This window comes from Acinonyx jubatus, chromosome E2 (assembly GCF_027475565.1).
Source record: "Acinonyx jubatus isolate Ajub_Pintada_27869175 chromosome E2, VMU_Ajub_asm_v1.0, whole genome shotgun sequence".
Lineage (NCBI taxonomy): Eukaryota > Metazoa > Chordata > Mammalia > Carnivora > Felidae > Acinonyx > Acinonyx jubatus.
The window spans coordinates 42,057,481-42,201,659 of NC_069396.1; the positions used below are offsets into that span (position 1 = coordinate 42,057,481).

At 40.2% G+C, this 144,179-nt stretch overlaps 1 long non-coding RNA gene and 1 pseudogene across 1 annotated transcript; one reads left to right on the forward strand and one right to left on the reverse strand.

The window, feature by feature from the left end:
* Positions 1-39,811: 39,811 nt before the first annotated feature.
* On the reverse strand, positions 39,812-110,307 carry LOC128313150 (uncharacterized). The gene is made up of 3 exons (XR_008293408.1): positions 110,198-110,307; positions 62,733-62,789; positions 39,812-39,841 (listed from the first exon to the last, which is right to left on the reverse strand). It is a non-coding gene; the product is annotated as an uncharacterized LOC128313150 (long non-coding RNA).
* On the forward strand, positions 99,180-99,523 carry LOC106975749 (60S ribosomal protein L37a-like; annotated as a pseudogene).
* Positions 110,308-144,179: the final 33,872 nt, after the last annotated feature.

Consider the following 144,179-nt stretch of genomic DNA (forward strand, 5'->3'; position numbering starts at 1 on the left):
AAAAAAAAAAAAAAAAAAAGGAAGGAAGGAAGGAAAGGAAAGGAAAGGAAAGGAAAGGAAAGGAAAGGAAAGGAAAGGAGGAAAAAAGAAACTTCTTTCCGACAAATAACAATTTTTATCTACAGGTCTAAAACTTCCGGGGATATGCTGAATTCAGCCCAGGAGGATGTGCTGGGGGAAGCTGTGTCAACAGGCTCTGAAGCAAACAGACATCCGCAGAAGCCAGGACTTAGACAAAGGAGAGCGGGTGTGAGGGGACACACAGGAAGTGTCCCCAGGGCAGAAAGTCTACACGACCTTTCTCTACAGGCAGCTCCTGGCCAGTTTTCACCTGGAATATCTTTGGCCCACGTCCAGGTTAAGTGCCAGTTAGAAAGCTCTGCCCACTCGCTCTTTCTGGGCAGACAGCAACAGTGGTGAGCTCTAATCATTTACAAAGGTCACGATCGGGAGCGAGCCCCGGAGCAGTCATTTAAAATTCGATTGATCCCTATTTGTAGTCAAGGAAAGAAAATGGGCACTTGGACTGTATTGTAATTATGGGGCTTCCAGGCAACCGTAAATAGATGTGCAATCTCGATACTGGCAAATACCTGGGAGAAGAAATTATTACTCTGGTATCGCACGTTGCTAGGAAAGGTCGAAGATAAAATTGCGCATAAAAAAAATCAATCATCTTTTAGCTAATTTGCCCTGCTCACCACCCGTCAGGGTTATCACAATTATCAGATGTCTGCCGAATATATTAAGGATGAGGGTCTACTTGCGAAAAACGATTGCCAGGCAAGTGAAGGCCTCAAACGCAGTGGCGACTCTGCAGAGCTGACAGCTGGGTGGGCTGCAGGGGCCGCAGCTCAGGGACAGGGTAGCAGAGCTCTCCAGACCATCTCGGAAATGAGCTTCAGTGCCCTCCCCGAGTGGGCACTGGAGACACCATCCCTATGCCCACTCTGCTGATGACAGGGGACAAAGGGCCTCCCCAGCCCTACTGGAGAAGGAAGGTCTGCTTGTCCTGGGAGTGACGGAGAGAGGACCAGTGGCCAGCACCTTCTGTGCAGCTTAGTCCCAACAGTCTAGGCCTGGAGCTTCGACATCCATAAGCTTAACCCTTGCCGCAACCCCCGGAAATAAGCATTAGCCCCATATCACTGATGGGGAAACAGGCACACTGAGGTTCAGACATGTGGCTGAGGCCACATGGAGGGAAGTGGCAGAGGGGGGCCCAGAGCCAGCTGGAGTAGTGACCAGGTGGCACCTCATCCCATCTCAGGCGGGGTCGCACCAGCACCTCCAAAAGAGCTGAGGGAAGGGGTGGTCATGCCCACTCTCCAAATCTGCATCTGCCCCTCTTCCACACCCCTGAAGAATCTGTCCCCCTTTGCATCCTTAGGAACCACAAGGCACTAGGCAGAGATGACACTTGCTGGGGCAGCTGGGTGGCTCAGGTGGTTGAGCGTCCCACTTTGGCTCAGGTCATGATCTCGCAGTTCATGAGTTCGAACCCCATGTCGGGCTCGCTGCTGTCAGCCTGTCAGCGCAGAGCCTGCTTGGGATCCTCTGTTCCCCTCTCTCTACCCCGCCCCCAACTGGTGCTCTCCCAAACATAAATAAAATATGTTTTAAAAAAATGACACTTGCTGGACAGCAGACATTCCCTCTATCAACCTCATGGGAAGCAGGGCTGGAGGGCTGGCTGTGGTTCTGCTTGGGGATGGTCTCTCACATCTGCCCCCTCTCCTCAATCCCACCTTCACGGTCATTACTTACTGAGCTTGGTGTCCCCGGAGCTTAGTGACGGCCACTATAGGGACTGGCAGCACCTCTCTCAGGAGTGATGCATATAAAGTCAAGATAACCCATTTCCCATTTCCCCACGTGGAAATAGCAGTGCTGGGACACCAGAAGTGGGCTGGGCACGGACGGAGGTGACAAAGGTACAGCCTTTTCTGGGAATCCACCTGCTGCCATGGGGCAACCTCTAACAGTATACTTACTTCTACAAATCTACACCAGGGAAATGATCAGGGTGTAGACAGATTGATGCACAAAGGTGTCGACCACAGTGTTGTTTATAATGTGAAAAACTGTGAAGAACTTAAATATCTAGCGTTTGGGATGGGTCAAGTGCATTATAGCACTGGATAGAATAGTAAGGGCAATTGCAATGCTTTGTATGAAGAGTTTCTGGAGATAGGAGAAAACGTTCATGAAATGACACTAAGCAACAGCTATCACAAAACCCACGTATAAAATGATATAAAACCTTATGAAGAAAACATTCACAGATAATTTAGGCCTATGGGGGGTGTGGTTCTGCTTCCATTGACATCTGTTCTCAAAATTATCCACGCGGAGTCTTCCTCTTCCCCAAGCCCACAGCAGCCCCAGGAGCCCCATTCAGTTTCATCAGCAGGTGCTATTCTGTTTAATTGTTGCAGTAAAATACACATAATATAAAATGTATCATTTTAGCCATTTCTAAGTGTAGGGTGCAGTGGCATGAAGTAAGGACATTCACATTGTTGTGCAAACACTACCACTACCCATCTCGGGACACTTTCTATCATCCCAACAGAAACTCTTGTGCTCTAGTCTACTCTCTGTGGATTTGCCTGTTCTAGGGACCTCATATAAGTAGAATCATACATTTGTCCTTCTACGCCTGGCTGCCTTCATTTAGTCCAGCACATCTTCAAGCTTCATCCAAAATGGTGCACCCTACCCACCCTTACCTCCACGCGGTCAGCGGTCACTCCCATTTGGCAGCTGAAGAAACTGAGGCTCACGAAGGTAGAGCGGAGACTTCTCTTCAGTTTGACTGACTCCATCGCTCGCGGCGGGCGGCAGGAAACCTGCCGTAAGAGGTCCAGAGTCAGGCAAGGGGCTGTGGTCTGGCCTCCTCACACTGAGTTATCTCATGCTGAACTTGCATGAATGCACAAACCCCCAAATCCAGAGAATAAATGGCACACTCCAGAAGCTTGCCTCGGGCCGCCAGTGTATTGCACAATATTCCCATCCTTCTGGGGAGCTGGTCTCTGGCACCCTGGCCTTGCCACCTTCCTCCCCCCCACCCCCCCGGCCCTGCGCATGGGCACAAGGTGAGGGGACAGCCTTGTTCTCCAGGCCAGCTGCAGACCAGCTTATACTCTCCTTTCAAATCAGTCCTCTGGGGCCACTTGGTGAGGGTCAGGACAGTCAGGACTAGTGGCCCCAGGAACTGGTCTTTCCCCACCAACCCCGGCTTTTTACTTCTGCCCGGGAAAGCGCCCCCACTCTGAAAACTCCACTATAGTCACCAGCGAATCCTTGAAAAGTTGACCTCTGTTAAAGGTATGTTTTCCATGACCCGATCGCAACAGCTAATTAATTGATACAGTCCTCTTAAACAGGCATAACACCTGCTAACAACACACATCTGATAGAATACAATACCTGTGAACTGCTGCTAGGCAATTATCAAGTTCCTGCTCTGTTTAATACAACATATTACATCATACTGTGGTACAATAATCTGACAAATGGCAATCTCGTCCTGCTGTGTATCATTTTAATCCTAAAGTGATTATAACCAAAGATCCGGACAGGCCTGTCCCTGCAAACCTGGTTTTGCTCAACTCTCTCCCACTATCCCCAGCTTGAACAACCACAGGGCCTCCTCACTGGCCTCCTTGCCTTCCTCTTGCCTTCCTTGGGTCTATTCTTTCCACGAGAAACAGAGTGACCTTTAAAAAATGTAAATCAGATCATGTCATTCCTGGCTTCAAAAGCTCCAAGAGATTCCCATGGCCTGCAGGCTGTGCCCCAGCGGTGTCCCAGTCTCATTCTCCCCACTGGCTCTACAGGATATGGCGTCTTCCCTCTCCCTTGAACACCTGCCCCACGGCCTTTGCACTGGCACACCCTTCTCCAGTTCTCTGCCCAACTGGGTCTTTCTCATCACTCACAGTCAGTGCTGCTGTCACCTCCTTAGAGAGACTTTCCCTGACCAGTCCAGCTAAAGTAGCCCTGTCACTCTCTGTCACATTGTCCTGGTGTATTTTTTCATGCATCTTATCCGTATCTAAAATTATTTTTCTTTTTTTAAATATTTTCTAATGTTTATTTTTGAGAGAGAGAGACTAAGTGTGAGCAGGAGAGGGGCAGAGAGAGAGGGAGACACAGAATCCGAAGCAGGCTCCAGGCTCCGAGCTGTCTGCACAGAGCCCGACGCGGGGCTCCAACTCACAAACTGTGAGATCATGACCTGAGCCCAAGTTGGACGCTCAACCAGCTGAGCCACCCAGGCACCCCAAAATTTATTTATTTTTAATTACATGTTTACTCTCCAAGGTCAAACTCTCCGAGTCTGTGTTGGTAACTGCTATGCCCTCAGGGACTATCACACATGAGGCACTCGGTAATGTTTGTTGACTGACTGATGGAATAATCTTGTTTTTAAGAAGTCCCTTTTGAAAATATTTTTTTATTGAGTATAGTTGATACACATTACATTAGTTTCAGGTGTACAACATAGTGATTCCACATCTCTATTCATTATGCTGTGCTCACCACAAGTATGGCTACCTTCTGTCACCATACATCCCCATCACAATGTCATTGACTGTATTTCCTATGCTGTGACTTTTATCCCTGTGACTTATTCATTCCACAACTGGAAGCCTATGTCTCCCACCCCACTTTGACCCTTTTTACCCCTCCCTACTCCCCTTCCCTCCCGTAGCCACCAGTTTGTTCTCCATATTTATAGCTCTGATTCTGCTTTTTGTTTCTTTATTAATTTGTTTCATTTTTTTACCTTCCACATGTGAGGAAAATCATATGGTACTTGTCTTTCTCTGTCTGACTCATTTCACTCAGCACAATACCCTCCAGGTATCCAACCGTGTTGTCACAAATGGCACATGCTCCTCCTCCTCCTTTTTCATGGCTGTGTAATATTCCAGCCACATCTTCCTTGTCCATTTATCTAACTTCCTTTTACTCTAAGGCTCCCTCAGCCTCCGTCTTATGATTCTCCTCCTCGAAGGAGTTGCCTCCACTTTGCCACATCTGCCCCCTCCCCCAGTTAGACGCTGCCCTCTCCCCTCCACCCCACTGCAGCTGCCTCTACCGAGGCCACAAGGGTCACCCGCTCTGGTGGCTTCCGGAGCCTCAGCCATGCCTCCAGGTCAACCTGCCTGGATATGCAAACCCCACCCAGTGCTGACTGGACTGAGCACCGTCCCCTGCCCCTGCTCCTCTTCCTAGGCTCCCCATCCCAGCAGGTGCCCAAGCCAGAAACTCAGGAGCCTGGGGCATGTGCTTTCCGTGTCTTGGCTGCCTCCCCTGGGCACATGTGATTCAGCACAGCAACCACAAACAGTCTCATGCACACAGCCTGGGTCCCATCTCAAATGCCTCAGCACCCACCAGACTTTTCAGCGCCCACGGGTGGCCATTAGCAGGACGTGGAGAGATAATGCCCCTGGGTCACTGTGATGGTTAGGTCTATGTGTCAACCTGACTGGGCCACAGAGTGCCCAGATGTTTGGTCATACTACTTCCGAAGGTATCTGTGAGTGTGCTTTCAGATGAGATTAACATGTGCGGTTGGTAGACGGGACAAAGAAAACTGCCCTCCCTCATTCAGGTGGGCCTCATCCAACCCGTTGAAGGTCTGAATAGAACAAAAAGACTGATCCTCTCATGAGTAAGAAGGAATTCTCCCTGCCTGACTATTTGACCTGGGACATCAGTTTTTTCCTGCCTTCAGAATTGAGCTGAAACATTTGTTTTTTTCTGGGTCTCTAGCTTTCTGGTCACAGATTTTGGAATGTCACAGAGCCAATCTCCATATTCATGTGAGCCAATTCATTATAATAAATCTCTTTATATATATCTCTCTCTTTATAATAAATATTTTTATAATAAAAATTATATTATATCTCATATAATAAACCTCAATAAATCTCTTTATATATATCTCTCTTTATAATAAATATTTTTATAATAAAATTATTTATATTATATCTCATATAATAAACCTCAATAAATCTCTTTATATATCTCTTTATAATAAATATTTTTATAATAAAAATTATTTACATTATATCTCATATAAATACCTCAATAAATCTCTTTATATATATCTCTCTTTATAATAAATATTTTTATAATAAAAATTATTTATAATATATCTCATATAATATACCTCAATAAATCTCTTTATAATAAATATTTTTATAATAAAAATTATTTATATTATATCTCATATAATAAACATATATATATATATATATATATAGCCATCATATTTGTTCTGTTTCTCTGGAGAATCTGACTGATACAGGCAACCACCAACCAGTGGGAAAAGGGAGCCAGTGGATTAACGCCTCAGCTTCCTGTCCTTCTGAGGGACAATTCTGGGGAGTACCCCATGTGGTTTCTCTGGCCACCGCAGTCTCCAGCCCAGTCATGCACCTGCACGGGAGTCCCTCCCTTCCCTGCTCTGCTTCCTCTGTGCTCACCCTCTGCTTCCTGGACTCACTCCTACACCCACAGCTGAGTCTCAGGCTGGCTCGCAGCAAGACCCAACCCGGACACGTCCTAGGTGCTGCCAATTCCGCCAAAAGACACATCCGCTCAGCCCCTGGTCTGGTGGATTCCACCCACAGGTCTGTCTGACGGTGTCCATATGGCTTCCTGTGGCTGCTCTAACAAATTACCATGAGCTCGACGGATTGAAGCAACAGAAAGGTATTCATTCTCCCATGGTCCTGGAGGTCAGAAGTCACAAAGCTGTGTCCCTGGGCTGAAATCAAGGTGTCAGCGGGCCTACACTCCTTCCAGAGGCTCTAGGGAACAATCTGGCCCATGCCTCTTTCAGTGTCTGTGGTCATTGGCATTCCTTGGCTTGTGGCCACATCGCTCCTGTCTTTGCTTCCATGGTCACATTGCCTCCTCCTCTTCTGTGTGTGTCAAATCTCCCCCTGCCTTCCTTTCATAAGGATACATGTGATGGCATTTGGGGCCCACCTGGATAATCCTGGATAATCTCCCCATCTCAAAATCCTTAACTTAAGCATGGCCATAAAGCCCTTTTTTGCCATTATAAGGTCACATCTGATATCTTCTTTTAAGTTTATTCATTTATTTTGAGACAGAGCATGCAAGCAGGGGAGGGGCAGAGAAAGAGGGGGACAGAGGATCCGAAGCAAGCTCTGTGCTGACAGCAGAACCCAACGAGGGGCTTGAACTCACAAACCGTGAGGTCACGATCTGAGCCAAAGCCGGACGCTTAACCGACTGAGTCACCCAGGTGTCCCTAGAATCTGTTATTGCTGAAGGGCCATTATTCAGCTATCACAATCTTACCATGACCCCTCCTGTGACTATTGCAGAAGGCCTCCTTTATGACCCCATCAAATCCATTCTCCAGGCTGTCACCAGAGATGCCCTTCTGGAAGGCAAACCTGGTAGCCCCATGCTCACAGACACTGGATGGTCTTCTGCTGCCTGCAGACCGGTGCTGATGGCCTAGGCAAGGCCGCAGCCCCCTGCTCTCCAGCAGCCTCTCACTCTCCAGCTCTAGCCCCAGATGCACTGGGGGCCGGGAAGGCTCTGGAGCCCTGTGCATACACAGAAGGGCCTGGCTCCAGGGTACTGCAGTCAGGCAGGAATGCAGATGCCAAATATTTAGGAGAGCCCAAAATTTCAGGTTTGTCGGTTTGGTTTTGAATGTAAAACCTCTCAGTGTTTAAATGCTGGCAGCTTATTTAAAAAGAAAATGTAACATAGTATAGGCCACACAAAGTGGTCTGCAGGCTGCCCTTCGGCAAACTCTCTGCCCAGCAGCTGGACCATGTTGCTCCTTTATGGCCCCAGGCCTTTGCCTGCTCTCACCCCTTTGCTGGAAACACTCCCCTGACCATCCCGCCCCAGCCTCAGTATGCTCCTTGTCTGACAAATCCCCGTTCTCCTTTGCTCTTAGCTGGCACCTCTGGTGGCCTGAGTCCTGCCCCAGCTTACATCTGCAGGGATGGTGCCTGCCCACGGTCTCCGTCTCCCTCCAGACCCTGATCACCTCACAGATGAAGACGCATCCCCTCGTAGCAGAGAATCTGGCCCCTAGGGAGCACTCAACAGCTATCTGCAGTATTATGACCATGTCTTCACCCTTAAGAAAACATCCAACGTTTTATTTTCAGAACATAGCCACAGAATCACCAAATTTGGAAGTATAAATATGGGTTAAAGTTGTTCCAAAATGAGCTCTTAAATTTAGACTTCAGGATTGTTTGGTCTACTCCGGCAAAGGACAGACGGGAGCAAAATAGCTGTGGCCTGCATTTTCTGGGCAGATTCACCACTCACCGATTTGTACGTGGTTGGCTGAGAGCACTCGGCAGGTTGTCCCGCTGTTCAGGAAGTGGGACCCCTGCTCCCACCCGCACGCCCCTTTATCCAATACACCAACACTACTGTGAGCACCACCAGTCATTCTTATGAGCGTGAATGGCGATCACTTCACTGTCTTGTGTAGACCAGCTTGACCTCACTTGGGCTTGTAGCATCCCACACCCCCCACTAGGAAGGAGATCAGGTGTCACCGCAATAGGAAAGTCGAGCTGCTGGGAGTTTACACTCTTGTATTAACTATTACTGTAAAGGAACACACCATAAAGCATAGAATGCTTCCCTCATAATAACCAATACAAAGTAATGAAGCCAAAGGTCAGACATTAGATCGCAAAATCAATCGGAGCATTGTCTAGGTGGGATTCAGGGAGGGGCGGGCAGCATATATTTGGCCCAAATGAGCTGGGAACAGCCATTCCTGAAACAGAATCGAGTGGCTTTGCGCTTTCCAAGCTGTCTGCCATCGGCACACATTACCCTTAGAATCCAGTAAAAAGATGAACATTTTACATGTGTGGAGAAACTGTTAACTCTAATTAGCAGAGGCTTTCTAAGAGCCCACAATGCCACTGAACTTGGGAGTGGGGGTGGGGGACAATGGGAGGTGGGCAAGACTTTGCCCTCCAGGAATTTGTCACACACTTGGCAAACATGAGCATCACGTGTGGCACTCAGCCCACAGTGGGGGCCACGGTTGGTGGGCACCCAATGGGGGTGGCACGGGCTGAGAGGGCCTCATGTCCCGGGAGAAAACTTGACGAGGCTTTCAGTTGCTATTTTAATACTGCTTTCATTTCACTCTGTGTGTGTGCGTGTTCCACATCTTCATTTTCTTGTCACTCATGTTACTGAAGCAAATGACTTGCTAAAGGAACAAAGTCTGGCACCAAAAGTGTTCTTTACGTTCACAGAGACCCGGGTGTCTGTCGGAGCACCGATGTGTTTGCGAGAGGCCCCAAGCGCGTGGCCCCTCCTGAGAAGCATCTCCCAGGCACACTGGCTCTCTGAGGGACCATTTCAGTGCCCGGCATACATAAATGATGCTGATTAAATCTTGCTGGATTACAGATCAATCCACACCACTTCTCTAACCCTGGACAGCGAAGCCTGATGGCAGTGGGAGCATCCTGGAGACAGTGGAGTCATGCCTCCTGACTTTCCCCAGGTAGAACGCACTAAGCAGATTTGGGGGCTGCCGAACTCCTCTAAGTCAATATTGCGACATCACTGTGAACTTGAGCCTCATGCGGTGACCTGAAATGCTTGCTCCATAGACAGGACTTATCTGAGAAGAAGGTGCTCTCACCCACGGAGGTGAGCTGGGGCCCAGGGATTCCTAAGTTAGACAGGGGGCCAGATCTGGGTCCCCTGGCTCCGCCTCCTGCCTGGCGCAAGCCTGACCACCCACCATAGGGAAGAGGGACTTTGTTTAAAAAAAGGGGGGGGGCATACCATATTAGGGTTGCTACAGCTTGCAATTGTCATTTTACAGCCAATTGAGAAGCAGCAGTGTATTCTGGTGGTGACGAATTCATCGTCATGTCCAACACCACCTGGACGGCGGGTGTGAACGTGTCTGGATTTTCCATTCTGTAGCTAGAACCCCGTAAACTGTGAAGGAGGAAGTCTCACATAGCTACAAGCCACAACTGCTGGGTCTACAAATAGGAGGCATTAATTCACTCCGATGCTTAGTCCCTAGGCTGGCAGCCTCCTCCTCCTAGGCAGCCCTCACCCTCCCATCCCCCAAGACTTGATCGTTGAACCTCAGAATCTCCTCCCAGTCTGTACTGGTTCAGACCTGGCTGGCTCTTGCCATGATGGTAAAAAAGCCGCTGCCATCGGATGGCAGGATGCCTTGGAAAGCGTTGTGACAGGTGCCCCTGTTGGACACCTGGGTGGCAAAAGCCTCCTCTATATATTCAAACCTGCCCTAAATCCTTCCATCCTCTTCACCCGGGGCCCTCCTGCAAACCCTCCAGAATCATTCCGAGTGGGAGCCTGGATGAGTCCTTGCAGCCCCTGAACACACCGTGCACATTCGCATCTCCTTGCTGTGCTCCTTGTCTATCTTCAGCCCCATTCATCCTGTAAGACTCCGTGTCACCTCCCCTGTGATGCCACCCTCTCCCGGCTGCTGCTTTGATACTTAGCAGTGTGTTCCCTATATCTCTGCAAACATGCGTCACTCTGCCTGTCTCTTGCAAGCTTCGTAAAGCCAGGAGATGGTGTCTTTTTCATCTTTGCATCCCCGGTTACTTGCACTGACCCTAGCAAAAGGCAGGTGCTCAAATCCCGTTTGAGGAACCGAACCGAGTGTTTGGGAAGTACTGCATGCCACGCTGCCGCCCGAATCTTCGGTACAATTCTCAAGGTCAAACAGGCAGAGGCTCTCACAGAGGCGGCTGGTTTTGCCTGGGAAGTTCCTGGCCGACTAGTATCCACTGCCAGCTACGTCCCTGCTCCCTACATCGGACGGTTCCTGCACCCAGGGCTGGAGCTGTGCGGAGGGCCAGTGTGCCACAGAAGCCAAGCACACTTCTGCATCCTCCCCTAGAGTCCTACAGACCTGCTCCTGCAGAGCCAGGGGGCCCGCCTGGGGCTGACACACATTGGTATGAACGGTGTGCACAGTAATAGTGCAGTGAGAAACACCCCGGTGACGTCCAGGTTAAAAGGCTGGCCTTCGGGACCCGACTGCTGTTCCCTGCCCCTGCAGCTGTCTCTCCTTTCACTCACTCACTCTCTAGCCCTGCAGTGGGCTGGGCTGTGCGTCCCACACATTTGTGTGCACGGTGTTCCCTGCCTTCAAGGCCATCTCCACGTGGCAAGTTCTCTTGCTCCCCAGCAGCCCTTGCAGACATCCCTCCCTCTGGGACCTCAGTCCCAACTCCCTTCCTCTGTGCGGGCTCCAGATCGCCCGCCACTCTGTGTGGTACAATTTGCTGCTTCTCTGGCTCTTTCCTCCATCTGCACATGGTGTCCTGAGGACGGAGATGGTCTCTGCATGCTGGGCTTCCCTCAGGGCTGGGGCAGTGTTTTGCATTCAGCAAGTGCTCAATGTGTGCTTGTGGGCACAAAAATGGATATTCGGGACGGTGGAAAAAGCACTCTAGAAAACAGCTACCATGGTGTGTGCCCTTCCCAGGAGGAGCAGGTATAAAATTCTTCCTGAGAAATATTTGAAAATCTTTCGCCTGAATCTCTGCAAGTGAGCATGTACGATTACTGCAAATGCCATGGATGAGCGGAAAGGTTAACCGTGTTTAAGATATTAATTAACCACAAAGACTGATAATGGGGTTCTTGAATCAGGCTCCGCAGCAGAGACACCTAGATTTGGTGGGGTTGAGCCCCTTCCTTTCTTTACTTTCTCTACCCACCTGCCTTTCAACCAATGAGAGTTCACTGCCTCTTCCTATTCTCCTTTAACTGGAATACTTAATTTTCACCAAGTAGTTGGAGAGGAAGCTGCTGAAACTGCTTTCTAAAGGGCCGTATGCAGGCAGGAAAAGGAGGCAACATGTTGTTTAAAGATACTACTGTTTCTGGGGTTCGGTCCATGGTCTGATCAAGCCAAAATATCATTTAAATTTTTTAAATCTTCTTTTAAAGGCACACGAAAGCATCTAAACCCCCAATTCCGCTAAGTGGGATCTCTACTACAAAAGAATTACCTGCTGTGCCCTGTTTCTTCCCCAGCAGGCAGGGCCCAGGGGAGGCTGGGGAGAAGTTTCTGGTCAAACACCCTCCTTGGAGGCCGGGATTTCAGAGGCTTCCCTCCCTCTGCGAGCGAACAACAAGCCGCCAGACCAGGCTCCGAGAGCTCACACAGAGCAGCTGTGTTTCTCACTCAACACCCTCTTTCGCCAGACGAAGGACACTGATTCACAGAGAGGAGACACACATGCCAGGCCATTTTTCCTACACTGACAAGAAGTAAATTAGGAAATCATGTACGTACAATACAGGAGTCGTGCCTTCCTATTGATCACATGTGATTTACATCTTACAGAGATGTGAGTTCTCGTATTCTCACTCCACAAGGAAAATCTCAATGATTTATTCATTTCAAATAAAAAATAGAAGGTAGATGAGAAGAATGACTTCACAGACGCCTCATTCTCGGGGCACTGGTGCGAGGCTCTCGCGCGCACTGCCCGAAGGGCTCCGTGTGCAAGTCCCTCTAATTAACAAGGTGAATCAGGCGGCAGCTCTCTAATTAGTGAGCATGACAAGCCGGCGGAAACAGGCAGACAGACTGGTACACAGAGCTGGCCAACAAAGGCACAGCACATTCCGAATTAAAAAAAAAAAAAAAATGCAGATTTCTGCCAAATAACTATTAAAAGTAAGATGTTTGGCGGGGGGAGGACACCTCATTCTGATGCTCGCGTCTCATGTGCACCCCTCACCCATTCTCAGGGATTACCAGCTCTTTGGCAAGACAGGGTTTCCCTCAGCTCTTTGTGCAACATTTCCAGGCAAGGCGGGCATTTTTACTTGAAATAAGAATCAACATCTTCATTTGGGAGTTCTGATCGATTTGTGTGTGTTTTAGCCCAGGAAGTAGTACCTGCCACTTCTCATTCCTAATTCTTCCAAAAACTGGAGATGGCTGATGTGAAACCCTCTCCGGAGACATACTCAGAGCTGCTCAGTCCCACGGGACCTGCGGCAAGGAGGCCCCAAAGGGCAGAAACAAAGGAAGATTCCCAACTCTCCAAAGAGGGGCAGAGCCCACGCAGGGCCACACCTGGTCACCGGCTTAGCCGCAAGGGGAGCCTCGGCTACAGAGGGCATACCAGCCGCTTGCCCTGGTTTTACCCGGTTAACGGCCGACGATGGTTAGCTAGTCCTCTGAGCGTGCCCAGCAGCTGGGGAGGGGTCTTGAGGGCAGCCGCTAGATGAGCTCCTCTCCGCGTCAGCTCAGCTTCGTGGGTGCAGCCTGCGGTCACCCACCGCATGACTGTGTGTCGGTGGGGACACCACCATTCACGTCCACCTCCTCGTCGATGGCACCCTGCAGCCTGGTGGGTTTGACCTCACTGACGACTGTGAATGACCTTGCACTCTTTCTGTTCCGGCAGCATCCAGTGTAGCTCGAAAAGTAATTTCTTTCTCTCTCTTTTTAATGTTTATTTTATTTTTGAGAGAGAGCCAGCAGGGGAAGAGCGGTGAGAGACGGGGACAGAGGATCTGAAGCAGGCTCTGCACTGATAGCAGAGAGCCCGATGCAGGGCTCGAACTCAGGAGCCATGAGATCATGACCTGAGCCGCAGTCAGATACTTAACCGACTAAGCCAGCCACCCAGGTGCCCCTCGGGAGGTACTTTCTTTAGCAGCAGGAATCAGTTGTTAGCTAACTGCTAAAAACAGTCTTCTGGAGGGAGAACACACTGACTCTGATTTGGATACCACACCTATTGGACATGAGCTCTGTGCCAAACACAGTGCGGGGTATTTCTGCTGAAGTGGGCACTGATGTTACTATTGTGGTCAAGTCATAGAAACAGGGCATCCGGAGGGTGAAAAAGTGTGCCATGAGTCCTTCAGAAAATGCTTCTGCAGGGGCGCCTGGGTGGCTCAGTCAGGTGTCTGACTCTTGATCTCAGCTCAGATCTTGACCTTATGGTCATGAGTTCAAGCCCCACATTGGGCTCTATGCTGGGTGTGAAGCCTACTTAAAAAATGTCTCTGGGGCGCCTGGGTGGCTCAGTCGGTTAAACACCCGACTCTTGGTTTCTGCTCAGGTCATGATCTTGCAGCTTCGTGGCTTTGAGCCCATCAGGCTGTGCTGGGAGCACCAGAGTCTGTCTGCTTGGGATTCTCTCTCTCTGTCCCTCCCCAACTCATGCTGTCTCCGTCTCCCTCAAAATAAATAAATAAACTTAAAAAAAAAGCCTCTGAAAGCAATGAGTTCTGGGTTTATACCCCAATCTGCACCTCTTCTCCCTCTCCTTCCTCAGACTCATGTTCCCGGCACTCGACTGGCAGGCCAAAGATGTCACTTCACGAGACTCCCTGCACTTCTCAAGCAAAGGCCAGCCACAACAGTAAACTGTAAGAGCGGTAAGCAACCCAATGGTTCTTTGCATTGGAGAGTCGTTCTGCCTCTCTCCAAAGAGAAATAAGAATGACAGGTTTAGAAATGTGGGGACCTGCGTAAGGGCAGCCCTCCCTCGGCACCATCGCTCGCCCGAAACACTGAACCTCGTGAAAGATTATTTCAGGGTGGGTATCTGTGAAAAGGATCTGTGTGGCAGTCGGGAGAAAGGGGCCAGGCAAAATAAGAAGGTGAAGGGACGCTGTGGCCCACCGGAGGACACATCTGCTCCACTCCACTGTGGTGGGGGGTCCCTTCCTGCTGTGGGCCTCAGGGGCTCCCAACTTAACTTTTCTTCTGGCTTCTCTCTGCATGCACGCAAACACCCCTCCACACGCCCTCTCTGCCTGCTTCAACTCTTGATTCACAATTGCATAGTATCTCGTCCTACGCACGAAGTCGGCACTGAAGAGTCTCCAGCACACGCTGGCCACAAGGGCAGCAGTGGCCGAGGGGACAATAAGGACAAGACTTTCTCCCCTGCCTCCATACTTTCCCCACCGTGGAGGGGGCTTCATAGCCCCCCGTCCTGGAAAGCTTCCACGAAGCTTTCCTGGTCACCCTCATCACCAACTCTGAATCCCGTGGGGACCTCATGGCACTTTCTTTTTTTTTTTTTTTTAATTTTTTTTTTAATGCTTATTTATTTTTGAGACAGAGAGAGACAGAGCATGAACAGGGGAGGGTCAGAGAGAGAGGGAGACACAGAATCCAAAGCAGGCTCCAGGCTCCGAGCTGTCAGCACAGAGCCCGACATGGGGCTTGAACTCACGGACCGTGAGATCATGACCTGAGCTAAACTCGGACGCTTAACCGACTGAGCCACCCAGGCGCCCCATCATGGCACTTCCTTGATGCTTGTCATATTCGGCTTCGTACCGTATTGCCTTCCGTGCAGCAGAACAAAATTATCCATCCTTTCAACCAAGTCAGACCTGGGCTCAAATTCTGCCCCTGCCAATTTTCGGCCACGCCACTGTACTTATATGTGACATCCTTAAGTTTCTGTTTCCTCAGCTGGAAAAAGCAGAAATAACCCTCCTACCTTGCAGAGGACAAAATGAGATAAAGCTATGAAGTGGCTTCATGTGGAATCTGGCATAGAGTGGGTGCTAGGGAGTGATTTAGCAAGGATTCTTTTCGTTGCGGGGACTGCCTGGTATAATTTCTTTATAATGATGGATTTGAGCTTCACTTAGGTCTGGTACCAACCCTAAGTAGTCACAAACTAGCTCTGTGACCTTGTGCAATGCAAGAAACCCCTCAGAGCCTCAGTTGCCTCCATAATATGGGGTGAGCCAGACCTCACTCACAGGTGTGGTTTAGTGAAGTAGTGGGTGCTGGGGTACTCGGCCCAGGGATCATCTGATAAACGTGAGTCAGAAGCGAGAACTGTGTCTCCTTCATCTGCATGAGCCCAAACCTGACGAAGAATTCGAGCACGGATGCCGCTCTCAATCAAAGAACACTCGTGGAAGGAATGAGAAGGCAAAAAGTGTGATAGATATCTGTTCCTCTTGCAATTTTTATTCTTTCTGGCTTTGGACAAGAGGCCTTTCCCGGGCCTTGGCATTTTCAATCCTTAAAATGGGAGACAACCTGTCAACCTCACGGGATTGCTTCCAGAATTAATCCTTTAAAAAATGGAAGTCTAGAAAAAAAGGAGGTCAGACTACGAAACAAGGACTATTTCAGAAATTCAGGTAATTATTTCACGTGGAGTGACTATGATAGACAATATATATGACATTGATTATAATTCCATGTTTTTACTTGGCCAAAATTGGTGGTCACTTTTTTTGCTTGATACTAAACAAAAGGTATCTGCCTTTTTAACCTGTGGAGGCAAGCCATGTGAGGTAATCCATGACAGCTGTTTTTACATTCCACAAGGGAATTGTAACATTTCATTTAAAAAACTGCCATTTTGTGCAAATAGCTTTAAGTGTCTGAACTTTCTTACTGGAAAGTTAGTACACAGTTAAAAAATAAAATTCCAAAGTAAATTTGTAGGGATCGCAAACCATTGAAATAAACAGCCTAAGTTTACTTAAGTTGGGGGCAGAATGATGAGAGATGCAGTAGTAAATTATAATTTGTCTTTAGGAATATCTTTTGGTGCTAACGTCTTCTACCTGCATCGCTGAAATGCTTATTTTATCTGAAAACCACCTAGAAATAAAAAAGCACTAGATGATACTTGTTCAGCCCTGTGGAACACCTGTCCCCGCTCGTAGAAATCCCCCACGGCCAGAGACTCTGTGAGGGTCACACCAACCATACCCATGCGGAGTTCATATTCTTAGGGCATTGCTTTTCCAGCAACAGGTAATGTCAGGGACCAGGGCTAAATGGGGGACTCTTCATGAGCAGCCTTACTTCTGAGTCCCCTGGTGAAAAGTCCAGGACCAGGTATATTCGCTTCCTAGCATTGCTGTAAAAAAGTTCCACCAACTGGGTGGCTCAAACAACAGAAATGTATGGTCTCCCACTTCTGAGGCTAGAAGTTCTAAATCGAGGGGTCAGCAGGATGGGTTCCTTGAGAGGGCTGTGAGTCTGTTCCTCACCTCTCTCCTAGACCTGGTGGTCTCAGTCGTTCCTTGGTGTGTAGATGATGTTCTCTCTGTATCTTCACATCTGTGAAGTCCAAATTCCCCCTGTTTATAAAGACAGCAGATTGGATTAGGGTCCACCCTAATGACTTCATCTTAACTTGATCATCTGCAAAGACCCTATTTCCAAATAGGATCAACATTCACAGGTACTGGGGCTAGGACTTCAACGTCTTTTAGGGACACAGGGAAAACTGTCAAGAGTCACTGGTTTTAAGTGAGTCACTGGTTTTAAGCCTCCAAGGCTGAGGCTGAGCAGGGAGCTGAAGTGTGTAACTGAACCGCTATGGCCAGACCTCCTGGGAGGCCGCTGACAGAACTGCCTCGGGGTGGGGTCTGCCTGTTGGCCCTGCAGGCTTGGGAATGGTGTATGGCTGGCCTGTGGAGAGCCCCTTCTTTCAGGGGCTGGGTGCAATGAGGCAAGTTCTCAGGACTGCCGTAAAAAATCAGCAGGCCCATTTATTGATAGAGACCACTCATAGGGAGAATGATGTTTGGGTCCACATGACCTGCATATCTCCACCTCCCCGCCCCCCCCCCCCCCCCCCGCCAGCTGTGGGAAGAATGTGGATTCACGTGTTGAAGGACAACCAGCCTTGGCCCCATCTCCACAGCAGGGTCAGCCCTGCTCAGAGGATGAGGTGCCTATAGGGGCCTCTCATAGTCAATCCCTGCCAACTGTGAGTGGACCAGACACACCTTTTTTGACATATTTCCAGGAAAGCTCCCTATTGACAAGCTGACTCTGAAGAACTCAGCTTTAATACAATTCTTATAGATTTCATCACTTAGCTCTGAGGTCATTTTCTCCATCATTTCCAGGTTCTTGGGGAACCTCACTATGGTCCCCAACTACACACCCACAGCCTTTCTAAAATATGTTTGCCTGGGTGCCTGGCTGGCTCAGTCGGTTAACCGTCTGCCTCTTGACTTTGGCTCAGGTCATGACCTCACGGTTCATGAGATCAAGCCCTGTGTGGGGCTCTGTGCTGACAGCGCTGAGCCTGCTTGGGATTCTTTCTTTCCCTCTCCCTCTGTCCCTCCTCTGTTTGCTTAATTGTGTGCTCTCTAAATAAATAAATAAATAAATAAATAAATAAATAAATAAATAAATAATTTTTTTTTAAAGTTTAAGAAAAAATTAAAAATAAATACAATACAGGCATCTGGTTGGTGACTCTTGATCTCGGGGTTGTGAGTTTGAGCCCCATGTTGAATGTAGAGATTACTTTTTTAAAAAATTAAAATTAAGGGGCACCTGAGTGACTCAGTCAGTTAAGAATCCAACTTTGGCTCAGGTCATGATCTCACGGTTCGTGAGTTCGAGCCCCATGTCAGGCTCTGTGCTGACAGCTCAGAGCTAGAGCCTGCTTCAGATGCTGTGTCTCCCTCTCTCTTCCCCCTCCCTGCTCACACTTCATCTCTCTCTCTCTCAAAAATAAATAACATTAAAAAAATAAAATAAAAAGGGGCACCTGGGTGGCTCAGTCGGTTAAGCGTCCGACTTTGGCTCAGGTCATGATCTCACAGTTTGTAGGTTCGAGCCTCTCATTGGGCTCTGTGCTGACAGCTCAGAGCCTGGAGCGCACTTCAGATTCTGTGCCTCCCTCTCGCCCTCTGCCCCTCCCCTGTTTGAGCTCTGTCTCTCTGTCTGTCAAATATATAAATATTTAATTTTTTTTTTAATTTTTAAAACAATTTTAAAAATCAACATTCATGGGCACCTGGGTGGGTCAGTCGGTTAAGTGTCCCAACTCTTTAATTTTTTTAATGTTTATTTATTTTTGACAGAGAGAGAGAGAGAGAGAGAGAGAGAGAGAGAGAGAGACGACAGAGCATGAGCAGGGGAGGGGCAGAGAGAGAGGGAGACACAGAATCCAAAGCAGGCTCCAGGCTCTGAGCTGTCAGCACAGAGCCCAACACGGGGCTCAAACTCACAGATGATGAGATCATGACCTGAGCCGAAGTTGGAGACTCAACCGACTGAGCCACCCAGGTGCCCCTAAGTGTCCCAACTCTTGATTTCAGCTCAGGTCATGATCTCATGGTTAAGTTTGTGAAATCAAGCCCAGTGTAGGGCTCCCACTAACAGCATGGAAGCTTCTTTGGATTCTCTTTAAAAAATTTCTCTGCCCCCCTTCCCTGCTCATGCTCTTCCTTTCTCTCAAAATAAATAAACTTTAAAATCATCATTCTAAATAAGAAGCTGAGATCATGGACATAAATAACTAGTTTTTTTTACTAAATATGAGGTGATTCCTTTCATCTAGGCTTCATTTCATCTACATCTTCCTAAGAGTGAACATCTCGATCTTTACTGTCTTGTTGAATACAATTAGCACCTGATTCCTGCTTTTTAAGTTCAGACTCACTTCCCATTTATATCTCTGACACCTCCCTACAGCCTACTTGACTTGTCCAACACATTTGTCAGATATTCGGGTTTTGCAGAAGACAGATTTCTTACCCTTTGGGGTAATTTGGGGACATTAATAGAAAAAAAAGGAGTGGAAAAGTTATTAAAATAGAATTATCACTAGTTTTAAAAATAGGAATACCTCAAAGAAGATTTCCCCAGATATTGATATATTTAAAGATTTTTTTAAGTGTGTCTGTGATTCTGTGATATTTGTACATAAGAGCAGAAACTGCACACCTGATACATCCTCTTTATCCTGCCCCATAGAAATAGTAAAGTCTATAACCAAGAGCTAAAGAGAAGCCATTAGAACTAAGAATCTGTATGATCTCACCTTTGAAGAGACCAACAAAGGACTCTACAATAACAAACAGAAAGGCATAGAGGTTAAGAACATGGGGCTTTTGAGTCATGTAGCCCTGGGTCTGACTCCCAGTTTCCCTCCTTCCCCTCATTACTGCTCCCTAATTACTGTCCACTTCAATTTTCTCATCTGCAAAATGGGATTAAGTACAGTGTTGTTGAAACAATTCAATAAGGTCAGGTCTCCAGAATGCTTAGTACGGTGCCTGGCACACAGTAAAAATGCTCCAAATTCTTAGCCCAGCCAATAGCTCTACCCATCGGCAGAGCCAAGCTGGTGACCCTGTCTTCCCAGGGAGCTTGGTAGGCAGTTCTGCCTGATTTGGGATCCCAGACAAGTTTGACCAGATGTAGAGCCTGTTCTAAAGCCCTGTTCAGGCAGGGAAGCAGATTTGAAGCCTGCCTACTACTGAACATAGCTCCTGTGCTAGCCCAGCCAGTGGTCTGTTGGAGTACAGGGCGACTGTATGGCCCATCTTACAGTCCACTTCTCTGCACCTGAGCAGAGAAACCAGCAAACAGCTCTGTCCACATGCAGATTCAAGCCACTGGGTAGTTCTGCTTGATTCGGGTCCCCAGCCAATGAACCATGCCAGCCTTTGAGCCTGTTCTGCTGGTTCTCCCCAGGCAGGGAAGCAGGTTCATGGCTCCACCTACTCCTGAGTGTAGCATTCAATCCCGCCTGACCAGGAAGCTTGTCCAGATCCTCTGGTCCTATAGCTATACTTGGACAAGGAACCCAGTCAGCAGTCCTATCTGATTAATCCTAACCAGCAGCATCTCCATGACCTCAGAGCTTGGGCAGTGGCCTTGCCCAAATAGAGACCCTTATGGCAAGCCCCACCACTTGACCCAGCCAGAACCCAAAACTGAGCTGACCGGGGAAGAACTATCTCTGCCAAAGAAAACCTATAAAGTCTGGAAGAGGAGGCAGCTTACTCAAATGTGCAGATACCAACTAAGGAACCAAGAATCGTGAAGAATTAGGAAGGTATGCTATGACCAAAGGAAACCAGTAATGCTTTAGTAACTGACTGCAAAGAAATGGATATCTATAAACTGTCTGACAAAGAATCCAGAATGGTCCTCTTAAAGAAGTTTAGTGAGCTACAGGAACATACAAGCAACTAAAGCTTAAGAAAACAATGAACAAATGAGAAGGCATGAACAACATGAGAAGTTCAACAAAGAAATAGTAATCCCCCCAAATACCAAACAAAAATCCTAGAGCTGAAGAATACAATGTCTGGGGGTGCCTGGGCGGCTCAGTTGGTTAAGCATCCATCTTTGGCTCAGGTCATGATCTCACAGTCTGGGAGTTCGAGCCCCACGTTAGGCTCTGTGCTGACAGCTCAGAGCTGGAGCCTGCTTCAGATTCTGTGTCTCCCTCTCTCTCTGCCCCTCCCCTCCTCACACTGTCTCTCTCTCAAAAATAAATAAACATTAAAAATTAAAAAAAAAAAAGAATACAATGTCTGAATTAAAGAATTCAATAGAAGGTTCACTATCCGACTTGACCAAGCAGAAGAAAGAAGCAGTAACTAGAAGATAGATTCATTTGAAAGTATCCAGTCAGAGAAGCAAAAAGAAAAAGAATGAAAAAAGCAACGAAAGTCCACATCCCAAGCGACTAATGGAACACCATTGAAAGGTATAATATACATGTTTTGGGAATCACAGAAGGAGAGGAGAAAGAGAAAGGGACAGAAAGTATATTTAAAGCAATAAAAACTGAAGAACTCTCAAACTTGGAGAAATAAATAGACATCTAGATTCATGAGGCCCAAAAGACCCCAATAGGTTGAACTTGAAAAGAACTACACCAAAATACCTTACAATTAAATTGTCAATGAAGACAAAGAGAGAATCTTAAAAGCAGCAAGAGAAAAGCAGCTCATCACATATAAGGGAACCCCCATCACATGATGGGCAGATTTATCAAGAGACACTTTGCAGACCGAGAAAGAGTGGGATGATATATTCAAAATATTGAAAGAAGAAAAAAAAAACCTGTCAACTAAGAATACTACTGGAGCAAGACTGTCCTTCAGAAATGAGGGACAGAGGCACCTGGGTGGCTCAGTCAGCTAAGTGTCCGACTTCAGCTCAAGTCACGATTTCCCAGCTTGTGGGTTCGAGCCCCACGTCGGACTCTGTGCTCACAGCCCAGAGCTCTCCCTCTGCCCCTCTCCCCCACTCATGTTCTTTCTCTCTAAACTAAAATTTAAAAAAAAAAATTTAATGCCACTTCAGATTGTCTCTTTCTCTCTCTCTTTCTCTGCCCCTCCCCTGCTCACACTCTGTCTGTCCGTCTCTCTCTCTCTCTCAAAAATAAAAATAAACATTAAAAAAATTTTTTAAAAAGAAATGAAGGACAAGAAAAGACTTTAAGTTTTTTTTTAAAGTTTATTTATTTTGAAGGAGAAAGAGAACCCGAGCATGGAGGGAAAGAGAGAGAGAATCCCAAGCAGGCTCCACACTGTCAGTGTGGAGTGCAATGTGGGGCTTGAACTGACAAACCATGAGATCATGACCTGAGCCAAAATCAAGAGTCAGATGCTTAACCAACTGAGCCACCCAGGTGCCCCAAAAAGACCTACTTGAATAAATAAAGGCTGAAGGATTTCATCACCACTACCCCTGCCTTACAAGCAATGCTAAATGATGTTCTTCAAGTGGTAATAAAAGGATGCTGATTGGGGCACCTGGGTGGCGCAGTCGGTTAAGCGTCTGACTTCAGCCAGGTCACGATCTCGTGGTCCGTGAGTTCGAGCCCCGCGTCAGGCTCTGGGCTGATGGCTCAGAGCCTGGAGCCTGTTTCCGATTCTGTGTCTCCCTCTCTCTCTGCCCCTCCCCCGTTCATGCTCTGTCTCTCTCTGTCCCAAAAATAAATAAACGTTGAAAAAAAAATTAAAAAAAAAAAAAAAGGATGCTGATTAACATTGTAAACATATGAATGTATGTATAAAACTCACTGGCAATAGTAAATATGCAACCAAAGGCAGATTCTCTAATATTGTAATGGTGGTGTATAATTTACTTACAACTCCAGTTTAAAAGTTAAAAAACAGGGGTGCTTGGATGGTTCAGTTGGTTAAGCATCCTACTCTTGATCTTGGCTCAGGTCTTGACCTCAGGGTCGTGAGTTCAAGCCCCATGCTGGGCTCCATGCTGGGCATGAAGCCTACTTTTAAAAAATTAAAATTAAAAAGTAAAGTTAAAACACAGACTATTAAATATAGAGAACAAACCAGTGGTTGCTAGAGAGGAGGTGGGTAGGTGGATGGGTGAAATATGTGTAAGAGATTAAAAGTACACTTATTGTGATGAGTACTGAGTAATATATAGAATTATTGAAGTGTTATATTTTACATCTGAAACTAATATAACACCATATGTTAATTACACTTCAATTTTTTTAAGCTAAAAAACAAATGTATTAAAAGTAACCATAACTGCCATAATTTGTTATAGGACACATAATAAATGTAAATTGTAACATCAATAACCTAAAATGCGAGAGGGGGAAGTAAATGTATGAAGTTTATGTATGTTATTGAAGTTAAGTTGTTATCAGTTAAAATAGGACATTATTGGATATTTTATGTAAGTCTCATGGTAAAAAGTCTCAAAAGAAAAACCTACAGTAGATACACAAAAGATTGTGATAAAGAAGCCAAAGCATACAGCTACAGGAAGCCACCAAATCACAAAACAAGACAGCAACATAAGCAAGAAACAATAAATCTACAAAACAGAAAAAAATTTAACAAAATGGCAAGAGTAAGGCCTTACTTATCAATAATGACTATGAATGTAAATGGATCAAATTCTCCAATCACAAGACATAGAAAGGCTGAATGTATATAAACACAAGATCTAACTATATGCTGCCTATAAGGGACTCTAGCTTTAACGGCACACAAAGATGGAAGCGTCTGGGTGGCTCAGTCAGTTGAGCGTCTGACTCTTAATTTCAGCTCAGGTAATGATCCCAAGGTTGTGGGATTGAGCCCTGTGTTGGGCTTCATGGTGAGCATGGAGCCTACTTGAGATTCTCTCTCTCTCTCTCTCTCTCTCTCTCTCTCTCCCTCTCCCTCTCCCTCACCCTCTCCCTCTCCCTCTCCCTCTGCCCCTCTCCCCCACTCATGTTCTTTCTCTCTAAAATAAAATTTAAAAAAAATTTTAATGCCACACAAAGACAGAGTGAAGAGACAGAAAAAGATATTTCATGCAAACAGTAACCAAAAGACAGCATACCAGACAAAATAAATTTTAAGCTACAAATGGTCAAGAGAGACAAAGAAAATTATTATATAATGATAGGTCAATCCATCAAGACAATATAACAGTTGTAAATATTTATGTACCCAACATCAGAGCACCTAAATATATTAAAGCAAATATTAACAGAACTAAAAAGAGAAAGAAACAGCAATATAATTATAGTTGGAGTCTTTAATAACCCACTCTCAAAATGAATAGGTCATCCATACAAATAATCAATAAGGAAACAGCAGATTTCAACAACACTATTGACCAAACAGACATACACAAAACATACCATCTGGCAACAACAGAATACATATGATTCTCAAGCACACAAAGAACATTTTCTCGGCCAGGTCATATGTTAGGTCACAAAATAAGTCTTAGCAAATTTAAGAAGGCTGAAATCCTTCCAACTATCTTTTCCAACCACAACGTATGAAACTAGAAATCAATAACTGGAGGGAAGTTAGAAAATTCACATACACATGGCAGTTAAACAACAGACTCCTGAACAACTAATGGATCAAACAAGAAATCAAAATGGAAATTTAAAAAATACCTTGAGATGACTGAAAATGGAAACACAACAAATCAAACTATGAGATTACAGCAGAAGCAGTTCTAACAGGGAAGTTTATAGTGATAAGTGCATACACCAAGAAAAAAAATCTCAACCTGACTTTACACTTCAAGGAACTAGAAAAAGAACAAACTAAGCTCAAAATTAGCAGAAATAAAGAATAATAAAAATTTGAACAGAAATAAATGAAATAAAGAATAGGAAAACACTAGAAAAGATTGACAAAACCAAGATTTGTTTCTTGAAAAAATAAATAAAATTGACAAAACTTTAGCTAGACTAACCAAGGAAAAAAGAGAGAGCATTCAAATAAATAAAATTATAAATGAAAGAGGAGACATTGCAACTGATACCACAGAAATTAAAAGGGTCATAAGAGACTACTGTGAGTGATTATATGCCAACAAACTGGACAACCCAGGAGGGATGGATAAGTTTCTAGAAACATATAACCTACCAAGACTGAATCATGAAGAAATAGAAAATCTGAACAAACCAATAATGACAAAGGATTAAATTAGTAGTCCAAAACCTCCCAACAGAGAACAGCCCAGAACCAAATGGTTTCACTGGTGAATTTTACCAAACACTTAGAAATTAACACCAATCCTTCTCAAACTCTTCCAAAAAACCCAAAGAGGAGAGAACACTCCAAAACTTACTTTAAGAGGCCAGCATTACCCTGATACCAAAGCCAGATAAGGACACTACAGGAAGAGAAAACTATAGGCCAATATCCCTGACAAATATAGATGCAAAAATTCTCAAAAAAATCCTAGCAAGCTAGAATTCAATACCACATTGAATTCAACATCACATTCATACCCTGTGATTAAGTGAGATTTATCCCTGCTCTGCAATAATGGCTTGTTCAACATATGCAAATCAACAATGTGATATATGACATTAATAGAGTGAGAGCCAAAAATCACATGATCCTCTCAGTAGAGATGCAGAAAAGGTATCTGACAAAATACAACATCCTTTTATAATAAGAACTCTCAACAAATTGAGTATAGAAGGAATGTATCTCAATATAAAAAAGGCCATGTATGACAAGTCCATGGCCAACATCATACTCAATGGTGAAAGACTGAAAACTTTTGCTCTAAAAATCAGGAACAAGACAAGGGTGCTCACCCTCACCACTCTTTTTTTTTTTTTTAATGTTTGTTTATTTTTTAGAGAGAGAGAGAGACAGAGTATGAGCAGGGGAAGGGGTAGAAAGAGGAAGACACAGAATCGGAAGCAGGCTCCAAGCGCTGAGCTGTCAGCACAGAGCTCAACATGGGGCTCGAACTCACAGACCATGAGATCATGACCTGATCCGAAGTCAGACACTTAACTGACTGAGCCACCCAGGAGCCCCTCACTCTCACCACTCTTATTCAGCATAATACTGGAATTCCTAGCTATAGCAATCTGGCAAGGAAAAGAAATAAAGGCATCCAAATGAGAAAGAAAGAAAGAAAGAAAATTGTCTGTTTGCAGATGACATGATTTTACATGCAGAAAACCCTAACCACTCCACACACAAAAAAAACCTGTTAGAACTAATCAATAAATTTAGTAAAGTTGCAGAATACAAAATCAACATACAAAAATCAGTAGCATTTCTATATACTAATAAATTATCTGAAAAATAAATAAAGAAAACTATCCCATTTATGATAACATCAAAAACAACAACACCAAAAATACTTAGGAATAAATTTAAGGAAGTGAAAGATATCTACACTGAAAACCATAACACATTGATAAAAGAAACTGAAGGAGATGTAAATGAATGGAAATATATTCTGTGTTTATGGACTGAAAGAATAAATATTGCTAACATGTCCATACTACCCATCTATAGATTCAGTGCAATTTCTATTAAGATTCCAACAGCATTTAAAAAAATTTTTTAATGTTTATTTATTTTTGAGAGAGAGAGAGAGAGAGAGAGAGAGAGAGAGAGAGAGAGAGAGCAGGGGAGGGGCAGAGAGAGAGACACAGAATCCAAAGCAGGTTCCAGGCTCTAAGCTGTAAGCACAGAACCCAATGTGGGGCTTGAACCCGCAAACCGTGAGATCATGACCTAAGCTGAAGCCGGATGCTTAATGGACTGAACCACCCAGGTGCCCCTCCAACAGCATTGTTTACAGAAATTAAAAAAAAAATCCCAAAACTTATTTGGAACTACAAAAGATCCCAAAGAGTCAAACCAATCCTGAGAAAGCAGAACAACTCTGGAGGTACCACAAGTCATGATTTGAAACTACATTACACAGCTATAGTCATCAAAAGTGTATGGTGCTGGCATAAACACAGACCCATAGACCAATGGAGCAGAATTGAGAGCCCATAAATAAACCCATGAATGTGTAGTCAGCTAATGTCAGACAAGGGAGCCAAGAATACTCAACGGGGAAAAGACAATCTATTCAATAAGTGGCACTGGAAAAACTAGACATTCACAGGCAAAAGGGGGAAAGTGGACCCTCACCTTGCACCATTCATAAAAATTAACCCAAAAGAGGGGCGCCTGGGTGGCTCAGTCGGTTGAGCGTCCGACTTCGGCTCAGGTCATGATCTCGCAGTCCGTGGGTTCGAGCCCCGCGTCAGGCTCTGTGCTGACAGCTCAGAGCCTGGAGCCTGTTTCGGATTCTGTGTCTCTCTCTTTCTCTGACCCTCCCCTGTTCATGCTCTCTCTCTCTGTCTCAAAAATAAATAAAATGTTAAAAAAAATTAAAAAAAAAATAACCCAAAATGGATGAAATACTTACACATAAGACCTGAAACCATAACATTCCTAGAAGAAAGCATAGGGGAAAACTCCTTGACATTGGTCTTGGCAATGATTTTTTGGATATGACACCAAAAGCACAAGTAACAAAAACAAAAATAAACAAGTGGGGCTACGCCGAACCGAAAAGCTCCTGCACAGCAAAATAAATGATCAACAAAATGAGAAAGCAACCTACCAAACGAAAGAAAATATTTGCAAACCATATATCTGATAACAGGTTGATATACAAATATATAAGGAACTCATTCAACTCAATAGCAAAAAAAAAAACCAAAAAAAAAAAAACCCAAAACCAAAACCAAACCAAACAAAACAATCCAAGTTTTAAATGCAAAGAGGATCTAAATAAACATTTTCCCAAAGAAGACATATAGATGACCAACAGGTACCTTAGAAGATACTCAACATCACAAATCACCAGGGGCGTACAAGTCAAAAGCACAGTGAAGTATTGCCCTACACCTTACTAGCTGTTAAAAAAAAAAAAAAAGAAAGAAAGAAAACGAAAAAAAGAAGGTAACAAGTGTTGGCAAGGATGTGGGAAAATGGCAACATTTGTGTACTGTTGGTGGAAATGTAAATTGGTGCAGTCTGTATGGAAAACAATATGGAGGTTCCTCAAAAAATTAAAGATTAAACTACTGTATGATCCAGCAATTCCACCTCTGGGTATATATCCAAAGGAAATGAAACACTGTCTCAAAAGCTACACCCCCACCTACATAGCAGCATTATTTACAATAGCCAAGATTTGGAAACAACCTAAGTGTCCGTCAATGGATGAATGGATAAAGAAAATATGGTATATATAATAAATTATTATTCAACCATAAAAAGGAAGGAAATCCTGCCATTTGCAACAACATAAATAGCCTTGAGGGCATTCTGCTAGGTGAAATAAATCAGACCGAGAAAGGTGAATACTGTATGATCTCACTTATATGTGTAATCTTAAATAAAACCAAACCCATCAAAAGAGAGAATAGATTGGTGGTTGCCAGAGGCAGGGGGTGGAGAGTGGGGAAAATGAGTGAAGGTCGTCAAAGGGTATAGACTTCCAATTATAAGATAAATAAATTCCTGGGGATGTAATACACAGCACAGCTACTACAATTAACAATACTGCATTGTATATTTGAAAGTTGCTAAGTTCTTAAAAGTTCTCGTCACAAGAAAAGCAAAAAGTTGTAGGGGCTCCTGGTTGGCTCAGTCAGATCAGACTCTTGATCTCAGCTCAGGTCTTGATCTTAGGGTCCTGAGTTCAAGCCCTATGGTGGGCTCCATGCTCCTGGGCGTGAAAAAATTGTAACCATATGAGGTAATAGATGTTAACTAAATTTAGTGTGAGAAGCCTTTTCCAATATATACAAATATGCAACCATTGCAATTTTATATGTCAATTATATCTAAAAAAAAAAAAAACTGGAAAAAATGTTCAAAATTCTTTAGCCATCGTCAACTGCATCATGAAAGGTATGTTCCACTGATCTGTAACAGTCAAAGCCAACTACAGTGGCTGAAATCCAGGGGCACTGGATCTGCTCTATGCTATGGCTATCCGACCCAAGACTCAGGTCAGCAGGGCCTCATCTCCGTGCGAACATTTTAAACCTTTACTGTCTTTACTGCTTCTCTGACTTTCCACATATTGCTTCCTCCCGTTATATAAACACTATATGCCTATTCCACATCTCCACTTGCATGTCTAAAATCAAGTCAAAATTAACACATCCAAAGCTAACTCCTGAAATTCTTTCCCTAACCTGTCCTGCCCACGATATTCCCCATCTCAGTTCAACACAGCTCTATTAGTTCTGGCGCTCAGGTGAGAAAGCTTGGAATCACTCTTCATTCTTTTATCTCAAACTCCACAACCAGTTCATCAACACATTGTCAGCTCAGTCTTCAAAATACATTCAGAGTCCAACCACCTCTCTCTCTCCCTCTACCGCTGCCTCCTGGTGCAGGCAGTCATCTACTCTCCCAGGATTATTGCAATGGCCCTAATCAGACTTCCGCCCGGGACTCGATGGTTATTGTCAATGCAGCTTGACCGGATTTGTGATCAATTAAGTCAGATCGTAATCCTTCCACTGGTCAAACTGTAGTGGTTCCCCATCTCAACCAGAGTAAAATCTGTTTATATTGAAGTCTCAGATTTATACATTTGTTATACTGTTGTTGCGTTTAGTTCCCTGCTGTGGTTTTTGGGGAGACGACAGTGGCCTGTTAGCGGTAGAAATGGAGGGGACTTGGTAGATAAGAACTTGGTGGATAAAACAGGGAAAGGGGAAAAACATATGCAGTCAAATCCAAGAAAAATGTTTCAGTGTAATAATTCTACCACTCTTTGCTTAGAAAGGCCTCCCTTCTCCAGAGATTTGATGAATATTCAGTTGAGATTTTCATTTGCTTCTGTCTTATAGGGTGAACATTTTTTGTCTGCTGCTACTATCTCTGATATGCAAAGATCTTATCAACTCTTTGCTTCCACTGAGCCAAAAAATCTTTAGAGAAAAGAGGTAGAGCAGGAATGGGGGATGTCATTTCCCTCAGCTGGTTAAGCATCCAGCTCCTGGTTTTGGCTCAGGCCATTATCTCACGATACGTCATGATCTCCGCACTGTCAGCGACAAGCCTGCTTAGGATTCTCTCTTTCTCTCCCTCTCTCTCTGCCCCTCCCCTGCTAGTGCGTGCGCTCTCCCTCTCTCACTCAAAAATAAATAAACTTAAAAAGAAAGAAAATCTTAACATTATGCCATATTTGTTTCAAGTTCTTTGTCTTTTGTTTTTGTTGTGTAGGAAATAAAACATTGCCACCAGAGGTGAAGTCTCCATTTTCTTTCTCCATCCCCAACCTCCGCTTTTTCCCTTAGAGATAACTGCAAGTTGGTGTGAATCCTTTCTGCTCTTTCTGTTGTTACATCTTTACAACTTCTGTATATATCTTTAAGGAATTTAGAGTGCTATTTTCCTTACTTTTTTTTTTAAGTTTATTTATTATTTTGATGGGGGGGCGGGGGGGGGGGTTTGTGTGTGCAGGTGAGGGGCAGAGAGAAAGGGAGAAAGAATCCCAAGCAGGTTTTGAGCTGTCAGAATGGGGCCTGATGCGGGGCTTGATCCCACCAACTGCAAGATCATGACCTGAGTCGAAATAAAGAGCCGGATGCTTAACTGGATGCCCCTATTTTCCTTGCTTTTAAACTTTGCATTTTGTCATATTGTACACATTGCCATTCAACATGTTCCTCTCCTCATTAATACAGTCTCAAAATGTATCCATGTTGATGTACACAGACACAGTTCAATCAATAATTTTAACTGCTTTGTACTAATCTAGTATATAAAATATCTGTTTTTTTAAAAATTTTTATTAGTTTATGTTTAAAGAAAAAAATTTTTAACGTTTATTTTTAAGAGAGAGAGAGACAGAGGGCGAGCAGGGAAGGGGCAGAGAGAGAGAGGGAGACACAGGATCTGAAGCAGGCTCCAGGCTCTGAGCTGTCAGCACAGAACCTGATGCAGGGCTCGAACCCACTGGCCGTGAGATCATGACCTGAGCCAAAGTTGGATGCTTAACCAACTGAGCCACCCAGGCACCCTAGTTTGTTTATGTTTTGAGAGAGAGAGAGAGAGAAAGAGAGCAGAGGAGGAGCAGAGAGAGAGGGAGAGAGAGAGAATCCCAAGCAGGCTCCACACTGTTAGCACAGAGCCTGATGTGGAGCTCAAACTCATGAACCGTGAGATCATGACCTAAGCTGAAATCAAGAGTCGGACACTTAACTGACTGAGCCACCCAGGCACCCCTAAAATATATGTTTTAAACCCATTTTCCTATTGATGGGCACATATGTTATTTCCCATTTTTTTATCACCACTAATGGTACACAACAAAGCCCCTGATATAAGTCTCCTTATGCACTGTTTAATACCTCAAGGGTTTATAACTAGGTTTGGGATGGTTGAATCAAAAGGAGTATTATTCAATTTTCAATAGATATTGACATCTAAAGTACAGAGGCTTTAGATGGTTTAAAGAACAATGGGCCATTCTCATTTGTAGTCTGGTTTTTGGGGTGACTTCCTGTCTCTCCAATATGTTTCAAACACTTGACAGATTTTTTTTTTTATACTATGATGGACATGAAACATTTCACTGCTTTAGTTTTGAATTCCCTGATTATTGGTGAGGTAAGCATCTTTTCAATGCTTATCAGTCACGAAAGCATCCTCTTCGGGATCATTGTATCTTTGCTGTTTTTTTCTTGTTGGGTTTATTTTTTAAAAAATTTATTCTGGATACAAATCTTTGGCCAGTTATGAAGGTTTAAAAATAATTTTTGAAATGGGCTTGAATTTTAACCTTAGTTTTGTCAACTTTTGTTCTTATAAACTTTGTATTTTCTTTTTATCTAATTCAGCAATTATTTCCCTTAGGTAGGCTTTCTGGGTACTTCTGTCTTAAGCATATCAGGATAAAGTCCTTGATTTTCTACTAAAAGTCATAAAGCTTTACTTTTCTTATTTTGGCCTTTAATTCATGTTGAATATACTATTGTGTATGAAGTAGAGATTTACTTTTCTTTTTTTCAAGAAAAGTCCATTTTGAAGGAAAAGAATAAAGCAAAACACTTCCGTTTCAAGTCATGGTAGACTAGTTCCCACTAACCCTACCGCAAAAGAAATGGGAGAATCTAGAAAAGTAAAATAAGATCTGCTAGCAAGCACCAAAGAGCTTCACCATGATAATAATGAATTGCCAGGCCAGGATCTAGGAAAGGATGAAGACCCTGGGAGTAAAGCATGGCATTTTGGGCCACTTTCCTCCGGGAGACATTTGCCAGTTCTGAGGTGGGAAAACAGAAGCCGAGAGATTAGGCTATCATTTTGACAGATTTGAGGGTGAGAGGGATTGATGTCCAGGCCTGGCAAGCACATAGAAGACTAGTGAGCCTCCAACAATTTGGTTTTACACCACCACAAAAGTCTCTGTTCCGGGTGTAAGTACGAGCCGTAGGTAGAGTCCAGCAAGGACTTCTATTCAGCTATACATCCTCTCAATCCCTGAAATTTTACTAAAGTGGTCCTGAATGGCTAGTATCCCCAGCTATCTGGCAGAAGTAAAAAACTAATCTACTCTGGAGTAAACTAACATGATCCTAGTCCTCAAAACTTTCTACAAACAATATTGCACATACAATGTCCAAAACACAATAAAAATAACCAGACCATAAAAAAACTAAGACAATGAAAATTAATAGAAATAATAATAGAAACAGACACAGAAGCTCCAGACACCGAAGCTCCAAAATAACTATACTTACTATGTTCAAGCAGGTGAAGATAAGATTTGAGAATGTCAGCAGTGACCTAGAAACAAAATAAAAAGGAAATTTAAGGGTTGCCTGGGTGACTCAGTCAGTTAAGTGTCTGACTTCCGCTCAGGTTATGATCTTGAGGTTCATGAGTTCGAGCCACGCGTCAGGCTCTGTACTGATAGGTCAGAGCCTGGAGCCTGCTTCAGATTCTGTGTCTCCCTCTCTCTCTGCCCCTCCCCTGCTCGCTCTCTCTCTCTCTCTCTCTCTCTCTCAAAACTAAATAAACATTAAAAAAACTTTAAGGAAATACATGAGTTGAAAAATAAAATAATCTGAATTAAGAACTCAGTAGATGGATTATTCAGCAGTCTATGCACAGATAAAGAAAGAATTAATGAACTGGCAGATAAAGCAGAAGAAAATATTCATACTTAAGCAGGAAAGATAGCAGTTTGGAAAAATTTGAAGAGAAGGTAAAAAACATAGAAGACACAGAAAGGAGATCTAACATACCAGTAATTGAAATCCAAGAATAAGAGAGAATGGTAACAGTGACTAAGAATTTATCAAAAAAATTTAAAAACATCAATCCATCAACTCAAGAAGGCATAAGAATACCAAAAAAGATAAATACAAAGAAATCAATACCAGGGGCACCTGGGTAGCTCAGTTGGTTGGACATCTTGATTTTGGCTCAGGTCATGACCCCAGGGTTATGGGATCAAGCCCCACATCAGGCTCTGTGCTGAGTGTGGAGCCTGCTTAAGATTCTCTCTCTCTCTCTCTCTCTCTCTCTCTCTCTCTCTCTCTCTCTCTCTCTCCCCCCCCCTCCCTCCCTCCCTCTACCCCTCTCCCCCACTCATGGTCTCTCTCCTTCTAGAAACAATTAATTAATTAATTAATTAATTTAAAAAAGAAGTCCAAACCTAAACCCATCATAATAAAACTACTAAACCAAAGACAAAGAAAAAATTTTTAAACTAGGCAAAGAAAAGACAGATTGCTTTAAAGAAGCAATGGTTAGACTGATAGATGACTTCTCAACAAAAACAATGAAGCCAAAAGACAGTGAAATAATATCTTTAAAATTCTAGAAGAAAATGACTATCAGGCTAGAAGCCTATATTCAGCAAACTGATCTTCAAAAATAAAGGTGAAATGGAACAGTCTCATACAAACAAAAAGGACTGAATATCAGTAGAGTTACACTAAAGGATATATTAAAGAATATTTTTCAGACAAAAGGAAAATAGTCCCAAATGGAGGTCTGAAGGTACAGAAAGGAAGAAAAAGCAATATACATGTGGTTAAATAAAAATGAATATTGGCTGTATTAAACATAATAATAATAATAATAATAATAATGTATTATGGGAATTGTATTTTATAGAGAGAGAATTAAAATGTTAGGCAACAGTGGCCTTTAAGCCAGTAAAAAGAGTTAAAGAGTTCTATGATTTTTGTATTTTTCTGGGAGGAGATAAAGGTACTAATTAAATGATTACCTATATATATTATAGAATTATATAAATTATATAAAATATATATATACCTATATATATTATAGAATTATATAAATCAAGCATACATATTATAAGTAAACATGTATATATTTGCTGTAAATAGCAAAAGATAAAGCACTTTAAAATTGTTTAAAAGAGTGTATAACATTTAGGCTAATTGAGGAAGAAATGGAATCATAGAAAACACTTGATTAATCCGCAACAAAGCCCGAAATGAGAGAAGTGAAATACAGACCATGCAGGAGACATACAAAGTATTGAGTAAGGTGGTAGACTTAAGCCCTGATGCATCAGTAATGGAAATAATATAAATAGATTAAGTTCTCCAACATTTAAAAGACAGAAGGCACCTGGGTGGCTCAGTCAGTTAAGCGTCCCAACTTCTGTTCAGGTCATGATCTCATGGTTCGTGAGTTCGAGCCCCACATCAGGCTCTCTGCTGTCAGCCCAGAGCCCACTTTGGATCCTCTGTCTCCTTCTCTCTCTGCCCCTCCTCCTTGTTTGCTTTCTCTCTCTCTCTCAAAAATAAATAAACATTTTTTAAAAAGACAATTGAAAGACAAAGAATTAAAAGACAAAGCAGTTGGGGCACCTGAGTGGCTCAGTTGGTTAAGTATCCAACTCTTAATTTCAGCTCAGGTCATGGTCTTGCCATTGTGAGGTCAAGCCCCACGTCAAGCTCCATGCTGAGCATGGAGCCTGCTTGGTATTCTCTCTCTCTCCCTCTCTCTCTCTGCCCCTCCTGGGTTCATGTGTGCGTGCTCTCTCACTCTCTCTTTCTCAAACAAACATTTTTTAGAAAAAGACAAAGAAGCGCTGAATTTTTTTAAACCAACTGTATGTTATTTACAAGAGTTACGTCTAAAATGTAAGGAGACAAGAAAGTTGAAAATAAAAGGATGGAAAAAGATATACCCTACAAATATTAACCAAAAGAAAGATGTATGGCTATGTTAATATTAGTAGATCAACAAAGGATACATTAAGGCAAAAAGCATTACCATAGATAAATATGAAAAATTCATGATGATACAGAGTTCAATTAATGGGGCAGAGGAAATAATTCTAAATTTGCATGAAACTAATAATAGACTCAGAATATATAACGCAGACTTTGAAGGGACTCTAAGGGGAAATAGACAAATTGACAATCATGATAGATTTTAACACACTTATAAGTGTCAGAAAAGGCAGACAAAAAATAATCAGTGAATGTACAGATTTGAACCACACAATAACAACGCTTTCTTAAGGAAAGGGTATAGAACACTGCATTCAACTAAAGAATACATTTAAAGCAAGTGTCAACTGATATCATTTGATGTCTGAAATCATAGAAGATGTTTTCTAATCATAATGTAATCAGGCTAAAAAGCAGTAAGAATAAAACTAGAAAATTCCTATATGTTTGAAAATTAATAACCTAGGAGTCATAGAATGAACTACAATGCAAATTACAGAATAATTTGATTAATGAATGAAAACACTACACACCAATGTAATTAGGTATACCTCAAACTATATTTAAAGGAAATTTTTGCTTTAAATGCATATTTTAAAGAAAAAGAAAGCCGAAAAAAATCAATGAACCAAGCATCCACCTCAGGAAGTTAGAAAAAATTAAATCAAAGGAAAGTAGAAAGAAAGAAACAATTTAAGAGTAGAAATTAATGAAATACAGAATCAGAATACAGTAAAGAAAATCAACAAAGGCAAAAGTTATTCTTTGAAAAGGCTAATAAAATAAACTCCTAACAAGATAAAAAGGAAGAAAGTTACAAATAAGTGCTTTCAAGAATGAACAAGGGGATGTTACCATAGATCTTAGAGATATGTATAGAGAGAATATTAGCATGACATGAATAATTAAATTTCTAAAAATGTAGGGATTTTTCCTGTTATCTTTTCAAAAACTCATGTCTAGCTTAATTGTAATGTTGAAAGAAAACAGATGCTATATGAAATCAATCCTTTGAGGGGCGCCTGGGTGGCTTAGTTAGTTAAGTATCCGACATCAGCTCAGGGCATGATCTTGCAGGTTCGAGCCCTACATGGGGCTCTGTGCTAACAGCTCGGAGACTGGAGCCTGCTTCAGGTTCTGCCTCCCTCTCTCTCACACCCCATCCCCCCGCCCCAGCTCACACTCTCTCTCTCTCTCTCAAAAATAAATAAACATTTTAAAAAATTTTTAAAAATCAATTCTTTGAAATTTATGGCTCAGTATATGGTTAATTTTTAAAAATAATCTAAGTATGCTTGAAAAGAATGTTTATTCTGCAGCTGTTGAGTATAGGGTTTTTATAAGACAAATTAAATCAAGTGTATCAACAGTCCTATTGTTATATCTTTCTTGGTTTTTTATGCTTGTTCTGTTACATAGATACTAAGAGATATCCTAATATCTCCCACTATGGATGAGGATTTATGCATTTCTATTTTTGTCTATTGACAAGTCAACCTTCAGTCCAACTGTCACCCCTTTGAAAGTAATCTTTATTGTCTTCTACAGCTGCTTTTAAGATCTCTTTGCCTTTAGTTTTCAACAGTTTTTTAACATATATATTAACAGAATATATAATATATATTAACTTATTATCCATTTGAGGGTGTATATATTAACATATCATATGCATATATATTTGAGGGTGTGATTTTCTTTGTATTTACCCTACTTGAAGGTTTTAGTCTTCATGAATCTACAGCTTGATGTCTTTTAACAAATTCTTAGCTATTATTATATCTTCAAGTAATTACATATATGTTGAACTTTGTCACTATATCTTACCCTTTCTACTGCATTTCTTCTTTTTTCTGCAGTTCACTGTAGACATTTTCTTCCAACTTATCTTCTAGCATCTTACTAATGTTGCTAGATGCAACACTGGCATCATCTGGGGGCTTGTTTGAAATGCAGAATCTCAGCCCCAACAAAGCCTACTGAACCATCGATAAAGGAGCATTGAAATCTCCACCCATTATTGTAGATTTGTCTATTTATTCTTGGCAGTTCTATAAGCTTTTGCTTCATATATTTTGAATCTTTGTTATTGGGTGAATAAACGTTTAGAATACTTATTTCATAATGATAATCCCTGTTATTATATTTTACTGTGAAATCTATTTTGTCTGGTATTAATATAGCCACCCCAAATTTCTTTCAGTTAGTGTTAGCATGGCATATGTTTTTTCATTCTTTTACTTTTAACCCATTTATGTCTTTACATTTGAAGTGTGCTTCCAATAAACAACATATAGTCGAGTCTTGCTTTCTTATCCATTCTGAGACTATCTTCTCATTGAGGTGTTTAGACCATTTACATTTAATGTGATTATTGATATGGTTGCATTTAAGTCTATTTATTATCTTGCTACTTGTTTTCTATTTTTTCCTTCTGTCCTTTCTTCCCCTTTCCTCTTTTTCTGTCTTCCTTTGAATTGAAGGCTTTTTATGATTCCATTTTATCTCCTTTGTGAGCTTATTAGACGTAATTCTTCATATTGTTAGTGTTTGCTCTAGAGTTTATAATACGTATTTAATTTATCACAATCTGCCTTATAATGCTATTGTACCACTTCATATATAGTATAAGAATCTTACAATACTATACTCCCATTTCTCCTTTCAAGATCTTTATGATGTTGTCATACATTTAATATAAATGTACATTACTCTATAATCTTTGCTTGTCTGATTCTGCTTGTATTGTTTCTGCTGGGTTTTTTTTATGATGGCTTCTCTCTCTCTCTCCCCCCCTCTTTCTCTCTCTCTCTCAATATACTTTGTGTATGTTTTTGTTTATTTAATTATACTGTGTGCTCATATTTTTTTTTAGTACTTCACCTAGGTAAATTCTTTGAGCTCATAAGGAAGGTAGGTTCCTCCAGAGAGGATTTTCAATTGTTTCTGAGGCAGAATGGAAACATTTTATACTAAAACTTCAGATTGAGATTTTTTTTTCAGACTGTATAAATAGTATGAATTTTGGTAACAAACTTGTATGAAGACTTGATTGTGATTACATTCAGGAGAGACTGCTTCTCATCCTATCTTAGCACTATATTTCCAGATTGGTAATTTTCTGTGAAATTCCCTGAGGGTAGTAGACCACCCTGCTTTCTTTCTGGTTTGTCCTTACTTTAAGGGTGTAATTTCTGGCATCTCAGTTATATGATGTAGGTCTCCTATTAGACTCCATATTTTAGATAGGCCCCAAGCTGTGTCCTGAACTCCATAGCCAAAAAGGAAATAAAAATCAAACTTTAAGTTCATCTTCTTTAGCAAATGCCCCGAAGATAAAGAGGAAACATCTATGCTTCTCTTTCTGAGCTCCTTTATTTACCTGGTTTTTGGTTTCTTACTTTCTTGCCAGCTCATTGATTCATTTAATAATTTATTTAAAAGCTGCTTTCATCTGGCATTTTTAGTTGCTTTCAATGGGAAGGTTGGCCAGAGTATCTCATCCATTGCACTGTCTATAACGGACATGCTCTAGAGTGATGTTTCTGAAACACCAACTAGATCATTTTACTTTACTGTTTAAACATCTTCAGTGGTTTCAATGTTTTCACAATAACATGGAAACTCCTTAGCTTGCTACCCAAAGATTTTCTGATCTGGCCTCTGATCACCTCTCTAACCTTACCACCTGCACAGCATTCTCACATCTCTCTGTCTTTTGTGTGTAATCTCTTCTCCCAGCTTAGCTACTGCAGAAAACCACCAAAAAGTCAGTCCGGGTACACGCTCTCTTGATCTGTTCACAAACACTACACTGCTTACCCTCATTGCAGTGTAAATCATCTGTTGCTAGATTAATCCCTACAGAAACCACAGGATATAATTTTCCAGCACAGGCAATGGCCCATAACAGGTATTCAACAAGTATTTCTTAAGTGATTAAGTGAACAAACCATTATTGCTATGGTCCTGAGGTTACTGAGTATTAGAATGGACTAAGATTTCATAAAAGATAGGGGATATGAGTCAGAATACTTCATAAAATTTAAACTTAGAAAAGATCTAGATAACCTTAATCTGATACTAATTTTCCAAAAAGTTCAAAGTCTTAAAATTTCTCACAAGTCATATGTTCTGAACCTTTTCTTCAGAAAAACCCCAGGCAGTTAAATTAGAGCATTGTCTTCACAGGTTTGCATCTTCCTAACAAAATTCTGAGCAGCACTGGATGTTCATTTCTTGCTTGGAAAAACAACACAAGCCAGATCAGGTCTCAAAGAACAGAGCAAAATGAAGAAGTGATGTTGGGGGATGGGGTGGAATTGGGGAAGTAGGAGGAGATTTGGCCTTTTTTTATAAACATGATGATTGATTTGTACTAGAGTTGACCTGAATATAATCTAGTCAGTAGCATTAATCTTTACTAATATTGGCTATAGAGAACTGTCCTTACATTTCCTCTTCCCTTCCAGAACTGTCTCCAACTGCATTTTCATCCTCTGGGATAACCCAAAAAAACCAAAAAGTGCCATTTGAAATATAAAACCAAGAAACACAAAAATTCCAACTGGAATAAGAAATCAGATGCAAAGACATTAATTTTCACTGTTATTGTTCCAGCTGTTATACTGTTAATTGATACAACCTATTTATTCATAAATAAATGTATTCATAGCAAAAATATGGATAATCAAACCTGATGTAACCGTCTGTCTAAAGATTCAAATTTCTTCAAACTTAGAAAATTCTTAACTGCAATTATTAGTCAGTGCTGGAAAAGAATCTTCCCTAACTTACAGTACTTTCTGCAGTTTGGTGAAGGTAAAATTTCTTAATTTGGCAATTTGGGTGGATTAGCATCTTTTCATGCTCTACAGTTAAAGGGTTAACATTAATTAAGGATGCATGATTTCAATTATTATGCCAATATATTTATTAGGTAGCTACAAAAATGCCCCAAAAGAGCTCCATACATTTGATGTAATTAAAATTTTGTATATTTAAATTTAGGGTTTCTATATTGCTACTCACTAAAAACCAAGAGCAAAGAAAACAACCTCAATACCCAAGAGGTGAACATGATAAAATGGTGTGTTCAAAGCTAAATGATGCTCAATCACAGCTATGCACTCTGTAGGCCAAACTCCTTGAGACATCTGGCAGTTCAATTTTGGCCACTTGCCAAGGCTATCTTTAAATAGGGGGTGCTTTAAAATGGAATTCTGGGGGCGCCTGAGTGGCTCAGTGGGTTAAGTGTCCGACTTCAGCTCAGGTCATGATCTCACGGTTCGTGAGTTAGAGTCCCAGGTCAGGCTCTGTGCTGACAGCTCAGAGCCTGGAGCCTGCTTTGGATTCTGTGTCTCCCTCTCTCTCTTTGTTCATCCCCAGCTCATGCACTGTCTCTCTCTCTAAAAATAAACATTTGTATGAAAAAAAAAAATGGAATTCTGCATCAAAAGTGGCTGCCCACATCCCAGCCAATACCTCATGCTTTTCAGGGGACATGTGATCCATGAAAACAAGGATATGATAATTGTTCCCCAGGGGGGCATCCTAAGATACTCAGAGAGGCTGGGCTCCCTGCTCCTGGCAAGGCTCACACTCCAGGTTGTCCCTCTGCAGCCTGAGCAATAAAACTTTACTACACCTATGTTCCCAGTGAAATATCAGCATAAGTCTTGTTTTCTCTCTTGCATATCTAGAAACTAAGGAGACCCACCACACAATACAGGCAACCAAACTTAACTTCTATTAAGTTATTTTAGTATAACTGATCCATTGACACTTTGAGCATGATGTTAATCTTTCTGCGTCATAGTTTCCTCATCTGTAAAATTGAAAGCAGCCCACTGGCCTCACAGAGTTGTTGTAAGGAACATTCATGAAAAAGCTATGCAGCTCACAGTTCCCCTCTCGATATGGCAGATCTTGGGGACAGGGACTCCCATTGTGCCTGACACTTGTGAAAGCTGATAGATATATAAAATAAATGTTAGGTAAATGCTCTAGTTATCTTTTTCTGCCTAACAAATTACCAAAAGCTTAGGAACTTAAAAACAACAAAAATGGGGGCACCTGGGTGGCTCAGTAGGTTAAGTGTCCAACTCCAGCTCAGGTCATGATCTCATGGTTTGTGGGTTCAAGCTCTGTGTCGTGCTCTGTGCTGACAGCTCAGAGCTTGGAGCCTGCCTCAGATTCTCTGTCTCTGTCTCTGTCTCTGTCTCTGTCTCTTCCTCTCCCCCGTTTGTACTCTCTCTCTCTCTCAAAAATAAATAAACATTAAAAAAATTAACAACAACAAAAAATGTATTACATCATACAGGTTCTGAGAATTGGGAATCTGAAAGATTAGCTGGGTGGTTTTAGTTCAGAGTCTTTTATGAGGTTGTAGTCAACCTGTTACCTAGGGTTTCCATCATCACAAGGCTCAACTGGCACCGAAGAATCCACGTTCAAGTTCATTCACACACTGTTGTTGGGCCTCAGTTTCTCACAGGCTTTTGGCAGGGGGCTTCAGTTTGTCTCTACATAATGCTACCTTCAGACTGCTCACAACATGGTAACTGGCTTTCCTCACAGCAAACAAGGAAGAAAGCAAGAGAGAGCCCCCAAGATGGAACTCACAGTGTCTTTATGACCTATCTTAGAAGTCACACACCTCCACTTCTGCCATAAGTTTTTGGTCCCACAGACCAATCCTGGTATAATATGGGAGGAGACCATACCAGGTAATGAATACTGGGAGGTGGGGCCCATTGGAGACCATCTTGGAGCTGGCCACCACATTAAATTAATGAATAAAAATGCCCCTTAGGAAATTCCCATGCTCTGTTTATCCAATTTCTATGAGAAGGTTCCCCATAAACTTCTTATCCCACACTTTACTACTTGCCTCATCTAGGAATGGGATACAATGGTGGGTGCTAGCCACTGGTCTACATTTCTTCACTGGGTGGAATTAATCTATTTGAACTCAGAGTAAAAATGCCCTCTTCCTTCTGAGCTCGTTCATGGCAGAAATCCTGGTTAAGTGAGTCTACTCTGTGGACCTGAACATTCCTTTGGATGGACAGTTCCAAGGTTTAAATTGGCTACAGAGAGTCAGAGGAGCCACCCAGCCAGGATGTCTGGCCACTCTCTTCAATGTATCATCACTGTAACAAAGTGATATTCAATCTCCATCCATGTGATTCTCACTTCTCTCCTTGGTTGCTTTTGAACTCAGGCAGGGAACAAGAATATCCTTTATCAGCAAGCAGTCAGATCCCAGTAAGAAGGAACACCATACCACAATGAGGCAATTTCATGTAATGGTACTAGGATATTTTATATAATTACAATTGAATAGGATCAATCATCATTTTAGGAACTTTATTCATTGATTCCCCTCAGTGAGATGAAGAAAAATTTTAATAGAGTAATTAGGTTACTTTTTTTCCTGGAAATTTAAATCCTTAATGTTCTTTACCTTTGTAGGGGTATTTATTCCCTACAGAATGCTAAATCAGAAATTTAGCCATGGCATTGTAATGCATTCAGGGTTTTAGTAACTTACACTCAAACTGAAATGGAATAACCATGAGATGCTAAAGGATTGCAATTTTATAAGGTTCAGTCACTTCTGTTTTTACACACCACTGGACTCCAGCTCAGCCTACTTTGTGATGTGATTCTTGAGTTCCTGTGAGATACAAATGTACTTCTTCAATTTTAAGATACATTTCCCCCACATTTTAATGTTTCTGTGATCAAGATGTCGAAAGAAACTTGACAGTGCTGTCTTTTGTTATTATACGTATGATGCATTCTAAAATTGGTGGTGTTTTAGAATTAAAAAAATGTAAATTTATGGCACCTGGGCTTATGGAAATTTTCCAGCTTGAACTGTCCAGGTGAAAGTTGTTCAACACTAACATTTGGTATGCTTTACCTGATGGTTTTTGATATGTGATTGGCCTGTGTCTCCCGGAACCCTGATTGGCTTTGATTTTTTGGGAGATTTGGGGAATACTAAACCAATGACATGTCTAGCTAAATAGGCCATTAGCACCAACATGAGCAGAGACTTCACCAGAGGGCACACGATATCCTTTATTCCTAGGTTGTCCTGGATGCCTATTGGGGCTACCTTAAGGAGTGAGCTCTTCTACTTGTGTCTCTGAGCCCTGGAAATTGAACTTAATTGTAATTCTTCCAGGGTGAGGTAGGGCCGGGACATCCAGATAGGTCGCAGAGGAAAGAGGTTGCTTATAACATCTAAATGATAGAAGCACAGGCTAGAGAAAGGGTCCTTGACTAAAGTGGTAAAATATGCTAGAATACTGGTCTAAGAGAAAGGGAAAGCAGCAGTGAGTGATTTTGTGAGGGAAAAAAAAAAAAAAGGATGGAAAACAACAAACTTCAGCCCTTGGGAGTTTAGTGTATGTTTTATATGAGAATTAGCAATGATGTGGAAGTGAGCTGCTAACATCCTCAACCACACCAAATGTTTCTTTAGGTCACCAATACAAGAAAAAGAGTCAGTCAAGAAAAAAGATTTGGGGGGAAGATTAGATTCAACCCGTGAGAATAGAATCCTTGGCTTCATGTTGCTGGCTAGGAAATATGCTACCCTTGTTTGAAAGTATTTATATTCAAAAGAATTTCTGTATTGGCTTTATCTATAAGCCCAGGCAGAGGTGAAGGTGAATATAAATTAGAGACAAATAGTCTGCTATAAGCCATAATATGACCCATGGCAAGGCAAAGGATCCACTGGTGATAAAAATGCACTACACTGTCCAGGGAAGGGCACAACCTCAGGCCAAATGTTCTCACAGCAATTTACAGAAGCCCTAATTTGGAGGCCCGATGTGAGGGCAGTTAGTCTGTGCAGTTATGTTGTTGCATGTACAAAATGATTCCTTATCTAGTCCCTGTAGCTTCATGTTATTACTGCACAGTCATGAAATGTAAGGAGAATGCCCACTCCATCTTTCAGGGTGGCACCTACCTCTAGCAAAAGGTGAACTCCTAGCAGCCACGTTTGTACCACCTGACCAGGATCTCTGGCCACAGCTGGCTGGATCAGAGGGTGGACAAGTGTCTAGCTGAGCCAATCTGATGCTGAGAATGATGAGTTTGATTTGGACTATTTCCTTGTATGATGGGACATGAACCTGGAAAATAGAGTGTGTCTATCACCGCCTTTGAGGCAGGAAGAGAGGAATGAAACTGATTCTGCAGGAAAAGGGGAGGCAAAGGGACCCAGAAAGAGGGACACAATAGGTACAAAGAGTCCTCGTGGGTCCTGGTTCTAGTCCTTTCTCAGGCCTTAGCCTCAGCTCCATTGAACGGCCTTCTGTGTTACAATGGATGTACCAGTTCCTTTTGTTTGCTTATGAGTCGTTAAGATAGGACCATAGATTTAATATAACTTAATATACCTCGTATTTCTCTGGTCTAAGTGTGAACCACATTGTTCCCTGCCACCCACCCCCTGTCCAGAGCAGGCCAGAGGGATGAAGGAGTGGGAGGCATAGTGTTAATCTAAAGCTGGCTCTTGTGGCAGAGAAAAAGATAACTTCTAATATAGAAGAAAAGAATTATGACCTCCTTATTCCCTGCTAGCTATATTCCCAGCTTTGGAGCAGTGACTTACACATGGCAAGTACTACTAAATATTTGTTCAACTGAATTTAAGTAGACTGACTGATTTTAATGTCTCAGACTAATGTCCAACACTAAGCATCATACTTTATGTGGTAACATTAGAGGCATCCTCAGTGAATGAAGAATGAGGAACGGATAGATGCTATTTCTGTTATTATTTAATGCTATCCCAGAAACACTAGCCAGTATGCTAAACAGGAAAAAGACAGGACATAAAATGCTGTATAAACTTCTGGGCAGATGGAATAGATGTACTCTTCCCTAGTCCTCCAGCGAAGTACAACTAAAAACCCTTGACATTATATACAAAATGAACATAACACTCAAGGTGGAGAGAAATAAGCAGACTGGCTAGGGACTTTTGGCATGACCACCATATTGTCCTCAAGGAACCACATGGTAGTTAGTTATCTGGATTTTCTTCTGCCTTAAGTATCTCAGGCTTGCATCTCAAGAAGCTGCATCCTCGCACACCGAGATACACAAAGAAACAAACAAAACAAACAACAATCCCCTTCAACGCTCTGCTCTTTCTAACCAAAAGACCAGGAAAGAGACTAGAAAGACAGAACAGGTTTAGAAAACAACTGTTCTACACCAGCTAAATGCCCTAGGAAAAAAACATGGCCCCACCTGCCAGCAAAGGGTGAGTATAGAGCCTAGACTTCCAACCTCACTAGGCTGTAATGAGGTGCCTCAAACCCCCTGTCTGGGTGGTTCCAGAAAAAGACTGAGTGGGGAGCTGGGATTTCCACCCCCATCCTCTCCCCATAGAGGCAGCATTAGAAAGATCCAGGACTTCCAACACTGTCCAGTGCTAATGAGTCTAGTGCACCCCTCCCACTGTGGTATCAGTGGAGGCCATGTGGACAGTAATAATATGCCACTCTGGTGGTGTCAGTGAAGCCCTACTGGGGAGCCAGAACCCCCACCCCCGGCCAGCAGTAACAAGGAGCTTCTTCCCTTTACAGATACCAATAGAGGCCAATTCTACCACTGCCTGGCAGGAACAAAGCAGCACCACCTTTTTCCTGGTGTCAAAAGAAACCAGCTAAAACAGAGGTTTAAATGAGATACAGATTCTCATACTACCCAAAATGTCCAAGTTTCAATCAAAAACCACTCATCATACCAAGAACCAGGAAAATCTCAACTTGAACGAAAAAAAGACAACCAATAGATGCCAATACCAAGATAATAAAGATGTTGTAATTATCTAAGGAATATTTCCAAGTAGCCATCATCATATGTTTCAATAAGTAATTATGAACAAGCTTGAAACAAATGAAAAAACAGTAAATCTCAGCAAATGGTAGAAGATAAAAGAAGAAGTAAATGGAAATTCCAGAACCCCAAAATACAATAACTAGAGATTTGTTTAAAAACTCAATTTGTCAGGGCACCTGAGTGGCTCAGTCAGTTAAGCATCCACCTTCAGCTCAGATCATGATCTCATGGTTCGTGGGCTCAAGCCCACATCAGGCTCTGTGCTGACAGCTCAAAGCCCAGAGCCTACTTCAGATTCTGTGTCTCCCTCTCTCTCTGCCCCTCCCCTGCTCATGCCCTGTCTCTGTCTCTCTCTGTCTCTCTCTCTCAAAATAAAATAAAACATAAAAAAAATTAATAAAAAAAATAAATAAAAACTCAATTTGTTTAAAAGCTCAACATGGAGGGGTCAGAGAAAGAAGGTAGGAACAAAGGAAAGAATTGATAAACTTGAAATTAGAAAAATAGAAATTACCCAATCTTAACAACAGAAAGAAAGCAGACTAAAAATAAATAAATAAATAAATAAACAAACAAACAAACAAACAAACAGAACCTCAGGAGCCTGTGGGACTATAACAAAAGATTTAATATTTATGCCATCAGAGTTCCAGAAGGAGAGGAGAAAGAGGGTGTGCCCAAAAACTATTAAAAGATATAATGGTTAAAAGTTCCTCCAACTTGGCAAAGACAGAAACCTATAGATCGAAGAGGCTTTTCTGACCCCATATTCTAAATAGGATAAATCCAAATAAATCCATGCCAAAACACATAGCTGTCAAACTTCTTAAAGTTAAGGGCAAAGAATATATCTTCAAAGCAGTGAGAGATCAACAGTGCTTTAATTACAGGGAAGAGAAATTTGGATGACTGCAGACTTCTCATCAGAAACCATGGAGACCAGAAGGAAGTGGAACAACAATTTTCAAGTGCTGAAAGAAAAGGACTGTTGACCCAGAATTCTATACCCAGCAAAAATATCCTTTAGGAATAAAGTAGAACTCAGGACATTTTCAGATGAAGGAAAACTAAGACAATTGATTGTCAGCAGACTTAACAAAGAATGGCTAAGGAAGTTCTCTCAACAGAAATGAAACTATTAATGAAGGAAATTTGGAACATTAGGAAAGAAGAAAGAACAATAGAAAGAATAAAATATGGTTAAATATATTTCCCTTCATCTCTTAAATTTTCCAAATTCTTTTAAAGAAATTGTAATACTGTCTAATGTGGTTCTAAATGTACACACAAGAGGGGCAACTGGGCGGCTCAGTCGGTTAAGTGTCAGACTCTTAATGCAGCTCAGGTCATGATCTTACGATCTATGAGATGGAGCCCCACGTCAGGTTCTGTGCTGACAAGCACAGAGTCTGCTCGGGATTTTCTCTCTCCCTCTCTCTCTCTGTCCCCACCCCCCACTTACATACACTCTTTCTCAAAATAAATAAATAAACATAAAAAAAATAAATGTATACACAATAAATACTTAAAGTAGAGGAGGGGAAAGGGACATAAAGGGAGATAAGGTTTCTATGCTTCATTCAAAATGGTAAAATGTTGGGATGCTTGCGTGGCTCAGTTGGTTAAATGTCTAACTCTTTTTTTTTTTAAGTTTATTTATTTATTTTGAGAGAGAGACAGAGAGAGAGAATACCAAGCAGGCTCTGAACTGTCAGCACAGAGCCTGACGTGGGGCTCAAACCGTGAGATCATGACCTAAGCCAAAATCAAGAGTCAGATGTTTAACTGACTGAGCCACCCAGGTGCCCCAAATGTCTCACTCTTGATATCAGCTCAGGTCTTGATCTCAAGGTTATGAGTTCAAGCCCTGCATTGGGGCTTAAAAATAAATTAATTAATCAAATTAACTTTATTTATTTATTTATTTTAAAAATTGTTTTATGTTTTTATTTTATGTTTTGAGAGAGAGAGAGAGTGCGAGTGGGGGAGGGGCTGAGAGAGAGGGAGACACAGAATCTGAAGCAGGCTCCAGGCTGAACTGTCAAGACAGATCCTGACATGGGGCTCAAACTCACAGACTGTGAGATCATGATCTGACCTGAAGGTGGACGCTTAACTGACTGAGCCACCCAAGTACCCCAAATTAATTAATTTTTTCAAAACTGTGTTGGGCTCTGCAACTGAGCATGGAGCCTGCTTAACATTTTCTCTCTCTTCTACCCCTCTACCCACTCTCACTCTCTCTAAAATTAATTAATTTTTAAAAATACAATTATACTCTGAGACCTCAACACCTCTCTCTCAAACATTAATAGAAAAACTAAACAGAGGAGCACCTGGGTGGCTCAGTCAGTTGAGCATCCAACTCTTGGTTTAGCTCAGGTCATGATCTCACGGTTTCATGAGTTCAAGCCCCGCATCTGGCTCTGAGCTGGCAGCATGGAGCCTGCTTGGGATTCTCTGTCTCTCTCTGCCCCTCCCCTACTTGCACTGTCTCTATCTCTCTCAAAATGAATAAAATTTTTAAAAAAGAAAAACTGAACCGAAAATCAAGGATACAGGCAACAATACCATCAACGAACAGAATTGAAACATTTATAGAATATTCCATCCAACAATAGCAGAATACATATTCTTTTCAAGTGTCCATGGAATATATACCAAGTAGACCATATCCTGGGTCATGAGACAAACTTTAACAAATTTAAAAGAATTTAAATCATACAGGGTGAGTTCCTTGATGACTGTGGGATCAAATTGGAAATCAGTAACAGAAGGATGAGGAAAACTAAACAACCAATTTCTAAATATTCCATGGGTCAAAGGAGAAGTCTCAAGAGAAATCAGAATTAATAAGAGAACTTTTAATTTTGCAAAGTGGCCAGTTATAAAATAAATACATAAAAAGCAGTAACAATATTCAATTAAAATATGACAAAATAATCCTATTCACAGTAACAATAAACAAAATTAAAATCTAGGAATATACTCAATAGCAAGTGTGCTGGAGTTATATGGCAAAAAAAAAAAAAAAAAGAACATTAAACTTGACTAAGGTCTGAAACTTGGAGATACAGACAAGCATACTCTAAAATTTATATGGAAAGGTAAAGGAACTAGAATAGCTAAAACAATTCAAAAAAAGAAGAAAAGCATGGGAAGAATCTGTCTACCCAAGTTCAAGACCTATTATATAGCTACAGCAATCAAGGCTGTATGTGATTTTCTATATTCTTGGATGAGTAGTTTTAATATTGAAAGAAACCCCTTAATTGTCAGATAAATCTACAAATATAAAAGAATTCCACTAAAATCCTTATGAAATTCACCAGGGAAAAGAAACACCTGATTCAGCCAAGAATAGTTTGCAGAAGAAGGGTAATGGGGTGAGACTTACCATACCAGATACTGACATGTATCGTATAGTTTCAATAATTGAACTATTTTACTGGTGGAGGATTAGACAGGCAGGCCAGTGGAGGAGAACAGAAAGTTCGTAGTCAGAGCTATGCATATGCACAAATTTAGTGTGAGTTTTTGTATGTAGATGTATGTTTCATATGTCCATAAATGTATGTTTCATATATTTTGACCTATTTTCTTGTTGTTTGTGGCAGAAGGAAAATCGAGCCCTGCATCTCCCATATGCCAGAAACACACATCCCTGGCTGCTTTCAGAGAATAGACCGTAGGGGGTCTGGGCCACAAAGGGGACACAGCAGTGGAGCCCTGTGGTAACGCAGACAAGAGCTGTGGTTTGGAACAGGAGTGGCAGAGCTGTGAAAAGTGCTTGATTTGAGTGGATTTTGAAGAAAGAACCAACAGAAGCTGCTAATGGATTTAGCAGGTGTGGGTGAGAAAGAGTGAGAAAAAGAACGAGCAACTGCAAGAACAGAGTCCTGAGCTGGGCAAGCCTGGAGATGGTACAGGTTTCAGGGTGATTTAGGCTGATGTATATTTGACATCCAAGTGAAGCTACTGGATAGGCAGAAAATACAGAGCATGCCTATGAACATACATATCTGTGGTTTTCAAATTCTCCACAATGAACTATATTATGTTTAATTATTTATTACTGTTATCATGTATCACTATAATTATTTAATTATGCATTTATTAAATATGATGATATTTAGTTATTGCTATTTAATACTTATTTCATCCAAAAAAAATGTGATTGAAAAAGCCACTGGCTATTTCACTGAATCCAGAACCTCAAAATCCCCTTCATTTCTAAGTTAGCAGATTCACCCCCCTCAGCAGTTCAGAGATTAAGGAACGCATGTGAGGCTCCTCAAGGAAGCAGAGGCAGTTCGGGAGATGACTCCCTGGAGCCCCGGACAAATCTTCTGCAGAAGGAAAAGTGGGCCCAGCCTTAACACTACCCAACACAGTGACAAGATCCAGTGCCCTAAGGTGGAGGAAGATCTTTCCTCACTCTGCCTAGGAGGACAAAACGGCAGCTTAAAGATGTTGAAGACTTAGACCTGACATCCCGGTAAGGAAGTGGGTTTAATCCCACAAACACTGACGATGGAGCACTTGCTACTCTCCAGACATGGGAGGCACAAATGGAAACATACCAAAGGATCTGCAGTGCAGGAGGGGAAAGAATTAATATCATGAGCAAGAAGGGAAAGGAAAGGAACGAACATTCATCAGCAACCACTCGGTCGCCACTTAAACTAGGCTGTGAGACAGGAGTCAGTTTTTGCACAGGGGGGTGTGGCAACCACTCCAGCACAAATGCCTGGCTGCAGGGGCAGGTCCAAAACATGAACAACAGACTGGGGAGAGCATCCCAGCCAATCCCCAGCCCAGGCAAAAGGTGGGTAAATCCACTGAGAAATGAACAAATGAACTTGCACTTTGTCCTAAAGAATAACCAGAAGTTTCTTCCAGGGAAGTAACCTTCCTGGCTTTTGTTTTCCAGATGCCTGAGCTCCTTGAGTGGCAAGAGGAGAAAGACTAAATCTGCGGGGATGCAAAAGTGTGCAGAGAGAACACAAGCCACCCATCTAGGGAGGGACTGAGTCAGCAGGTGCCATGAGCAGCAGGGAGAGTACCACTCACTGGGAGGTACCAGCCCAGTGTACCCCGAGAGGCTGGAAGCTGGCCCCAGGCTCCCCTAAGCTCTCATGATCAAGCTCATGATACAAGCAGCACAGACATGTGCCTTCAAGGGAGCTTGGAAATGAGGCTACTGGGGTGACTGAAAAACTAAGATGGGCCTCTTCCCACATTGTCCAGGCACCAAACAAGCCTCCCAGATCTTTGTGAGACCCTGGGAGGGAGGACGCTTTATTCCCACTCCCCAGGATGAATAGGATCAAATTTCCCTCCAACCCAGTCATGTGGGAATTCAGAATTCAATTTATTTTGATTTAAAGGAAATAAAGGGAAGCTTCATTTCTTTTACATGGGGGGTCTATAGACTAAGATGAATATCCTTCATAGAGGTTTCAGAGCCCCCTAGTCATTTATTTATGGAGCAAAACTGGATGGGGTCAGTAGAAAAGATGTTCAACTGGGGCTGTGGTTTTATAGCTCGTACGGACAGCTTCCCTCATTATACACATAATATTTTCACTTCTGCTCCAGGCAGCCTCTGGACTGGCTGCTGGCAGCACAGACTTAACAACGACACAGGCCCTGCCATTAGGGACATCAGTCCAGAGGAAGAGGCAGATGTGCCCACAAATGATTCCTGAAGTCCTTGGAGCTGACAAAATTCGAGTCCAGTTTGTCACTATTCATCTGAGACCAGTCCTGCGTGGTCAGTGGTCAGGAACAAAGCATTGCAACCCAGAGGTGGGTGCCTGCACTGTAAGCTACAAAGTTTCCAGGACCCACACTCAAGGGTATGCCTGTATAATTCAATCCAGTTCAGCACTTGTTACAACATTTCGTATGGGACCCCTGCTCTCTAAAGGCCCCCATGACCAATAAGTATTGTGAAATTATAGGAAGACCCCAGGATTCCCTAACAGTGAACCAGAGTGGTAAGAGAGGATTAGGAACTGAAAGTTTTAGTTCGGTACTAAATACATTCATACATACATACAGTCTACATGGACAAGTTATGTGCTTTAAAAACTAAGATTCTCTGGCCCGATATAGTGGACGAGGCATATATGATTTACGTTTTCTTTGCGTCAGCCAGAGAATCCCACCTGGGAATAAAAGCACACTCAAACAGGACCAATCCAGGAGGGTTTAATAAAGAGATTATTTACAAAGAGGTGGGCAGGGTATAGGTAAACCACAAAGGATGGGCAGTGGCCTTTGGCCAGTAAGACTGGGATCCTTTGCCACACCTGGTCTGAAGAGGCGAGCGAGGCTACTATTGTCTGGAACCAGAGGTCTTTGTGAAGAGGGCCACCTGCTGAAAGCTGTGTCCTTTCTTAAGGGACTCAGCCAGCCCAGGGCAACCTCACTGGGAGAAAGCTGAAGGAATAAATACCGTGGCCTCACTCTCCATAGGAGAATCTGATCAGGCTTTATAATAACAGAATGTGAAAAAACAGAATTCAAGGGAAAGAAAAAAGGAAAGATAACTGAAACTCTAGGAAAAACTAACAGCAAAACCAAAACTAACACCATAAACTCTAAGAAAAACTAACAGCGTAACTAAAACTAACACCACAAAGTCATAACAAAATATTGTGAAATCAAGGCAGATTTGAACAGAAGTTGGCAGATTTGAAAAAAGAATGGAATAAATTCTGAGTAATGGATAAAATGACCTAGAAGATACTACTAATATAATGAATAAAATGTGGTTTTTCTTTCGTGAATAAAGAAAGGGAATCGGCAGAGGGGATGGGGATAAATACACCAGAAAGGTATGACCTAAACAGAACGTAGACGAAAACATGATGTGACTATGAGCAATTAGTTGAGTATAAAAACAAGTTCTTTTGAGCATTCTTCTGTGCGTAGCACAAGAGTAAGGTCACTGGAATCACGGAAAAGGAATGTAATCATAGTCTTAGCTCCAAAACAAATAATATTTACTCTTTATAATGTACATGGCTTACTGCCTACAACTCTCTTTTCCCAGATATCCACATAGTTGATCCCTTACCTCCTTCAGGAATTTACTCAAATATCACCTTTTAGACAGACCTTTCTATCTAAATTACAAAACAGGCGTGCACACACACGCCCACTACATATAGCTTAATTTTTTCCCCTAAGCACAACTAGCATACTAAATTTTTTTACTTTTTCATCTTGTTTATTTTCTGTTACTCCCACTAGAAAGTATGTTCTGCTAGGGCAGGGATTTTTTTTTTTTTTTTTTTTTTACTATCATATTCACTGCTGTTACCCCAGCACCAAGGAGAGGGACTGGCTATGGTAGGTCCACAATGAATATTTGTTGCATTAATAAATGTTGAATCAAGCCATAAGCAAGTCAGAGAAGCCATGACCGTGTTTCTGTGATAGAAATTAAATGCCATTGTGCTTGGCAATGCAAAAATAAAGGCACAATTCACAGAAGTTGAGGGGGGTGGAAAGTAAAAAATAATAATAATAATAATAATAATAATAATAATAATAATAAGAGAGGGAGAAGAAAGGTTAAGAGTGCTAATATTCTTATTTTACCACATAGATAATCAAGATGCTGGTCAGAGGTGGTGAAATAAGAAATGCAGGTTTAAGAAGGTTCTTTCTTTCTCTTTCTTTCCTTCTTTCTTTCTTTTCTTTCTTTCTTTCTTTCTTTCTTTCTTTCTTTCTTTCTTTCTTTCTTTCTTTCTTCCTATTTTTTTAGAGAGAGTGCACATGAACAGGGGAAAGGGGCAGTGGGGGAGACAGAGAGAATCTTAAGGAGGTTCCACACTCAGCATGGAGCCCCACATGGGACTCAATCCCACAATCCTGGGATCATGACCTGAGCTGAAATCAAGAATCCGACATTCAACCAACTGAGCCACCCAGGCTCCCCTAAGAGTATAAAAAGTTGCATAGGTATCGGTTAAAATAACAAAAAATAATAATGTGACCATATTGGTATGAGTGAACCAGAGGAGGCAAAAGAAATATAAACTAAATTTTATCTAACATAACATAAATCCACTAGATTATTCTGAAGAGGAGACATTCAGAAACATAACTATAAGCATAGTATTTATAGTGTGGAGATAATCTCAGAAGACCTTATAGTAGAAATGATTAAACATGATTGCTGTGAAATTGTATTTTCAATAATAAATAACCACATTGTATAAGACTACCACTTTCTGTAGATAACAATGATAAACCCTGGACAAAATTTTTTTTTTAATATATGAAATTTATTGTCAAATTGGTTTCCATACAACACCCAGTGCTCATCCCAAAAGGTGCCCTCCTCAATACCCATCACCCACCCTCCCCTCCCTCCCACCCTCCATCAACCCTCAGTTTGTTCTCAGTTTTTAACAGTCTCTTATGCGACAAAATATTTTTAAAAACTATTTGAAGGCACTAGAAAGTAACCCAAAACAGGCATAAAGAGCAAAGAATCCAACCCTTGAAAGAAGGGAATTGCACTGGTAAGATCTATATTCTTACTAATTTTCCCAAAAGTCACTTTGTAGTCTGCACAAAGGGAGCATCTAGAAACAGAAAGCCTGAATTGGCTTCACATGTTAGGGTTTAAAGCATCCAGAGAAGTAGAAAATTGAAGGGAAAAAAGCCAGAGGTTAAAAAAGAAGCCACAGAATGGGGAGTCTCACATTTGTGTAAAAACTTCCCTCAAATCCTTGGCTGGCCCTGAACTCTAAGAATCCTGCTGGAAAGCAGCAGCTGGAAGACTGGAAAAATTGAACAGAGATTTCAGTTGTCACCCACTTCAGGGGAGACGGTTTGGATTTGGAATCCTCCCTAGTCAGGGGAACTTGATAAACACTTGGGCTTTCCATTAAACCCACAGAAGGGTCCTACTTTGAAGGCCATGTCCCAAGACAAATAATTTGCCATAAGACTAAGGGGAAAACTGAAACACATTCACCCTAACAAAATGTCATCCTAAGAAAATAAAACAACCTTAAGTTCAAGGTGACTGACCACTTGACCACTAATTAGACTATTTAAGAAAACAAAAAGAAACACTCTTTAAAGAACTATAACAGAATCCAGAGTTTCTGCAACATATCACAGAAAATGTCAGGTATACAATTAAAACAGAAATTAGACATACAAGGAAACTACAAAATGTGACTAATAGTTAATGGAAGAAAAGCTCTAGTCAATAAAAATAGATCCCAAGATGATCCAGATGTTGAAATGCGTAGATAAGGACTTTAAAACAACTGTTATAAGATATTCAAAGAATTAAAGGAAATTTCAGCAGGAAATGGAAACTTGACAGAAATTTTAGAACTGAAAAGTACATCTGAAATGAAAAATGTACTGAATAAGCTTAACAAAAAATTAGATACGGCAGAAGAGAGGTAAGCATACTTTAAAATGGATCAACAGAAAATTTCCAGTATAAAAAACAGAGATAAAATCTGAAGAAAAAAAAAAGTCTCAGTGAACTCAAGAGATAATATCAAGTGGTCTAACAATACATGCTACTGAAGTCTTAGAAGGAGACAGTGAGGAGCAGACCAACATTAATAAAACAATGACCAAAAATTCCCCAAGTTTAGTAAAACAAAAACAAACAAAACAAAACAAAAACAAAACTTAAAGGTTCAAGGAGCTCACCATCTACCAAGGAGAATGAACACAATCACACTTAGTTACATCATAATCAAATTTCCAGAAGCTAAAGATAAAAGGAAAATACTGAAAGCAGCCAGAGAAGGGAAAAGAGACATATCACACATGGGGTACAAACATAAGATTTTTCATTGATGTCTCACTAGAAATAATGGAGGCAAGTTGACAATGGAATGACGTCTCTCAAGTGTTGAGGTAAAATGCTGTCAACACTGAATTTTATATTCAGCGAAAATATCCTCCAAAAATGAGATGAAATAAAGATATTTTCAGATAAATGAAAGTTAAAAGTATTTGTCATTAGACTTGTAACACAAGTAATGCTAAAGGGAGTTCTTTGGGCTAAAGAAAAATGATACCAGAAGGAAACATGAATCTCAGTAAGGCATACAGAACAGTAGAAATAGCAAATTATTTTGTAAACATACAAGACTTTTTTATTCCCCTATTTACTTTAAAAATTGTTCAGGGGTGCTTGGGTGGCTAAGTCAGTTAAGTGTCCAACTCTTGATTTCGGCTCAGGTCATGATCCCAGGGGTCATGGATCAGGGCTCAATCTGATGGAGCAGAACCTGCCTGGGATTCTCTCTCTCTCTCTGCACCTCCCCTTTCACATGCACATGACCTCTCTCTCTCTCTCTCTCTCTCTCTCTCTCTCTCTCAAAATCAATGAACATTAAAAATGATAAAAATAAAAACTCTTTAAAGCAAATAACACTGTAAGATGGGCCTTATAAAGTACGTAGAAATAAAAGATATAACAATGGCATATAGGATGGGGTGGAAGAGTTTATAAATGAAATGATTTTATTTTGAGGTTACTTTTATGAAGTGTGAATTATGAACTCACATGGAAAGTATAAAGTGTGAAATGAGATGGGCTAGATGTGAAGCATTAAGTGAACAGAGGTACAATATAATTTTTTAAAGTTTATTTTTATTTATTTTGAGAGAAAGAGATAGAGAATGAGCAGAGGAAGAGCAGAGAGAGAGGGAGACAGAATCCCATGCAGGCTCCACACCCTCAGCACAGAGTTGGACACAGGGCTTGAACTCACAAACTGTGAGATCATGACCTGAGCTGAAATCAAGAGTCAGACACTTAACAGACTGTGCCACCCAGATGCCCCCAACATAATTTTAAATAGGATTTTATAAGGTAAGGATATATAACGCTAACCTTTTAAACCCTCTAATATATAATAAAAATTGGAGTAACTAAAAAGCCAATAGTAGAAAATTAAATGAAATCTGGAAAACATTGAATTAATCCAAAAGAAGGCAAGATAAAAGGATTAAAGGAATGATGGCCAAAAGAAAAAAGATAAATAACAAGATGATAGGCCTACTCTCAACCACACTAATAATTGCATTAAATGTAAATAAAATATATACTTCAATTAAATGGCAAAGAATGTAAGACATTAGATAAAAGCAACCCTCATCTATATGCTACCTGTCAAAGATGCACTTTAAATATAAAATAAAGTGCAACCAAAAATAAAAGTGTGGGAAAATATATACCATGCTAACACTAAGCATAAGAAGGCTGCCATGGCTATTTTAATATCAGAAAAGTAGACTTCAAGACAAAGAATATTACTAGAGATAGGATACAATATTTCATAATGATAAAGCAGCAACTCATCAGGAAGATATAGCTATCCTAAATACGCATGCACCTAATAACAGAGCTTCAAAACGCATGAAGCAAAACTGACAGACACAGAGGGAGAAGTTGACAACTACACAAAAATTAATTTGAAATGGATCATGGACCTAAACTTGTAAGATAAATTACAAAACTGCTATAGAAAACAAAGGAGAAAATCTCCATAACCTTGGAGTAGACTGTGATAGTATAATAATAAATTATATTATATTAAACTTAATAATATAATATATAAATTAAATGACAATATGTAATATAATAAATTATATTTAATAATAAAGTAAATTATATTTGGTTTTCATCCCCATCTCTGACACAGAGCTCCTAAAACCCTCAGAATTTCCTGTGATGACAGTGATAAAGAGGTCTCTTTTGTTATTGAGGTGATTTGGGGAAAGCACCTAAGATTGGGGACTGGTTACCAGGAGAACTAACCACATGATTAGAGGGTTGGAACTTTCAGTCCCACCCCCTGGCTTCAGGGGAAGGAGAGAGGCTAGGAGTTAAATCAATCACCAATGGCCAATGATTTAATCATTTGTGCCTGCATAATGAAGCCTCTATAAAAACCCAAAAGGAAGGGGTCCATAGAGCTTCAAGGTTGGAAAACAAGAATGCTTCCACATGCTACCATGCCAGGCCCAAATTCCAGGAGGACAGAAACTCTTTTGTTCAAGACTTCACCCTACATATCTCTTCATCTGGCTGTTGATTCATATCCTTTAATACCATTTGTAATAAACTGGTAATGTAGTAAGTAAATGTGTTTTCTGAGTTCTGTGAACGGCTCTAGCAAATTAATCACCCAAGGAGGGGTTATGGGAACCTCTAATCTGTAGCTCCTGGGATCGGTCAGACACATAGGTAACTTGGGCTTAAGACTGGCATCTCAAGTGGAGGGCAGTCTTATGGGGCAGAGCCTTAGCCTTTGGAATCTGATGCTATTTCTGGGGCGAGAGTGTTGAAATTGAGTTGAACTATAGGACACCCAGCTGGTGCCAAAGCATTGCTTGTTGGTGTGAGAAACTGTCTCCCAGTTGGGATTAGGGTGCAGAAGAAATACAGGCAAATCTTCTTAGAACACAAAAAGCGTTAAATGTAAAGGAAAAAAACTTGATAGTATGCACTTTACAAAAACTGAAAATCTCTGCTAACCAAAAGGCTGAATGCTTTCCTGCTAAGATTGCCAACAACACAAGGATGTCTACTCTTACCACCTCTGTTCAACATCGCACTGGCGGTTCTGGCCAGGGAAATTTGGCAAGAAACAGAAATAGAAGGCATCCAGGCTGCAAAGGCAGAAATATAACTATCTTTATTCTCAGACAACATAATCTTGTATATAAAAAATCCTAAGGATTCCATATTAAAAAAAAAAAAAAGAGGGAGGGACTACAACCAATAAGTGAGGGCAGCAAATTGGCAGGATGCAAGAGCAGCATACAAAAATCAACTGTATTCCCATACATTAGCAATGAACATCTGAAATGAAATTAAGCAAGCAGTTCCATTCATAACAGTATCAAAAAGAACTCAATACTTTAAATACTTTTTTTTTAAATACTTTTAAATATTTTTAAATACTTTTGCTAAATAACTTTAGCAAAAGAAGTGTAAAACTCATACTCTGAAAACTACAAAACTTTCCTGGAAGAAATTAAAGTAGATCTCAACAGGTGGAGAGACAATCACATCTGCATGGATTAGAAGGACTCATTTCTACCAATTGATCTAAGACTCCTTGCAATCCCTATTAAAACCCCAGCTGGCTTCTTTTCTTTTCTTTTCTCTTTTTCTTTTCTTTTCTTTTCTTTTCTTTTCTTTTCTTTTCTTTTCTTTCTTTTCTTTCTTTTCTTTTCTTTTCTTTTCTTTCCTTTCCTTTATTTTCTTCTCTTTTCTTTTCTTTTCATTTCTTAAAAAGTTTTCTTTAACATTTATTCGTTTTTGAGAGTGAGAGAGACAGAGCATGAGCAGGGGAGGGGCAGAGAGAGAGGGAGACACAGAATCTGAAGCAGGCTCCAGGCTCTGAGCTGTCAGCACAGGGCCCAACATGGGGCTTGAACTCACAGACTGCGAGATCATGACCTGAGCTGAAGTTGGACATTTAACCGACTGAGCCACCCAGGTGCCCATTTTCTTTTCTTTTCATTTCTTTTCTTTTCTTTTTTCTTTTTGTTTCTTTTCCTCTCTTCTTCAAAAGGGTTGAAAATTCTTTTCTTTTTCCTTTTCTTTTCATTTCTTTTCATTTCTTTTCTTCCCTTTTCTTTTCTTTTCAAAGAAAAGAACTGATTTCCCAGAAGGGTACCGAGACAAGTCAACGGGGAAGAGAACACTCTTTACAACAAATGCCACATGCACAAGGATATATTTGGACACTTACCTCACACCATACACAAAACTTAATTTAGAATGCTTCAAGGCCTAAATGTATGAACTAAAATCATAAAACTCTTAGAAGAAACCATATGAGTAAATCATAGTACCCTTGGTTGGGCAATGATTTCTTAGATACAATATTAAAAGCATAAGAGATCAAAGAAAAACACGGATAAACTGGACTTCATTACTCCCTCTAGTGGATCAAAAATATAGCCTTACTCATAACTATTTCATCTTTTTTTTTTTTTTTTGAAACAACAGTAAAAGAAATTTGTATAGCAATCACTGACCAGTGGTCATGTTGAGTCACTATGGTGAACCAATTCTGACAGGAAGAGGCACGAGGGGATTGTCTAGGGTTGATAAAAATGATCTGTATCTTGAGTATGGTGGTAGTTACACAACTATATCAATTAATCAACACCAACTTATTTGATGACTTTGTGCATTTCACTGTATGTAAATTTTGCCTCAATAAAAATTTTATTTTATTCATTTATTTTTTTGAGAGAGACAGCGTGAGTGGGGGAGGGGCAGAGGAAGAGAAAGAATCTTAAGTAGGCTCCACACCCAACGCAGAGCCCAGCATAGGACTCCGCCTCCTCGAGGAGATTATGATGTGAGCTGAAATCAAGTGTAGGACGCTTACCCAATTAAGCCACCCAGGTGTCCCCAAAATATTGTTTTATAAGGTGATCACTTGGATGCGTGACCTGAGTAGAAAGGATGAGCCTGGTGGTGTGCTTTTCATTTTAAACCCTTCAATACTGCTTAAAATTTGTAAAAGCAGGTGTATGGATTACTTTACATTCTTTAAGTTTGGGGAAAGAAAACGCATTCAAATTTGAAGTTTCTTACTATCGTTACTTCATAGAAGACAGAAGATGAGAAGAAATCTCCTGTTTGGGAGGGTATAATTTACACTCTCCCAACCCCTACACCCACCTCCACACTCTCACACCCACACCCCGGCCAGAGCCCCGGTCAGGAAGACCCCCAGGAGGTCTGGGGGCAGGGTCTCAAGTCAAAAGACTTGCTCTTGAAAGCCACTACAGAAACGAAGTTGTAATCATTCACTCCCTATTGAGAGGCTACTGTACCAAACACACAATCTCTAAAAAATGAAAGTCAAAATCTCAAAAGCTTCCCTTTTTTTAAAATGCTAAAGCTTATTTGCATATCAAAATTGCCTCGGGAGAGTAAGCAGAATTAGAAAATTAAGGAATTACATTAGAAGGGACAGAAAGAAGTAGGACAAATGGGTAGGAGTACAGAGCCGCTCCCCTCTGTCACCGAAAAGCTGGTTTCAAGTTTAAATCAACCACCCAGCAATGTTCATAAATAAAGAGCAAGACTTTAAATACCACAGCTGTTGAATTTTGATAATACTATTAGCACAAATGTATTTGTTCACTCAATGACAAACAAATCTTTTTCATTAAAAAATACACATCTGTACAGCATCACTCCCTCTAGTGGATCTAAAAAAAACCCCATATTTACAGCGATTTCATCTTTTCTGGAACAATAGTAAAAGAAATTTCCATAACAATCAATCTGATCAGTGGTTCTCTGAATGGTCACTACAGTGAATTAATTTTGCTTTCTTCCATAGTATACTTTTTTCCATTCCCTGTCCTCTAAGGAAAAGGTACTTAACATTTATCTGAATAATTAACTACTCATAAATCAGAAAACGATGGACACTTCAAATATTACTCACGAGGATAAAAATGTGAAAACTACTGAAGGTTGTATTATACTCAACATAAATCATAAATATTCAGAGAATTTTACAGGCACCTTCGAGTAAAGCGCAAACTCCAAGAGCCATTTCAACAGCCCATTTGCCCGTGTGTCACTGCAAAGTGCTCAAAATTGGGTTAGTCATCATTTTGTCCTAAGAAATAACTCAACTTTCATATCTACTTATTTCTATAAGGCAAAATTTCAAATTTAATCTAATCAGTCATTAGACCCACAAATCTCAAATGCAGCTTAGTTTTTTGTGAGCATTTTGTCATGCCATGCCTACATTTTGCATCTGGGGACGCCCATATAACATATAGGGAACAAAATGACATGTTTTAGTTGGCACGACTTCTGTTTCTAGACATCTGAGTTCTGCAACTCAATTAGTTGCAGATGCCACTGCCAGGAACGGGTTCCTTAAAGAGAGCAAAGATAACGACATTCAGTTGAGCTGATGTCTATAGCCTAACCCAAGTGAAATTTTAATAACTAGACAGCAAGCCCTGTGCTGAGATGATGCGGGACCAGTTTTACTATTACAAATAACCAAATGGGGTTTCATGTATCTTTTCAAAATGAAGAATTTGAAATGGCAACACATCTTAGAAGCATGGGCTCTTACAGTTGTGAATGTAGGTAAAATATTGATGACAAGGTTTCCTATGTCTAAGAAATAACATTTAATGGCAGGCGAAGGCTAAGTTTCCCACCAAAATGGAATGCCACTGCCATCAACAGCCCCACAGAGGCTCAGCTACCTAAAATGGAAATGAAAATATAATGTATGGAAATATTCTCTTAGAAAACTCCTTAAGGCTTCACATGTATTAATGTATTAGTTTGCAAACATTAAGATCAAAGCCAAAGCAACAAATACATCCTAAAAAGTTTTTCGTCAGATTTTTATTAACGATATACAAGTAGCAGGACATAAAAAATTAATAGGCTCAAGCCTTGAAATGTCAAACCCAATGATCTCCAGCCATGCTCACCTCCTTTGCCTTTTGTTTCAGTGTTGATGGCTCTGGGTCTTCTTGCCTGGAGCGACTCTACATGGTTAAAAAAGGAGAAAGAAAAGGTTAACAGATGGTTTAAGAGTCCCTCATCTGTTGCAGCAAGTTAAAAAATAGCAGAGGAAGGAGAAAAGGAGCCAAGGTGTCAAAAACGCAAGGCCTAAATTCATAGACGTGTAATTTCAAGCCTTTAGGCTTACCCAATAAGCTGTTAAATATTCAGTTTTAAACAAAATCTACTGTAGGTTTAAAAAAATCCACCTACTTTACTTATAATATTGCTAACTCTTAAGTTTAAAAATAAGTTTCTATTCTTTTTTTAAGTATTCAGGATGCCATACACTGAGTGCCCCCACACTCCTCAGGCCCTCTGTGTGATTCCATGCCCCCAAATCTTTTCTTTCCAGGAGGCCAAGTCATCTCCCAGAGAAGCAGCCACTATAAAGCAGAGAAAGAAATGTGCATGATGCACATTTCCCCCTTCCTGGATCCCCAAATATCCTGCAGTGCCAAGCTTTCAGTCCCCAAATCTCTTGGACAATGAAATCAATCCTTAATCGCTAACAGATCTTTACACAACTATGACAGAAATACACCAGCAACACGCGGTAGGATTCCCTCCCTCTGTGTTGTTTTGCATGGGTCGATGTACTTAGGACCTAAAGAGCGCCGTGAAGAAGAAAAAAATTAAAAATATTTGACTTGAAAATACAAGAAATAACAAATACTGGCAAGGATGTGGAGAAAAGGGAACCCTGGTGCACTGGTGGTGAGAATGTAAATTGGTGCAGCCGTGATGGAAAACAGTAGGGAGGTTTCTCAAAAACTCAAAAATAGAACTACTGTATAATCCAGTAATTCCACTTCTGGGTATTTATCCCAAGAAAATGAAAACACTAACTCGAAAAGACATCTGCACCCCATGTTCAACGCAGCACTATTTATACTAGCCAAGATGTGGAAACAACCTAAATGTCCATCAGTGGATGAATGGATAAAAGATGTGGTATATCTATATACAATGGAATGTTATTCAGCCATTAAAAATAATGAAATCTTGCCATTTGGGACACATGAATGGACCTTGAAGGCAGTATGCTAAGTGAAATAAGTCAGACAGAAAAGCAAATATATGATCTCTGATCTCACTTATATGTGGAATGTAAAAAAAACAAACAAAACAAAACAAAACAAAAAACCTCATAGATATAGAGAACAGATTGGTGGTTGCCAGAGACAGGAAGTGTGGGGGGAGGAAACTGGATGAAGGGGGTCAAAAGAACAAATCTCTAGTCATAAAATAAATAAGTCATGGGGATGTAATGTACCGCACAGTGACTATAGTTATAGTTAATACTGCATTGCATATTTGAACTTGTTGAAAGTTCTTCTTAAAAGTTCTCATCACAAGGAAAACAATTCTATAGCTATGTAAGGTGACAAACGTTAATCAGATTTATTGTGGTGACCATTTCACAATATATACAAATATCAAATCATTATGTCGTACACCTGAAACTAATATAATGTTGACATCAATTATACCTTAATAAAAAAATTTTTTAATCACCAAAGAAATATTTGACTTGATATTTCAAAAGAAAAAACTTGCCTGTTCTAATCTGTATTTATTAGCAACACATTTTAGACAGACAGAATGAAGAATAACTATGCTAAAGCCCAAACACACTCACTTAAACAGAGAACAATGACAGGGACCACCATCAGAGGAACCTGAATGTGGACCCTGACATCAATGTGAAGTTCTGATGGGAGGGAAGAAACCTCACCATTTGCAGAAGAAGGAGCCACTGGCACCCAACTAACAGGGGCTCTCCTTCTCTCCAGAGAGGAGCCCTGACCTTCCCCATGACTGCCACGAGCACCTGCCCCCAGTCCTGTCTGCAGTGGCTGGACCCTCCCCACCAAACACAGCTTCTGATGTAGCAATGGCCCACACTCACTAGCTTTTCCTTCATTAGATCATCTGCACCAGATTCTCTCCGTTATGGCAAGATCTGCCCAAAGAGATCTGCATCTTGTCTTCCCCCGTCTTCTTGCCATCCCCCCAAGCCTCCTTGCTTTGCCTCATGAACCAGGTGGGAAGACGAATAAACTGAAAAGAGAGGAGTAAGGAGGAGAAATAAGAAATGAGGTCACCATCTGAACTTGAGGAAGGGAAAGAATGTTAAAGATTGGGGGAGGGAAAAGAAGGCATAAAATAGAGGTCTTGGAAAGTGGCAGCGTGACCCAGCTGGGGAAGTGGATTCAGCTGCTGAGCTGTGCTAAGGGCTCCCTTGACGTTGTGGTCATATAATTAAAGTAGGGCCAAGTTAGTGTGGGGTTGGGGGAGGAGGAAGGACAATGAATTGGGAGGATTCTAAGGACAGTATAGTTATGGACCACACACACAGCTCTATTTCTAGTTACCTAAAAAGGGATTTAAATTAAATGAGAAGAGAGACTGTCTCCAGGAAGTGGAATTATGGGTAGCCTTTGCTAACCTCTTTATATTTCTCAGGATTTTCTCAAGATTTTGCAAAGAGTATATATTTCCTTTTATAAACAGACAAAAACAATAAAGCTATCTCAAAAACAAATAAAAAAATCTAAAATCCAGCAAAATGAGGTTTTGTTAGGAAAGAAAGCAACTAACCCAGTTTCCTGTAGGAAAAAAAAAAAAAAACACTGCCCTAAATTTGGATGTTTCCTTGACTATTAATTTGGATATTTAATGATAACCCTGTACACAGGAAAAATACTAATGAATCACTTGGGGAAAATGAAGAAAGGCACAGTACTAGAAAAACACATCTGCAAAGCTACTGAAAACACAACAAAATGTCAACAGGGCCTGTGTGTCCTCTTTGGAGATTTCCAGGTGAAATGGTTAGAGATCATTTTCCAGCCGTCCCTGGAAGGTGGTGTCAAGAGGGAGAGTTCCCTGCCGGGTCAGTCTATGAAGTAATACAGGGAACAAGGAGGACACGCTTAGGAAAGGGTGGTGATGCAAGGATACCGTCTGTTTCCTGTTGTGTGTGCGGCCTACTCAGCTCTATGAAGGCTCGGACAGAGTGACCCCAGAGCCCCTTCCCTGCCACACGGCAGGCTAGGCACAGGGGTCTGATCTGAGAGGGAATGTGCTGCCTCTGTCTTTCTGGGCCCTGCAGGCCAGCGGAGGGTGAGAGTCCTGCTTGCTCCGGGGCAGCCACTCCAGCTGGTGGCTGGTGCCCTCCAAAGGCCCTCTCTGTCTGCTGCAGTTGATTCATCTAGAAATCAAATCTTCCTAAAGCATCTGTGTTTTTGAGGATCAACGTCTACAGACTTGATCAAGTACGTCAAGAAGGACCACCCTTTGGGCTTTGCTAGAAGGAAACGCCTGACAAGCATACACAGATATGCCACACTTGAGTTTGTCCCCACGAAATCTCCACTTTCGGTTCTTGTTGGAAGACACGGGAAAGATAGTTGACTGCAAGACCCTTCGCCTCCTCCCACTTTAAATTTTAGGGATGATAAATTACCGTGAAATTAATTTGGTTTGACTATTACACTTTTACTGTGAGGCCTGGGCCAAGGACATTTTTATGTTAAAGTCTTTGTAGATGTAACATTTTGTATGCCTGAAATACATCTGTGTATATTGGGAAAACCTATTAATATTTTGTAAAATGACATGTCTGGTATAGCATTTGACTTTTTTTCTGGAGGAAAGGAACATAATTCTACAAAACAGTAGAAACTCTGAGTGGACTGCACAGGCATGACAGGCTAATCCCAATGGGTCGAGGTGCTCGTGAATGTGAAGCTATCGTTTGAAAAGATCATTTCCGATATAACTGACAATTGGAGGGGAGGGTCTTAGGACTCTCCATTAAAAAAACATGTTTCTGGGTACTTTGCTTTTTACTCAGGAAAAAAAAAAATTAACTCCGAAAGCCACCCCAGCTGGCATGAAGACTGTAAACCAGGGTTTCTCGCTGGGATTTTGTAATAATCAGGTTCAGCGCATTCCAGAATGGCGTTTGTTTCAGACGCTTGGCAACTGAATGGGGTTGCTAAAAGTGAGGAGGGAGTCTGCTTTGCCTGACCTCATTTAAGAACAAGAATACACATTCCTTTAGAGTTTGAAACCCTGCGTGTTCACGCTTTCATCTTTCAAACACCCACCTTCCCAGGGCACCCTCGGCTTTCATCAGTGCTTTTCTCATAGTTATGCCTCTTTATAGTTTTATAATTTTTTTGAAGGTAATACTGAAGGAGTTTAAGGCATTAGTATCCATTTTTCATTAAATAAAGTGGCAAAACTCCCGATGCTGTGCTATAGAGTCACCATCAGGCCAACAGTTTCAATTTTAAACCCATTTCCCCCATTCTGATGACATTAGAACTTCACCCATGGCACTATTACCTTATAACTTTCATTTTTAATTAAAGAAGTTAAATTGGCAACAGAAAACACTTCGCTTCCACATTAGCTTTGTTAATAAAAAGTGCAAGTTAAAAGTACCTGTGGATAAAATCTAGTTCCAACCTCCAGTTTCTCCTTTATCTCATGAAGTCGGCAAGTGAAAATAAAAGAAGCAGGGAAGATGAAAATATTTTTAAACTGTTTTGGCTAATGACTAGTCTATAAACTGGAACAGATCTTTCTATTCAGCAAAAATGTCACAGTTCCACAGATATGCCTCAAAATGGTTAAATAATTAGCAAAATGGGCAGCAAAAATTCCAAAGAAAATGAAATAAAAAGAATTATTCTCAAAAAAAAAAAAAAAAACCCATGGTAGATGTTGATGTGTAAGAAGGAAACCCTGCAATTATCAAATGTACTAAAGAACTAATATTAAGGTATGAAAGCAATATAAAGCTGTAAAGTGTTTTTCATCACAGCATGAACAAATGAAAATACTTTGGGGGTACCTGGGTGGCTCAGTCAGTTAGGCATCCGACTCCTGATTTTGGCTCAGGTCATGATCTCACGGTTTGTGAGACTGAGCCCCAAGTAGGACTTCTTGCTGTCAGAATCCCTACCTGGGATTCTCGCTCTCTCTGCCCCTCCCCAACTTGCGCTTTCTCTCTTTCTCAAAATAAATCAATAAACTTGTAAAAAATAATTTTATTAGGTTAACACAAAGGGGAAAATCTGGGTGTCTTCTTTATCAGTTATCAGATATATGTATGTGTATCTTCTAAAATGGGAGAAAAGCTCTATTTCAAAAAGCTGACAAAACAAAATCAGATTTCCAATCAATTCTTTTAAAATTCATTCTTCTAATAGTATCCCATTACCAAAAAGCAAACAAAAACCCTAAAAGCTTAAAATGGACTAATAAATCTAGTCATACTAATCAAGAAAAGCAAGAAAAGGTAGTCAAAGTTTGCATACGGCAGAACTTTATTAGATATCATGAAGCTAGAGAACTGACCACTTCCTTTCTCTCTTAAGATCATACTAAAATTGTAAAAAAAAAAAAAAAAAAAAAAAAAATTTAAATAAAAGTGTAAGTTCGTGCAGACAAAGGGAACTGACAAGAAACACCTGTAGATAAATTGCCAAGGGTCAGCAAATGTTTAAAAGACAAAGGGGATGAAGGAATTCTGGTTCCAGTAAGATAGAAAAGTATAGACCACCCTGTCTCTCCCACCGAATGCAGCTACAAAATGTAGACAGAATGCCTGAATCAGCTATTTGAGGACTCTGAGAAAGAAATGATAGATTGGGGAAAAAAGAACACGGTCTGAAGTACTGTCAAACAGGTTTTTTTTTTCCTTCCAGTAGCCCCTAAACTAGCTGCAGCACAGCTGGACACTGGAATGGTCACCGATGCAGAGAAAGTGCCAGGACACGCCCCCTTGCTCAGGCTTGAGGAAAAGGAAAGGGGTCTACTGACATTCAGAGTCAGTGCAAGAAATAGTGCCTCTTTTCTTGTTCTCTCTTCCCTTCTGCCTCAGCCCAGTGTGCGGCAGAGCTAGATACATAAAGCTTCAGTTTTCTGACCCCAGAAGACTGAAAAAGAAATACCCAGGAAACATGAAAGTATCTGAGAGATTGTGAAAAGGCAGAAGCTGGAAAAAGCAACCTCATAAAGCTATTCATGGACTCCTGGACAAATCACTGAGCGGTACATACATACATCTGACCCTAAACTGTCCACAGCAGACTTTGCAAAAGGAAAGGCAGGATAAACCACAGTCAGGGTCCCAGACTTTTGGTGGCAGACCTCAGACAGATCCAATAGTACTGCAAAGGCTTTGTGAATGGAATTGACATTGGAACCATAACCCATAGATCTGATTGGAACTTGCAGGTTAAATCCCACCTGGGTAGATGAAAGTTTAATACAAAAGGTAACTATAACACGAAGGGGGATGGATAATAAGACCTATATGATGGTAAGTTTCTATACTCTTCCTAAAGTAGTAAAGTATTGATTCTAAATAGACTGAAAAATTAAGTAATTTTTATTGTGATCCCAAGAGCAGTGAAACACACAGATATTGCCAAAAACAAAAGAGATCAATTAAAATGAAATACTAAAAAATGTGTAAATATTACACGAATATTCATAGCAACTTTATTTGTAATAGTCAAAATTTGAATCATCCTAGATGTTCTTCAACAGTTGAATGGTTAAAGAAACTGGGGTACCTACATACCATGAAATATTACTCACCAATAACAAGGAACAAACTATTAATGCAGGCAACAACTTGGATGAAATTTATGAAAATTTCAGAAAATTATGCTGAGTGGAAAAAAAAGCCAATCCCAAAAGCTATATACTCTATGACTCCATTTACGCAACATTTTTGAAATAACAAAACTTTAGAAAGGAGAAAAGGAGAGATTAGTGGTTGCTAAGGGTCAGGGCAGGGGGAGCTGGAGGAAGCCGTAAATATGGTTACAAAAGGGAAACACAAGGGATCCTTGACTCCTTGTGGTGTTGGAACTGTGCAGTATCTTGACTGGGTGGTTGACACACAAATATATGCAGGTGATTAAATTGTATGTAACTTAATACACACATATACACAAATGAGCACAAGTAAAACTGGGGAAATCTGAATAAGCTAATGGGCTGTATAAATGTCAATATCCTGATTATATTATCCTAGTGTTGCCAATAATATTATCATTGGAGGAAACTGAGCAAACTGTACAAAGGATACTATTTGTATAATTTCTTACAACTGCATGTAGGGCTATAATTAATTTGACAAAATTTTCACTTAAAAACTTTTAAACGTTTAGATAACCCAAAGAAGGCAGGAAAGTGTAAGCAGAGCAAATTAAAACACAAGGAACAAACAGAAAACAATAGAATGACAGGTCTATCAAAATATGTCAATAATTATATTAAAGGTAAACAGTCTAAATATACCAATTAAAAGATATTGCAGAATGGAAAAAAGTGATCAAACAAGATGGTGTTTATAAGAAACTCAAATATAATACTATTGGTAGGGTAGAAGTAAAAGGATTTGGGCACTGGGTGGTTCAGTCGATTAAGCCTCTGACTCTTGATTTCAGCTCAGGTCATCTTGATTTCAGCCCATATCATGTCAAGCTCCATGCTGCGGATAGAGCCTGCTAGAGATTCTCTCTCCCCATCCCTCTGACCCTCCCCCACTTGTTCTCTCTCTCTCTCACCCCTCAAAGAAAAGTAAAGGGATAGAAAAAGATATAGCATAATAACACTAACAAAAAGGCTGGAATAGCTATATTAACATTAGACAAAGTAGAATTTAGACCAAAAAATTGTCTTAGATAAAAAGAGACATTGCATAATGATTAAAGGATCAACTAATCAAGAAAACATAACAATCCCAAAATGTATGCACATAACAACAGAGCTTCAAAGTATAGAAAGCAAAAACTGATAAAATGAAAGGAAAAATAGACAAAACTATAATTACAGCTAGAGACTTCAACATTTCTATCTCAGTAACTGATAGAACTCATAAGTAAAAAATCAGCAAGGATATAAAAGAACTGATCAGCACCATCAACTACATGGATCTAAATCTACAATTGTAGATTTCTTCCCCCCAAAACAGCAGAATACACATTCTTTCCAAGTGCACAGAATATATTCACCAAGCAAGGCCATAATCTATAAAGATCATATAATACAAATTTAAGAAGAATTTAAATCATATTCTGAAGATAGATATATGATAGATAGATGATAGATAGATAGATAGATAGATAGACAGACTATATTCTCTATAACTGAATTAAAAATAGAAATCAATTATGGAAAGATAACAGGAAAACCTCCCCCCAAAAAACTTAGAAATTAAACAACATGCTTACAAGTGACCTCTGGGTCAAAGAGAAAATTATAAAGGAAACGGAAAATATTTTGAACTAGAAGAAAATGAAAATAAGTATTTCAAAATTTGTGGAGTGTAGCTAAAGCAGTGTTTAGAGGAAAGTTTATGGCATTAAATGCTCATATAAGAAAAGGAGGTCTTAAACCAATAATCTAATCTTCTCTTTTAGAAATCAGAAAAAGAAGAGCAAAATAAGTGCAAATCAAACAGCAGGAAGGAAAAAATAAAATTAGAGAAGAAATCAATAAAATTGAAAAGGAAAAAGAATAGAGAAAATCAACATAATCAAAACTGGTTCTTTGAAGCAATTAATAAAACTAAGAAACCTCTAGTAAGACATGCCAAGAAATAAGAAAGAAGATACAAATTACCAATGTCAAGAATGAAACAGAAGATATCACTACAGACCCCACAGACTTTAAAATGATAATATGGGTGGGGCACCTGGGTGGCTCAGTCAGTCAGGCGACCGACTTCAGCTCAGGTCATGATCTCGCAGTTTGTGAGTTCGAGCCCCGCATCGGGCTCTGTGCTGACAGCTCAGAGCCTGGAGCCTGTTTCAGATTCTGTGTCTCCCCCCTCTCTCTAACTGTCCCCTGCTCACGCTCTGTGTCTCTCTGGCTCTCAATAATAAATAAACATTAAAAAAATTTTTTTAATGATAACATGGGAATACTATGAACAACTCTACACACAGAAACTCAATAACTTAGATAAAATGGGCCAATTCTTTAAAATCACAAATTATCTAAACTTGCTTAAGATGAAACAGATATTCTAAATAGTCATTTAACCATTAAAGAAATGGAATACATAGTTTAAAAAATCTTCCAGGAAAAGAAAATCTCCAGGATCAGATGGTTTCACTGGCGAATTTTTTTTGAGAAGGACAGAGAGAGAGAGCAAAGGAGGGGCAGAGGGAGAGGGAGAGAGAGACTCTTAAGTAGGCTCCATGCTTGGTGCAGAGCCCAGTTGCAGGGCTTGTTCCCACAACCCTAGGAATATGACCTGAGCCAAAATCAAGAGTTGGATGCTTACCTGACTGAGCCACCCAGGTATCACTGCACTGGTGAATCCTAACACATATTCAAAGAGGAAATGATACCAATTCTACTCATCTTTTCTAGAATATGGAAGAAGAAGGAATACTTCTCATTTTATGAGACCAGCATTACCTTATACCAAAATCTGACAAAAGCAATATAAGAAAACAACAGTCCAAAGCCCTCATGAACATAGACATAAAGATCCTCAATAAAATATTAGCAAATGAAATACAAAATATATAAATATATTAAATATAAAAATATTAATAAAACCACAATCAAGTGGGTTTATCCTGAGCATCATGGCTGGTTCAATATTTGAAAATCAACGTAATCCACTATTTCAACCACCTAACAAAGAAAAACCACACAATCACATCAATTGGTATAGAAAAAGCATTTAACAAAATTCAACATTCATTTACTTTAAAAACTCTAAGCAAATTAGGAATAGAAGAGAATTTCTTAAGCTTGACAAAAGGCATCTACCAAAAAAAAATTTTTTTAAGCAACCATCATACTTAATTGTGAAAGAATGAATGTTTTCCCCAATCAATGGAAAGAAAAGAGGCAATTATGTCCACTCCTACCACTTCTAATCAACATTATACAGGGGGTTCTAGCCAGGGCCCTTAGACAGAAAATTAAATAAGAGGCATTCAGTTTGGAAAAGAAGTGAAACTATCTCTATCTGTAAATGACATGATTTTATATAGAGAAAATCCTAAGTAATCCACCAGAAAACTATTGGTACTAATAAACAAGTTCAGCAAGGTTGCAAGATACAAGATCAATATACAAATTCAAATGTATTCTCATACTCTAGCAATGGACAATCCCAAATGAAATTCCCAAAATGAAATTAAGAAAATAATTCTAGGGTTGCCTGGGTGGCTCAATTGGCTAAGCATCCAACTCTTGATTTTGGCTCAGGTCATGACCTCAGGGTCAGGAGATAGAGCCCTGAGTCAGGCTCCATGTAGAGCATAAAGTCTAATTGGGATTCTCTCTCTCTCCCTCTCTCTCAGCCCCTCCCCCACTCATTCTCTCTCTCTCTCTCTCTCTCTCTCTCTCTCTCTCTCTTTCTCTTTCTCTCAAAATAAACTTAAAAACACAGAAAATAATTCTATTCACAATACCATCAAAAAAAGAATAAAATACTTAGGAAGAAATTCAATACATGAAGTATGAAACTTATACTCTGAAAACTACAAAACACAGTTGAAAGAAATTTTTCAAAGCTAAATAAATGAAAATACATCCCAGGTTCATGCACTGAAAGATAATATTTAAGTCACACCTATTAATATGTTTAAAAGTTTGACATTTAATATTAATTTAACATTAATATGTTAAGATGGCAATACTTCCCAAATTTAGTGCAACCCCAACAAAATTCCAGCTGAATTCTTTGCAGATATTGATAAGCTAATCCTAAAATTCATATGAAAATTCAATGGGCCCAGAATAGCCAAAACAATCTTGAAAAACAACAAAATTGGAGGATTCACACTTTCTGACCTCAACACTCAACTATCAAATAATGGTAATCAAGACAATGTGGTACTAACACAAGGACAGACAAGGTTATCAATAAAATAAAATTGGGAATCCACAAGTAAACCCTCACATTTACAGTCAACTTATTTTCAACAGTGGTGCTGAGACAATTTAATATGGAAAGAATAGACCTTTCAACAATTGCACTGAGGCAACTGGATAGCCACGTGAAAAGAATGAAGTTGGACCCCTACCTCACAGCATACACAAAAATTAATTCAAAATGAATTTAAAGATGTAACTTGAAGAACTAAAACTATAAAAACATAGGTGTAAATCTTAGAAAAAAACATAGGTGTGAATTTTCATGACCTTGCTTAGGCAATGTTTTCTTAATTTTGACACAAAAGTATAAGCAACCAAAGAAAAAGTAAACTGGTCTTCATCAAAACTCAAAACTCGTGTGCTGCAAAGGACACCATTAAGCAAGGAAAAAGGCAACCCAAGAATGGGAGGAAATATTTGCAAATCATGTATCTCATAAGGGACTTGTATCTAGGTATACAAAGAACTCTTACAACACAACGACAACAAACGACAAATAACCCAATTTGGAAAAGGATCTAAATGATTTAGGCACTCTGGAAAATAGTTTTTCACTTTCTTATAAAATTAAACATATCCTTAACAAGGTGGCCCGGCTATCCCACTCCCATGCATTTACTCTAGAGAAATAAAAACTTGCATGCAGACAAAACCTGCATATAAATGTTTGTGGCAGTTCTCTATTCATAATTGTCAAAACCAGGAAACAGCCCAAATGTCTTTCAATAGAGAAACAGATAAACTGTGGTACATCCATACAATGGAATGGTATTTAGCATAAAAAGAGACAAACTTGTTACAGGCAACAATTTGATGAATCTCAAAGGAATTATGTAGAGTGAAAAAAGACAGTCTCAAAAGGTTAAACCTGTACAATTCAATATTTTTGTTTTGCTTTTTGTTTTTGGGGGGGGGGTGAGAGAAAGATGGAGAGTGCACCTGCACACGCACACAGAGGAGGGGCATAGGAACAGCAGGCTCCATACCTGACACGGGGCTCATTCTCACAACCCTGAGATCATGACCGGAGCTGAAATCAAGAGTGGGACACTTAAACTGACTGACACTTACCCAGGCACCCTGTACAATTCTATTTATATGACATTGTCAGAAAGAGAAAAAGGATGGAAAGAGGGTCTGACTACACACAACAGCATAAGAATCTATATGTATGTTAAAATTTATAGAACTTTATACTCCCCAAAAAGTCTATTTTAATGTATGCTCATTTAAAAATATTTAAGTAGCTACAGGAGCTAAAACTGACCTAATAGAAGAGAAATACAAAGTTCTTACAGTGGGACACACAGGTAAGTAAAAGTGAGCTAATCACATAGAAACCCAGAGACACTCAGGATGTGGTAGAAGGCACCAGCCAAGAGAGGGGCTAAAAGTGGGGTGAAAGTCTTTTATGAAGGGATTGATATTCTAAACCCTCTATTCCTTTTCATATGTATGTTTTATGTGTCTCATATTTCAGGGGAATTTTTAAGGAACAATTACAGAATAAAAAAGAGCTCCTGGATAATTCAAATATAATGATTAAAGTAAAAAATTCAATCTACACACTGGCAGTTTAAATCAAAAGTTTCCATAATATGAGAAATAAAAGAAAGAGGAAGGAAATTAGGAGAGAAATTAAAAAAAAATAGATCTACATTTAGAAACTATCACAGACAATGCAAGAAAAATTTCCAAAACTAAAGATAATAAGTTGGCAAATTAAAATGGTCCCCCGACATTTACTCCAAAACACAGCACTCCTGAAATGTCAGAAATCCAGGGACTAAATGAAAATTCTAAGAAACATGCGTCACATTCACAGAAAGTGAGGCTGAATGGCATCGGACTTCTTATTAGCACCACTGGTGTCCATTATTGCTATTGAGAAGTCTATCAGTCTAAATACTGCTGTTTTATGTAATGATGAAGGAAGTCAAAATGACAAAGGCTAGAGTAAGAATGTCTAAGATGTGCTTCTAGAAAATCCTAGAAAATAGCTCAGTCATTTTTGGATACTGTTCCTCCTTTATACTATCTGTTCTCTATTTATCTACATATTATTCCATTGAAGTACATGTTACTTTGTCTTTTTGCCTTCATCTTTTCTTTCTTTCTTTCTTTCTTTCTTTCTTTCTTTCTTTCTTTCTTTCTTTTTCTTTTTCTTTTTTTGTTTACTTATTTTTGAAAAGAGAGAGAGAGACACAGAGCATGAGCGGGGGAGGGGCAGAAGGAGACAGAGACACTGAATCTGACGCAGGCTCCAGGGTCTGAGCTGTCAGCACAGAGCCCAACAATGGAGCTCAAATTCATGAGCTGCGAGATCATGACCCGAGCCAAAGTTGGCCGCTTAACTGACGGAGCCACTCAAGCGCCCCTCTTCATCTTTTCTACCTTATTTGTCTGTACTGTTTCTCTGTTCATTAGTTCTCTATTCAGATTTTTCTAATCTGCTGTTTAACTCATAGGCTTTTTTTTACTTTTAGTGATTATATTTTTTCATTTTTAAAAGTCCTTTTTGAATTTTATTCAAATCTGCATGATCTTTTCCCATGCTTACGATTTTGTTACCTTCTTTTAGTTCTTTAAACATGAGGGGCACCTGGGTGGCTCAGTCAGTTGAGCGTCGGACTTCAGCTCAGGTCATGATCTCGCAGTTTTTGAGTTCGGACCCTGCGTCGGGCTTGTGCTAACAGCTCGGAGCCTGGAGCCTGTTTCAGATTCTGTGTCTCCCTCTCTCTCTGCCCCTCCCCCGCTCATGCTCTGTCTGTCTCTGAAAAATGAATAAACCTTAAAAAAAATTTAAACATGAAAGCATATTTATTTCATATTCTATATGAAATAAAGAAATCTCTGGGGACCTAATTTCTACTCTTTGTTGTTTCTGTTCATCCTTATTCATGATGACATGTTTGCTTGTGTTTTTCTTGATTTTTCAATATCAGCTTGTGTTCATCAGGACTTTTCTGTGGGAATTCCATGAAGCCTGTGTTGGGGTGTATTCCTATAGAGAAGACCTCCATTTTCTCCTTTCAGGCACCTGAAGACACTCCCAACCCAAGGACCACTTTACGTTAATTTCTTGGCTTGGGGGTTCTGGAGTATGTAAATGCTGTAGATTAAACCTTATGAAGGCTGGCCTAAGATGATAAATTATCAAGGGAAGTTTCATTTTCTGGCTCCATCCAGAGCCCAGGCTGAGAAGAATACATTTCCTTGTCAGATCATCTCTTTAACAGCACAGATATTTTTCTGGATCACTCCCACCATGACCACAGAGAAGCACAGCCCCATGGGGTTTACTGTTTTACGTGGAGTCTCCATTCAAACACTTCATCTTCCACAGGCCAAGGTCCTTGCATGTTTTTAACAGATAAAGTCTCTGGGGGACTAGAAATGATCAAACAACCCCAAATAGCCAATTTGTAGTGAAAGGATTCCAGGACATCTAGTCTATCCTATTGCTGGCAATGATAGTAACCAGACCTTCTTTTCACTTTCTCTAGCTTTCAAGTGCAGGACCGCTGAGTGAGTCTGAGTGGGACAAAAATCATCCTCTTACACAGGAAAGTACAATTTGACATGTGGGTTGGGAAAGGTGATTTGAGCCCCAATCTTTATCTAATTAAACTACTGTTTCTTATAACTGAGAAACACTTATCTGAAGTTCAATAATTCCTACCATTTCATTTTGTTGTATTTTTAACATTATATTCAAGCAAAATTAAATGTATGGCCTTTAATTTTTAATAGCATGTACAATACGATCCAAGTTAATAAACATGTCTCTATCCTTCTGCTCATATTTATGCATATGCATACATGGTAGAATTGAATGATCTTCACTGAATGTTATTAAAAGTAATTTCTGGATGATTGGGAATTGAGCTTTCACTTTTTTGGTACTTTTTGTGTATTGTTTAATTTCTTTTTTTATTTTTACTTTTTTGAAACAGAGAGAATGCAAGTGGGGTAGGGGCAGAGAGAGGAGGAGAGAGAAAATCTTAAGCAGGCTCCACACTCAGCACAGAGCCCAACGCAGGGCTCCATCTCACAACTGCGAGACCGTGACCTGAAATCAAGAGTCAGACGCTTAACTGACTGAGCACCTGACTTCTCTTAATAATGACTATGTATCTTTATTTAAAAACAAATGAAGTTATTTATCTTTTTTAAAAGTCTCCTGACATACAGATGGCCAACAAGTACACAAAAAGATGCTCTATGTCACTAATCATCAGAGAAATGCAAATCAAAACCACAACGAGGTATCAGTTCACACCTAATAGAATGGCTATTATCGAAAAGCCACGGAATAACAAGTGTTGGCAAAGATGTGGAGAAAAGGAAATCCTCATACACTATCGGTGGGAATGTAAAATGGTGCAACCACTATGGAAAACAGTATAGAGGTTCCTCAAAAAATTAAAAATAGAAATACCATATGATGTAATAATTCCACTACTGGGTATTTACCCAAAGAAAACTAAAACACTAATCCAAAAAGGTATTTGTACCCCTTCCCCATGTTCACTGCAGCACTATTTACAATAGCCAAGATATGGAAACAACATAAATGTCCAACAGTGGATGAATGGATAAAGAAGATATTGTGGGGGCACCTGGGTGACTCAGTTGGTTAAGCGTCCAACTCTTGATTTCGGCTCAGGTCATGACCTCACAGTTCATGAAAGTGAGCCCCACGTCTCTCTTCCCTTTCTCTCTGCCCCTCCCCACATCTATCTCAAAACAAATCAATACTTTAAAGAAAAAGAAGATATTGTGTGTGCGCGTGCACACACACACACACACACACACACACACACGTGCTATGGAATACTACTACATAGCCATAAGAAGGAATGAAATATTGCCATTTGTAATTACATGGATAGACCTTGAAGGCATTATGCTAAGTAAAATAAGTCAGACCGAGAAAGGCAGATACCAGATAATCTCATTTATATGTGGAATTAAAAAACAAAACAAAACAGAAAATAGGTTGGTGGTTGGCAGAGGTAGAGGTGAAGGGTGGGTGAAGGGGGTCAAAAGGAACAAGCTTCTAGTTACAACACAAATAAATCGTGGAGAAGTAATGTGCAGCATGGTGACCATAGTTAATAACACTATACTGCACATTTGAAAGTTGCCAATAGATCTTAAAAGTCCTCATCACAAGAGAAAACATTTTGTAACTATGTCCACAGACAGATGCTAGCCAGACTGATTGTGGTGACCATGTCACGGAATTTACAAATATTGAATCATTATGTTGCACACCTGACACTAATTTAGTGTTATATGTCAATTATACCTGCAAAAAAGTAACAAGAAACAAAAAATAAAAACTCAGTCTCCAGTTAAAATGATAATTTGAACATATGCATCTACTTTTACTCTGAAAGCCTTACTAAAATTACAGTAAAGTTATTTTCTCAAAAAAAAAAAAAAGACACAAACCTGCAAGACAGGAAAGAAGATGAGAACCAACAATAACAACCCACTTTGGGGAGCTGGAAAGCAGTGGAGGAATGAATTCATCAGACACAAGAATGCCAAACCCTAAACTGAGAACTGACCTCATGCATGTCACACTGCCTTCAAAAATTCTTCCATCGAGGCAAACCCCATCCACTCTCCAAGGGCCTCCTCCCTTTGGACATCATCAACATTCCAGCTGATCCTCTGTTCACTCTAAAATCCTGCCTCCGTAGTCCAGAAAATTAACATAATATAATATAATAATGATAATGATACAGAGCAACAACCCACTACCTATGGAGCACTTACAAAGTGCCCCAGTGTAATACCAAATCTTTACAAAATGGATAGACTTTGGCATTTGGTGGTTCTCAAATTGTTTCTTATTGTTCAGTATTATTTCCCCAATTGGGATGTAAATTTCTTTAGAGGCGAATTTCTATTTCATCCAGCATTTAGATTTTTCACAGCACAGACTCCAAATAGGTAATCGATAAGTACATAAGTTGGATCAATTCATAGACTACACACCTACCAGTGTTCATTAGTGCCAATTAGCCAATGTCCAGGAGGCCATCAAAAATAAAAGGAGCATGCCTCTGCTGCCATTTTCAGTCTTGCTATCCCCCAAATCTGCCAGTTGTCCTGTAGGACAGCAGGTGGCATATCAGAGACCCATCTATCCATTTACTGCAGGGTGACCTGCCTGGTTTAGCATTTAGCAATCAGACTTCTAAATAGCAATAAACCCCATGCTGAGTAGGCAACAGATGAAAAAAAAAAAAAAAAGATGCCTTTTATGGCACTTCATTATAATGGCTTTATTGCCAAAAGCCATATTAGCAGAAGACGGAAGATTCAATTTATAGAATCTCCTGAATGTCTGTCTGTTCCACAACAGCCTGTTTATGCCCGAGAAGAGCTCGGTGCCTGTGGAAAATGTATTTGAAGGACAACCCACAATGCTACTTGCTCTGCCAAGTGAAAGAATTCACGTTCTTTTCTTTTTCAAGCCAAAAGGGGGCAAAGCTAACCCAATGAATTAGTGCATCTCGCTCTAAACTTCAGAGTCACATTGGAACACTGAGAATTAGGGCCGCCCCACTCACTATGATGATCTAAAAGTCACTTAAGACAATTCAGAGAAATGCCAGAAAAACTTCCTTCTTTTTGAGACAACAAAAGCAGATGGAAAACTGCTAAAATGGCTCAAGTATGTGGCACTTTTATAACATTTATGTGGCTCTTGAAAAAAATCAGTTTTAATTGACTTTTTGCTTCCCATGTCCTAGTTCTGTCAAAACCTCTTCTGGTTTTTTTAGGGGTTTAAATCAGAGAGCACACCATTCTGAATATCCCTTTAATTACTATAATTCAGAAACGACGTTCTCCTTCTCGGGTGCTTGCCAAAAAGGCAAGGGAGGAAGACAGCAGAAGGAAAAATTGTAAATAAAACCTATTTCTAAGACGGCATTGAAAACCAAACAATTACACCAGCAATAAATTTCATCAGGTGGCCTGGCAGAGCTCCCCGTGTGACCTGGAGAATCCCATTAAACCATTCCATTTCACAGTATCTCCATATGAAGAACAAGAAAGTTAATATACTTCTATCTCAAATACCAAATATCAGAGCCGAAGGAGGCCTTGATACACATCTTATTTACCTGCCTTAGTTTATATACGAGGTCTCTTTTGTGAAAATAAATACAATAGGGACAGTTCTCTAATTCATATAGGTGTAAGTAATGGGTGTAAAATCAAATAAAGAAACAAAAAATCTTTATCTTCTTTATGGACAAATTTGACCTTGGGTTAACATTCTAGTTCTGTCCCCCTGGAAACCAGATCAAGATGGAACATCAGCTTATCCCCAGGCTGTCGCCGGCTGGGGGAAGGGAGGCAAAGAGAAGAGGTCCCCGGAATGAGTAAATAGTGGGTCTAAATGTCTAGACCTAAGAAAATCCCCAAGATAGGGGCTTAATAGAACAAAATCACCATATTTTTTTTTTACAGTGTGGGTGTATTTCATATGATTTCACATGTATGTGGAATTTAAGAAACAAACAAGCAAAGGGGGGAAAGGAGAGAGAGAGGCAAACCAAGAAACAGACACTTCTACAGAGAAGAAACTGCTGGTTATCTGAGGGGAAGTGGAGGGGAGGATGGGTGAAATAGGTGATGGGGATGAAAGAGGGCACTTGTGATGAGCACCAGGTGTTGTATGGAATTGTTGAACCACTAAATTATGCACCTGAAACTAATATTACATGGTATGTTTAAAAAAAGAAAGAGAGAAAGAAACAGACTCTTAATTATAGAGAATAAACTGATGGTTACCAGAGGGGAGGGAGTTGGGGTGAGCATGAAATCTGTCGATGGGGATGCAGGATCACACTGGCAAGGATGAGCAGCGGGGTGATGTATGGAACTGCTGAATCACTGTATTGCACGCCTGGAACTAAGACAACATTGCATGTTGGCTAACTGGAGTTAAGATAAAAACTCTCGGGGCCCCTCAGTGGCTCAGTCGGTTAAGCATCCAACTCTTGATTTCAGCTCAGGTCATGATCTCATAGTTCATGGGATCGAGCCCCAGAGTCAGGCTCTGTGCTAACAGGATGAAGCCTGCTTGGGATTCTCTCTCTCCCTCTCTCTCTGCCCTTCCTTGTCTCACATGCATGTGCTCACTTACTCTCTCTCAAAATAAGTAAGCTTTAAAACAAAAACTTTTTAAAAGTAAAAATTAAAACTTTAAAAGTAAAAATAAAAAAAATAAAGTATGGGTATACTTTAGTCACTTTCTCCTTACTTTTTCTCCTTTTAACCTTTTTATTATAAGATAATAATTATTATTTAAAAAACAAAAAAAACCTGTAACCACCGCCAAGGTCAAAACATATAAATTTACCAGTGACCCCAGAAATCCTTCCATGTGCCTTGTCCCGGTGGCAATCCCTTTCTGGTCCCCTAGAGAATCCAACATCCTGGTTTTTTGTAGTAATCACCTATTGCCATCTTTACTTTTTTTTTTTTTTTTTTTTTTTTTTGGTGATTTTTATCACCAAGTGTGTGCCTTGTCTTACCTTGTAAAAAATGTAATACATCATTAAGGTCTCTCTTAAATTCTCTTTTTAATTTTTTTTTAGAGGGCGAGCGCACACGTTAGCAGGGGAGAGGGGCATCTCTTAACTTTACAGGTTCCTTCTCCATCTCTTTCTTTTCATGACAATGTATCTGTTGAAAATACAGGGGCATTTGACCTGAGGAGTCCACATAGTCGAGTTTTGCTGATACACTTGGTATAATTCAACATGTTCTCTGTATTTCTTGCAAACTGACAGCCGTATCTAGACTCAGGTTCAATCCCTTTGGTAATACCAAAGTGGCATTGAGGTCTTGCACTAGGAGACATGAGATATGATGATCTCTCTTTTTGTGATGTGAGTAGCTGTCAATGCACAACACTTAAATCCATTAAAATGGTGATATTCCAATCCTATAATTTCTTTTTTATTTATTAGTTGGCATATCTCTAAAAATGCATCCCCTTTTCTATACATCAGTTACCACTGGCCCAGGTCACCTAGAAAAGGCAGGATAAATACTAGAATCTTTCCTTTTATTATCAATTTCAAGATTATAAATTGGATCCCCATCATCTTCTGAAGGTGACCAGTTGGATTTTTATTTTAAAAATCATTATACACTCATGGATTCAAACATATTTTGATATATTTTGATCAATTACAAATATTTCCCTTATTATAGCTGAAATGGTTCCCAATTTGGCCAATGGAAGTCTTTGCAAATTAGGTCCTGAGTCCTTTTGACATCACCTGATAGTCTCTGCTAGCTTCCTCACTACTTGGCCTGATGAGATGTTCCAATTCATCTTGTACACCTCCTTCCCCAGATCTAGAGTCAGCCATTTCTCCAAGAGCCCTGGTTTCTTTTAGTGGGAAGTGACGTTGTAAGGCTACAATCTGGGCACTGGGGACACCCACTGCTAGGCCTTTTCATTAGTCAGAACCAGAAGTAGACCCACACATACACGTACATACACACACGTATATAATATTTTCAAAAAACAAAATAGCTTATGAGTTCATACTGTAACTCGTCATTTAAACTCAAGACTACTATTTTTTAACATAATTTTTTCTGTTTACATCTATGTCTCCTTTCTTCTATATTGGGAACACTGGTTCTCTAAAACACAAGAGGTGATATAATTAAATTATCTCGAAATTATTCATTTATTATCCCATGTGATACACATAACAGTCTCAGATTAACAATAATAATACTACCAACAACAACCCAATTACTGAGAACAGTTAAAAAAAAAACTTGCATAAAGAGTTTCATCAAACCTGGTCTTAGGGTGGGGGGATGGGTTAAATGGATGATGGGTATGGTACGAAGGAAGGCACTAGTTGGGATGAGCACTGGGTGTTATACGTAAGTGATGAATCACTGAATTCTGCTCTTGGAACTCATGTTGCACTTGTATTGGCTCACTAGAGTTTGAATAAAAAATTGCAACAAACAAAAAACCGGGTTTTATTAAAAAGCCAGTGTGGGGGTCCCCTGGGTGGCTCAGTTGGTTAAGTGTCTGACTTCAGGTCAGGTCATGATCTCATGGTTTGTGAGTTCAAGCCCTGCATCGGGCTCTGCACTGACAGTGTGGAGCCTGCCTGGGATTCTCTCTCTCCCTCTCTCTGCCCCTCCCCCACTTATTCTCTCTCTCTCTCTCTCTCTCTCAATAAATGAACTTGAGAAAAATACTTATAAAAGAAAAAAGAACCAGTGTGTTTTTTCATGCACCTAGCTTCTATATTTGTTTCAGTACCCCTAAAAGAGGCTCACATTTAGTTTTCCTCTATGCCTTAATTCTATTGCCTGTATAAAAGGGGAATATTGCTAAAATATTAAAAAGATATAATTTTTATTTCCTTGTGGTCATATTCCACCAAATAAGCAAAGCCAAGATTCAGTGTATCAGGCTAGGAATCAGCCAAAAACACATGGGCCCCTACTCTGCTTTCCATCTTAAAACTGGCATTTTGGAGGCCACAGAAGGACCAACGCCATGAGGCTGAGTTTTCTTGGAAAAGAACAGCCCCTCTCATCTCCACCTCCAAAGTTCCTCTGTAAATATTCATATTCCAAGCTGGGAGGCCTTACCTTCCTGATGCAGAGAAAACTCAAGCTGTGGTGCAAGGGAGGCTCTCCCTGGACAGGAAAGGATGGGCCTCCTGTGATAAATTGACACCAAGCGTGGGAGAGAGAATCAGAGGGATTGGGGTCCTGCAGAAACAGATCCTGTGCCATGGTTAAGTTCATTCGTGACCATGGGCGGCAGATGTGCAGAGATACAGGAGGAATGAAATGGACGGTCAGTTCACAGAGTATTTGGAAGTTGGCTGCCATCTCAGACATGGGTGGCTCAATCCCACAGACCACCAGAGGGGCTTGATGAAATATGCTGGGAGCCACCACCCCACCTCTGGAAAGAAAGGAGCAGTGTTTACAGTCAACCCCTGCCCCCCATGGGTTAAGGGTTTCCCTGGGGATACTACCTCCCTCACACTCCCAGGTTGCTCATGTGTGTGCTGAGCGGGTACCCATGGGCATCCCACACCCCAGCATCAGAGGCCCCGGGGCGGGAATCAAGAACTACAGGGAGACAAAGACAGGTTTTACTTGGGCAGAGGTGGTGGCTGCTGTGGCAATGTCTACGAGTGATGAAGGCAAAGATGGTGTCCAGTACAGGAGCCAATGAAACCCTCACCACAGCGGAAGTATAAAAGGTAATCACAGGTTCTACCTTTCATTACCACGTGACTGATCACTTTCAGAGTTTGTTGACGACAGATTCCAAATTCACTTCACATGCAAGAGTGGACATGTGAAGTGCTATCTAGATGTAAAGGGATACTTTAATAGGCACCTTTACAGAGAGCAAGCCTGCCCCTTCCCTGATGGGAGATTCACTTCTCCCAAATCCTATGTGATCCGCACATTTGCTCCAGAGTCCTCTCAAGCTTCAGAGCACCTAGTAAGCTTTGCTGCAGACTGATACAGACCAGGAGCAGCTGCTCCCTGACCTTGCCAAGCAGATGAACAGTGACACTTCCCATGAGATGGCATCCACCTCATCAAGAACCAGGGAGACCCAGGAGCAGCTCCCAAGGTTCCCACATCACATATAAAACACCAGCAGACTGGGGCGCCTGGGTGGCCCAGTTGGTTGAGCGTCCGGCTTTGGCTCAGATCATGATCTCACGGTTTGTGAGTTTGAGCCCCGTGTCAGGCTCTGTGCGGACAACTCGGAGCCTGGAGCCTATTCCACATTCTGTGTCTCCCTCTCTCTCTGCTCCTCCCCTGCTTGTGCTCTGTCTCTGTCTCTCAAAATAAATAAATAAACATTTAAAAAAAAAAAAAAACAAACACCAGCAGACTGCCCTCCTCTGACAGAGAGCCGCCCCACCACCACCCAGTCCCAAGACCAGGAGCCACTTTTTTCAGTATCCCAGAATCAACAATGTTATAACTGAATCTCTGTAGCTTAACGGAAGTTTTTAGTATACTTTTATCCTTTAATACCCACTTCAACCAGGATAATGTTCTTACAATACTGTTTATCTATCTTGCCACTTAGCCGAATATATGAAAAGACGTGTCTCCCTGACTCTAAGTCCTGAAGGTCAGCGACCGCGCCCTAGCCATCTCTGCAGCCCCAGGACATGGCGCATGGGATCTCTCAAAACATCTTCGTTAGGGGCGCCTGGGTGGCTCAGTCGGTTAAGCGGCCGACTTCAGCTCAGGTCACGATCTTGCGGTCCATGAGTTCGAGCCCTGCGTCGGGCTCTGGGCTGATGGCTCAGAGCCTGGAGCCTGCTTCCAATTCTGTGTCTCCCTCTCTCTCTGCCCCTCCCCCGTTCATGCTCTGTCTCTCTCTGTCTCAAAAATAAATAAAATGTTAAAGAAAAAAAAATTTTTTTTTAAATTAAAAACAAAACAAAACAAAAAAACATCTTCATTAAACTGAAAGGTGCTTCAGTTTAACTCCTCTGGTCTTAGAAATATCTGGAGTACGGTTATCTTTTGGTAACTGCATATTTAAGGGATCCATTCCAGCCCTAGATGGTGGGGTCCTCGGCTTGCTTCATCTTTGCACTAAAGCAATACAGGGTTCAGGTCTGACAGGCTCATGCCAGGCTCTGCGTGTCAACCAACAAGAGCATCTACCAGGTGCTTAGCGGTTGCTAGAAACCACTCTATGTCCTTCACGTGTTCTAATTCATTAAGGCCCCTATCAACCTCGTAGGTAGGTACTGGTATTATCCCCACTGCACAGGTGAGAAATTTGAGTAAGTTAAACAACTTTCTCAAGGTCCCACAGCTAGGATGCGGTGGCTTTGTTTCCAGCATGTAAAGGATCTTTGGCCATTTCTGCTGAGGGCTGAATGACCTACCCGCCAAAGCTCCCTGTGCTTCTCTTCGATACCGTCTTGGTTCTTCCCTAAACTTTCTATGACTTCTAGCACTTCCGTTTCCACAACAGGCCCTGTCTCCTTCCTGAGAAATCCGGCCCACAAAATAGTAACTATGGGTTCTTGCTACCTGCATCATGTGTCAATCCTACTGCCCCCTGAAAGGATGGTTCCTCCCCAGTGGGTGCAGGAGCTAAGCGTTTCCTGGGTGCTAACGGCTGCTCCTGGGCACTGAGCATGTGCAAGACACTCTGTGCTCCAGGAGCCTGGAAGGAAGCCCTAAACCCACGAAAACACAAACACCGCAGGCCCCGCAAATGAGACATGCCAACAGCATGCCAGCAGCGTTCAGAGAAGGGAGCAGCACTGTGAGTGCTGCTTTCTAGATAACATTTAGACAGATGGAAAAGAGAGGAGACGGCATCTCAGGCAGGAAGTCCAACTTCACAAAAGGTGCACAAGTGGGAACACAACTGTTGTCATTCTGTTTCTGAGTTTGGTGACTCCTTGGAGGGTTGGGGGGAGGAACTGCCGGCCGAGGCTGCCACTAGCACTTGGGGAAAAACTCGACAGTAGTTTAGGTCGGGGTTGGCAAACTCAGGCTGTTTTTGTGCATGTAGTTTTGTTGGACAGCCATGCACCATCATTTACAGTAGCCCGTGGCTGCTGTGCCCCCCAAGTGCTGAGCTGAATACAGGCCCACAGAGCTTAAACTATTTACCATCTGGCCTTTAAAGAACAAGTTTGCCAACCCCTGGTCCACCCTCCACCAGAAAAGCTAGCAAAGCCAACCGACTGGCACTACAGGTGCACTGCCCTCAAAAACATTTATCTAAAACTCTAAAGAAATCCAAGACACCCAAGTTCATTGCATTCTCAAAAACAGTTATCAGGGTGCCTGGGTGGCTCAGTTGGTTAAGCAGCCGACTTTGGCTCAGGGTATGATCTCACGGTTCATGAGTTTGAGCCCTGCATTGGGCTCTGTGCTAACAGCTCAGAGCCTGGAGCCTGCTTTAGATTCTGGGTCTCTCTCTCTCTCTCTGCCCCTCCCCCACTCACACTCTGTCTCAAAAATAAATAAATATTTTTAAAAATTTTAAATGGTTATCAAAGAAGAGAATCCAAAAATATAACCACTTCCCATATGTTTCAAAAGATCCTAGAGCACACCCTAATCTGAACAAATCTATGGTTATGGGACCAAGGCACCCAAAGGACCTGGGACTTTAATAACCAAATTCTCTCATTCATTCATCACAATAAATTTAAAAATTCAGAGGTCACCTGCATGGTATTCACTTAAGCATATGTTAAAAAAGAAAGAAAGAGAGAAAGAGAGAAAGAAAGAAAGAAAGAAAGAAAGAAAGAAAGAAAGGGAAAGAAGGAAGGAAGGAAGGAAGGAAGGAAGGAAGGAAGGAAGGAAGGAAGGAAAGAAAGAAAGAAAGAAAGAAAGAAAGAAAGAAAGAAAGAAAGAAAGAAAGAAAGAAAGAAAACAGGGGCACCTGGCTGGCTCACTCGTAGAGCATGCGACTCTTGATCTCAGGGTCGTGAGTTTGAGCCCGACGTGGGGTGTGGAGCCCACTTAAAATTAAATAAACAAATAAATGGAAACATGCATGATCCATAGATGTGAAGTAACTATAAATAAAAATTCAGTTTAAAAATACATTTTATAGGGATACAGCTAGAATTAAAATGCATTAAGGCCAAGCTCATTTCACCAAAAATATGTCACGGAACAAGGTAATTCCCCATCTCCCAAAATGATGATCAAAGAGAATGTGGGTGTCTGTGTACACATAGGGGTTTATAAGAATAGGGAGACAGTGTGGCGGACATGGGTATGAAAGACATAGTGCAAAAAGCCGTGCCCTAGAAAGCACAGCCTTAGCCAGCACTCTGCCAGGAATAAGCTGTGTGTCCGAGTGCAGGGCACTGAACTCCCCTGGGCACTCAGCTTCTCCTGTGGAGGAAGGTGACCTCTAGAGCTTCTCCATTTTGAGATTCACAAAAATGAACCATTTTAGAATATATTTTAGAGCAAGGGAAGATCAATTAGTTGAATGAACAAAAACAAAGGCAAACCTTCAACAGCCTTCCGATATTTTCTGGTCACAGTATTTAAATAGACTTTCTATACTTGAAAGAAGAAAATGACTTCATGTATGACCTAATATTATCTAGACGTCCAAGAACCTTAATGTGGTAGGACCCTCCCAGATCAGAAAGAAAACTGTAGGGAAAGAGCAAGGAATAAACACAGAAGTCCCTGGAGAAGAGTAACATGGTTAAGAAACAGCCTGTGGCCTCAAGCAGCTGTATGCTCATCCACTAACGGAGCTCGCTTTTAAGAGTATGGCACAGAAGCAAGGAATCTGCACGCCTACATTCCCTCCTCAGTGCTCATCAACAGCAGTAATGAAGGCTGCCCTCCAGGGAAAATCAGAATGAGGTTTGGGAAATGGCACCAAGCACATAATAAAAGAATAGGAAACATGTTACAGAAAAGCTCGATGTTACCAAAGGAGCAAAGATAATAAAATGAGGATGAGAGAGAAGACTGTTTCTTCCATAACTGGCTCCTAAACGAGGAAAACATTCAGGGTGCACAGATTCCAAAGGCAATTATTATGAACCAACAGACCAGCGGCCAGTGGTGTGGGGTGAGGAAAGTAACGGCCCCGGGGGCATTCAGAAATAGAAAGCTGGGGAGTAAGTGTGTAAGTGGTTGCAAAGCAGGCCCAGGCATCAGATCCAGGGGTTGTCAGATAGGACGACCTAGAGCTCAGAGATCTGGGTAGGGGTGCTACTCAGCAAGTGGTCTGCATCTAAGCAGGTGAGCGATGTCACCGGACGGGTCCAGGCACCAGGGCAGGGGCATGCTAGGAAGCTGTGGGAGGGACACACGACAGAGCTCAACGCTGCTGGAGAACCAGCAAGGGGAGGCCAGAATTAATGACAAGGATCATGTGTGGCCAGGGCAAGAGCTTTTCCAGTGCCAGGCTGATGCTGAAGGCAGACAGGCCCGGGTGGGTGGAGGAGAGGCAACAAAGAGGCCATGGAACAATGTACACGGACAAACTCTTTCCAGACTGTGCTGGTGAAAAAGAGGTGCGTAGAGTTCTTTAAAAATCCAGACAGACCCCTGCTGGTTAAACAATAAAGAAAGGACCCAGCATAAAGGAAAAAGTAGAAAAAGAAAGGATGATTTGCAGCAGTGTTTTTCCAACGGTGAAGATCCACCAGTGGGTTGAAACTTGAATTTATCGACCGGTATTTTGAAAATTAAATGGAATGGACAGAATCAAACAGAACAAAATAGAAAATATCAGAGAACGTCCTAAGAAGGATTGCTTCCTGAAACCTGTAAGGGGTGTGTGTGTGTGTGTGTGTGTGTGTGTGTGTGTGTGTGTGTGTGTCTGTGTGTGTATGCCTGTGTGTGTGTACACGCATGCACGTTGGAAATCAATGTCAACCCTATGTCTCAGTCAAAAAGTGCAGAAGCCACTGATGTGAAGGACAAGGCTAGAGAAATGAAGGGGCCAGACGTATGGCATCCAGGTGACAGAGTGTCACAGAGACAGCAGCAGACCTCTGTTTGTGCCAGGAACAAAGGAGGGGAGGATGGAGTATTCTTGTAAGTAACAAATCAGAGATTTGGGGTTCCTCCTGACTCAGTCTCCCTATTCTGCTCGCTCATTCCCTCATGCTCTCCCTCCTAGATCCCCTCCACCATTAAGGCTTGGCCGTGAGGCCAGAAGTGAGGAGGGAAATATTATATAGAGTGGAAAGTCAAATGTCAGCTGTCTATTTCCAAGAAATGTTTTTTTTTTTAAGTTTATTTATTTATTTTAAGAAAGAGAGAGAGAGAGGGAGAGAGAGAGAAAGACCCAGTGGGGAAGGGGCAGAGAGAGAGGGAGACAGGGGATCCGAAGCGGGCTCCGTGCTGACAGCAGAGAGCCCAATTCAGGGTTTGAACTCACAAACCATGAGATCATGACCTGAGCCGAAGTCAAATGCTTAACCGATTGAGCCACCCAGGTGCCTTTATTTATGTATGTATGTATGTATGTATGTATGTATGTATGTATGTATGTATTTATAAACGCTTATTTATTTTTTTAATTAATTTTATTTTTTTAATTTACATCCAAATTAGTTAGCATATATTGCAACAATGATTTCAGGAGTAGATTCCTTAATGCCCCTTACCCATTTAGCCCACCCCCCTCCCACAACCCCTCCAGTAACCCTCTGTTTGCTCTCTTATGTTTTGTCTCCCTCCCTGTTTTTATATTCTTTTTGTTTCCCTTCCTTAAATGCTTATTTATTTTTGGGAGTGAGCACACGCAGGGCGGAGCATGAGGGGGACAAATGATCCAAAGTGGGCTCTGCACTGACAGCAGAAAACCCGATGCAGGGCTTGAACTCTCGAACCATGATATCATGACCTGAGCTGAAGTCAGACACTTAACTGAGTGAGCCACCCAGGCACCCCATATTTCCAAGAAATTTTAGGGTAGGAGGATGGGATGTCAGGGGGGAAACTGGAAGACTAAGAGAGAGCAGAACCGTGGGTGGCCCTGAGGTCCCAGTCAAGGACCAATTGTGTTGAGGCAGCTTAACAGGACAGACATGCAACACACCCAGAATGCAAGGTCTAAGTAAGTCAACCATGATGAGGCCAAGGTGCCATGGCTGATGTGAGGAAGGGAGAAGGTCTGTGGAACCATGGGGTCAAGGTGCTGGACTAAATAACTCCGAACTGACTACAAGGCTCAGAGTGGAGAGAGCAGCTGTGAACCCCATGGTCAAGTCTTTGGTGAACAGGACCCTCTGCCTCCACCTCCCTGATGATAACATTGCTGCCCTCTGCTGGCATCCAAGGGGGACGGTCCCCCAGGAGTATAGAGTGAAGATCTGGGGCTTTAACAGGCTCTCAGACAGCTTTTCATCTAACCCCCCCTGTTTTTAGGCTTTGTGGGATTTTGTCATATAAAATGGGACGCTGCTCGGTTTCTCCCCTGTCAGCTTAGGACACAGCTTTCTTGTTGTTGTTTGTTTGTTTTGGTCCTAGAGTATTTTTCTCTTGAAAAAAATCATTTTACTCTTGTTTTGGTAGGATTTCAGGAGGGACCAAAAGTAAAAGCACATGTTGAATCCACTATCCTTACCCAAGACTTAATCTTTATAATTATAAAAAAATACTAATAATATATTTATTCCCCCACACAAATACATGTGCTGTCCATGGTGTGTGGACAGGGAGTATGAACAGGGGAGTCTGACGGAGTTGGCCTGGGGGGTGTCCAGTCATGCAGGCAATTTGTCCAGAACCAAGCACATCCTCCTGGCTAGACCCCCTCCCAAAGGCTGTGCTCTCAAAGAAAGTTATCACCCCACTCAGATGAAAATCACCAGACTGTTCTATGAACATCATGGCAGGTAGAATCCTCACTCATTTAAATAAAACATTCTAAAACACCCTTTCACTGTGATGCACAGATATGGACCCAAATAAATGATTTAAGAAAATGGTGTCATAAGAAAATATAATTCCTTTGTGATTAAATAAAATACCATTTTGTTAATCCTTCCTAAAGCTTTGATTGCCATGAGACACATATGCAAAGAGTAGTTTCAGATATTTGACCATGCCCTTCAGAAACCGGAAGTGTAATAAGAGATAGTCACAGAATTCAGGGACTCCAGATGTAGAAGGAACCATAGCTACTACTATGGATTCAAAACTCCATGTGTTGAAATCCTAATCCCAAGGTGATGGTATTAGGAAGTGGGGCCTTTGGGAGTGATTAGCTCAAAGAGACCTTAGAGAATTCCCTCTGTCTTTTGCACCATGTGAAGACCCAGCAAGAGGGTGGCCATCTATGAACTGGGAAGCAGGTCTTCACAAGACACTGTCAGTGTCTCGATCTGGGACTTCCCAGCCTCCAAAACTGAGAAATAAATGCTTCTTGCTTAAGCCACCCAGTCTCTGGTGTTTTTGTTACAGCGGCCCAAACGGACAAAGACAGCTATAATCTAGTTGTATGTTGCAGAAAAATATACCACCCAGGGTGCCTTATAGAAATGTTCATGCTGGGGCCCATGCACAGACCTCAGGGACAGACTCACCAAGGACAGGGTCCGGGCATGGACATCTGATCAAATGGTTCAGATGGCTCTGCCAGGCACTAAGTACCCCCAGGAAACGGCTGCTTGTCTGTCCTCATTCTGTTCCTTGTACATGGGCTGAAAGCTGGCTGAATGAACTTCAGCAATTCACCAGAGATGTATTCAAGTTGGCTTGGCAGAAGAGGCCTTGAAAAACAGGCTGACACCTGTTATGGTTCTTTCTAGATCATACTTTATTCTTTTGTTTACTCATTTATTCTTTCCCCCCAAAATGTATTGATATTCACCATGTCTTAAGAAGGATAGCAACATTTACTGAGCACTTACTATCTGCCCAGCACTGTTACTGATTTACAGGTATTATTTCAGTGTTATGAAGTAAGGACTTTTAATATCCCCATTTTACAGATGAAGAACGAAGCACAGAGGAACTAAATAGTGTCCCTAAAGCCACACAGCCAATAAGTGGTGACCCTCAAATATGGCTCCCAAGCTTAGGCTCCTTCCTACCTGCTAGAGGTCAACAGCCTTTCAGCTGCTCTACTTCCAGGTACCATGTTTGTCATGGGGTATGGAGAGAAAAAGAGCACACGGTAGGAGACAGCTGGCTGGTATTCCGACCCAACACAGTAAGTCAGATGGAAGTGGGCACCCCGATGCCATCAGAGCATAGAGGGGTACTCTCATCCCAGAGGTCCGGGCCATTGAGCTGATCTTGAATGATGGAAAGTGGAGAAGGGGTGATGTAAGTGGTGGAGGAGTCTAGGCAGCAGAAATAACAGAATACTACTGGAAATACCACAGAAGTGTAATGGATTCAAATTCCAGTGCATACGCCCAGGTGGCAAGACATGCCATTTCCTCTTTTCTTGGGGACCTTAACCTCATTCTCTAAGTATCAGAAATAATCTCCTTCAATTCAGAGGCTGGGTCCACCTTTGACTTGGGACTGTGTCCTCCACTGGGGGCTTCTGTGGAGCCTCAGTAGATATCTGCATGGAGGACTAAGGTGGGGAAAACATCCTTACTCATCATTGGCCCACAGTGTTTCTGCTAAGACTGCCCATAAGGGGTCCTTGCCAGTGAGTCTATGGTCATTCCCATCAGAGTACTGACTTGCCTTAGTCAGCCTATCTTATCCCATCCTTGACCTTCCTTCCCCTGCCAGCTACAGCTCTCTCTCTACTCCCCTTCACTGACAAGCTTCTCCAAAGACTCTCATCACCAGGTCTCCATTGCTTCACCTCCCAGTCTTCATGCACTATTCCACACGTGGCAATGTGGATTCTGTTCCTACACCCACCCAAATTGCCCTGCTAAGTGGGCTCCATGTTGCTTAATCCAATAGATACTCAGCTATACTCAGCTTCCATGACCCCGCCCTCTCCTGCTTTTCTTTCTACTTTGACCACATCCAAAGTCATCTCTTTGATTTTATCTCCCTGCCAAACATGTAATATATCAACACATTCTATCAATTCTATTGTCAAAAAATTTATGGCCGTCAACTTCTCTTCTGTACCACAGCTAACACGGTGGCATAAGCTGCCATTTATCTCTCACCTGGGTTAATGAAACAGCCTCTCTTCTCATCTCTCTGCTCCACACCTGTGTCTGACAATCCAGTCTCCACAAACCAGTCAAAGTGATCTTTAAAAACAACTCACGGGGGTGCCTGGGTGGCTCAGTCGGTTAATCATCCAAATCTTGATTTCAGCTTAGGTCATGTCATGATCTCATGGTTCATGAGCTCAAGACCCACAGCCCCAAATCAGGATCTGCGCTGACAGCACGGAGCCTTCTTAGGATCCTATCTTTCTTCTCTCTCAAGATAAATAAATAAACATTTTTAAAAACCTCATGGGGTACCTGGGTGACTCAGTCTGTTAAGCATCTTACTTAGGCTCAGGTCATGATCTCATGGTTCGTGAGTTGGAGCCCACATCAGGTTTTCTGCTGTCAGCATAGAGCCCACTTTGGACCCTCTGTTTCCCTTTCTCTCTGCCCCTCCCCCACTTGCATGCACGCCCACTCTCTCTCAATAATAAATAAACACTTTTTTAAATAAAAAAACAAAAACAACTCACAAATCTAATTTCAGCATCCCCTTTAGTAAAACCTGTCGATGGCTTCATGCTATTGCAGGATGAAACTTTAGATCATCAGCCTGACAAAGATCTGATGTCTGTTCCTCTCACTGACTCCTTCCAGCCACCCACACCTTTGTTGTGTGTGCCGTCACCTTACTGGCTTCCTTTACTCCTTCCTCACACTCCTTCCCACCCAGGGTCTTGGCACTCTGCTCGTTCTGCTACAAGAGCTCTCCTCTCAGCTTTGTGCCCAGCTATGACCTTTTCATCCTTTATGTTACTGTTCAACTGGCACTTCCTTAATGAGGTGCTTCTTAAGTCTCCACTTTAAATTCAAGTTTCCTTTTATATTCTATCTAAATCTCCATGTTTTCTTTTCACACTCTTCAACACAATTTCATGATTATTTAATACGAGCTGCCACCACTAGACTCAAAGTTTTAAGAGGTCCAGAGGTGACTGGATGGCTCAGTCAGTTAAGCGTCCAACTTTGGCTTAAGTCATGATCTCACATGGTGAGTTCAAGCCCCACATGGGGCTCCTTGCTGGTGGTGTAGAGCCTGTTTGGGATTCTCTCTCTCCCTCGCTCTCTGCCCCTCCCTCACTCACTCATGACCTCTCTCTCTCTCTCAGAATAAATAAATACATTTTAAAAAAAAAGATCTAAGAGGTCTGGGAACATATCTATTTTACGCCCACACTAACTATCTCCTTGTTTCACAGAGTCAGTTCAGCAAATGTTTGTTGCATGAATGACCCAAATAGTCTAAGGGTCTAAAAAGGAAAATTTAATTGGTAATAATAATTGGCTTTAAACACATTCAACAAATGTGGTAACAAGTATTCTCTATATTCACAGAAAAGAGAAAAGAAGCTTAAAATACAGCAATCCCAACCTATCTTAGGTATAAAGTTCTTCCTGAAAGTAGGGTTGATTTGGGAAAGTACAGGTTCTTAGAAACCAGTGTGAATTGTTTGCTTGGAAATCACTGGAGTATAAGCTACCACCTTCCCTAGATGATTAATGCAAACTTCCATGCTTGTCTTGTACTCATAACCTAGAAACCCTGTCTAGTACTTTTTTCTCCACTCTGCTGTCCTATCTCCTTGCTCTTCTTTATAATAAAACTCCTAGAAAGAGTTATCTGCCTCATTGCCTTCCAGTTTCCTTCTCCTGTTCTCTTTATTTGTACACAATCTCAACTTAAAATAGGAAGAATTTATTTTCCTTAAATCATTGGGGGTTTTGTGTGTGTGTGTGTGTTTTAATGTTTATTTATTTATGAGACAATGTGAGAGACAGAGTGCAAGCAGCGGAGGGGCAGAGAGAGGGAGACACAGAATCTGAAGCTGGCTCCAGGCTCTGAGCTGTCAGCCCAGAGCCGGACATGGGGCTCGAACTCACGAACCATGAGATCATGACCTGAGCCGAAGTTGGACGCTTAACCAACTGAGCCACTCAGGTGCCCCTTTCCTTAAATCATTGTTAACGACCTGCAAATACGATGTTTCACCACAATGGAATGCTTTAGTGCACAGTTCCTACAAATAAGGACATTCTAATATGAAACCACAGTGAAAACATCAAAATAAGGAAATTCACACCTCCTACCTCACTGGAAATACCTAAGCAGACAAGCCACTTGTTTATGAACCTAAGACACTAAAATCCTGAAGTGTGTACTACATTCGTGATTGAAAGGCTACCCAAATATCACTGCCATGACATGCCCACCACAGATGTATACAAAAACATTAGAGCCACCTACTATAGGGGCAAAATTAATAATTTTATAGTTATTCATTATAAAACAATCACCCTCACCAAATGCCAAATTTAAAATAATCTAAATGCTAATCAGGTCCTTCATTTTAATTAATTTTATTTAATATGATTATCATCAGTTAGAAACTTGGACACATGTGTACTAATTCTTATCAATGAAACGAAAAAGAAAAGGGCTTTTTGTTTAAAGGGCTTTTCTAATTGTTTAACAAAATGAACACTAAAAATATTCCATGTTTAAGATCTCTGCCAGAATAAATAATGAAATAAAATAAAACAAAATCTCTGCCAAGGCTCAAGCTGGGTTTCCCAACTGAACAAGAATACAGCTCCTGAGAATTAGGGCAAAATGGCTTGTTAAATGAACTAAGACAGAGGCAGAAATACAAACATGTTTGTGAAGTGTTCATATTCTATCAGCCAAACTGAGCTATGGCAAATCATCACATGTCTAAAAAATGTAGAGATAACCATGAACTGCTCATTTTATATCGATTCGACCTTCTGTTCCTTTAATGACCTGATCTAAAATGACCTGGCAGGCTCAGCATCACCCCCCGGCTCAGTGTCAGCAAAGGGACCCACTCTGTCCATCACTGACATGATGCAAATTCTCAGCTGCCATTCACCAGCAGGGGGCACTGCACTGGGGTCTTTCTGTAGGCAAAACTACTCAAAAGCTGAAGATTGAAAGGCATCTATTTCAGGAGACTGAAAGATGTATGTTGCCATCCCAGACAAATAGATTACCACACAATCGACAGGGCATCTCTAGGAGTGTTTCAGTGGCAGTACCTGTTTTGAGGCCCAGAGTATGTCTTAGAATGACAAATAAAATGGCACTGTGGTGAAGTCTTAAATACCAAGTCTTTACGGAATCCTTTCGGTGAGCAGGAATATTATACAAGGCAGTGTACCAAACTCTTTCTCATTAAAATTGCTTCAGTTCCTAACTTCTTGGGCCTAAATTATTTTCTTAGTAGGCTTAGCTATAAGCCAGGAAAGGGCCCTAATATGTTAAGAAAATGGCCCAACCATCAGTATTTAACATAAATTCAACCAAACTAACCTGAGTCAAACGTCACATTATTACTACAATAGAATTATTGGTAAGTAATAATTGGGAAACTAGTAAGAACTGAAATATAAACATTACTGTATATTTTGTATTAGCAAAAGTGTTCTGCAAGAATAATTTTTAAACCTTAAAAGCTATAAAAGGGAAAGTTTAAAAATCACATCGAATCCTGAAGTCACCAGTGCCTTGTCATGATCCAATGATATCTTTTCATAAATGTGAGGGCCTGAACAGAAAACTAATTTTAAGTGATCACTTCTTCAAATCACTCTGTGAAGAAACTAAATAGAATGAAATCTTTTCCCCAAACACAAACCTCTAAGATGGAAAAGTACTTTATAATCTTTTTTATTTGGTATCTTATTAGTAAAAAAAATATGTTAACATGCTCTCCAAATGTATGGATATTTTATGTAAAACTTATTCGTAACATTGTACTAATATGTCATGTATATTATAAAACATGTAAAATAAAAAATGGCAAGGGGTAGCATAAAAAGAATAAAAATATAAGCTCTAAGACTTTTCTCCTATATCCTAAATGATCACCGCTTCCTGAACTGTCCCTAGCATATATATTCCCTACCAAAACTTGAGGGGAATGAGGCCCATAAGTCAGGTATTTTCTGATATGGGAGAGACAAAATAAGAATTTTTATTGCATTCAATAGTAAAAAGAATAGAATGGCTGACCCATAAACATCATTTCATCAATTATTTCCTCTCTATTGAATCACTCTCATCAGCACACATTTTTCCACATCTCAAAGTTTTTGACCTTACTTTACCACCTGACTGATGCCCTATTTTTCTTTTACTTTACAGTGAAACTCCTCATAAGACTTGTGTTGGACACACTCTAAGGTGACCCTCCCCCCAATAATCCCACCATCTGATATTACTCTTGAACAGTCCTTCCCTGTGAATGTGGGCAGGTGGGTGATTTGGTTCAAATCAACAATATATGGTAAAAGGTGATGGGATATCACTCCATGATCACATTATATAATGTAAGACTCCATCTTGCTATCAAACTCACCTGAGAGACTCTCTCGGTGAAGAAATAAGAAAGGCCATGAGGCCCATAGGAATTTCTTGCCGAGAGGCTGAGGGCAGCTTCCAGGGCCTGAAGGCAGTCAACAGCCTGCCAGAAGCTGTGGCCCTCAGCCCCACAGCCACAAGGAAACGAGTTCTGCCAACAACCTGTGTGAACTCGGAAGTAGATTCTTCCCCGGCTGAACTTCCAGACAAGAACACAGGCCAGCCAATTCCGTGATTCTCGTGAGAAAACAAGTGTGTTTTCTTTTAAGTCACTCAGTTTGTGGTAATTTGGCTCTCTGGGCGCAGACCTAGTTTGCAGCGACATGGCTAAATACCCCTAGAAGGTTGGAATCATTGGTAAATATGGGACCCATTATGGTGCCTCCCTCAGGAAAATGGTGAAGAAGACTGAAGTAAGCCAGCACACCAAGTGTACTTGCTCCTTCTGGGACAAAAGGGAGATGAAAACGTGAGCTGTGGGGATGTGGCATTGTGGTTCCTGCATGAAAACAGTAGCAAGTTGTGCCTGGACCCACAGCACCACTTCTGCTGTCACAGTAAAGTCTGCCATCAGAAGACTGAAGGAGTTGAAAGACCAGTGGAAGCTCCACGGCTTGAAACATTGCTAGCCTACAATAAATGGGTTAATTGATGTAATAAAAAATAATAAGGATAAATAAATTTGTGGTAATTTGTCATGCAGCTGTGTGCAGGGGTCCCCAAGACCACCCTCAGGCCTAATAATTTGCTAGAAGGACCCCTGTAATTCAGCGAAGCCACTATAATCATGGCTAGAGTGTATTACAGTTAAAGGATACAGATTAAAATTAGCAGTGGAAAAAGATGCATGAAGCAGAGTGCAGAAGAGATCCCGGTTTCCAATTGCCCTCTTCCACTGGAGTCACGTGGACAGCATTTAATTCCCCAGCAACGATGTGTGACAACTCACACAGAGTATTGCCTGGGAAACTCATTCAAGGCTTGGTACCCAAGGTTTTTATTGGAGGTTCATTACATAGGCATGGCTGACTCCCTGGGTATGTGACCTTCAATATCCAGCCCTACCAGAGAGCAAATACATACTATGTAGCCCATGGCCCCCACCATAAATCAAAATGTTAGCATAAACTCTCTGGCATGACCCACGGCTTCAGGTAAAACACTTAACAGGTAGGATGTTCAAAAGTACAAGTTATCTCTCTGGAGCCAGGCAAGGACCAGACCTTTCTTTGGAACATACAAGGTTTAGACAACCCAGACCTGCTGAGCTAATCCTTTACTGCACAGCAGTGACAGATAACTAGTAAAGGCTTTGTTACCTGGAAATAAGGTGCTACTGTAACAAATACCTAAAAATGTAGGAGTGGCTTTGGAACCAGGTAGTGGGCAGAGACTGAAAGAATTCTGACAAGCATCATAGAGAAATCCCAAAGTGCCCTAAACAGACTGCTGGTAGAAATTTGGACTTGGAGGATACTCCCAGTGACAGCTCAGAAGGAAACGAGGAACATGTTCTTAGAAAATGAAGTAACTGATGAATGGATAAAGATGTGGTTTATATATACAATGGAATACCACTTGGCAATGAGAGAAAATGAAATCCTGACATTTGCAACAACGTGGATGGAACTGGAGGGTATTGGGCTAAGTGAAGTCAGTCAGAGAAAGACAGATATCATGTTTTCACTCATATGTGGAACTTGAGAAACTTAACAGAAGACCATGGGGGAAGGGAAGGGGAAAAAATAGTGTCAAACAGAGAGGGAGGCAAACCATAAGAGACACGTAAATACAGAGAACAAACTGAGGGTTGATGGGGGGGTGCAGGGGAGAGGGAAAAATGGGTGATGGGTATTGAGGAGGGCACTTGTTGGGATGAGCACTGGGTGTTGTATGTAAGCAATGAATCATGGGGATCTACCCCCAAAACCAAGAACACACTGTATACACTGTATGTTAGCTAACTTGACAATAAATTATATTTAAAAAAGAAAAGAAAATGAAGGAAGTGGATCCTTGTTACATAGTGGAAGAAAGCTTAGTTACATGGTCTCCTGCAGTTATGTGAAAAACTGAACTTGTAAATAATTGATTTGGTTAGATAACCAAGTTGGTCTAGATAGACTAGGAAGTTTCCAAGCAAAGTACTAAAGGTGCCGCCTGGTTTCTTCTTGCTGCTTATAGTACAATGTGAGAGGAAAGAGATAAGGGGGAAAAGTCTTGCGTAAAAAGGAACCAGAACTGGATGACTTTTTAAATTCTTAGTCTTTCCACATAGCAAATAACTACTAAATGATTCCCAAGCACTGTCAGGAAGGCATACCATGCAGAAAAAGCTGGGGGTGTGAACGTACAACCTGTCACTTAAATCTCAGAAAGAGCAAAAACGTCAGGATATTTGACCACACAAAGCGCCCCTTCAAGAGATGAAGGGCAAGTCTCAGATCCGCTCAATCAAACCATAGATACAGCCTATAGGAGCTTAGGAACTTGTCTCCCAGTCCTCTTGGCAGGAGCGCTGGGTAGAGAAGGGCTGATCTCAAAAATATCTGTGTGTGTGTGGCTTTGTTATAATGGAGTGAATCTAAGTGAAATCCATGGAAGGCCCAAAAGTTTCTTGAGAAAATTATTTCGGTAGAAACTAAGAGAATAGACCAAAAGGGGGAAAGGGCACAAAATGAAAGGAAACTGTGGGACCCCAAAAGTCTATTGGCAGGAAGCAGGCTGATAAAACTCAGGTTGAAGCACTTGCTATCTTTCATGAAAAGGGGAGGATGACTTAACAGACAGAACCAAGATTCCAAAGAGCAGAGCTCCACAACACAAGGAAAAATGGTTTCTCTACTCACACTTCTGATACCAAACATATGGGATTTTCTGCACTAAGAAGTAATTCTCCAACTCTCAGGACACTAACTGGATGCTCTATAATTCAATTCAACTTTGATACTATCTGCCTGGGGTTAGCATCACATCCCACAAATTAAGGGCTCAATCCTATAGAACTGACCCACTTTAGATGTCAATTGCAAATCTCGGGCCTCTCTTTCTTCCAACTGACTTAGATACAAATCAGGGGTTTCCACAACCCCCTCCTTAGGTTTGATAATTTGCTGTAACAGCCCACAGAAACACTTTACCTACATTTACTGGTTTATTATAATAAGGATAATATAAAGGATATAAGTGGGGCATCTGGGTGGCTCAGTCAGTTAAGCATCTGACTCTTGATTTGGGCTCAGGTCATGATCTCACATTCTCCTCCTGAGTCGGTGCTCTCTTCCCCTCTGTTACTCTGCCCTGCTCACACTCGCTCAAAATAAATAAACATTTTTAAAAATGGATACAAGTGAACAGCCAGCCAAAGAGGTACATAGGGTGAGATCTGTATGGGTCCCAAGGATAGGAACTTCAGTCCCCATAGAGTTTGGGCTATGCCCCCACTCCTGGCATGTGGATTTCTTCACCAACCCAGAAGCTTTCTGAACCCCACTGTTTAGGGCTTTTATAGAGGCTCTACTCTGTAGGCATAATTGCCATTGGCAATAAACTCAATCTCTAGCCCTTTTCCCCTCCCCAGAGGTCAGGGAATTTGACAAACAATTCCAACCTTCTAATTATGCCTTGGTCTTTCTGGCGACCAGCCCCCATCCTGAAGCTCTAGATACAGGGCCCCAGCCCCCAGTCATCTCATTAGTATACAAAAGACACTCATCATTCCAGAGATTCTAAAGGTCTTAGAAGCTCTTGTGTTAAGAACCAGAGTTGAAGACTGAATATTAGACCAAAAGATGTTTCCTTATCACTCAGGAAATTACAAGGTTTTAAGGGCTCTATGTCAAAAACCTGGAACAGAAACAAAATATATATTTCTTACAATATCACAACCACAGATAATTATCCCCAGACCTTGAAACCTAATCATGGAACTTCCTACATTTGCCTGGCTGGATTTCAGAACAGCTATGAACCAGTGGCTCTTTTGTGCCTCTCATTTCCCCCTCTTTTTGAATGGGAATATAGATTTAAGTTACTGTCTAGTGCCCTTTCGTGCCAACCTAAAGGATTTCCTTCAGTATCTCTCACACAGCATGTCTCTGCACCCCTACTTTTCTTCTTTTGATCTTCATATCATTTATGTCTTTTTGCTGTCTTTTTAATCTTTAATTCTACCTAGAACCTTCAGCTCACTGATGAGTAACAGTGCGAATGGACAATTTCATCTTTTTCTCAATCTTAGGAGAAAACTTTTCAATATTTTAAGCATAATGCTGCTCCTCTTTATGAGACTGTTAAAGTTACTTTCTAGTCCTAATTTGCCAAGCGTTTCAATCTTGAATTAATTTAGAAATGCATCAAATGCCTCTTGGTGTCTATTGAGATGATCAAATGGTTTTTCTTCTTTCTGTCGATCTAATGAAGTACAATGATTAGTTTTTAAATGGTAAACCAACTTTGTATTCCTGGTATAAATTCTACTTGATCTGATGCATTTGACTACATTCTGTTTTTTGCCTCTGGTTCTTCTACTCCATTCAGCTTCATTTCTTCTGATTTGCTTTTTCCAGCCACATAATTGAGATCAAAATTTAGAGTTACATAATGTACAATAAACATGACAAACTCTTTTGAAGATCAAAGTCATACTTCATAAGAATAAATCATATTTATAGTAAATAATACAAAGATTATGTTATCATACTTTACAAGATACTAGTAATCTCTTACAGATATCTAAAAACAACACTCACTACTGCTATAGCCAGGAAAGCAGCAATAAACTGAGGGTTTTAAATTAGACTCTGACAACAGTTAAACCCAAAATACAAAATTATGACCAATTTTAACCCTAATACTAAGGAAAGTTCTGAACTCAGACCCAGAATAAAACGTGTATCAGAAAATTCTAGATCATGATGCTACTAAAAATATTACATTTAATTAATAAAGCAAAAGTAAAATAAAATAGGCTTAATGTATAAGAGGGGGAAAAAGGACAAAAACATAAAGAAGCAAGATGCTTCCTTTGTTTTAAATAGGCTTTTTAGTAGTAAAACACTGCAACATGATCACCTCCACAGAAAACAAAATACACATACATATTAATGTGCAATTTTTATCACATTCTAAAAATCCTATTGGCTTTTCCTCTTTCCTCATAAGAAACCTGAGAGCTCACCACTCCCTCATGTGACTTTGCACAGCCAAACCTCTAACAGGAGTAAGAGCCAAGAATCTATCCCTAGAGAATGAGATGAGTCATTCTATATAGAATGGATCCTTAGAGAGTTCTTTTAAACTCTAATCAAAAGCACACAGAGATGGATGGGGTCCAGGCTGTGAAAACAGACAAAAAGAGGAGAGAGAGGTTAAGATACAAATGTTGACAGCATGGTTTTGTAATTTCCCCAAATCCCCTCTTAAAAGATTAAGTAGGATAGCAAGAGACAAAACCCATGGGTAATGTCATCAACAAAACTAGGTCACAAAGAATCCTCAACAACATAATACAGGTGGGTGGGGGCAACCACTGACAGCATTAAGACCCTCAAGAGAATGAAAGCAGGCCAGAAACAGGAGAAACCCAGGGTCTAAGTGCTGGGCCACTGAGAGATGACACCTAGTGCTCAGTTCCAGAAGGAGGGGCTCCTACTCAGGTGTGAATCCAGATACAACAGGTAAAACTGGGAGGGGCTTCACTGGTGAGAGTAAGGCAGCTAAAGGAAGATTGAAAGGTGCTAAGCACCTGGCCATTAGGACACTCAGGAACACCCAGTGGAGCTTCCTTTTGGAAAGGGAGAAGAGAAACAGCTGGGAGTAGAGCCCAAGTTGATCTGGGCAGGATACCTGGGCATGAGAGAGAGAAAAAGTTCAAATACTCGTCAGGAAGGGGACAAGAAGAAGTAAATATCACAAAGCACTGAAGACAGTAATGCACAAGAACCATTAAATACTTTGTGGTAGAATAAGGAGAGAAAGACACTGTGGCCAACCCCCAACACCTACACATGAACTTCCTTCTAAAAATACAACTTCAGCAACAGAAAAAGATTATAGTTGGTCCACCTGGGTGGTTCAGTTGGTTAAGCATCTGATTCTTGATTTTGGCTCAGGTCATGATCTCACAGTTTGTGAGATCCAGCCCCACATCGGGCTACATGCTGACAGTACAGAGCCTGCTTGGGATTAGGAGGGAGCCGCTCTCTCTCTCTCTCTGACCTTACCCCGCATGCATGCATGCTCTCACTCTCTCTCAAAATAAATAAATAAACTTAAAGAAAAAGATTATGGTCAATCCCCCATTCAAAAATCAATAAGAGGAGTGCCTGGGTGGCTCCATCTATTAAACATCTGACTTCAGCTTAGGTCATGATCTTGTGGTTCGTGGGTTTGAGCCCCATGTCAGCTCAGTGCTGACAGCTCAGACCCTGGAGCCTGCTTCAGATTCTGTGTCTCCCTCTCTGTCTCTCCTCCACTCACGCTCTGTCTCTCTCTCAGAATAAATAAATAAACATTAAAATATATATATCAAAAAGAGAGAAAAATGGTTCACATACATAATTTAGAAAATAAATATTAACCAGAATAATATGACTACAAAGCAGATGAAAACAGTGAGCTAATATTTCAAAATGAGTTAAATAAAATTAAGACAATAGTAGAAGCTATGAAAGAGCAGCATAAATGAGAACTAAGAAAGCTCAGAAACAAGATGGCCAGACATTGCAACTATGTGGATGGAACAGGAGGGTATTATGAAAGTGAAATTAGTCAGTCAGAGAAAGACAAAAATCATATGACCTCACTCATATGAGGACTTTAAGAGACAAAACAGACAAACATAAGGGAAGGGAAACAAAAATAATATAAAAACAGGGAGGGGGACAAAACATAAGAGACTCATAAATATGGAGAATATATATACACACATATATAACATATGAGGGTTACTGGAGGGGTTGTGGGAGGGGGGATGGGCTAAATGGGTAAGGGGCACTAAGGAATCTACTCCTGAAATCATTGTTGCACTATATACTAACTAATTTGGGTATAAATTTAAAAAAATAAATAAATAAGTAAATAAATAGCAAAAAAAAAAAAAAAAAGATGGCCAGACACGAAGCAGATATGAAAGGAGTTGACAGAGCTCAGAAACAGTTCTAAATAAAAGGGAAAAAAAATTCAGGAGTGAAGAATAAACCTGAAGGAATGACCAGAAACCACAGAAAGTACAGTAAGAGTATAAATTTATGAATATGTGAAAAAAAAGTACACTAAAAGAGAAATTAAGAAAGGAATAAAAAGCACAAGAGAAAAATGATAGACATAGAAGACAAGCAAAAAACAGCCAACATATGCATGGGAAGAAAATCAAAGCAATGGAACTGAAAAAACACTTTAAAAAAAAAAGTATAATTCAAAAAATTCCCTGAAATAGGAGACTCAAACCTTCATATTTATAAGACACACTGTGTACCTGAGAAAATCAACCCAGAATGGTCAACACTGAGACATATTCTACTAAAACAATGGAACTATAAAGAAGAAAAAACCTGTCAGCATTCAGGCAAAAAGACAGTGACTTTTTTTTTTTAATTTTTTTTTCAATGTTTATTTATTTTTGGGACAGAGAGAGACACAGCATGAACGGGGGAGGGGCAGAGAGAGAGGGAGACACAGAATCGGAAACAAGCTCCAGGCCCTGAGCCATCAGCCCAGAGCCTGACGCGGGGCTCGAACTCCTGGACCGCGAGATCGTGACCTGGCTGAAGTCAGATGCTTAACCGACTGCACCACCCAGGCGCCCCACAGTGACTTTTTTTAAAGTTTATTTTCATTTATTTTGAGAGAGTAGAGACCAAGCAGGGAAGGGACAGAGAAAGAGGGAGACAGAATCCCAAGCAGGCTCCACACTGTCAGTGCAGAGCCCAATGCAGGGCTCGAACTCACAAACAGTGAGATCATAACCTGGGAGCTGAAATCAAGAGTTGGACGCTTAACCAACTGAGCCACCCTGGCACCCCAAGACAAAGTGGCCTTTAAGGAAGAGTAAATCATCTTGGCATCAAACTTTTCAACAGTAACCTTCAAAGCCAGAACACACAGAAGTAGCATATTTAAGATTCTCCGGGAAAGATAATGTTCACCAAAGATTATATCCTGAATACCTTTCAAGTATAAAGTAACAGACAAATTTCTCATGAGCACAAAAGATATCATATATCAGCTCTTCCCTCTTCATCTTCCTCCTTTCTTTCCTAATGGGGGAGTCCTAACTTGGCCAGTAGGTAGGGGAAAACAAGGTAGTCACCTGCACAAGGGGTGGGGGTGAAGTCAAGAAGTAGCCATGATGACCTAAGTGGGATGCAAAAGCCCAAGTGGGCTAAGGAAGGCATTCACGAGGAGGGTGCCTAGCAGAGTCTGAGTGGGAAGAGGAAGACACTGACAAAAGGGAGGCATGCTGTGACACGTTGGAGCACAAGGGGTGAAGCCTGACATAGAAAGTCAGAGTGTTTAGACTCTGGGATGCAAAGGACAATGTGGCTTGGGGTGCCAAGGCTCAAGCAGGGGAAGGAGGCATCAATGTATATGGAGGGAGGGTGGGGAGGCACCCCAGTACAGGGAGTCAGAGGCCAAGTAGGATGATGGGGCACAGGGCATAGGTAAATGCCTCAGTGGGGTAAGAGGGCATCCACACAGGGGACATCCTGAAATGGGAGTGAGATCCCAAGCAGAGTAAGAAGAGCATCCATGCAAGAGGTGAAAGTAGTAGTTAAGCTGGGGCATCTGTTACTTGCAGGAGAATTGAAAAAATAAGTTATGATATGAAGCAAAATAGGAACTAGAGTCTCACTGTTGAAGAAAAGAGATGCAAATGTGGAAAAGGAGGGAAATATAAAGAAAACTTTGTGGCACTGAATTGGAATTGGAGGTATTGATGTGATTCCAGTTAGATATATAGGTATGTGATTGATTAATTGGTTGACTGATTGATAGATGAATGATGGATGGATGGATGGATGGATGGATGACAGGATGGATGGATGATGGATGGATAATAGACAGACATAGATGTAAATGTGGGACAAAATCTGGGACAGTTTGGGCTTCAAAATAAATCATGATGGTTATGGAATGTAATCCACCAAATGAAATAGGAAACCTTAAGTCTGATATAAATGAATGAATGAATGAATGAATGAATGAATGAATGAATTGAAGATGTGATGAGGAATAGAGTATTTACATATTTTCAAAGTACATTCCCACAAAGTGCTAATTAACTACAAAGAGGGAAAGAGTAACTTTACAGCAAAGAAGCCTGGCAAATATCACTTTAATCAAGTGATCACAGTGAACACATGAGTAATGGGACAAATCAAAATTGTGTGACATCTGAGAACACAGTATCACTTTTGTAGTATTCTCCCCCAAAATGTAAGGCCTGACTCTAATCATCAGATGGCATCAGACAAACCCAATTTGAGGGACATTCTATGAAATAACTGGCTTGTTATCTTGGAAAGTATTAAAGTCAAGGAAAGTCTGAGGAACTGTTCCAGATAGAAGGAGGTAAAGAGAAGTGACCACTTAATGCAATACATGATCCTCGATGGATCCTTTTGCTTTAAAAGGTGTTACCAGAACACTTGGTGAAACTTTGAGTTGTGTCTGAGTATAAGATGTTAGTAATGTGTCAATGCAATTTTCTTAACATTAAGAATATGCAGGTGAATGTCTTTTTTGTAGGAAATACACACTAAAGTATTCAGGGATGACAAAGCATCAGGTGAGTGACTTATTCTCAAATGATTTGTAGGGGAAAAAATTCTTGGTTTGGTGCTCTGACTTTTCTGTAAGTCTGCTATTGTTTGAAAACACATACATACATACATACATACATACATACATACATACATACAGGAGATTCAGGGAACATTGTTCCCATGAGCCTTTCCTGAAGGCATCTACTAGAGCACAAACTTCAGATAGCTAAGAAATGATTGGAGAGGGTTGGCAATGGACCCATGGTGGGCACTATTTAACTATTGAACCAGGACCAAGTGATGGGGGTACAGGTGCCAGGAGAGTATGTGACATTGACCATGCAGAAAAAATACAACTATGAAACATGAGAGAAGTGAGGGGAGCATATATAGAAGAAGAATCTCACCAATTGCTTTATTGGTATTAACTATGAGTAAAATAATTTTTATTTTAAATCAAAGGCGGGAGTGGAGAGAAGAAATGGAAAAGATTTATAAGCTATTTAAAACATTGCTCCTGGTAGGGAACTCAATACACAGGACCAAAAAGGGGGTGGGTATTTAAGGTATTATACAAAGGTATTACTATGAAGGTAGCCATTAGGACAAAAATCCAAGGCTTTCTAAATATCCATGGAAATATCAAGAGAGACAGAGAGAACAAGAGAAAGAGGGAGACTACAGAGAAACTATACATATGTAAACAAAGATAAGGGCCACGGTATTCAGACAACACCTTTCTCAAGCAGGTTGTGACAACCACTCACGACCTGCTCACATTCTTCTAGAACCTGACTCCAAATGTGCCTGAAACACAGCAAAGCCAGGGACCCTGGGAAACGGTCCATGTGACTACATGGTGAAGGAAGAAAGACAAAAATTCAAATCTTTTTTCGGGAAATAGAGCAAGACAAATGTTTAGAATCACACCTTCAAAAGAGTTTGGTAGGGGCACCTGGGTGGCTCAGTCAGTTGAGCATCCAACTCTTGATTTCAGCTCAGGTCATGATCTCATGGTTCATGGGATAGACCCCCACATCGGGCTCCATACTGAGCATGGAGCCTGCTTAAGATTCTCCCTCCCTCTCTCTCTCTTTCTCTCTCTCTCTCCCCACCCGCACCCCCACCCCCAGCCTCTCCCCTGCTCTCTCTCAAAAAAAAAAAAAAAAAGTTTGGTAAAAGCTTTCTACATAGTTGTGACCTAGCTTAGGAATAAACATCTTTTTAAGATAAGGCTTTTCAGTGAAAGATGCTGAAGGAAAGGAGAAGGATACTCCCGGGATAAGGATCACAAAAGCACCTATAAAAGGTTTTTCTTTTTTTTTTTAATTTGTTTTTAATGTTTTTATTTATTTTTGAGACAGAGACAGACAGAGCATGAGCAGGGAAAGGGCAGAGAGAGAGGGAGACACAGAATCTAAGCAGTCTCCAGGCTCTGAGCTGTCAGCACAGAGCCTGACGCGGGGCTCGAACTCATGGACTGTGAGATCACGACCTGAGCCGAAGTCGGACGCTTAACCGACTGAGCCACCCAGGCGCCCCTATAAAAGGTTTTTCAAGACAAACAATCCTACCTTTTCCTCACCAGTAGAAGACACACTCTAAGGCTTATAATGATGGTCAGGCCACCAGGCTCACATACACAGTAGCCTCTGCAGAATAGAAACTTGAAAAGCACATACCTATGAAACAGAAAAGAACAAACTTTAAAAAATACTGATTAGACTGTTAATTACTTAGGTTTATTTAGCAAATCTGATGCTTTTATATTTTCTGTTCAGGGCTTTAATATAAATCATTGCATAAAGTTGAAATTCTCTTTGAAGTATTAATTAATTACCTAAGGGGAGAAGAAAAGAAAATAATTTCCCTCCACATTTGAGCAACTAGTATGTTCTCTTCCCCCACGGTGACCTCAAGGGACAGGAGATTCCCACAGTTTCTCCAAAGGACCATCCTAGGTACTGATGGGCTCATGTGCCATGATCTGGTGTGACCTCGTGGCAGCGAAAGGCTTGGACGCTCCTGTTCACACCGATCCTTGGTCCCAGCTGAGCACAAACATACTACTGTTATAGGTACCCATCTAACCTTCATCTTTTCAGCCTGATGACACTTTGGGTCTGTTGCCAATAGCCAATGCCCTCAACTCTTCTCCTGTTCCAGTTAAACTATTATCATATCCCTATATAGGCCAGTTCTGAATTTAATTAGCATTGGTCTACAACATACCTACTGTCATGTCCAAGAAACACAACACCAAAGAAGACACTATTTCTGCCCATGAAGAGCTCAATGTAGCCTGAGAAAGACACGAAAAACAAATGACTACACATACTGCAATAAGGCACCCAGACACACATGATTTAACGGCACAAAGTGCACATGGGAGGAAGGTACCAGCTCTGCTAGAGTGAGTCAGAGATGCTTCAGACAGAAAGAAATATTTGCACTGGAGAGTCAAGAATGAGTATGAATTTGCTAGAGACCTGAGGGTAGGGAGATGTCAGGTAAAGAGATGAGCACATGAAAAACCAAGAAGTGAGAAAGAACAAGGCCTGTTCCAGATCTTCCAGCAGGTCAGGGTGACCAAAGCATATGTGGTACATGTGGGGAGGGAATGCGATTGGGAACTGGTCAGGGGACTGGTGGAGGCCAGATCCTCTGTGGTCCTGGGTTCTGTGTCAGGGAGTGCAGGCTTTACTCAAAGGCAGTGGCTCAGAAGAGGTTTCCACAGGACTGTGCTGTGGTCAGATTTCAGTTTCAGAAAGACCACTCCATTGGTTGAAAGGAAGAGGGAAAGACTAGAGAAAGAGAGACTGATCAGGAGATTCCTACAGGGCTGCAGAGCAGTTAGACGAGTGGCCTTGGGATGCTGCAGACCTGGGTTTAATGCAAGGTCATCTTATCATAATGCGAGACTTTCATTTGACCTCCTTCTGTTTCAGGTTCCTCATTAGCTTCATTGGCCTGCGACCTGTTGTGGCAGAAGGACCCACATTTAGAAGGGCTCTGTGTTTGGTTTGATGATCTGCCATCCCTCTCTTGAAACTCTTCATACGATTTAAATGCTCAACTCTTCTCCTGTTCCAGTTAAATTATCATCATATCCCTATATAGGCCAGTCCTGAATTCAAGTCAACACAATTAGCATTGATCTAACACATACCTAATGTCATGTCCAGGAGACACAACACCAAAAAAGACACTGTTTCTGTCCATGTAGCACTGGGCCCTACAAAGTATGTAGCCAGTTCTGCTCACCTCTGAGTATATTAATGGTACCTATTATGACCAGAGGGTTATTGGGAAGATTAAATAAGCAAATACAAGTAGAAAAGAGTGTCTGTGGCACAAAAACAGACACTCAGATCAATGGAACAGAACAGAGAACCCAGAAATGGACCCACAAACATATGGCCAACTCATCTATGACAAAGCAGGAAAAAATATCCAATGGAATAAAGACAGTCTCTTCAGCAAGTGGTGCTGGGAAAATGGGACAGCGACATGCAGAAGAATGAACCTGGACCACTTTCTTACACCATACACAAAAATAAACTGAAAATGGATGAAAGACCTCAACGTAAGACAGGAAGCCATCAAAATCCTCAAGGAGAAAGCAGGCAAAAACCTCTTTGCTCTTGCCCGCAGCAATTTCTTACTCAACACGTCTCTGGAGGCAAGGGAAACAAAAGCAAAAATGAACTACTGGGATCTCATCAAAATAAAAAGCTTCTGCACAGTGAAGGAAACAATCAGCAAAACTAAAAGGCAACTGACAGAATGGGAGAAGATATTTGCAAACGACGTATCAGATAAAGGGTTAGCATCCAAAATCTATAAAGAACTTATCAAACTCAACACCCAAAAAACAAATAATCCAGTGAAGAAATGGGCAAAAGACATAAATAGACACTTCTCCAAAGATATCCAGGTGGCCAACCGACCCATGAAAAAAATGGTTAACATCACTCATCATCAGGGAAATACAAATCAAAACCACAATGAGATACCACCTCATGCCTGTCAGAATGGTTAATATTAACAACTCAAGCAACAACAGATGTTGGCGAGGATGCAGAGAAAGAGGATTTCTTTTGCACCACTGGTGGAAATGCAAGCTGGTGCAGCCACTCTGGAAAACAGTATGGAGGTTTCTCAAAGAATTAAAAATAGAACTACCCTACACCCAGCAATTGCACTACTAGGTATTTATCCAAGGGATACAAGTCTGCTGTTTCAAAGGGACACATGCACCCCCATGTTTATAGCAGCACTATCAACAATAGCCAAAGTATGGAAGGAGCCCAAATGTCCATAGATGGATGAATGGATAAAGAAGATGTGGTATATATAAACAATGGAGTATTACTCAGCAATTAAAAAGAATAAAATCTTGCCATTTGCAACTGGATGGAACTGGAGGGTATTATGCTAAGTGAAATTAGTCAGTCAGAGAAAGACAACTATCATACGAATTCACTCATATGAGGACTGTAAGAGACAAAACAGATGAACATAAGGGAAGGGAAACAAAAATAATATATAAAAACAGGGAGGGGGACAAAACATAAGAGACTCATAAATATGGAGAACAAACAGAGGGTTGCTGGAGGGGTTGTGGGAGGGGGGATGGGCTAAATGGGTAAGGGGCACTAAGGAATCTACTCCTGAAATCATTGTTGCACTATATACTAACTTATTTGGATGTAAATTTTAAAAAACAAAATAAATAAAGAAATAAATAAATAAAACAGTACACAGAAAAAAAGAAAAGAAAAAGAGTGTCTGACACAAAATCCTCCATATAATGGAAGTTATTTTATTACCATTATTATTACATTGCCAAGAAGAAGAGGGACCTATAATAAGGAGCCAGCAGAGAAGGCAGAGGAGGAGGAAAGCAGGGGCGGAATGTGTAGGACATGTCTCCGGAGGGTGGAGAAGGTAGTGCATGAGAGAGATGCGGGAAGGCCAGCTGCAAGGTACCCTCACCCAGGCCAAGGCCAGCAGTAAAATGGAAAACAACTTGCAAATACCCACAAGGCTATAAACTAAAACACACCTTCCACACTCATATGCAGATCCAACTCTTTACTTAAAAGTGAAGTCTCATTGCTACGTCTATGCGGGGTTTAGCAATATCAGAGCATAGTGCGAGAGGGCTCAAGTGTAATATGCAGCCTGCGGTCCTAAAAAGTCAAAGTGTGGGGTGAGGAAGCCAAGAACGCATTCCCTTGAGAAAAGAGAGCAGCCCAGATCAAAAAAGTACCCAAGCTCTAGTCAAATTCACCTCTGACAACTAAAAGCCAGACATTTAATTAAAAGGTCGAGTGAGTGTTAAGAAATATTACTAAAGCAAACAAAAGTATTAGGTTAGGTTGAACCATCTGAAATTGCCCATTCTGTAGTAAAAAATGGTCAAATATCAGCCAATTTCACACAGTTCAACCCAACATTTCCCTAAAAATATGGGTAGCCATTAAAAAGGCAAAACTATGGGGCACCTGGGTGGCTCAGTTGGTTAAGCGTCCGACTTTGGCTCAGGTCATGTCCTCACAGCTCCTGAGTTTCAGCCCCACATTGGGCTCTGTGCTGACAGCTCAGAACCTGGAACTTGCTTCACATTCTGTGTCTCCCTCTCTCTCTCCCTCTGCCCTTCCCCCGCTCATGCTCGGTCTCTCTCTCTCTCTCTCTCTCTCTCTCTCTCTCTCAAAAATAAATAAACATTTAAAAAAATTAAAAAGGCAAAACTAAAACATGATAGTAGCCAAAGAACATTATGCTTTAAAAAAAGGAAAAGAAAAAAGAAAAATTAGACATCTTTGTAAAAGGCGTATCATTTCTTACTTTAAGGGCCAGAGAAAAGGAAATATTAATTTTCTTCATGCAATAATTCAGGGAGAAAGCAAACATTTTACTAGAAGACATCACAAGAATGGGACCAGAGAAGCAATCAGTGAACAAACATCCTGGCAAAAACTATAGCTGAAGAAAATATGTATGGGTGAAGAAACAAATACTATAGTAAACATAATGCTATGTTTTAATTACAGGCATATTACCCCCAAAATGGTAATTTATTAAAACATGAACTTGGCTTGATAAATAAGCAAAGTAGTGACTGGGTAATTCCTCTATTTATTATTTATTGAGCTAATAACAAAAGCACAAAGAAATGAGACAGAAGGCTTTAAAACCTATTGGAACCCTCTTTGTGGAATTGAGCCAATCAGATCTCCCAGGCAGTTCTAACTCATGATATAAAAGGCCCTCTAGAGCATTCGGATGGGCTTTTTAAAAATATACACAGCTGCTTGACACCAGGATGCCACTATGGTGTAGGTTAAATGGCTACCAACAGATACAAGCCCTCCAGCATTTTTTCATTCTTTAATTTTTTTCCATTCTTGGTCTAATGTTATCCCTAGAATGGAATGGGGGTTGCAGGATGGGTTGGATTCTCCCTCCCCAAATATTCCCTTTGAATATTAACAAAGACTGAGTACTACAATTAAGGTACCAAAATATAGTAAAATCAAAGATTAAAAAGTAACCAGATGATTGTGGTCTGTTCTCAGGGCTCATCTTTATCTATCAGCAGCATGTGACACAGTGAGTTTCCCTTCTGCTTAAAGTACTGTCTTCATGTGGGTCCTGGCTCACCAGACTCTCCTGGTTTTATTTCGGTTTTTGCTGGCCTCCGCCCCTGTTTTCCCTGCTAGAGTTTCTTCCCCTTCCCAGCTTCTGTTACAGTTCTACAGAGCTCAGTCTGAAAACCTCTTCTCTATATATATACACTTAGGGAATCTCTTCTGTGCCTGGGGCTTTAAATAGGACCCTAAACGTAGTTCTGCAGCCCCCACTCCTCCCCCAAGCTCCCAGGATGCATAGCACACTGCCCATTCCACACTTCTGCCAGCGTAGATAACAGGTATTTCAAAGTTAACATGGCCAAAACAACTCGAGATGCCCCTAGTCCCCTTACTGTCCCATCTTCCCCAATTTAGCAATGAGACGACAAACTAGGGAGTCATTCTTTCACAGCCTACATCCAATCTATCAGCAAGTTTTGTGACGTCTGTCTTGAGTATATCCTGAATTCCACCATTTGTCACCATCTCCCCAAGGAGATGGTGACACCCCCAATCCAAGGCAGTCTGGACTCTCACCCTGATGATCATAATAGCCTTGTACCTGTCCCCCTTTTCACTCCTACTCACCACCCACCCACCCCCCAGGTTACCTTTTCATTATTCAGATAAGAGTATTCCCCCAGCCCAATGGCCTCCCCCCACCTTTGGAACAAAGTGCAAACTCCCTCCTTCCAGACAAAGAAGTGTAAGTTACATTGAAGAACAATCTGGCAATGTCTAGTACACCTGAAAATCAGGACACCTTCTGAGCCAGCAATTCCAAATCCTGGCATTTCCCCCCACAAAAAAAAATCTTGCAAAGATTCTGTACAGAGATGTTCACTGCAGAACTGTTTCTAATAGTAAAAAAGTATAAAATACATAATTGTCTATCAGTAGAATAATTGAAAAATAAGTTGTTTTTTTCAATCAGATGATAGAATGCTATGTACCAGTTAAAATAAATAAATTAGATCTATGAGTACAGTGACAAAATCTAATTTTTTTATTTTTTATTTCAGGGAGATAGAGAGTTGAGGGAGAGTACAGAGGGAGAGAGAGAGGGGGAGGGAGGGAGATTCTTCAGCAAGCTCCACGCTCAGCGTGGAGCCCAATGCAGGACTTAATCCCACAATCCTGGGATCATTACCTGAGCCAAAATCAAGAGTTGGACATTGTACCGACTAAGCCACGAAGGTGCCCCAGAATCTGACAGTATTCCAGCCCCAACATACTTCCTTTCCCTTTTGCCCCACATCTAGGCCAAGCTATAAGAAAGCCAGGGCAATCCCTCCCTTGGTGCTGGCAAGGAAGTTCAAATAAGCACCCCCTTCTGGAATCTTCCCTCAACCTCACCTCCTATCCACAACAAAAACCAGAGCCACCCCCACCCAGTCATTCTTTTTCACTCTAGACCAAATCCAAGGTCTTCTCCTTCTGGAAATATCCTTTTTTATCATTTCAACCTTTTCTTTATTTTTTCCAGCTTTATTGAGATATAACTAACATATAACATTGTATTAAGTTTAAGGTGTAAAATGGGATTATTTGATACATTTATATATTGCAAAATGATTACCACCATAACATAAGCTAACACCTCCATCCCATCACATAACTACCATTTCTTTTTTGTGATGAGACTATTTAAGATCTCCTTGCTTAACAGCTATCAGGTATATAATACAGTATTATTCATTATAATCACCAAAAGTACCTTAGATAACTGAGCTTCCTAACTTATGACTGGAAGTTTGTATCCTTTCACCAATATCTTTCCATTTTCCCCAACTCTCCTCCCAGCCCCTGGTTAACAACCTGTTTCTCTGAGTTTGACTTTTTTAGATTCCACATATAAGTGAATACATACAATATTTGCCTCTCTCTGTCTGACTTAGTTCACTAGCATAATGCCTTCAAGTTTCACCCAAGTTGTCACAAATGGCAGGGTTTCCTTCTTTCTCAGGCTTTCCTACTTTCCTTCTTTTCCAGTGGGGGGGGGGGTGTAATAATATAATAAACTGTATTCTATACCCATTGGAACCTACATGTCAATATAGGAATCCCAATATTCATAAATTCCTGGGGAATGGTGGATCCAACAGGGAACGCTGGTATGCATATAAAACTCATATCAACCAGCTAAGCCTCAAAACCATAATGTTAACGGGGAGAGAAAACACGTGGTCAGATGGCTACTGCATAATACAATTTGTGTAATGATCTGTCCTAGTGATTTTTTTATTTGTTTTAAAGTCTATTTTATCTACTATTTATCTTTTTTTTTTGTATTTGCCTTATATATCCTTTATCATCCTTCTGTTTTCAATCTTTCTACATAATTAGGCTTTAAATGTATCTCTTACAAATGGCTAATATCTGAAATAATTTTAAAATCCAGTCAAATAATCTTGGTCTTTCAGCTGTAACATTTACTCAATTTATATTTGTTGTAATTTTATATACAGATAGATTTATTTCTAAAATCTTGGTTTATGCTATCTGCCCTTTACTCTCTTTTCTTGTCTTTTTTTTTTAAGGAACACTTTTCTATCTTCTGATTTCCATTCTTTTCCTCTACTAGTTAGGTAATTATATACTCTACATTCTTTTATAAGTGTCCCTAGATATTTTAAGATGTATAATTAACTTACCCAGTGCTAATTTGGTCCAGATCTTTACCCTCCTCTAGAATAATCCATGACCACAGATCACTTTAACCCTAATTGTCCCTCGCCCAGGCTTACAGGCTATTGTTGCCACATATTTTAATTCTCTCTTGTTTTTTGGTCCCCAAATCCTTATTATTATTATTTACACAATTATCTTTGTCCAAATTTAACCACATATTTACTGTCTTTGTTCTTCATTTCTTATTGTATCTCAGACTTTTATCTAGGATCTCTTTACTCTTGTCGAAAATATATCCAGTGCTGTTCAGTTGAAATGTAATGTGGGCCCATGTGTAATTTTAAATGTTCTGGTAGCCAAATTTAAAAAAATAATTTAAACAAGGGAAATTAATTTTAATAAAACAAAAACAGCCCATGACAAATGTTTGACTTGATGCAGTTTTTCTTGGTGAAAACAAAAGCATCTAAGAATTACTTTTGCTCAACGATTACTTTGTTATTGCTAACAAATTAGCATGCCTCAATTTCCAAGATAAAACAAAAAAAAGATTCTCTTAGGAAGCTGCCACATTAATGGCCAGCTGGATGTGACCATAGTGAATGCTGAATTCTGAAGGATTCAGGATAACCTGACAACTGAGTTTTACTTATGCTAATCTATCTCATACCCACTGTCTTATTGGGCTTTTAAACTGTATTTCTTATTGTATAGATATTATATATCCTATGGACATTCCTCACATTCTCAGAGAAAACTTTCTAACATTAGAACAAAAGCTTTTAGAGCCTAAATGTCCATCAACTGATGAATGGATAAAGAAATTGTGGTTTATATACACAATGGAATACTACGTGGCAATGAGAAAGAATGAAATATGGCCTTTTGTAGCAACGTGGATGGAACTGGAGAGTGTGATGTTAAGTGAAATAAGCCATACAGAGAAAGACAGATACCATATGGTTTCACTCTTATGTGGATCCTGAGAAACTTAACAGAAACCCATGGGGGAGGGGAAGGAAAAAAAAAAAAAGAGGTTAGAGTGGGAGAGAGCCAAAGCATAGGAGACTGTTAAAAACTGAGAACAAACTGAGGGTTGATGGGGGGTGGGAGGGAGGGGAGGGTGGGTGATGGGTATTGAGGAGGGCACCTTTTGGGATGAGCACTGGGTGTTGTATGGAAACCAATTTGACAATAAATTTCATATATTGAAAAAAAAAAAAAAGAACTAAAGCTTTTAGCCCATTGGCAAGCTGAAGCCAGCCTGTACCAACTCACAACAACAAATTGTTAAATATCAGGAATCTTGTGAGTTAAACCACTGGTAGCTTAAAATTGGCCATGGTGAGAGTATTTACCCCTGCAGAAACAAGCACACACTACAGTTCAAGGCTTCCTTTTTTGAGAACATACCACTAAAACTAGCATTTAGAATTCACCTTTATTTACACTGCTGGTGTTCCATTTCATCAATGAGACACACTGTTTTTTAAACTATAAGAAGTGACCCTATGACTAGATCATAAAATGAATGCAATCGGTTTCAAATAGCATTTTTGAGCAAAACAAAACAGATTAAGATTGATCATATCAGAGTTTATTATATTTGGTAAAGATAAATATCATTATTCTGTTTCAATTCTTTCTGTATGTATTTATATTTGTCTGTTGTGTATGTCCATGACTGTCTAGCTTTGGTTTGAATTACAAAATTGAAAGCCACTGTTACAAGGCTTAGTTTGGCAGGATATAAAATTGTAGTTATTTTCAAGAAGGCACTCAAAGTGTATACCCAAAACTCCATGAAGATGGGAAGTTGGTATACAATAGGTACACTATTTCAATTCGGAAAGATATAAAAGGAGGTTGGTGGTGATAATGGCAGAACAATGAGGATGTACTTAATGCCACAGAAATGTACACTTCTACATGGTTAAAATCATCAATTTTATGTTACGTATATTTTACCACAATTTTTAAAAACTCATGAAAAACAGCAGAAATATTGATATTTTCAATCAATGATGTTTACATAATATTCATAATACTAGTAAACATTCTATTTCAGGACACATTATGTAAGTTGCAAAAATACATTAAAATCTTGTCACAGAAATTAATGTCTGAGCTCACATTATTTTTAAGAGAAATAAAAGTAATATAAATACCCCAAGAACTTCTGGTTCATGATAATGAATTAGACTCCATATAAATATCCCAGAAGAAATATATATTCTTCTACCTAGAAATGTTACACTCTTCTGAATATAACAGAAGAAAAAGCACACAAAAAATGAATTGAATGAAACATTAAAGCATTTGAAAATTTTGAAAATTTGAAAACATTTTGAAGGAAACCAATTTGACAATAAATTTCATATATTAAAAAAAAGAAAACATTTTGGAGGATATAAAGTAAACAGGTAAAATCTAATTTATTGATTAAATGATTGATTAATTAATTTAAAAAGCCCGCCAATGCAGAGCAGTGCATGGCCTGGCATTCCAGCAAGAGGATGAAGTGGGAAATGTGGGAGCTTTCGTGTGGTTCCCAGGTCAGACGTGACATGAACTGAGGCCCCTGTCATGCTGGCTGATCAGAAGACTGTTTCCAGAATGAGAGACCAGTTATCCTGTTTCTCTCTCCCACAGAGGAGGCACCACTGCTACAGCATTTGCTCCATGCTGGAGCCCAGTCTCTTAAAGGACTGTAAGATTTTCTGTTTCATTGGAATGCCAGAAAAATATATATATTTTTTTTAATCCAAAATGCTAATACATGCTACAACATGGATGAACCTTAAAGACATATGTTAAGTGAAATAAGCTAAATACACAAGGACAAATATTGTAGGATTCTACTTACATGCAGAGCACTCAAATTCACAGAGATGGAAAGTAGAAAAGTGGTGGCCAGGGGCCGGGGGAAGGAGCCAATTGGGAGTTCTTGTTTAATGGGCACAGAGTTTCAGCTGGAAAGAGGGAAAAATTTTGGTGATGATGGTTAGACACCAATGTGAATGTACCTAATGCCACTCATCTGCACATGTAAAATAGCTAGAATGATAAATTTTATCCTATGTATGGCTTATCACAATAATAAAAATTAAAATCCGGCTATATGGTGTTTCCCAGAGATATATCAAAGAAAAGAAAAGAAAGAAAGAAAGAAAGAAAGAAGGAAAGAAGGAAAGAAAGAAAGAAAGAAAGAAAGAAAGAAAGAAAGAAGGAAGGAAAGAAAGAAAGAAAGAAAGAAAGAAAGAAAGAAAGAAAGAAAGAAAGAAAGAAAGAAGGAAGGAAGGAAGGAGCAGAAAAAAAAGGAAAACTTAAGGAAACCTAGAACAACAGTATGATAAATAGACAAAACAGATATTAAGAGAAGCATTAGAAAGAAGCATCAAATTGGGGCTCAGTTGGTTAAGCATCTGACTTCGGCTTAGGTCATGATCTCCATGTTCACGGGTCTGAGCCCCATGTCAGGCTCTGTGCTGACAGCTCAGAGCCTGGAGCCTGCTTCTGATTCTGAGTCTCCCTCTCTCACTGCCCTCCCTCCACTCATACTGCCTCTCTGTCTCTCAAAAATAAATAAACATTTAAAAATTTTTTTAATAAAATAAAATACAGAAGCATCAAATAATAACAAAAAGAAAAATTAGCCAGGAAGGGATAACAAGTCTTAACTTGCTTATAGCTAAGAATTCATATAGAAGTATATAAAATCTACAAAGCAAATATCATAATGAGATTTAAATCACCACTTTGAGAAATTAACAGATCAAGAAGATAAAAAATTTGGAATGACAGAAGATTCAAACATCATAAATAACAAGTCTGAAAGAATCGAAAGACATAGAAACTTGTACCTGACAATCACAGAAAACACATTATTTTCTACCAGCATGAAGTAGATAACAACAACAAAAAATACACCATATCACAAAGACAGTCTGAAAAAAATTATGTCAAATAAAGCATTCTAAACCACAATGCCATAAAATTGGATGCTCTCAACAAAAGATAGTCCCCAAAAGTGACCCATGAAGTCACAAGAATACAGATGAACAGGTTAGGTAATTCAAAACAATTTTTCAAGGACAACAAATGAAGCTGAATTAAACATGATTTTTAAAAATCTTCTCGAAAGCAGAGGCCAGCTAAAAAGAGAATGAAGAATTATTGAACCAAAATCTAAGAGGCTAGAACCTAGAGAAGTAACCCAGCATCGATACGCCTTTTATCTGGATGGCATTTAACAATTCATAGGATAAGAATACAAACGCTTAGGTATAGTTATGAAACAAAGGAGAGAAAATGAAATCACAAGATCCATGCAGAGCAGAAAGTCATATAAGCAATCCTCCACTTTAAGCTGAGACAAGACCTCAAGACTTTGCTTCATCAGGATGATTCCAGGAACCTCAGGCCTTGATCTTGCTATAAGGTGGTCCTAAACTAGTAAGGTACCCAGACCACTGATAGAAGCAAACAAAAATTCTCTCTGGAAGAAGATTCAATTATCCTGTATCTCAAAACTTTCCTACACTTACGTTTGCAAATATAATGACCAGAATACAAAGAGAACTAAGCATACAAGGGAGGAAAGGGGCCTTATAAGAAAGAACCAGCAGAAAAGAGAGAGGGAGAGAATAGAAGGACTTCAACACTAGAGTCTTAGATATTAGGGTTTTCATACCCAGACTATAAAATCACTATTTTTACTATGATCAAAGAAATAATAGAAAAACTTGAAAACGTCATGAGGGAGTTGCATCCTTTAAAAAGTGGCACCACGGAAGTGAAAAGAAATTGAATGGCAGTTGTACAACTGAAAAACAATAAGCAAAATGAAAAGTTCAATGGACAGATTTAACAGCAAATTACACACAGCTGAAGAGATCGTTGACAAACCAAAAGATAAGTCCCAAAGAAACTCTCCAAAACAAAGCATATAACATATATAAATTTCACCCATATATAAATATAGATGAAAAGGAACAAGACCCAGAGAATACAGTGAGAAAGTCTAATATGCATTTAATCAAAATTCCAGATAAGAGTATAGACAGAATAAACAGAGGCAATATATGCAGATATAATGATTGAGAATTTCCTAGAACTTATGAAATTCACCAATCCATAACCTCACAAAGTTTAACAAAGCCCAAACAGAATACATATTTTTTAAATCCACATCTAGGTACATCATAGTGAAACTACAAAAAAAAATCAAAGAGAAAAAAATCTTAAAAGGAGCCAGAGAAAAGAAGACATAATCTTCAAAGGAGCAACAGCTAACCTGACTGCTAATATCTCAAGAGCAAATATGGATGCTAGGAGACAGCACAGTGATATCAATGTGCTGAAAGAAATAACCAGCAACCCACCATAATGGTATAAAGCCATTACATCTTCATATGTTGCCTCTGTTTACATCCAGGAAAAAAAAATAGTCTTCAAGAATACAGATGAACAGTAGAGAAAATTCTACTTACAGCAACAACAAAGATAAAATACTTAGGAATAGGTTTAACAAGAAATTTGTAAAGCCTATGTAAGGAAATTTATAAAACACTCCTGAAAGACATAAAAGTAGCCTTGAACAGATAGGAAGACACCCTTTCTAAGAACATCCTTTGTGGTTAGGAAGGATGGGAAAATATCATAAAGATGTCATTTCTACCTAAATTATTTTAGAACTTTAATGCAGTCCCAGGAAAAAATAAATTAAAAAACAAAACCAAAAAACCCAGTGAGCTGTTTCTTATGGAAGTAGGCAAGATGACACTAACCTTGATACAAAAAAAAAACTTAAAAAGTAAAGAAAAAAATTAGGAATATACTAAAAACTCAATGCTATAAGTAAAGCACAGAAAATTTTCAGGGCAGTGAAAATACTCTGTATGATTCAATAATAACGGATACATGTCATTACACATTTGTCTAAACCCAGAGAATGTACAACACCAAAAATGAACCCTAATGTAAACTATGAATTTAGGTTGATTATAATGTGTCAATGTAGCTTCATCAATGTAAAAATTGTACCATTCTTGTGGGGAATGTTGGGTAATGGAGGATGCTGTGCATGTGAAGAGTCAGGGGATATATGGGAAATATCTGAACCTTCCTCTCAATTTTGCTGTGAATCTAAAACTGCTCTAAAACACTAAAGTCTTTGAAAATAAGTAGAAGAGAAGAGAAGAGAAGAGAAGAGAAGAGAAGAGAAGAAAGAAAGAAAGAAAGAAAGAAAGAAAGAAAGAAAGAAAGAAAGAAAGAAGAAAGAAAAAGGGAGAAAGAAAGAGAGGAAGAAAGGGAGAAAGAAAGGGAGAAAGAAAAAGGAAAAGAAAGAAACAAAAAGAAAAGGAAAGGAACAGACAGACAAATGCTACCAGAAGGACTAGTGCTACCAGATATTAAAATATACTATAAAGATTCTGTACTTAAGGTAGTATGGTACATATGAATAGATAGACCAGTGGTGTAGCACAGAAAGCTGGAAATAGACACAAATACACACAAAACTTTAGATATAATGAAGGTGGCATTTCAAACCACTCCGTGGGCAAGATGGAGTTTTTAATGAATGGTACTAGGACAACTGATTAACCACCTAGAAAAAAATTAAATTAGATCCATGCCCCACACAATATATAAGAATTCTAAAAGTATCAGGCATCTAAATATAAAAATGAAACCATATAAGTACATGGTGACCCTTGCTTGAACTTGAGTTTGGAAAAAAGCTTTCTCACTACAGCCCAAATCCCAATTCTATAACAGAAAAAAATTAATAAATTTGTATATATTATATGTATATTATATATTAATCATATATGTTATATATAATTAATATATTAATTATAACATATAATTAATATATATTATATATTATATAATATACATATCATATATTAATTCATGCATGGTTTTACCATAAACAAAGTCAACAGAATAAACTGGGGGAAAACATTTGCAATATACTACAGATAAAAGAGCAGTATCCCTATTATATAAAGATCTCTGAAAAATTGAGAGAAATGAGGCACCTGGATGGCTCAGTCATTTAAGTGTTTGACTCTTGATTTCAGCTCAGGTCATGATCTCATAGCTCATGAATTGGAGCCCCATGTTGGGCTCTGTGCTGACAGAGCTATGCTCCCTCTCTCTCTGCCCCTCTTCCATGCTCTTTCTCTGTCTCAAAAATAAATAAACATTAAAAAAATTGAGGGATGGGGCACCTGGGTGGCTTAGTGGGTTAAGCATCCAACTTCAGCTCAAGTCATAATCTCATGGCAAGTGGGTTCGAGTTCCGCATCGGGCTCTGTGCTGACAGCTTGGAGCCTGGAGCCTGCTTTAGATTCTGTGTCTCCCTCACTCTCTGCCCCTCCCCAACTTGTGCCTTCTCTCTCTCTCTCTCTCTCTCTCTCTCTCTCTCTCTCTCTCTCTCAAAAATAAATAAACATTAAAAAAAATTTTTTTGCAATCCCTATCAAAATAACACTAGCATTCTTCACAGAGCTAGAATAAACAATCCTAAAATTTGTATGGAACCAGAAAAAACCCCGAATAGCCAAAGCAATCTTGAAAAAGAAAACCAAAGCAGGAGGCATCACAATCCTGGCCTTCAAGCTGTATTACAAAGCAGTAATCATCAAGACAGTATGGTACTGGCACAAGAACACTCAGATCAATGGAACAGAATAGAGAACCCAGAAATGGACCCACAAACATATGGCCAACTCATCTCTGACAAAGCAGGAAAAAATATCCAATGGAATAAAGACCGTCTCTTCAGCAAATGGTGCTGGGAAAACTGGACAGCGACATGCAGAAAAATGAATCTGGACCACTTTCTTACACCATACACAAAAATAAACTCAAAATGGATGAGAGACCTAAACATAAGACAGGAAGCCATCAAAATCCTATAGGAGAAAGCAGGCAAAAACTTCTTTGGCCTTGGCCGCAGCAACTTCTTACTCAACACATCTTCAGAGGCAAGCGAAACAAAAGTAAAAATGAACTATTGGACCTCATCAAAATAAAAAGCTTCTGCACAGTGAAGGAAACAATCAGCAAAACTAAAAGGCATTCCATCTCCAGTGGAATGGGAGAAGATATTTGCAAACGACGTATCAGATAAAGGGTTAGCATCCAAAATCTATAAAGAACTTATCAAACTCAACACCCAAAAAATAAATAATCCAGTGAAGAAATGGGCAAAAGACATGAATAGACACTTCTCCAAAGAAAACATCCAGATGGCCAATCGACACATGAAAAAATGTTCAACATCACTCATCATCAGGGAAATACAAATCAAAACCACAATGAGATACCCCCTCACACCTGTCAGAATGGCTAACATTAACAACTCAGGCAACAACAGATGTTGGTGAGGATGTGGAGAAAGAGGATTTCTTTTGCACTGCTGGTGGGAATGCAAATTTGTGCAGCCACTCTGGAAAACACTATGGAGGTTCCTCAAAAAATTAAAAATAGAACTACCTTATGACCCAGAAATTGCACTACTAGGTATTTATCCAAGGGATACAGGTATGCTGTTTTGAAGGGGCACATGAACCCCAATGTTTATACCAGCCATCAACAATAGCCAAAGTATGGAAAGAGCCCAAATGTCCATAGATGGATGAATGGATAAAGAAGATGTGGTATATATAAACAATGGAGTATTACTCGACAATCAAAAAGAAGGAAATCTTGCCATTTGCAACTATGTGGATGAAACTAGAGGGTATTATGCTAACTGAAATTAGTCAGAGAAAGACAGATATCATATGACTTTTCTCATATGAGGACTTTAAGAGACAAAACAGAGGAACATAAGGGATGTGAAGCAAAAATAGTATAAAAACAGGGAAGGGGACAAAAACATGAGACTCTTAAATATAGAGAACAAACAGAGGGTTGCTGGAGGGGTTGTGGGAGGAGGGATTGGCTAAATGGGTAAGGGGCATTAAGGAATCTACTCCTGAAATCATTGTTGCACTATATGCTAACTAACTTGGATGTAAATTAAATAATAAATAAATTATTTAAAAACTTTTTTTAATTTAAAAAAAATTGAGGGAAATAGCATCAATCCTGCCAAACTCTTCAAACCAGCTGAAAAAGAGGGAATACTTCCTAATTCCAAAAACACTACAAGAAGAGAAAATTACAGACCATTATCCCTTACGAATATTGATGCAAAAATCCTCAACAAAATATAACAAACTAAATTCAGAGGCATATTTAAAGGATTATACATTATGACCAAGGGTGATTTATTCCCAGTAGGCAAGGATGATTTGATATATGAAAATTAATCAATGTAAGACATCACATTAATAGAATGAAGCAGGGGGAACATGATCATTTTAATTGATGCAGAAACACATTTGACAAAATTCAACAATTTTCATGATAAAAATACACAGTAAACTAGGAATAAAAGAAAATTTCTTCAACACAATAAAGGGTTTATATTAAAAACCCACAGTTAACATCATACTCAACAGTGGCAAACTAAAAACTTTTCCTCTAAGATCAGGAACAAGACAAGGATGCTCATTTTTGTCACTTCTATTCAACATAGTACTGGAAGTTCTAGCCAAAGCAATTAGGCAAGAAAATGAAATAAAAGGCTCCAAATAAAAAGGAAGAAGTAATATTATCTCTGTTCACAGATGACATGATCTCATATAAAAAAATCCTAATATTACACACACACACATACACACACACACACACACACACACACACACACACACACACACCCTATTAGATTTAATAAATGAGTTCAGCAAAGATGAAGGATACAAAATCAACACATAAAAGTCAGTTACATTTCTACACACTAGCAATGAACAATCTGAAAAGGAAATTAAGAAACCACTTCCATTTATAACAACCACCAAAAATAATAAATACTTAGGAAGAAATTTAACCAAAGAAGAAAAAGACTTGTATGCTGAAAACTATCAAACAATGCTGAAAGAAATTAGAGAAGACATAAATAAATGAAAGACATCCATGTTCATAATTGGAAGACTTACTATTGTTAAGATGACAATACTACCCAAAGTGATTTATAATTCAACACAATTCCTATCAAAATTCCACTGGCATTTTTTGTAGAATAGGTAAAGTCAATCCTTAAATTCATATGGAACTTGATGGGACCCCCAAAAGTCAAAACAATCTTTAAAATGAAATTGTTGGAGTATTCACACTTCCCAACTTCAAACCTTAACTACAAAGGAAAGATAATCAAAAAAGTGTGATGCTGGCATAAAGACAGACATATGGACAAGTGGAATAGAGAGCCCAGAAATAAACCTTCACATATATGGTCTGATTTTTGAAAAGTTGTAAAGACAAGTTTGGGGAAAAGGACAGTCTTTTCAAAAAAATGGCACTGTTCAAACTGGATAGCCACCTGCAACAGAATAAAGTTTAAACTTACCTTATACCATATACAAAAATTAACTCAAAATGGATCAAAGACCTAAACCAAAGACAACTACAGAACTCTTAGAAACATAAGGCAGAAAGGGCCAAAAAGTAGAAACAATCCAGTTGTCCACCAGCAGATGAATGGTGGCAAATACAAATGTGGCATATAGATCTGATGGAATATTATTCACTATAACAATGAATTAAGTCTGATATATGCTACAACATGGATGAACCTTGAAAACATACTGATTGAAACAAGGCAGACACAAAGAAACAAATATAATATGATTCCACGTATATGAAATATCTAGAGTAGGCAAATTGTAGGTACAGAAAGTAGATGGAAGGCTAACAGGGGCTGCAGGAGATGGGAATGGGTACAGAGATTCTGTTTAGGGTGATGAAAAAGTTTTGGAAATAGACAGTAATGATGTTTGCACAGCACTGTGAATGCAATTAATGCCAATGATTTGTACACTTAAATGGTTAAACAAGTAAATTTTATCTTTGTGTGTGTGTGTGTGTGTGTGTGTGTTTCTTTTACCACAATTTTTAAAAAGACAGAAAGTCCTCAAAGAATAATAGGAATATGTCAAAAGGACACAGGAGCTAGTTTTTTTTTTTCTACTGGGGGGAAAGGGGTTCCCAGTGGACAAATCTGAGACAATCTGAGCATCAAAATAAATAACATTTATAATAAAGAATTATAACCTATCAAAAATTCTATGAAGATTGACAGATGATAGATAGATAGACAGCACTAGAGCTAACAAATATAGAAACAATAGTGGAATTAAAAAAATCACCATGTGAGAGTCATAATTAATATTAATTGATTCAAGCAAGAATGATTAATGGGCTAAAACTAATAAGTAGAAGTTTGAGTAACAGGATATTTATATAGATTCAATGTACTCTCCAGGAGATATTTATTAATTTAAAGGAGGAAAATTACAGTAAGGGAAACACACACACACACACACACACACACACACACACACACACACATCCAGACAGAGAGAAGGATAAAACAAAGTTATTAATATTACATTTGGGGAATCTGGGTAAAGGGTATTGGGAATTCTTTGCACTATTCTTAAAATTTTTATGCAAGTCTGAATTTATGCCAAGACAAAAAGTCAAAATAAAGCATAAAGTTGAAATAAAGACATTTTAGGCAAACAAAAATAAGGAGGATTCATGATGGGCAGACTTAAACCAAAGGCCATTTTTAAATATAAATTTTAGGCGGAAGAGAAATGATCTCATATGGAATGTCAGAGATGCAAGAAGGGATGAAAAATAAAGTGATGAATATGTGGGTAAGGGTAAATGAACACCAACTTTAAAAAGTATTTGTAAAAATGCCTTGTGGGATTGAAATAAATAATAATAGCATAAAAGACAGAATGGAAGATAAATGGAATTAGTGTGCTTGAAAATAGCTGTATTGTTCAGGTGAACAGTAAAGGCTGTGATTAACATTATACTTAGACAATTTGTAGACTAATTTTGAATTTTTAGGGTAACTGTTGTAGAAATAATATACAATTTCCAATCTGAGGATAGCAGAGAAGGTGAGGAAATCACTTTGTTAAAAAAATCAGTCCAAAAGAAGTCAGAAGAAAATAAGAATAGAGAGAACAGGTGACAGAAACAGAAAGCCCAGATTTGAACGCCAAAATATCAGTATTCACTTTATTTTTTTTTAATGTTTTTATTTTTTTATTTATTTTTGAGACAGAGACAGAGCATGAGCAGGGGAGGGGCAGAGAGAGAGGGAGACATAGAATCCGAAGCAGACTCTAGGTTCCGAGCTGTCAGCACTGAGCCCAACACGGGGCTTGACCCCACAGACTGCAGATCATGACCCCAGCCGAAGTCGGTCGCCCAACCGACTGAGCCACCGAGGTGCCCCAGGATTCACTTTAAAGTAAATTTACTAAGGGGCACCTGGGTGGCTCGGTCAGTTAAGTGTCTGACTTTGGCTCAGGTCATAATCTCACTGTTTATGAGTTCGAGCCCCATATCGGGCTCTGTGCTGACAGCTCAGAGCCTGGAGCCTGCTTCAGATTCTGTGTCTTCCTCTCTCTCTGCCCCTCCCCCACTCACGCTCTGTCTCTCTCAAAAATAAACTTTAATAATAAATAAATAAAGTAAATGAACTAAAAGACAGCAAAGATCAGATAAATCTAATCATACATCGATCATAACAGACACATCTAAAACATAAGGATATAAAAATGCTGAAAGCAAAAGAATGGAAAATTTACATAGTATATAAATAATAGCTGAAAGAAAGCTGGAGTAGTTATTCTATTACCAGACAAAATATAACTTAAAGGAAAAAGTGTTATTATAAGAGGACACCTCAGAGAAAGCTTCCATGTCCACTCATTAAGTGTGATGTTTGTCCCTTCATCTGATAGAGATTATTATGAAGAAGCTATTGGTAACATCATGTGCAGTGATAAAATGACAAGTTTTGTTTTTAGGATCAAGAATAAGTCACTTATATGAAAGGCCAATGAGTACATGAAAAGATGCTCAACATCACTAATTATCAGGCAAATGCAAATCAAAACCACAGGGAAATATCACCTCACACTTGTCAGATTGGCTATCATCAAGAAGATAAGAGAAAACAAATCCTGGCCATGATGTGGAGAAAAGGAACCCTAATACACTCTTGGTGGGAATGTAAATTGGTGCAGCCACTGTAGAAAACAGTATGGAGGATCTTCAAAATTAAAAATAGAACTACCAGAGCACCTGGGTGGCTCAGTCAGTTGAGCGACTGACTCTTGATTTCAGCTCAGGTCATGGTCTCCAGGTTTCATGGGATCAAGTCCTGTGTCGGACAGTGTGGAGCCTGTTTGGGATTCTCTCTCTCTCCCTGTCTGCCCTTTCCCCACTCTCTCTCTCTCTCTCTCAAAATAAATAAATAAATAAATAAATAAATAAATAAATAAATAAATAAATAAATAAATAAAAATTTTAAAAATTCTCTCTCTGCCCCTCTACCCTGCTCGCTCTCTCGCTCTCTCTCTCTCTCTCTCTCTCTCTCTAAAATAAAATAAAAAAAAAATTAGGAGTGTCTTGGTGGCTCAGTCAGTTAAATATCTGACTTTGGCTCAGGTCATGATCTTGGGGTTCATGAATCCGAGCCCCATGTCAGGCTCTGTGCTGACAGCTCAGAGCACAGAGCATGCTTCAGAGTCTGTGTTTCCCTCATTCTCTATCCCTTCCCTGCTTGTGCTCTGTCTCTCTCTTAAAAATGAATAAAGATTTTTAAAAATGTAAATAAAATAAATTATATACATATATACATACATAAAAACTTAAATAAAATAAATTATATATATATATATATAAAATCCAACACTTCTTTCCATTTCCAGGAATATATATATCCAAAGGAAATGAAAACACTAACTCAAAAAGAGGCTTGTATCCCCATGTTCACAGCAGCATTATTTACGATAGCCAAGACATGGAAACAACCTCAGTGCCCGTCAATGGATGAATGGATAAGGTTGTGGTGTATATACACAATGAAAATAGATACACACTCGGCCATTAAAAACAATGAGATCTTGCCATTTGTGACAACATGGATGGGAACTTGAGGGCATTATGCTGAGTGAAATAAGCCAGACAAAGAAAGACAGATACATGTTATCTCATTTGTATGTGGAATCTTAAAAAAAAAAACAAAACCCTCACAGAAAATGAAATCAGATAATCAGACTTGTGGCTACCAGAGATGAGAGCAGGGGAAGGGAAGAATTGGAGGAAAATGATCAAAAGGTACAAACTTCTAGTTACAAGATAAATAAGTCCTGGGGAGGTACAGCACATGATAACTACAGCTAACACTACTATATTAAAGTTGTTAAGAGAGTAAATCCTAAGAGTCCTCATCACAAGGGGAAAATAAGCCTTTTTTTCTTTTTTTGCTTTTTATTGTACCCATATGTGATGATGTATGCTACCTACACTTATTGTGATAATCATTTCAAAATATACATAAGTCAAACCTCTATGCTGTACGCCTTAAACTTGCACAGTGATGTATGTCAATTACATCTCAATAAAACTGAAAGAAAAGAAAAATAATTCACTGGTGTCCCCCATTACTGCTTCCGCTCATTGCTATACTCTAGCCAGCAGAGAAAAGCATGTAAAGGGGGGGGGGGGGAGTAAGGAAACTGCCATTAACTATAAATGATCTATACTTAGAAAACCCAAAAGTATTGACATCAATGATGTTGGCCTATTGCATTGAGACAGGTTATACCATCACCTGATACAGCTTACCACCATTGTTAACCCAAACCCTACACATGTTCATTGAGCAGGTATTCAATACTACGCACGGGGCTTTATTAAAGCACCTATATTCCAGCAAGAATTTCTCAATCAACTGGGACAGTGGTTAGAAATGCACATTTATGGGTCCCATTCCAGGATTATGGAGCCAAAATGTCTAGTTCAGAGCTGGGAAGCTTCTCTTTAAACTTCCCAAGTGATTCACTTGTATACTAAACCACCATGATGGATTCTAGAGGTGTGCCACAATTCTGTTACTAATAATTCCTCAGGAACACTACTAGATAATATTGGTCAATTACAAGCCAATAATGCACTATCTTCAAATACTAATCTATTTCATTTACAAACAGCATATTTTTTTTTAGTTTATTCATTTGGAGAGAGACGGAGCGAGCAGGGAAGGGGCAGAGAGAGACAGAGAAACAGAATCCTAAGCAGGCTCCACACTGCCAGTGCAGAGACCAATGAGGGGCTTAACTCCAAGAAACGAGAGATCATGACCTGAGCCAAAACCAAGAGCCAGATGCTTAACCAACTAAGCCACCCAGATGCCCCACAAACAGCGTATCTTAACCCATTTGTTTTTTAAACCTCTCTCCCATTCAACTTATTTCCCTGGCCCCACCTATCAGCACAGTAGAATGTTTACAAAGCATGTGTTCAAAGTAATACTAGTTTCTCACCCAAAAACATACAAAAGATAAAAAGAATACGCAATATGATTTGTTGTGTTTTCTAACAACGTGATACAACAAAAAAGTCCCAATTAGCGGAATACTTCTAGTAGAAAGGCAATTTCATCGGACCCATTTCTTGCTCTATAGGTGAAATGTTTTAGCTCATTCCAACAGAATATCAAAGCTGCCTCTCAAAACCATGATATAGTTAAAACTCCTTGCTGCCAATCCTGACGTTTGGCCTAGACTAGGGATCAATTCCCAGGTTAAATGTACCAGCAAATAATAAAGAGATTTATAAAGCACAGGCTATGTGCTGGAATTTCACTGCACCACGACACTGACCTAGAGGGCAGCATTATTGTAACTATTTTTAAGAATTACAACATAGAGCTCATTATGTGTCAGTCGCATTACGATTTACAAAATAGCTAACAATGGATTTGGCATTAACTTTATAATAAATTTAACCATCATCCCTACAGACAAGAATCTAATTTTGCTGCATATGAAAGGAAAATATACATTGCTCTTCTCCTAAAAACCTAACAAATTATGAGACTTAAATTTAAATTATTTTTAGAAAATCATCTCCCATTGCTCCCCTACACTTGGCCAGCTCAAATGAATAGCTAATTATTCCCCACAGAGACAGACAGACACACAATGTCTGTGTCTTTCTCCCTCTTCCTCCCTCTCCTTTCCTCTCATGTGCTCAAGAGCGTGCTCTCTCTCTCCCTCTCTCTCTCTCTCTCTCTCTCTCTCCTTCCCCTGTGATTTTACAACTAGGATAACTGTAGCTCATTGTTGAAATGCCATCAGTCCCTCAAGGTTCATCTCCAGTGCTACCTTGTCCATAACCCTTCAAACAGGGTTCTTTCACTGATGGGTAAATTCTCGGGCATTCTCTTTATCCCATCTTGTATCTCGGGCTCCTGTGGGCAGAAGCTGGATTTGGCTTCACTTTGGACCCTGCCTCACCTTCCCCACCTCCAGTGGCAAAAAAAGGAGGTTCTCCATAAATTACTACCAGTGACCTTTAATGACAACGTGCCAAATCATCAAATTAGTTTGGTTTTTTTCTAGCCAAATATAATTCACCCTCTTCAAAATATGCTTCTTCGCTAAAAGAATAAAGAGCCAGCTAAGAGACCACATTTGGTTGTGGGGTTTTTTTAACCTAAACATAAGCACAATAATAACTTAAACTGTTAGAGGAATAAATCCACAGCCCAAAGCCATGCTGTTCTTATATGTGCTACAGACCTGAGGTGCTGCTCTCCAGTACCTCCTGTGTTTCCAACAGGTCCCTTATTTGTAGAGAGGGAAGGCCACGCAGACATCTTGTGTGGAAAGCACCGGGCTTTCTCCACCACGGGGAGTGGGGGTGAGGGGGAAATATCTGAGCCACCCATCAATGGCTTGGTATTTAAATGACAAAGAAACAAAGAACATTTAAAAATCAAGACTGTAGCATTCATCCAACAACAAGTGACCAAAACTTTGGTCAGGAGAATATCAAACAAAACTCAGCTATTTTAAAAGAAACTAGAAATAAGGAATAATGAAACGGGCAAAATATAAAACACTAACAGCAAAATAAATTTATACAAAAGACAACTATTTTTCAAAATTCTTGCTCCGGCTTTGGATGTTCTGTTTGCCTCCCAGCTACAAACACATTCTTCACACATGCTGGGAATGCTGCAGAAAACTAGTCAGCATTCAGAGGCTTAATCCACAGTCCCAGCGCTGTGCCTGTGGGCTTAATAGTCAGACAGCCATGTGTCCTCAGGAGAGGTTAGAGGTTGCAATGCAAATATGCAAACAACTGAGTTCTTTCCCTAAAATAGCTGAAAAAAGCAGGATCCCTATTGCTATTTTTTTTTTTTAAGGAAAAAGAAGGGGAAAGGCTTGCAGTCTTAGGGATTTGTTTAAATACCTGCGTGTGATACAATTTTGAGGGAGAAAACAATGGAAAGGAATAAACACACTTGTCCCTGGGTAAAATCTATACTCCGGAGAAAAGGTTGACATATGTGTGACAGTTGATTTACCAGACTCACTAAAGATTTATTGATTTATCAATCAGCGCCTTGGGCACTTGATCCTCCCCAAGGGAAAATTAACAATTCTAACTAAACTAATATATTCTATTATGAACTAGAATGAATACAAGGATCAATCCTGTCACTTTGTACAACATCCAATTATGAAAAAAGTACGTCTATCCTTTTGGGGATACCTAAAATTAAAAGTTATTTAATCAAAGAAATAATATATTAAATAATCATTATTGAAGCCATTAGACATTTTTTAATGGCTTTCACCTGCTTTAAAAGAGATAAGGGAATCTCAGAAATGTAATTGCATAACGGGGTTAAAAACATGATTTTTTTTAAGTCAGACTACCTGAATTGACTGCAGTCTCCACCACTTGGTGGAGATATTTCCTTGGGTTTCTCTAAGCCTCAGTTTTATCATCTGTAAAATGAGGAAACAGTGTTGTCCTTAAGAGAATGAATAGTGGTAATGAATATAAAGCATTGGGCACAGCAGCCAGCTTTCACTGTGGCAGTTACATTTTTATTACTGTCTTTTTTTTTTTTTTTAAGGTCCCAATGTAGGGCCTGAACTTACAACCCTGAGATCAAGACCCGAGCTGAGATCAAGAGCTGGAGGCTTAACCGACTTAGCCACCCAGGCACCCTTTTATTACTGTCCTTCTAAAATCATATTAAGCATAATACTATAATAATGGACTACAACACATGCAGGGATCAGAGCTACAACACAGCAGTTCACAGAATACAAAGTTCCTTTCAAGCTTTTGCAAGGCCTTTCAAAGTCAACTAACTGACAGCTTGGAAGATTTACTCTTTAACTGAAATATATTAAACTGATCAGAAAAATCGACACCTGTGAGGATGTTCTAAAGAAGAGGTCAGCCCAACAGCCAAACGTGGCCCACCACCTATTTTTATAAATAAAGTTTTATTGGAACACAATCGTACCCACTCATTCACACTGGTTGTTTTGGCACTACACTGACAGAGTTGAGTAGCTCTTTTAACCATATTGCTCTGGGTGAGGTATGGTGGGGTCAGGTGCAGATCAAGAGAGAAACTGGAAAGAGTTTTACAATTGTGATACAGTTCCAGGGGCTGAGAGGTACACTTTGCAGGGCCACTCAGGTACTCAGGGGAAGCACCAGGGTCAGCCACAAGGCAGATGGATGAGGGAAAGTGTGGGCAAGCACCTTTATCATGGTTTCCATGGAAAGGAAAGGATAAAGCTGGGTAGGCAGGCTTAAGATTGGCTAATCTGAATCATTGCAGGGGCTCTGAGGTATTGGAGCTCTCCTTGGCTGCCAAGGATCTGGCCCTGGGTGGGGATACAGTGGCCCAGTGTATGAGAGACAATGAGGTCTGTAGTCGGGGGCATAGACTCAGATAGCTGCTGAAGCAGAAGAATCTACCAGTTCCTAGACAAGGCCTCAAAACTCAGTCAAGACAGCATTTTTTAAAACTCTATTGTACCTGCAAAGCCTAAAATATTCACTGTGTGCTCCTTTATGAAAAAGTTTAACAACTCCCCATCCAAAAAGAAAATCTGGGCATCCAGTTTAATTTGGAGGTCACAACCCATACCTTAAATGTGCTCTCTAGAAATGCTTATAGACATAATTCAGGGATACATGTATCTTTTCAAATTAGTGTTCTTATTTCCTTTGGGTAAATACCCAGTAATGGAATTACTGGATCATATGGTAGTTCTATTTTTAATTTTTTGAGGAACCTCCACACCGTCTTCCACAGTGGCAGCACCAGCTTGCATTCCCACCAACAGTGCACTAGGGTTATTTTTTCCTCCCCGTCCTCTACAACACTTGTTATTTCTTGTGTTTTTTATTTTAGCCAATCTGAGAAGAATAAAGTGATATCTCATTATGGTTTTGATTTGTATTTCCCTGATGATGAGTGATGCTGAGCATCTTTTCATGTGTCTGTTTACCATATATGCACTCCTGTGTTTATCACAGTATTATTTACAATAGCCAAGACATGGAAGCAGCCTGAATGTCCATCTATAGGTGAATGGATAAAGAAGTCATATGTATATAGTGATATATATATGTACATATATATATATACATATATATATACATATATATACCATGAAATATTAGTCATAAAGGAAAAGAATCATATCTTGCCCTTGCAACAACATGAATGGACCTAGATGGTATAATGTTGACTGAAATAAGTCAGTCAGAGAAAGACAAATACCATATGATTTCACTCCTATGTGGAATTTAAAAAACAAAACAAAGAAAGAAGGAGAAAAAGAGACAAATAAAAAACCAGACTCAAACCACAGAGAACAAACTGATGGTTGCCGGGGGGCGGGGGGGGGGGGCCGGGGGGGATGGGTGAAATAGATAAAGGGGATGAAAAGTACATTTGTCTTGATGAGCACTGAGTAACGTATAGAATTGCTGAATCATTATATCGTGCACCTGAAGCTATTATAACACTGCATGTTAATTATACTTGAATAAAAATAAATAAAATAAAAGTTAAAAAAAAACGATAATAATTTAGGGAACTTAAAATAGATAAAAGACGAATCCCCACTGAGATTGAGGGAAAGATGCCTTTTGAAGTCATGGGCTCAGTTCTCAGTCCCACAGGCCAGAGCAAACTCCAAGATTCAGTTGCACTTCACAATGGACCCGATATGAAAAGGTTGGATACTGTGACTATTGCCATGGCACTGGGGCTCAGTGGTGAAGAACTTGGGCTCTGAAACCTGACAAACCCAAGATGCAATTTTTGCTCCACCACTTATCAACAGTGTGTTCCTGAGCCATTTTCCGATACGGGCCATCTACTGCTGCATAACACTTGATCTTAGCCAAAAGGCCAAGAAGCGATTACTGCTGCATAACACACAATATCAACATTTAATGGCTTAAAATAATTATCATTCTTTATCTCAAAAAGTTTCAGAAGTTCAGGAATCCGGAAGCAGCACAGCTGGGTGGTTTGGGCTCAGGATCTCTCACAAGGTTGTCTGTCATCAAGCCACGAGACAGGGCTACATCTGAAGGCTCAAATGGGGCCGGAGAATCCATTCCCAAGCTCATTTCTGTGGTTGTTGGCAGGTCTCTGCTCCTCACTGGCTGTTGGACAGTGTTCTTTAACCTCTAGGCTGCTTGAGTATCCTAAGAACACTTTCGCCAGAACAAATGATCGGAGATTGAAAGAGAGCAAGACAGTGTGCAAGAAAGAAGCCAGAATCTTTTATTACCTCATCTCAGAAGAAAAATACCCTCACTTCTGCTGTATGTTATTGGTCCCACAGGTCAGCCCTGTGGGCAAGAGGGAACTACCCAAGTATATAACCACCAGGAGGTGGAGATCATTGGGCACCATTGGAGGCTGGCTACTGCATTACCTAATTTATCCAAGTCTCAGTTCTGCCTCTGAAGGTGGAATCATAATAGTACATGGCTCTTAAGGTAATTTATAAGGTTTAAGTGAGAGAATATATATCAAGCCTGACCCAGTGCTTGGCACTCAGTGAAGCACTCAGTAAGTGCTAACAATTGTTATTGACCTCATTTTTGTTATTCCTGCTGCTACTTCCATAACGATAACAAAAGAAAAAAAAAAAAAACCTTCAGCACCACCGGGATGGTCCTGCCCTTGGCCGCTTCCAAGTGAGCTCTCTTTCTTCTCTACACGGGCAGTTGTAACTCTGGAAAAATAACCCCCAATCAAATCAAACTATTCTCTTCTCCTCTCACTTGACATGAAATATTTGAAATGGGCACCCATAATGTAATAAAAGATCAAACCTATTATTATTTAAGCATTGGCCAAACACTGTTCCCTCTATAAAGATGAGCCAAAAAAAGATATCAGAGAACAAATAAACTCACTAGGTTAAAATAAAAGGGATTACCCCTTTTGAAATAAAAGATTTTGAAATCTTTATTGTTAAGAAATTGGGGGAACTTCAGAACATAATCAATTCGAATATTTTGGACATTCATTTATTCAACAAATATCTATTGAAGACCTGCTATACACTACATACTGTTCCAGGAGCTGTATTAACAACCTTGAATAAACAGACAAAAAAAAAAAAAAACAAAACAAAAACTCTGCCCTGTGGAACCTGCAGTCTAGTGGGAAATAAGCAAATACCCAAATAGATTTAAAAAATTAAATAATGGGGTATGTTAGCTGGTACTAAGTTAGATGTAAAGAAGAAAGTAGATATGTAATTCTGAAACTCAGAAGAGAAGCCTGATCTAGGTATACAAATTTAGAGTTTTCATTACAGAGCTGATATTTGAAACCTTGAGACTGAATATGATTACCAAAGTTATGAGAGCAGAGAAAAAACAAGTCTAAGGTCTAATTCCTGGGTCACTCCAGCATCTAGAGACGGGGACATAAAGAGAAAACAGCAAAGGACTCTGAGAAGGAGCAGCCAATAAGATAGAAGGAAAACCCAGAGAGTGCTGTCCCAGAAGTCAGCAACGATGGGATACCAGTGAAGCCATCGACCACATCAGATGCCATTAGTAGGTCAAGCAGTATGACGATGTGAATGGACCAATGGATTTAGCAACACGGAGGTCACAGGTGACCTCGGCATGAGATGTACTGGTGAAGTGATGACATGAACAACTGACTAGAGTGGCTTCAAGAGGGAACAGGAGGAGAACTGGAGTATGGATAACTCTGCTATAAAGGTAGGCAGAGAAATGGTTGGTAGTTGGAAGAGAATATGAAACAAGGAAAAGATTTCCCTCATCATAATGGGACTAATCCAGGAGAGAAGGAAAGCAAGGAAAGAATTGCTGCTATGAGTCCCTGAGAGAGTGAGAGGGGAAAGGATCCAGTGCAGAGTGGAGGGTTGGCCTCAGACAAGAGCAGAAGGTCCATCTGCAGTAACAGGAGGGAAAGCAGAGCCTCTGGACATGAAGACAGGAAGGCGGGTAGGTGTATCCCATAGCACTCTGCCCCTCCTCTTTGTATCACTGATCGGGCAGAGTGGTAATGACCCCTGTCTGCCTGCATGCTTCTCTAAGACAGGTGAGAGAGCAAACGCATTGCTCAGCATCCTATTGTTGGTGCTTAGAACAAAGCCTGGCACATAGGAAGTACTCGACAAACATGAGGAATGGCTCAATGACAACAATGAGTGAATGTGAATTTTGCTTTGCAGACAACAAAAAGCTGTAAAGCTAGAAAATTTAACACAGTGCAGTCATGGCACGAGACAAAACAAACAGATCAGTGGACGAGAATTCTTAAAAATCTAAGACGCAGGGGCGCCTGGCTGGCTCAGTGGGTTGAGCATCCATCCCATTCTTGGTATCAGCTCAGGTCATGATCTCATGGTTCATGAGATCAAGCCGAGCTTCAGGCTCTGGGCTGACAGCTTGAGATTCTCTCTCTCCCTCTCTCTCTGCCCCTCCCTCATTCACATGCACTTGTGCACGCACTCTCTGTCAAAATAAATAAACTTAAAAAAAATCTAAAAGCAGGGCTGCCTGGGTGTCTTAGCCGGTTAAGCATCTGACTTCCGCTTAGGTCATGATCTTGCGGTTGGTGAGTTCAAGCCCACATCAGGCTCTGGGCTGACAGCTCAGAGCCTGGAGCCTGCTTCGGATTCGATGTCTCCCACTCTCTCTGCCCCTCCCCTGCTTGCACTCTGTCTCTCTGTCTCTCCCTCAAAAATAAACATTAAAAAAAAATTTCAATCTAAAAACAAACCATATGATAAATGTGACATTACCAAATATGATAGGTGATATGACAAATATGATAAAAGTGACTTTGCCAATAAGCATTAATAGCATAAAATACTTAATAAGTGCTATTAACACAGCCTGCTAAATATTCAGGGAAAGATAACATTTGTTATGTTATATGTAAGAATGAATCACAGGTGAATCAGAGGTTTAAATTTTTTTAATGAAATGACCAAAATATGTGAATATTTGTAGAATCTTAGATTAATAAAACTATGAATTAAAAAAAAATTATAGCAAAACTTCAAAACATCATAAAACAATAAGAAAAATTATATATAGTGCAAATTATAAACCAGGAAGCTACTTTTAATATATATGAAATTCTAACATATTCCCTAATATACATAAAGAACTCTTAGGGGCGTCCGGGTGGCTCAGTCAGTTGAGCATCAGACTTCAGCTTAGGTAATGATCTCGTGGTCCATCTGTGAGTTCGAGCCCCGCATTGGGCTCTGTACTGACAGCTCAGAGCCTGGAGCCTGCTTCAGATTCTGTGTCTCCCTCTCTCTCTGCCCCTCCCCAACTCACACTCTGTCTCTCTCTGTCTCTCAAAATATGAATAAATGTTTTAAAAAATTTTTTTTAAAGAACTCTTAAACATCAGTATAAAATATATATATGCATGTATATGTGTAACACATCCACATACTTCCAGCAAGGTCCACAAAAGGGCCTGAAAGCAAAATCTCCAGTAGCAATGCATGTACACAGTGTCCATATTTTGGTCACTAACACCATGTCATATTAAAAAGAATCATGAATCCTTGGAGAAAGGAATGAATTCTATGATTGGGAAGATATATGATGAGCCTGAAATACCGTGTTAGGTTAGAAAGTAAGGAAATGTTTCTCCAAAATGAGAGAAGCTCAGAAAGACACAGGAGCTACCATAGTCCAAATCTGGAACAATCTGAGCACTGAAATAATAAAAGCAAGTGAATTATAAACTATTGAAAAATAGAAATCCATGAGTGGATGATAAATGGTGGGTAGATGGTTAGACACATCGATAGATAGATAGATAGATAGATAGATAGATAGATAGATAGATAGATGATAGATATTTGGATGAGGGATACAGAGATAGACAGGGAAGAAGGAGGATTCTTGCTTATGGTAGGTGGCTGTACCAACTAGAAAACATGGTGGGAACGCTACAGTTGGAAAATCATGTTGCAACCATAGTAGAGATTGGTTAGGCAAGTATCATCAATGGATGATAAACCTAGGGGGACATTTTGATAAGGAGCAGGACACTTGCATCATCTTAAAATGTCTCTTCATAGATGGCTTGTTAGTTTTAAAGGGAAAAATAGTTACTATCTAGTAGAGAAATAAGACAACGGGTTGATTAAATGACCAAAATTCACATCTCTATTTTGGGGCAGATATATATTGAATGCCTCCAGATGGATATGCTCAGGACACATACTATGTAAATGGCATTCCAGCCAAGGATTCATTTTCTATTCCAGTCACGAAGAAACATCAGAGATACCCAAAATGAGGAACATTCTAATTTTAAAAATGATATTTGCTATGATCTCAATGTTTGTGTCCCCCTCAAAATTCCTATGTTAGGAAGTTACCCCCCAAGGTGATGGTGTTAGGAGGTAGGGTCTTTGGGAGGTAATTAGGTCATGAGGGCAGAGTCCTCATGAGTGGGATTAGTGCCCTTATAAAAGAGGGCTGACAGAGCTCCCTTCCACACAGGAGGACACAGTGAGGAAGGATGCAGTCTGCAACACATAAGACGGCCTTCACCAGAACCCGATCATTCTGGCACTCTGATCCTGGACTGCCAGCCTCCAGGACTGTGAGAAGTAAGTTTCTGTTGTTTATAAGCCACTGGTCTGTGTTATTTTGTTATAGAAGCCTGAACAGACGAAAACAATAATTCTTTTAAAATGTCAAAGTCATAAAAGACAAAAGCTGTGGAAATGTTCCAGATTAAAGGAGCCTAAAGAGACAGGACAACTAAATGCAGTATCTGATCTAGACAGGATCTTGGGATGGAGGAAAAACGATGTTAGAAAGGATATTATTGGGTCAATTGGCAAAATCACAACACCAACAGTGGATTAGAGCAAAGTACTATGCAAATTTACTGCAGTTGATAATTGCACTGTGTACAAGAACATTCTTATTCTTAGGTAAAATACACAAAAGTATTTAGAGGTAAAGGGTCATGATATATGCAACTTTACTCTCGAATGGTTCAGGTGGAAAAAATAGAATATACAGAATTGATAATAAAAATAGGCAGGACGATAGTAATATGGGAAGCTGGGTAGAGTGTATACAGGTACTCAAAACTGGATCTAGACTTGCAACTTTTCTGTAAGTGTGAAATGATTTCCAAATGAAAAGTTTTTAAAAAAAAAATCAAAACAAAAGGGGCACTTGGGCGGCTCAGTCAGTTAAGCATCCGACTCTTGGTTTCGGCTCAGGTCATGATCTCAGTTTGTGAGATCAGGCCCCACATCGGGCACTGCACTGGCAGCACGATCCCTGCTTGGGATTCTCTCTCTCTTTCTGTCTCTCTCTCTGTCTCTCTCTCTCAAAATAAATAAATAAATAAACTTTAAAAATTAATTAAAAATCAAAACAAAAAACTAACATCCCAATCAGAAAAAAAAAATGGGCATAGGATCTAAACAGACAATGCACATAAGAATAAACATATGAAAGAGTGTCTAGCCTTAGTAACAATAAAAGTACAAATTAAAATATGTGTCATTTCCATCAAGTCTTACAACGTCACATTTTCAATTAAGTGTACCTTGACTACTGTAAATGAACTATAAGCCCTCTTCGCTCCTGTCCCCTTAACTTGCTCTGGGTTTTTTTGTTTTGTTTTTGTTTTTTGGTATAGCATTTATTGCTTTGTAAAATACTAAATGATTTACTCATTTATTACATGTATTACTTACGTTTGTCTCTGCCAGTAGAATGTAAGTTTCTTGAGATCAAGGAT